The 123,856-nt window shown below is 48.6% G+C and overlaps 5 protein-coding genes across 12 annotated transcripts; 3 read left to right on the top strand and 2 right to left on the bottom strand.

Moving 5' to 3' along the window:
* Nucleotides 1-16,843: 16,843 nt before the first annotated feature.
* On the bottom strand, nt 16,844-29,174 carry Gucd1 (guanylyl cyclase domain containing 1). 3 transcript variants are annotated; one of them, XM_060369359.1, is made up of 6 exons: nt 29,038-29,174; nt 22,207-22,291; nt 21,307-21,472; nt 20,080-20,171; nt 19,638-19,879; nt 16,844-19,010 (listed from the first exon to the last, which is right to left on the bottom strand). In XM_060369359.1, exons 2-6 carry the CDS (start codon nt 22,215-22,217, stop codon nt 18,919-18,921), a joined length of 603 nt encoding a protein of 200 aa, XP_060225342.1. In that variant the 5' UTR covers nt 22,218-22,291; nt 29,038-29,174; the 3' UTR covers nt 16,844-18,918. The 3 variants fall into 3 exon arrangements, with proteins under 3 accessions (XP_060225342.1, XP_021509430.1, XP_021509429.1); XM_021653755.2 differs by lacking the exon at nt 29,038-29,174 and adding an exon at nt 28,444-28,663 and having other exon boundaries at nt 19,638-19,750; XM_021653754.2 differs by lacking the exon at nt 29,038-29,174 and adding an exon at nt 28,444-28,656.
* A 66-nt stretch (nt 29,175-29,240) lies between these two features.
* On the top strand, nt 29,241-47,244 carry Snrpd3 (small nuclear ribonucleoprotein D3 polypeptide). 2 transcript variants are annotated; one of them, XM_021653742.2, is made up of 4 exons: nt 29,241-29,417; nt 30,556-30,702; nt 43,776-43,968; nt 47,012-47,244. In XM_021653742.2, exons 2-4 carry the CDS (start codon nt 30,577-30,579, stop codon nt 47,071-47,073), a joined length of 381 nt encoding a protein of 126 aa, XP_021509417.1. In that variant the 5' UTR covers nt 29,241-29,417; nt 30,556-30,576; the 3' UTR covers nt 47,074-47,244. The 2 variants fall into 2 exon arrangements, with proteins under 2 accessions (XP_021509417.1, XP_060225343.1); XM_060369360.1 differs by lacking the exon at nt 29,241-29,417 and adding an exon at nt 29,631-29,746.
* A 15,699-nt stretch (nt 47,245-62,943) lies between these two features.
* On the bottom strand, nt 62,944-73,187 carry Lrrc75b (leucine rich repeat containing 75B). The gene is made up of 4 exons (XM_021653773.2): nt 72,794-73,187; nt 70,108-70,236; nt 68,646-68,746; nt 62,944-66,992 (listed from the first exon to the last, which is right to left on the bottom strand). Exons 1-4 carry the CDS (start codon nt 72,956-72,958, stop codon nt 66,467-66,469), a joined length of 921 nt encoding a protein of 306 aa, XP_021509448.1. The 5' UTR covers nt 72,959-73,187; the 3' UTR covers nt 62,944-66,466.
* An 8,240-nt stretch (nt 73,188-81,427) lies between these two features.
* On the top strand, nt 81,428-97,597 carry Ggt1 (gamma-glutamyltransferase 1). The gene is made up of 15 exons (XM_021653745.2): nt 81,428-81,610; nt 83,193-83,404; nt 85,728-85,872; nt 86,333-86,497; nt 87,770-87,900; nt 88,054-88,140; nt 89,421-89,613; nt 89,930-90,087; nt 90,974-91,123; nt 91,800-91,936; nt 95,987-96,174; nt 96,401-96,528; nt 96,631-96,743; nt 96,833-96,946; nt 97,291-97,597. Exons 4-15 carry the CDS (start codon nt 86,337-86,339, stop codon nt 97,435-97,437), a joined length of 1,707 nt encoding a protein of 568 aa, XP_021509420.1. The 5' UTR covers nt 81,428-81,610; nt 83,193-83,404; nt 85,728-85,872; nt 86,333-86,336; the 3' UTR covers nt 97,438-97,597.
* A 2,360-nt stretch (nt 97,598-99,957) lies between these two features.
* On the top strand, nt 99,958-123,647 carry Ggt5 (gamma-glutamyltransferase 5). 5 transcript variants are annotated; one of them, XM_060369356.1, is made up of 12 exons: nt 99,958-100,546; nt 113,781-113,911; nt 114,143-114,238; nt 114,790-114,899; nt 115,403-115,556; nt 116,225-116,371; nt 117,574-117,710; nt 118,002-118,192; nt 118,609-118,715; nt 118,850-118,968; nt 119,098-119,208; nt 122,613-123,647. In XM_060369356.1, exons 1-12 carry the CDS (start codon nt 100,374-100,376, stop codon nt 122,757-122,759), a joined length of 1,623 nt encoding a protein of 540 aa, XP_060225339.1. In that variant the 5' UTR covers nt 99,958-100,373; the 3' UTR covers nt 122,760-123,647. The 5 variants fall into 5 exon arrangements, with proteins under 5 accessions (XP_060225339.1, XP_060225338.1, XP_021509449.1 ...); XM_060369355.1 differs by having other exon boundaries at nt 114,707-114,899; nt 115,399-115,556; nt 118,904-118,968; XM_021653774.2 differs by having other exon boundaries at nt 99,959-100,546; nt 114,707-114,899; nt 115,399-115,556.
* Nucleotides 123,648-123,856: the final 209 nt, after the last annotated feature.

Genomic DNA, 123,856 nt, shown 5'->3' with positions numbered 1-123,856 from the left:
CACACACACAGGCACTCAGGCAGGCACGCATGCGCCACTCACACAAGTACATGCACACACGCATGCATGCGCGCTATTAGTTCTGCTCCTCTGGAGAACCTTAACTAATACAGATTTTTTGGTACCAAGCAGGTACTTAAGGAACAGAATTTTAAGGATAAGTGTTTCTAAATGCCCAGTAGTTTTTTGTTGTTGTTTTTTAAGAGCTGACTCTAATTTGACTATGCTGACAGTTGCAAAAAGTTTCTCTTGATCATAGAGGGGACATTGTCTGCAGGGAGAACTCTTTAATGGATTATATAAGATGAATGAGTTTGTGACTCCTGATTTACCACTTCTGACAGGCAAGAGATTTAATGATTCTCTCTCTCTCTCTCTCTATATATATATATATATTTTAAAGCTTTTCAGTATTTCTGGAAAACTAAGAAATGCAATGAGTCTTAACTGGTTACTGGTAGCATCTATGGATAAAATAACAGAAGGAAAGAATGAGCCCAGAGATTCCCAGCTCCCAGCTCCAGCTATGGGGCTAAAAATCATCAAAAAATCAGGAACAAGTCACTTAGCTAACTTACCATGCAAGCTTAAGTGTCATCCTTGAAGAGTGTCTACACTTAAAGTGAGGACACTGATTGGAAACACTGGGGTCCTGTAACTTGGACCCACCCCCCACAAGGAAGGCTTTGCCGTCCCTCTGAGCCTCACTGGAGAAGGCTGTGCCATTCCCATAGGGCTGAGATATTTGTCCTTGACACGGTTGTGCCCATGTCAAGGACACACATTCACTCAGGGCTCCTGTCACTCAGAGCTTCCTCTGACCTCTACACAACTCTGTCTGCCACTGATTCTTCAAATGCCACCAGGTCTGTGGGTCACGTGTCCCAAGGGGAAAAGCAGCCTGTATGTCAGCCTGGACTTGACTGGTCCCACCTCAGAACTAAAAGATTTCAAGCCAGTTGGCATATGGCCAGAGTTATACACCCAAGAGAGAAGTGCTCTGCCTCCAAACTCCACATAAGTATTTTACTTCTTTCTTGGTGACAGGAAAGACAGAGTCCTATCAGTGACAGGGGTTCGTGGCTGTATCTCTGGGGCATTCTGTCCGTCTTAGGAAGCTGTCAGAGCTCAGCTCCATTTGCTTCACACCAGGTCCACCAGTCCAGGTTTGTGATATTGAAAGAGATGTTCTGGGTGTCTGTCTATCGTATCTGTGATCCTAGCACATAAGATAAACTGAGGGAAAGGACAGGTTAGAGACTAGTAATAGAATGATGGCTAGCTAATAAATGGATCCTCCTTCACAAATACCGTTTGTGAGGGCCAAATACTCACACTCTAAACTAGATTTAAAGTCCCCTTGAAGAATAGGACTTCAATATGTGACTTGGGAGTGGGGGACACACATGGTCAGCCTATCCCAGGGTCCCACAGCATCCACCCCCAAGCCAAGTCTTCGGTGTGCTCAGCCCAGGTTTATCATATATAGTTTACCTTGAGTATAGACCTTGAATCTTACAGGCACTGGTTTTGAAGCTTCATCCTTGATGGTAGGGAGGAAAGAGAGCTTCAAAATGATGTTGACAGAAAACTGATGGCACTGATGGGCCACCCAGGAGAAGTAAGCCCCAATGGCAGGTGGCCTGGAGTGTGGAGCAGCCCAGCCTGCCTCCCCTCAGGCTCAAGAGAAAGAGTGTCTGCGGGGAGCTGGAAAGGAACAACTGTTCTCACCAAGGAAGAGTTCCCAGGACCTGAGACCCACAGGCAGGGCCCCTTCCCCCCAGGGTGGGGAGACTCTGAGGCATCACAGTGAGGGGAGGCCACGTGTGGGCACTGCAGCTATTTCTAACCTGCCAGGGGAAAGGGAGCCTTGACTGCTTGAAAAGCAGGCTGATTGTCAGGGGCGGAACCCAGCTCAGAGCTGTCATGGAAGCTCCTGGCAGGGGGTGGAGACAGGGGGCTTGGACTGACAGGGCTGTGATTTTGAAAGAGACATCTTGAAGAGAGTGACTTCAAGTAGGAGAGGAATATGATGATTAGGTAACGCCTGTCAGGTTATTTTTTGATGTGTTCTTGGCATTTCATAATCAGCTTGCCCGTGGATGGTAAGCCCTTCCTGGGCCTGGGCCATGAACTGTGCCCCTGGGGTTTCACCCCAGCTCTGGACCTGCAGCAGGCATCAGGAGGGATTTGCTGCCTGACCCATGGTCTCTGTGGTGGAAAGTAAATAATCCTCTAGCAGTTAGTGATGAACCACAAATGTGGGTAAACGTTTACCTTTCACACTCACCCAGCAGCCACCTCACACCAGGCATGAAGCCAGGCCCTAGGGGATCACAGAGGCCAAGGCTCTGGGAATCCCCACCAGAAATTCAGCCTTCTGAAGGGTAAATGGCTGTGGGGCCCGCCATTGGTGTCAGTTCCTGGTCCTCATCCTCTGGACCCACTTCTGCCTAGACCCCCTCTGTCATGACAGCCAGCTCAGCCCTTAAGTTCAGCATGGCGCTCTGGTTCTGAGTCAGAAATGCTTTCAGAAGCCGGTTTCCTCTTGTCCCCCTTGGCCGTGGGCACATCAGTCTCTGCCGAGATCTCGGGAACTGCACACACCAGCTTGCTGGCTGGTTGCACTCCCCGCTTTGCCAGGCCTAGCCAGCCCTCCACTGCTGCAGTCTCCTGGTTCAGAATCAGTAGAGCATCTCTTTCTACCCCGGTCCAACTTCTCGGGAGGCCAGGGGCCTGTGCTGAAGGCTCTTAAGCCAGAATGCGCCCTGCTCTTTGTCTGATACACAGCAAGAGAGGTGGAGAGGTTTTTCTTCTCAGTTTCGGTTCAGACCCGAGGCTTTGCACATACGTATCCACACTCTACATTCCTGTCACACTCCCAGCCCCTGGACGGGGTTCTTAAAGGTAGCTGGCCTCTTCAGAAATCTTCTCCACGGCCCATTCAGGAAGCTCAATTTGGCCAGAAAATCTTTAGAAACTGCTGCAGAAGGAGACTTTCAACGGCAGGGATAAGTGCCTTTGAGGCAGTAGAGGAGAAACAGAAATGACCACACAAACACACACACACCACACACCACACACCACACACCACACACCACACATACATACACACCACACCACACACACACTCACACACACCTTCCCCGTGCCTAATTCATGTACATGGGCTAGCTCAGAACAGAATCCTACTCCAAAAACCTCCCCCAACCTCCAGTTTACACCCTCCTTTTGAAATGTATGCTGGAATATTTATCTGAACAGGAAAACAACCATTAAGTCAGAAATCGGAACATGTGACAACAAGAAATGAAGTCGGCATGGGAGGTTTTACTCTCTGGGGACACTTGAGTCACTCCTGATACTCTGAGAGTCAAGAATTAATGGTCACCAAGGACATTTTTGTTTACGACAGCTTTTTTTTTTTCTTTCTTTCTTTCATTGCTGGCTTCCTTCAAACAGCTCATCCATTTTTTTCTGAAAAGTCCTTGGGGAGCCTTGCCTGCCCTGGAGACTCTTGCTGGCAGCACTTTCTGCCTGCTTGGGTGGACAGCACCAATGGTGACTCCTTCACTCTGGAGCAGGTTAAGGACCAAGGTTTCCTGCGACTAGGAGGTGACTGTGAGTCCCAGGTCCTCTTCCTTCTCTGAGAAAGGCGCATGGCTTCTGTCTCACTAGCACCGAGGATCGCCTGCCTTTTATCCCACCAGGCGCTGTATCTGGGACGCGTCAGCTGCTTTGTGACTCCCAAACAAACCCAAAACCGCAGCCCGACCCCAAACCTGATCCAGTCAGTCATGAAGTGTCCTACAAGTGCTTCTGCAAAATGCTTAATTCTGAGCCGACGTGACAATAGCGCCTTTTAAAACCAATAAGCCTTCATTTAAAGTCTGAAACGTTTAGCGGGGCGCAGTGGCACATGCCTGTCATCCCAGCACCCAGGGAGGCAGAGGCAGGTGCATATCCATGAGTTCAAGGCCAGCCTGATCCAGAAAGTGAGTTCAGATTAGGCTACACAGAGAAAACCTGTCTTGAAAAACCAAAAACGGCAAAACAAAACAAAATAAAATCTGAGACGTTGAATGTGTGGATGGGTGCGGTGATTTGAATGGGGTTGGCCCCCATAGACTCCTGTGTGTATGCTTCGCGCATGGAATGGCACTCTCAGGAAGTGTGGCCTTATTGGAGGAGGTGTGTCACTGTGGGGGTGGGCTTTGAGGTTTCCTATGCCCACTCTCCACCCGATGTGGTATCCCTCTGGTGGAGACGCTGCAGCATACCAGAAGTTCCAACGGGGAGACGGGGTTACTGCATTGTACTGGCTACCTCTGTGTCGACCTGACACAGGCTGGAGTCATCAGAAAGGAGGGAGCCTCAGTCGAGGAAAAGCCTCTGTGAGATCCAGCTGTAAGGCTTTTCTCAATCAGTGATCAATGGGGAGGGCCCAGTGCATGGTGGGTGGGGTCATCCCTGGGCTGGTGGTCCTGGTTCTATAGAAAGCAGGTTGAGCAAGGCATGGAAAGCAAGCCAGTAAGCAGCACCCCTCAACGGCCTCTGGGCCTCTGCGTTGGCTCCTGCCTCCAGGATCCTGCCCTGTTTGAGTTCCTGCCCTTTAGTGATGAACAGCAAAGTGGAAGTGGAAACCCTTTCCTTCCCAGCTTGCTTTCTGGTCATGGTATTTCCTCACAGCAATAGAGACCCTAACTGAGCTGTGTATACAAACAGACAAGGAGGTAGGGTTATTATTAGCTACAGTGGAACACGGAAGCGGGGTTATACCATACAGAGAAACAAGAAAGGCCTTACGGGCCTGGAGAGGTGGCTTAGTGGTTAAGAGCACTGTCTGCCCTTCCCAAGGATCTGGGTTCGATTCCCAGTGCACGCATGGCAGCTCCCAAATGTCTGCAACTACAGTTCCAAGGGACCTGGCACCTTCATAGGAACGCACATAAAATAATTAAAAAAAAAAAAACAAAAAAGGACTTATGGTGTACAGATGAATCAAGGAGGCAGGTTTCGCTGTTCTCGGGAGGAGGGGAGGAGTCTTCCAGCTGTAAATATCTGGAGAGAGAAAGCTATGATGGATGTTTCCTGTACATGCTGTCAACATACACACAGACCAGAGGCTTTGCCATCTGTCTGAGCCTCACTGGGCCACTGTGGGGAGGCCTTAGCGTTTCAACAGAGCTGCGGGCTGTCCCCATGGCCGTGTCCATGTCCATAGCATCCGTTCACTCAGGACTTCACTCACTCAGGGATCCTTCCATTCCCAGAAGAAACTGATCTGCACCGTCATTTCATCTGTTTAGTGCCCGTTAGAGGAAGTTTCGGAGAGGAAAACTATGACCTAAGATAAAGGTCTGACCCGAGGCTGCCTGACTCACAAGTTTCGTTTTTTCTTTCACAACAGAGCTTTACGATGTAACCCAGGGTAGCCTGAAACTTGCTCACAGCCCAGGCTGGCCTCGCGCTAGGAATCCTGCTGCTCCAGCCTCCCCAGTACTGAGAGTACGAGCGAGCGAGAGCGTACCACCATGCTCAACTCTGCTTGCAGGTTTGAGGATCCGGCCACAGGTCTGGGAAGGCAGCAGCCGGACGGCGCTTTCACTGAGCGGAGCTGGGAGGCCTATGTTTGTTCCCACGTGATCCTCTCTCCACCCCGCTGTGGCCAGGGCAGCCGTTGCCAGACACTTCTTCACCGCCACTGACCTTGTGAACCGGGTGTGTCCCCGGCCCTACCTGGGGGAACTGGAGATACCACACCCATCTCCTTGCTGTCAAGATGGCCAAGATGGCCAAGGCTACACAGAGAGAAACACACACACACACACACACACACACACACAGATTATCTGAGTAGCTCTGGCTGTCCTGGAACTCATTTTATAGACCAGTCAGACCTTGAACTCAGAGATACACCTGATCTGCAATAATCATCTGTTAAATTGTCATCAAAGAGAAAAAAAATTGTCCTCAGAGCATCTATCTATCAGTCATTAGTTTCCCTCCCTTCAGAGCCTGTCTGATTTCAGGCAACCTAAGGAACACAGTGGTTCAGTTACTCAAGGTGAGGCGTTACTTCCGCAGGCAGGCTGACCTCGCATGTGTTTCCCAGCCCTAAGAACTGTGGGTACCTAGGTGTCTCCCTGCTCCAGGATTATAAATCCAAACTTGCCTGTCCCCTTCCTTGCTGGCTTCCTCACAGCCCATTGCTGGCCTGCGGAACAGTGAACAAACACCTGCTGCTTGCCCATTGAATTCAGACCCTTGGCTCCCTTTAACTCTGATTCTTAACCTGTGGCTAGTGACCTTCTTGGGCCCCTTTCACAGGAGTCACCTAAGGCCATGGGAAAACACGGGGATTTCCACTGCAATTCGTAATAGTAGTAAAAGTACAGTTATGCAGTAGCAAAATGAAAATAATTTTATGGTCGGGGCTCGCCACAACATGAGGAACTGTATTAAAGGGTCGCAGCGTTAGGAAGGTCGAAAACCACTTCAAGTTTAACTGCCTGGGCCCCTTGCTTGCACTTGGTCTGGCTGAGGGGTCTGGAATGACTGTCCTGGTGCTGTCATCTAGAGGTTTATCTTGGCACTGCACTTAATTCACAGGAACACTTCCCCAATGAGTTTACTTCCGGACGGAGATGGAAAGAAAGGTATGTTCCTGAACTTTTCTGTGGGTGGGCCTCATCTCCTCCCCATCCCCACCCCCACTCCATTCCACCCACTCCCTCTGGGCAGGGTCTGCTCCCAGCCTGTGCCTGCTCTCTGGCCACCTCGGAAAGGAGCACCGAGTCTCTGCTTCCTTGTAGTGTGTGAGTCTACGGCTAGGGTGTGGATCCTTCATGGGGAGCCACCTTGTTCCCCAAATGGGGATCAAATGGGAGTGGGACTGGCCTCTCTGCCTCCTCAGGACTATGTGAAACTGGACCATGAAGATATGGGGGCCCTCTGTGAGCTCTCTAGAAGGGAAAGTGGGACTCTCGCATAGGTCCCCATCTTTGTTCTTTCTCCCCCCCCCCCCCAGCTATAATGATGACGTCCCCTGAGTCAGCATAGGTTGTCATGGGTTCAGGAGTCCTCAGGTGGTTGTGATCTGAGGACAACAAGCAACAGACCTCTGCTAGAAGTTCACACCCCAAGGGCTATCTTACCAAAGAGCTGTCTTACCAAAGAGCTATCTTACCAAAGAGCTACCTTACCTGGCTCGGTAAAGGCCATAGAGTTTAAACATCTGTTGTCTAGATCCCTTCATGTGGCCATCTGGTGGGACTGGGGTCACTGTCCCTTTTTTGTCAAGCTGCTTTAATTCATTAAGTGAACTGTGTTCTTTAAACTGTTTCTTTTTTTTCTCTCACAATATAATCATGCGTGGACACCATCTTAAAACAAGCCTCTTGGGCTGGAGAGATGGCTCAGAGGTTAAGAGGACTGACTGCTCTTCCAAAGGTCCGAGTTCAACTCCCAGCAACCACATGGTAGCTCACAACCATCTGTAATGAGATCTGGTGTCCTCTTGTCTCATGCAGGTATACATGTAAGCAGAGCTCTGTATAAATAATAAATAAATAAATTATTAAAAAAACAAGCCTCTTAAAGTCCAGTGTAGTAGCTCCAGTCCTTTTGCTGTTGCCAAGTTTGGAAAACCCATCTGTGCATAAATATCTTTCCCCCACCCCACCCCCAGCCAAGGGCTTTTTTGAATCTTTACTGTCGTGTATTTCACTCTTTTCTGAGGAGCTGCACTCCCATCTTCTCGACTCTCGTCTGGCAGAGAAGAGGCTTTTGCAGTAGTTCTGAGGTCTTGATTTTCCTGATTTTCTTGCTAGGGGCATCACTTCCTTTTATCTCAGAATGATCCTGGAAGTTAGGAATTCCATGGACGGTCTTTCGGCGCCCCCCCTCCTTGTTTTGGTGACATGGCCAACTGGTTCCCTCTCAGCTTGTTCCTCGATGTTAATTTGTATCTCATCACAGGAGAATGCAGAAGGTTGATTTTCATCCCTCAGGTTAGCCCAGACCAGGTCACAGTACTCCTCTTCAAAAAGGATGGTCATTGTGTTTTTCAGTCCCGGCAGCACCCAGAAAAACTGCTAGACAACTCAAATAGCACTGTTCAAAATTGGTACCCAAATAGCAGGGAACACCTACAAGGAACCTAAAGTCCCGAATCAGCAGGAAGCCTATAAAGACCTCTGCTCCCTTTCCCCTCTAGCCTTCTTCCTCTCTTACCTAGTGTTGGGGGGGTTGGAAGGTGGCAGAAATATAAGAACCCCAATAAAAAAGCTAAGAAGATTGATAGCCGTGTTTATAGTTGGTTTAGATTGGGTTTTGTGTTTGTTTTGAGACAGTGTTTTGCTGTGCACTCCTGGCTGGCTTAGAACTTGTTTTGTAGACCAGGCTGGCATGAACTCAAAGAGATCTGCCTGCCTCTGACCCCTGAGTGCTGGGGTTAAAGGTCTATGCCATCATGCCCTGCGCACGTGTGTGTGTGTGTGTGTGTGTGTGTGTGTGTGTGTGTGTGTGTGTATTCTAGATGACAGGCAGATTTGAGATATGTTTCCTGGAGCTGGCTGAAGCTGTCAAAACCCAACCACAGCCCCACCATCCTGGCTCCAGCCCTTGCATCCCTAAACCAGTTAGGTGTGGGGACATATGATGTCCCAGTGTGTGACTTTTAAAGTCTATTGACAAGGTTCTAAATACCCAAGCAGGAGGCAGGCCGACTAGAAAAGTTAGCTGCTAAAAAATGAGTACTTTGTTTTCTTCTAAGGTGTTAGAAATACTCTGAGATGGTTCAACAACCTTGGGCATGTATTAAGTAAAACTGTATCAGACCCTTGAAGTGTTTCATTTATTACACAAATTCTACCTCAGTTGAAGAAATCCCTGGATGTTGCTTATGCTGAAGGGTTTGAAATTAGACACAGAGGATGCTCCAGTGTGGCGGGAGTTTTAGTTCCTTTAAAAACCCAGTTATGGCATGTGAATGTTTTTCTTTTAATCCCAGGTGTGGGATAAGAGGCTGCTTCACAGCAGGTGGTTATGATTTGACTCGTGCTCTAGCAGGGGCATGACCTTTGCCAGCTTCAGACATTTTAATTCTGGGGACTCTAGCACAGCTATGCCAGAGCCCAGGAATGGGCATGGGGTGCTCTGAGGCAGCGGCTGGTCCCTGCTGCTGTTTACTTCTGCTATTGATAGATTGTGGGATGGCTGGATAGTATGAAGACAAAGATTGGGTTTGATCCAAGGAACCCCACATCCTGAATCAGCCAGTAAGTAGCCTACAGAAGTCTACGGCCCCTTTCCCCTCTAACCTTCTCTCTCCTACCTAGTGTTGGGAGTTGAAGGGGATTAAGGTGGAATATGGATTGGAAGGGAGGCGGAGGTATAAGAACCCAAATAAAATAGCTAATAATAATAATAATAAAGAAAAAAATGCCAACACTTAAGTGCTGAGGTGCCAGTTTCTTGAGGGTCCATTTTGGAGAGGCTGTGTGCTCATGGAGGATGCCAGCACACAGAGAGACCACAGTGTTCTGCTTTGGTTTTGCTAATGCTAAAACACTAGCCATAAGAAACTAGGAGGAGGAAAAGATTTATTTGGCGTATAGGTTATTTACATCCTGTCATAAAGGGAAGCCAGGACAGGCACTGGAGGCAGGAACCAAAGACCACCTGCCCAGGGGAGGCACCACCCACAGTGGGCAGAGCCTTCCTGTATCAATTAGCAATTAAGAAAATGCCCCCCACCCGAGGGAGGCAATTGAGGTTTCCTCTTCCCAGGTGTGCTGAGTTGACAACAAGACTAACCAGGGGAGAGAGCACAGCCTTGAGCAGGTGGGATTCTTTCAATGTGACCCCACCTTGGCTACAGGCCCAAATTCTTCAGGTAGGCTCAGACCTACGTATGTGTAAAAAGATTTAGGAGAAGCCGGGCACAGTGGTGCATGCCTGTGATCCCAGCACTGTGGGAGGCAGAGGCAGGTGGATCTCTGTGAGTTTGAGGCCAGCCTGGTCCACAAAGCGATTCCAGGACAGCCAAGGTTACACATCGAAACCCTATCTTAGAAATATATATTTAGGACAGAGAAGGTTAAGACAACCTAGGTCTCGCTGGGCTGTCCAGGCTGGTCTTAAACTTTGCTCAGTCATCCTGGCTTAGCTAGAACCATAGGCACATGCCACCATGCTCTGTGTGAGTGCTGCTCTTATCACTGCTGTCACAAAAATACCTGACAGAGCAACTTGAGGAAGGAGGTGAAAGTTGCTCGTGGTTCTGGGGCAAAGTCCATCCCATGACGGCAGCACCTTAGGCAGCTGGTTGCCTTATGCCCACAAAAAGAAGGCGACGGGATCGTGTTCTGCTGCTTGGCCTGCTTTCTCCTTTCCATTGAGTCCAGGACCTCAGCCCGTGGAATGGCACTGCCCGTATTTAGAGTTTGTCTTCCCACCCCAATCGCCCAATCTAGAAATCTTCTCACACGTGTTCAGGTGTGGTCATCCCTGTGCCATTCTAAATAAGTGGAAAATCAGCATAGCCGATACAGACACAAAGGTATCTTACAAACGTCATTAGAATTTATAGCCAGCTGAAGGAGTGAGATCATAAAACGGCTGCGCCATAAAACCTGGATGGAAATTCCCAGGGCTTCTGTGGGGAGGAAAGAATTGTGTATAGACAGCAGGTGCAGCACACCGTGAGAGGTCCAATCTGCCTCCTTGACAGCCCTCCCTGAAGTTCTGCCTCTGGTTGGGTCTAACTGATACAGACTTTGATGCCAAAAGTGATCCTAAAGGAACAGGATCTTTTTGTTTTGCTTTTCAAGACAAGGTTTCTCTGGATAGCCCTGGCTGTCCTGGACTCACTTTGTAGACCAGGCTGGCCTTGAAGTCACAGAGATCCACCTGCCTCTGCCTCCCTGAGTGCTGGGATGAAAGGTGTGCCCGGCTAGAAGCAGAATCTTAAAGATGAGTCTTCCTCTTTGGTTCTGGGTTTCTGGGATTCTTTTCATTGGATTTGATTTAAAGACATTAATGGCTCTGTTTCCTACGGTGAACATAGAGGTGGTTGCCCTAGGCATGACAAAAGCCACTAGAAACATCTGTGTGTGGGTGAATCACCAACCAGTGCCCAGGCGTCCTAGCCTGCCCTTCCTGGTGGCCTTCCCCATGGGCCTCAGGCTTCTTCTCATCATCCCGTCAGGTACTAAACTTCTTGGTGTCTTTTATTTCTGTCCATTTTCTCATGGTTCCCCCTTCAGTGGTTGATCCCTGATCTATCCATTCGGTCACTTCGTTCTCTGCCTATCTTTGTATAGTGGAGCCACGTGGCCATCCTGCATTAGCTTTCATGATGGTGGTGGCAGAGATGTCCTATGAAGCCCTTTAGGCAGCTGTCAGTGCAGTGTCTTCGTGAGCTGTGTCCCTTGTACCAACCACACAGACAGAGGGCTGAGCCTCAAACTGTAGTTGACCAAGAGGGTCAGGGGTGGGAGGTGTGCTCTGTATTTCCACCCTTCCTTTTCCTCACAAGAGAAGGCAGCTAAGCCCATGTCAGCGACAGGTAGCACCTTGGCTGACAAAGTCCAGAGGAACTGCCTGACCTGTTTACTCTGTCATCTGTAACCCTTCCGTGCTGCAGGAACCTCGGTGCCCTGGGACCTCAGTGTGTGTTCGGTCTGTCCCTATCTACTGGGAAGTTGGAAGAACCCCAGGTCATTCTGGCCAGCCAGCTTAGCCTAACCTATTCAGTGACTCCTAGGCCAGTGAAAGACTTTGTCTCAAAAAAGCATGGGGTGGGGGATGGGGTGGAAGGCACCCTGGAGTATGGGCTCCCACAGTTGACCTCTAGCCTCCACAGGCACATACACCCTCAGCAGAGGTAATCAATAAAGCCAATCGTTTGTTCTTCAAAAAGATCAACAAAGCCAGTCATCAGCAAAGCTTACTACACAGGCACGAGGGCTTGAGTAAGATCCTCTGGCACCTGTGTGACATGCCTGATCTCTAAGATAGGCCAGCAGACAGGAGGCCATACTGTCTAGCTGACTGACGAACAGGAACTTCAGCAAGAGATGTTGTCTCAAAAGTTCAGACGGATTTGAGCTAGAGGGATGGTGCAGCAGCTAACAGCACTGGCTGGCTGCTCCGGAAGAGGACAAGGGTCGGGTTGCCAGTACGCACACAGCGGCTAACAACCATTGGTGACTCCAGTTCCCAGGGATCCAATGCTCTCTCTGACTCTTACAGGCCCTGCTTGTACGTGGTTCACAGACAAGACATTCACACACATAAAATAAAGATTAAAACAAAACAAAAGAAAGATGGCTACGAGTGGTGGCACCCTCTAATTCCATCACTCAGGAGGCTGAGGCAGGTGGATCTCTTTCAGTTCAAGGCCAGCCTGGCTACATAGCAGGTGTCAGCTGGCTCTGAAGTCCCTACCTCATAATCATGCTATATATACACACACGGGGTGTATGCGTGCGCATGCGCGTGTGCGAGTATGAACGTGCGTGTGCCTGCCTGCCTGCCTGCCTGCCTGTGTGTCTCCAGACAGGTTGGGAAGTGGGGCAAAGACCCTATTATTTCCCAAGAAATAGCCTGACTGGCTGCAGCCAGCTCTTGCCATCTTCGGACATAGTACGATGAGGCATTTGCCCTTTACCAGCATGGTCTAATGAGTCCGCAACTCACGATCGGCTGCAGCTTGGCTACTGTGGCTGGCAGATCCCCGGCTGCTTGTTTACCAGAGTATTTCCTCTTAGATCAGATTGTAGTTGTTTACAGATCAAGCTAGGGTTCGGTTCCCTGTGACTGGAGCCTGCTTTGGGCCAAAGCTAAATCAATTCTGTAGACAATATTAGACCGAACTTACCTGTTTGACAATATATTTTACCACAGTTTTTTTTTTTTTTTTCTTTTTTAAATTTAAAAACAGAGTCTCAGTATGTAGTCCTGGCAGGTCTAGAATTGGCCTCGTAGACCAGGCTAGGCTCTAAGTTAGATATTCCCGACTCTGCCTCCCGACAGCCGGGACTCAGCATACCAGCAGAGCACAATTCCTCTGGGAAGGGAGTTGTCAAGCAAAGCCACTTCACAGTTCTTTTCTCGTTCTGAGGGCCCCAACCCTGAAATCACTTAAGACAGAGGAGACAGGTTTTTCAAAGACTGATTCTGCTTCCCCATATAAAGAGGGAAACACAAAGTTTTTGACTTTTCTTCCCTCCAAAAACCAGAACCAGAGCTGTAGAACTAGCCCAGTGTGGAGGGGAAGCTGGTCCAGGATTGTCATCCCTCCTTTATCCACGTCACAGAGCATCCGTGGTCCAGGCTCTCTCCCAACATCCAAGCACTAGCAGCTGCCCACTTGGGCGGTAACTGCTGGGGAAGGCCTTCTGGGTCACCCACTGGCCCGGGATGAGCCAGGGGTCCTGGGATATGGTGTCTGTAAGCTGTGAGTTGGGCCTCTGCTCTGGCTCTTGTGGATTCTTTCTCTTCCAGTGCCTGGTAAACAATTAGCCCAAGGGAACACAAGGGAACAGCTAGGGGATAAATGAAGTCACCACTGGGGACTGTGGTTGAGAGCGTGCTGGCGGGGAGAGATCTGTGAATTGCGTTAAGTTGTGGCTGTGATCTGCTTGTCTGAGACACATAAATACATAATGCCCATCCTAAGATCATGTTTTTCTTTGACTGTGGCATCTCCCTTCAGAAGTCAGCATTTTATAGATTTGGAAAGTGAGAAAAATTAAGAAGGGAAAATTCATGTTATCCCTCATAAATAACCCATGACTAATATTTTGGCATGACTCTCTTCATACTTTTTAATACCTATTTTAATGTCTTTGGGTCCATATGTCTATAATGCCGTCATTCTGTTGTTTCATGATATGAGCATTTTCCTACAGCATTAAAAAAGTTGGTTTCAAAACTGTTTCTACAATCTGCATATTTCACATGTGACTACTTCCTCATTTAATCATTCTATATCGAAATTGTGATTCACCCACTTATTCACCTGTTTGTATTGTTATGACCAAAGATGAAGGTCTGAACATTTTCAAGTCTAACCCTGGTCATTCTGTTCTTCAGAGTCTGTCTTTAGGACAGATTTCAGGAAATAGACATTCGAGAACCCCGGAGCTAAGCATTTTTGCCTTTCTTGCAAGTTAATCTGTGTACACCTGAGGTTATTAAGTTCTGTGTGGAAGGTCAAGCATGTGCCTGTGAAACCAGAATCCTCAGGCATGAATGGAAGACCCAGGTCTGACATTTCTCTCCCAAACTGGACTGTCAACATCACAGGGTCACTTGAGTCTAGTAAATCATTCCTGGTTGAGAAAGTCACACAAACACGTTTTTCAGTTGAGTGTTTTTCAGGAAGCCATTCCAGTACTCAGCAGAGCCTGATGCTTGCAGATTGCAGGAAGGGTGGATGCCTTGATTGCCAGCCACTGTTGAGTGACCTTTGTGATACAAGGGCACCCCTGGCAGACAACAACAGGCTCAGGATGCCAAAACTAGATCACCAATCTGCTCAGTAGCCCTCGTGGTACCATCACAGCTGGCTGAGCAAACTGGAATATACTAATACGTTAAAGTATCAAAGGTGGTCAAAGAAGCCGTGACCATACCCTTGGCCTGTTTCCTCTTTAATTTCTATCCATAATCACCGAAAAAAAAAAAAAGGAGGGCCAGTCCTTTTATGGACTTGGCATATTGGAGATGTCACATGCCTCAGGTGGACAATCTACTTGATGCTCTCTGCCCTGTATCCCACAAAACAGAACCATCTGAGTGGGAGCCAAGAATAACTGACCACTTTGGAGGCATTTAGGGTCATGCTCTGTACAAAGTGAACTCTGGTAGCCTCTGATTGGCAGCAATCTTTCCCAGAATGTCCGGCTCACACCAGTGGATGTGTTGCCATGCCCAACACAATGATAAGGAAAATCCAGGTCATAAGGCTGTTTCCAGCGGGCTCAAAGAAAAACATGTTCTTAGGATGGACATTATGAATTTATGTGTCTCAGACAAGCAGATCACGGCCAGTTTACCCAACTCACAGGCCCAAAGAGAGGAGCCTTTCAACATCAGTCGAGGGGCTAGAGATGGCTCAGTGGTTAAAGAGCACTTCCACAGGACCCATTTGCTTCCCAGCACTCACACGGCAGCTCACAATGGTCTCTAACTCCAGTTCCAGGAAACTTGCCACTCTCTTCTAGCCTCCAGTCAGCAAGCACACAAGCGGTGCACAGACACCCATTCAGGCAGAACACCCATGTATGTAAAATCGAAAAGAAAAAATTGTAATAAATAAAATAATTGTAAAAAGTAAAAATATGTTTATATACCAGGGGAGGTTTTCTAAGTGGCAGACCAAACTGGGCCATGGGCAACAGCCCAAGATTTAGCCCAAGGGGTAGATGAGGTCAACGAAGTGGAATGCTATGTCCAGGGCTATTCAACAGGTTCTGCTTACAGGGCAGTGACTCATCCACTTTCTGTTTGGTGTGGCTGCTTCTGCGTAAACAGCCATTGCTGGCAGACACCGCCCCAATTTCAGTTCCATAAACCCGTAAACCAGCAGAAACTGCATTAAGGGCCCCCATGGAGCTCGTGGCTTCAAGTATGGCTGTGTTCTCCTCAAAAGGCTAGCTGCCAATTTTCTTCATGTAAAGCTGAGCTACCACCCGGGCCAGGGTAGCTATATGCTTGAATAGACGGACTCCATTTACTACCATGCCTCTTAAGGCTGGCCTTTGAACTCACAACCCTCTCTCCTCAGCCCCAGTGCTGGGATTAATGGCATGTGCCACCATATGCAGAGGACTGGGGTTCTGCTCCCTATGTCCACATGGTGGCTCACAACCAGCTGTAACTCCAGTTCCAGAGGGTCCAAAGCCCACTTTTGCTCTCTCTAGGCATGGCATGCACATGATGCAGACACACATACAGGCAGAATCCCTACATACATAAAATTAAAATAAATCCTTTTTTTTTTAAGAGACATAAAGTGAGTCAGATTTGAAGGATGAACAGCTGGTCGCTGCGTCAGGGGCAGTGATCCCCAAATGCTGAGGAACTTCTAGCTCCCCTGTCAGAAGCTCCAATCAGCGAAGTTATCAACCTAACAGCTTTCTACAGGGAAGGTTAGGGTTGCTGGAACCTCGGGTAGTGACCCACAGACTGCTGGACACTTTCAGTACATTCTGCTGTCTGAACATTGCTCAAAGGGTGCTGATTTGTAGAGAATCCCATAGATGGGATCCAACAGGACAGACAGTGAGGCACTGGAGCTCAGAAGGGTAATGGGTCTACTTTAGCTGCTGGCAGTGGAGGGCGAGGATAGAGACTACAGCTTCTTTGTCTGCTGGAAGGAACTAGAATGGCGAATCTCATACTCAGCCTGGAAAAACTGAATCGCATCAGAGGATATCAGTCATGTCCTGGTGGAGGTGTCATGTCAAATAAAAGCCTTCTGGACCCTGTCATCTGGCTGCAGGTGGGGGCACAGGAAACAGAAAGGCTGGAGTCCTCCCACTGAGCCCCAGCACCCTTCCTATAGATGGGCCATCTCTTTCAATTCAGTCAAATGTCCTATCTTCTTCAAGAGCCTGTCTTGAGTTCTGAAACACATAGGTGCTGTCTATCCTAGCCTTGTCCAATGTCAAGGACTGGGTTGAGGCCTTGAAGGCAGAAAATGAAATTCTAGTCCCAGAAAAACTAGATATAGCATTCCAAGAAGCTGGTTCCCAGCAGTCACAAAACGATTTAGGGAGACAGGAATTCTGCAAACCAACACAGCTTCCCAAAGGCCAGACAAAGAGGGTTAGCACTGTACAGTGAGAATATTTATTGAGAATGGCTCATTTCAAACAAAATATATATATGTATAAAATCCTCTGCTATGCAAAAGATCCCTTTCATCTTCCTGTGGCTCGAGTGAACAAAACCATCTCCAGTCCCCAGGAGGCCTCAGAGCCCACACTGGGCTGCTGAAAAGTGAAGCTGAAAAGTGATGGGTGTCACACACTGTGGGACTTTATGATGACGAGGCTTTCTCTAGCCCATTCTCATGATTAGTGCAATGTAACACAGTGTGTCGTGCGCCCTGCCTGTGACCCTCCTTGGACAAGCAGATCTTGAAGACAGCAGCTTTCTTGCTCTTCTTACAGATAAAGGACTTGATAATTCGTGACTTGCCCTGAGAAGTCATTACCCGGGTCCAGGGACTACGTATTTTTGAGATGTCCTCAGGGTGAAGATGACGTCCTCCTACGGAGGCCACCTCCCATGAGCACCTATGGGCATGTGTGCCATACCTCACCCATCCATCTGTTGTGAAGGCTTCATCTCCTCCTACAGTCAGTCCTACCTGAAGCTCCTCTGAGGACACCCCTACCCATAGCTGCTTTGTGGGACTTCTGAGCTTGGAGCCAGTTCCTTGGGGCCCTGGGCCACCCAGCATTAAGGCAATGGAAATGAGACCATACTGAAACCAATACTAGTCTCTGAAACCCAGAGTGGCTGCCTAGCTGACAGCACCTCCTTCAGCCCAAGGATTCATCTAATATTGAAGAATATTATGGGAGAGTGGTCTGACTGCCCTTGTAAACACGGACCGCCTCTGTCCGTCAAACTACCACGGGGGCAGCTAGTGGTAGGGGGAGCAGCTACTGCCACGCCATGCCTTGAACACTGAAAGACCAAGGCCTTTGGAGTACAGTGATGGTGGGAGGCTGTTGGGGTACCCTTTGTTCTTCATCAGAGAGAGCCCATGAGGAGTGGGCTCCCTAGTCCCTATAGGAAGAGCCCATTCACTTGTCTTTGGTGCAGCTTCACCATGCAGACAGCTGGCGAGGCCAGGCCAGCCATCTTATTAAGAAAGGACTTGCTCTGGCCTATCTGCCCTGTGTAAAGAAGGGTTAGTGGTTTCAAAGTACCTGTATCTATTATTGTCTTACTCCCCACACAGTGGAAACTGAAGTCTCAATAAAACAACACCCTTGCTATCAAGACCAAAAAGACAAGTTAACTAGCTCTATTTGATGCTATCTGCTGTGCTGTGTGATACTGACACTGCCTTTCTTCCAGACTGAAGAGACCCAGTGTTCTGTGCAAATGCTCCTGGTGTGAACGCAAGGATGGATGGGAAGCTGCCTGCAGTCTCAGGAGCACAGACCCTTTAGCACCCATCCTCAAAAGGCTCCCAGATTTAGAGGGCAGATACTGCTGTGGGAAGACAAGCTGGTGTCAAGAGGCCTTGTGGGTGCAGGGGCTCTCTGGAGTCTCTTGTCAACTCCTTGTTCCTAGCACATCCTCTTCTGCTGTCACCCATTCGGCCCTGCACAGTCCTAAAGGCTCTCCACTCTACAGGAGGGTACCTCGAAGCTAAGAAGGCGTCAGCATCCCAGGGGTCAGAGAGCCTCAGAATGGCTGAGGTGTGCATACACTGCATGATAAAAAGGCCTCGTAACCAGTCCCAGAGACCAGAGTCCACGGGAGGCAGGAGAGGGCAATGACACCACCTACTATAGGGCTTGGAGTGGCCCAGAGCCACAGGCCTGGCTTTGGATGTGCTCATCCCACACATGCTTCTCTCCCCTTGCCTTGGGAGTCAGACCTGAGGTCTTCCTCTGTGCACAGCTGGAGTCGGACTCAGGGTCTTGGGACACACTCCCCCTCGATGCTCTTGGGTTGTCTCCAGCAACTACAGGGTGTTAAGGGTAAGCGGCATGATGACAGTGGTGGACAAAGCAGTCAGAGTTCCCAAAGTCTTCGTCAAACAGGCTGAGACTACAGTTCTGAAGCTCAGCCCCAGCAGCCCTGGGTGTGGGCATCCTGAGTGGGCCTGACTGGGAAAGGACACAGGGTCTGAGGACCAGCCATGCCCAGCTCCTGCCGTCAGCTGTCCAGGTAGACAAAGAGGATGTCCTCATCTGTGCCATAGCTGGTTCTGGCCTCCTCGAAGTTGCTGATGCTGGTGCTGCACATTCCTGCCGGGTGTGGGGAAGACCGGAGTCAGGTCAATGGGTGGGTTAGATACCCACCCTGCCGGTACCCAGGTTGACTGGATGGGCTCTGTGTTCTACCTGTCTCACTACCTCTCAGCATAAGACTTCCGCCCCTAGGAAACCTTTCCTGTGCACTCTGGCCTTTATGAGTTATTCTTTCTTTTGATTCCTTTCCAGTTTAGCAGATAGAGAAAGGGAGTCCAAATGGGAAGAAAAGAATGTTACATATGTTCAGGCCACACAGATCAGAGAAAGAAGCCCTTCTCCACACCATGATGTAAAGATGGTGAACAGTCTGGCCAGACTTGCTAGCTCGTGTTCTGGCTATCCCATGAAGTCCAAGAATGGGGACTATAGCCTGTGGAAGAGAACTTATTGGGGACCTGAGCAGTGGGGTGAAGCTGGTAGTGTGGGAGAGGTGGCTGGTGGCCAGGATAGCAGCAGGCTTGTTTGTGACCCAATAGGCAAGGCCTAATGACAGAATCCCAGGAGAAGGGGCTCTGGAGACAGACATCAGCCATACCAGCTTGAAAGGGAGGAAGTTGTGAGGTCAAGGCACAGGGGACAGCAAACACAGCCCACCCTGGCCCTCTGGCACCCAGCACTCACGGTCAGCATAGGCTGGGTTGTTGTAGAAGATGCACCCAGTAGCCCTGTTGTAGCCACGCAGAACGATGAAGTGGCCCTGGTAGTCGGGGCTGCGGCAGAAACAGCGGTGGCCACTGGGGGTGAAGCAGCAGTACTTGACAGGGCTGGAGCACAGGTCACAGTGCAGCACCCCTGAGTTCACCAACACGATAGCCACGTGGCCCTGCGCCAGGTGTGCCTGGATGTCCTGCACGCTCACTGTGCTGTGGGCAGCAGGGAGGTCAACCAGTGCCAGTGGGCTCTTGTCTCCACCTCCCAGACTGAGGTCCCCCAGTTCACACCCCCTCCTCAGTGTTACAATACATAAGGACTTGGCTTGTCTGCCCTCTGCCCTGAGCTCCCTGCAAGTGGCAACATCCTGGCTTGTCACTGTGACCCAGGATAGAGGGGTGGGAAGGCTTACCATTTCTCCACTCGCACCTTGCAGGCCTTGGCTTGTGCAAACAGCTTGTTCACCCGGGTCTCCTCTGTGTCAAAGTGCTTCCTGTAGAAGGACTGACAGAGAAGGGCAGACTGGAGTCACCCATCCTGCATGCACACACTCCATTCAAATAAAACAAAGAGACTGTTACAGAAGTAGGGGTAACAGGCTGCGAGAGCCCTACTTCGGGCAAGCAGCTTTATCAGCATGCCCAGGATGAAAGCTTTGTCTGGCCCTAGCTGGAGAGTGGACAGGACCACACAGGGGCATGGAGAGGATGCTCAAGAGATGAGAAAGTAGAAGTCTTGGAGCAGCTTCCTGAGGAGGATGGGTCAGGCCATTCTCTGGTAGATGTGAGTAGTAGCCTAAAGCAGGGGAGCACGGAGGACAAGGCTGCCCTCCTAACCCCTGCCAGGACGGCTCAGTCACAGCCCAGTGTAGTCAAGTGTGAGTCACAGAACATACTCTGCTTGGTGCTCATGTGACCAGAGCCCCAGGAGGCAGGCCAAAGACATCCTGTTCTCAGGTCCCCTTTTCTGTCTTAAGATTTAGTAGCCTTCTTTACCTGGCATGGAAGGTTCACAGAAGAATTAGGCTGACTGCCACTGGTCACCATGTGACAGTCCCTCTGCCAAGGAGGCCAGCAGAGACTACTCTGCCAAGTCTTGGCGCCTGGGCCAAGATCGCCTCAAGGGCAGGTAAGACCGGCTCTGGCTTTGCAAGGGGATGGAATTCACTGGTGTGTTGGTACAACCACCTACAATGGCTTGATTTTTTCAAGAGAGGGGGAAAAGAGAGAAGGACAGACAAGCAGACAAGACAGCCAATATATGCTTTCTTCCAGGGTACCAATTACCTGGCGAGAAGGAAGAAAACAAGCCAATGATAGTCATGTGAGATCAGTGTACTCTGCAGCCTCTAACCTGTCCTGTGTTACAGTGGAGACAGATACAGAAAGGCAGACAGTCCAGGACTCAATGTGGAGAAGCTCCATACAGGCAAGACCTCGAGGACGTGTATCTGTAGTGTCCCTGCCACTACCACCGGTCGCTGTACACCCGTGCATTTACTCAAGTGTCCAGGCTTTGACCATCCTCTCTTGTGGAGTGTGAAAACTGGGTGAGTGATAGTTGGGTGAGTATGAGAAGTGGGTGGCCTAGGCCTCTGGTTTTCTGTGTGCAGAAGGCCCTCCCAGTGGGAGCTGCCCACCTGGTTCTTGTAACCCTTGTCAACACCCAGAGTCTGGGTACAGAAGCGGTGTCTCACACCAAAGTGGCGCATCAGGTAGGCCAGGTCGATGGTCCAGATGCTCCTGGTCAGCTGCAGCTCCTGCAGGGCATTTTCAAACTCCCCGTCGTCTAGCTGGCCCAGGTACCTGAGGGCAAGAGGGCAAAGAAATTAGCTTGTTCTTAGAGCAAAGCTAGACCAGACCCTCCAATCTGAGTGCCACAGCCACTGCTGGCACTTTTGATCCTGTATCATGAAACCTCCGTGGCATGCCCACCTGGTACCTGAGTACAACCTGAGGCTTTCAGGGCTCAGGTGCCTGGCACACTGAGCCCCAGAGTGAAGGGCCTGGATTTTAGTTCTTGCATCTCTTATGGACTACGTGAACTTGGAAGTTCACATGAAGTTGCTGCTCTCTGGCCTCAGTGACTGCATATCTAAGATGAAGTACTTGGATCACAGTAGTTTTCAAAATTGCAGGCACTAAACATTTTGTCAAACTCTATCTTTCCCAGAATTCTTGTCTGTAAGGTAGATAAAGGAAAACTGATCTGGGCCTCCTGTTGCCCTTGGTGATGGTAACAGTCCTTTCCGCCTCAGACTACCAGATTCTTATGTTTATGTAGCATTCTGCTATCAGAGAGCTGAAAGGTGAACCAGCCACCACCTCAACACCTGGGACTTCCCTGATCATCCCAAGCATCACCTGAGCCAACACTTGAGCAGCCTGATCCACCCTTGGTTCATGTTTAAGATACGACAGGGCCTAAATGGAAGCTGGGCCCTGACACGGTTCAAACAAAGCCAACCCATACAGATGCTGGATCTCCTCCAGGCTGCTTCCCATTTCGTCCCTGGGCCACAGCAGGGGTAGACACTCACCGAAGCACCATCCTGGAGCAGGCCAGGCCGCAGTCCCAGTGGTACAGCTGCTGGATGATGGGCACAGGCAGCTGCACAAAGTCCCCTGCAAAGAAGCAAGGGCGAGGAGTCAGGGTCTCCCCACGGTGCCCGCCAGTGGCCTCCCCACTGGAGACACCACCACAACTGCTGCTGAACCTCCACAGGCTCTCAGGGCCTGGCCCACAGCCCCTGCTCTTACACCACCAGCACTAAAGCCAGCTAGCCCTACTCAAAATCCTCCAGTGTGTTGGTCCCCACTTTAAGACAAAGCAGTGTTAGCTGCTGACTCAGCATGTTCAGTTTTGCATCATCAGGGCCCACTCTAGGCAGCATCAGCATCTGCCATGACCCCTCACACTTGGCGTGTGGGGGGGTGGTGTCACTACACGCAATTTCCCACACACGTTTTGGCTTCTCCCATGAGCTAACCTTGGAACTCACTCTTCTAAAGTGTTGCCCCTCTCCTCAGTGTTTCAGATAAGACCATGGCTAGGAGGAAAGAAATGTCACATAGGCTAGTTAAGCAGAATGTTCCTCCAAACTCCAGCTAGTATGGTTCCTGGGAAAACCTCTCAGCCTGTCCATTCCAGGCTGTGACATGAGCAGAAAGGGGCACACCTAGGCATTCTGGCACTGGCTGACTCAGGGCAGGCAACTCTTTACCCTCCTCTCACTGGAATGAGTTTTGCTATTCCTCATGTTCCAAGATCCTGGCACATGTGCTGCAGCATAGTGACAAGTGACACAGCAAAGTCCAGTTCCAGTGTGTAAGCAAGAGCAAACAGATTTAGCAGATAGCCAGCAGGTTAGGAAAACAATGGGGTGTGCCTCAGAGAACACAGCAGGGATGGCAAACAGCATGTGCTGAGGCCCTGAGGGGAGGACAAGCTGGCCGGTGACCTGCAGGACCTTAGCCTGTGAATACGCACAAAGTTCAGTCTAGCTGGGTAAGGTGACACAAATTTATAATCACAAGACTCAGGACACTGAGATAGGCGGAAATCACACACACACACACACACACACACACACACACACACACACACAGAGACGGAGGAAGGAAAGGGGAAAGGGCAATCCAGACTAAAAAAAAAAAAAAAAACAACAGGAGGAAGGGGCTGGAGAGATGGCTCAGCGGTTAAAAGCACTGGCTGCTCTTACAGAAGACCCAGGTTCAGTTCTCAGCACCCACAAGAAAGCTCACCATTGTCTGTAACTCCAGTTTCAGGTAATCTGACATCTTCCCACAGACACACATGCTTAATACACATAAAACAAAAATTTTTAAGTTAAAAAAAGAACAAAACCAGAAGGGACTTCTTTAGATTGGTCACCACTTCGTTTACTAGACACACGGAAAGCAGGTCTATTTGGAGTCCCCTTGAGGATTTCTGGGATCTCCCGGCCGGTGACTACCTCTATACAGAGTCATGCAGGAGTCCACCTACCAGCCATCCCCTCTCCTCCTGCTCTCCCCTATCTTCAGACACTGGCTGAAAGGCCACTATTTCTACAGCTTTCCATAACCCCAGGCTGGTCATTGCCTATTCCTTGATCCTTCCATTGTAATCCTTTCAGCCCAAGTTCACACTTAGGGTTACAGAATGCAGCCCTTACACAGATCTGATCTGTAGCCTGCCGGACAGGGACTCGTGACTGTCCCTGGCCCTTCACCTCCAGGTGTGCCTGTGGGAGGCAGGACGTAATGGCAAATAGGCCACCTGACCTTTCTGTGTCTGCCTCCTCTTCCAGGAAATGGACCACCACCAAGCGACCACACCGAATGCAATAAGTAAGTGGAGCGACTATATGCATAATGTTTTATATGAGAAATGTTTTATGTGAACCTGCTGTGCAAGGCCTAGGCCAAGCTGAGGCTTTATGCCCATCATTCCCTTTGCCCCAAACACCTCTCAACCTAAGTCTTTCCAAGGCCCTTGGCCTTTTAACATTTTGTAGATTCGGTCTTGTCTGACCCCTTCCCACATCCTGTCCCATCACCTGTCCCTACACACAGCAGCCTGAGGAATTTTATCTACAGTTTCTAATCCTTAGAGTCCTTGGGATGGGCAGATGGCTCAGTAGATAAAGAGCTCAAGGGTAACGACCAAAGTTCAGATCCCCAGAACCCACCCCTGCCTGTACTCCCAGCAAGCAGATGGAGAGGAAACCTCTAGAGCAAGCTGGCTAGTCACACTAACAGAAACGGCAAACTCAAGGTTGAGTAAGAGAAGACACCTGATGTCAGCCTCGGGCCTCACGTGCATGCACACACATGCACCCACATATATGAGAACACACATATACACAACACACACACAAAAAAGGTAAAATCTAAATAATAAAAATAAATGAAGTTCTGACTACCCCACTACATACTTTTTAAAAAACTGGGCTGTCCTCAAAGTCGATCAATAGTCAAAGGTGACGCTGAACACTTCTGATCCTATACCCCACCTCCTGAGGGATTACAGGCACAGGCCACCTTGCCTGGCTTTTAGTGGCTCCGGAGATGGCACTAGGGGCTTCCTGCTGGGTGATCACTATACCAACTGAGCTACCTCTCATCCCTAACCACCTACAACGGCCTGCAGGTCCCTGCCTAACCTGGGTCTGCCAGACTCACTTCATCTGCTCTGGTTGTGCTATAAACCCAGCTGTCCTAATTGTGCAGGAGTGCCTTTACCCACATGGCCCCCTTAGTCTGATTCTCTACTGTTCTTGCCATTTCAGCCTTAGTTCAAAAATCGCCTCAGAAGTTTCTATCTGACTCTGAATTTGATGGGTAGGAAGGGCATGCCTTCATGACATCCTGTTTATTTCATTCAGTGCTTGGCAAACGTAACAAAAGAAGCTACTGTCACCCCCCTAGACCTTGAGCTTCCTGAACAACAGTGATGGTGTGAGTCTGCATCCCCTCACCAAAAACCAAAATTCATGTTGAAACATAAACCCCACAGTGGTGGTGGTAAGCAGTTGTTGGGTCTTGGGGGCTGAAGAGATGGCTTAGTGATTATGCATACTGGCTGCTCTTCCAGAGGACCCAGGTTCAGTTCCCAGCACCTACATGGTAGCTCACAACCAGATAGAACTCTAGTTCAAGGAGATCTCCAAATGCTCTTCTGCCCCAAGAGCACACTCATGATATACAGACAGACCCACAAGCAAAACACTCATACACATAAAATAAAACCTTTAACAAGAGAAGCTGGGTCTTTAGGAAAGTAATTGCCCAATCATGGGGTCTCTGAATTCTGGCCTTGTAAAAGGTGAGGAGACACTAACCTAGGCCTGTCTTGGTTTCCTTTCCAGTCGCTGTGACGCAACACCCAACAAAATTAATTTAGGGGGAAAAGGGTTTATCTCGGCCCACAATTCCAGATTATATCCATCATTTCTGGGAAGTCATAGTGGTAGGAGAGAGCCAGTCATATCGTTGCCAAAATCAAGAACAGGTAGCCAAAAATAAATGCATGTCTGTCCTTCCTACTTTTTATCAGTTTGGGGCGTGGCCCAGGAAATCGAGCTACCCACATTTAGGGTGAGTCTACCCAGATCAATTAACGCATTAAGAGAATCCCTCAGAGCAGAGCTAGACAATTTCTTATTAAATTTCTTTCCCACACGATTATAGATTGTATCAGGTTGACAATTAAAACTAAATGGCTGGAGACTGCTCGGCAGTTAAAAAGTGCTTGATGCTTTTGCAAAGGACCCAGGCACAGATCAGTTTCTAAGCACCTAGGGTGGCTTATAACTCTGTAACTCTACTGTCTGTAACTCTACTTCAAGGGGTTCCAACATCCTCTTCTAGCCTCTGAGGGTACCTGCATGCAGACAAAACCCTCAAGACACCTGAAATTTTAGAAAGGAAATCTTAGAAAGAAAGAATGCTAACAGTCATGGGCCTTTTTCTTTTTATCTTTCTCATACTCTTCTGTACAAGGACACAGTATTTCTCCCTTTCCTCTCTTCCTGCCATGTGGGCATATCTGGAGAGAGTTTCTAGAAGGAATGGATGGATCTTGTCCTGAACTTGCCAGCATCTTCATCTTAGAATTGCCAGTCTCCAGAACTGAGAAAATAAGATTTCTCTTGTTTATGAATTATTCCAATGGACTAAGACACCAGGGAATGTCTTGTTTGCTGTTTCCTTGCCTGAGGTTTAGTAGTAACCTGTTGTTATGCTTGAGGTTGGGGATGTAGCACTTGGCTGGCACTGTCCAGGACCTAGGTTCAATCCCCAGTGCTACAAATTAAAACAAAACAAAACAAAAAAAAAAAAACACAAAGTCACACTTACTGATGTGATAGCCTCTGGGCACACCAAGGTGACGTAAACCTTGGTCTCCAGGGACTTACATTCTAAAACAGTTCTCCCACAATATGCTAGTGCGGGTATAGCTCTATCAAGATGGTGTCTTCCCTTTTCAGAACCCTCGTTAAGTCTGTAACCAGCCTTTCTGCTCTGATCTACTCAGGCTGACCACTATCCAGGTTTTCTTTTTATTCAACCATTGGTCTGGAATGTTGCTTTCTCATCTCTGGCATGCAAATGCTCTGTTCCCTCTACTCTCTCTGTCTCTCTCTCCATCTCTCTGTGCCCTTTAATATGCTCACAGAGGGGGCATCTACTTTCTCCTGATGGTCAGCCTGAGAATCCTATGATGGGCATGCAGGGCCAAGACTGCATTTGCCTTTTCCCAGCCCTCAACCACAGATGACACTTATTTCTGCTGTTGAACAGGTTTCTGATTTCTTGGTTGGTTTGTTTTAAAGCTCCCGTCCTTTGAAATACCTACTTGTCACTACAAAGTGCCCATTCATTCTAGGCTTCCAGATCCCAACCTTCTCCTGAAGGCTTCCTCCTTAACCTGTGGCCTGAGCTCTGGTTCTAATTTGTTGGGTTATGCCTTCTCTTAGACTGTTGTAAAATGTGGTACAGGACAGTTGCTCCTCAGGCCCCTAAGAGATTCAGCTGTCTCTCCTCTTTCCTCGGCTTAGAACTCCTAGATCCTGAGGCCTCACAAGCCAAACATGCCTGCTTGACTATCCTGATCCTTAGCACAGAGACGATGTTTTCTGGGGGTAGATGATAAGGGTGGAAGAGGTCCTGGTATTTGTCCTGATAACAGCTTTAGCATTCAGAGCCCAAAAGTGCTGCAGATATTGATGCCTTAAGCCAAGCCAGTACTCCATCTGAGAACTAGAGTCCGCTCTGGAGAAAGCCCGGGCCTGGCTTCAGGTGTTTGGTTGTCACAAGAGAGAGAAGGCAGTGAACTCTTCCTGGACACTTTAACCCTCTCAGACTGTCTGCTCACCTCAAAAAGTACAAAAAAAAAGCAGTAGCCTACTTTACTGGGATTTATGAAAACTAATTTTACAGTCTATAAACACTTTAACACTGCCTGTGCCTCTCAGCGCCCTACACAAGTGAGCCATTATCTGCAGAGGATAAGAAAGGGCAACGATCTTGTCAAAGTTCACAGTGTTAGGTAACTGGAGTTAAGAGAGGAGGGAATTCCAGCTTAGGTCCAAGCCCTGTTCCAGCCTACAACCAGAAGGAACCACTCCCTGAAAGTGATGCCACTCTATAACTAAGTGGTTTGGATCTCCAAACCCCTGGACCCCCCCTCCCCCGAGACAGCACCTTGCTATAATAGTTTGTTAATATCAACTAACTCTTGTGCCTTAAGCAGAGCTCCACTATGGCTTCCCGCTTTCCCCACTAATGGGGAACCAAAGGGGCTCGAGGTTTCTAGGGGCAGAGGGAACCAGAGAACAGGAGCAAGACAAAAGCGCCGACTTTGGGATGCCAGAAAAAACAACCACCCCTTTTGCTGAGTGTTCTCAGGCCATTCTCTGCCCATTCTCCTGGCTCCAGGCTTTCCACAGTTCCCCGGGGAACAGGATCACCCAACGTGGTTCAAGCAGGACTATTCGTTTCTGGGGAAGGTGGTGCCTTTGCCCCTTGGACTTTTCCCCTTGACTGCTCTCAGAACTCCCTGGGCTTCAAGCCCCGGGAGACTCAGGAGCAGTCAGAAGTGGAGGAAGAAAGGTGCGAAGAAATAGCCACCTAGCTAAGATCCACTAGAAGCTCCAGGCTGGGCTGATGCCGCAGACTGCCCAAGGTCGCGCGGCCAGACCCTGCCCGGCTCTAGGGCGGAGTCCCCTCGGTTCCCCCAGCGAGGGCAAGGCCCTTCGAGAGGCACTGACCGGGCTCGAGCGGCTGCCCCGCTGCCTCTGCCTCCGTCCTCATGACCCGGGTGGCGCAGGGCTCCCATGGCCCCGGCCTGGAGCTGATTGCAGCTGCGACTTCTGCTGGGCAGCGAGCGCGGCCAGCGCGCGTAGAGTCCCTCCGCCGCCGCCTCCGCGCTTCAGAGACGGGTAGGCGGAGGCTAGGCCGCCTCAAGCCACGCCCGGTCCCTTCCAGGTCTGGGACGTGGAAACCCGCCCATTCTATAAGCCACGCCTCTTCCCGTCCACCCACCTCTCCTCCATAAAGCGCTACCCCCGGGTCGAGCCCCAAAACGTTCTCCGGAAGCCCCGCCTCCTTCCTGAGTCCCGCCCCCAAAGCCCTTCCCTTAGCGACGTTTGGTCCCCGCAAACTCTTGCACTTTCCCTCCGCTAGATCTGCCCCTTTGCCGCCTCAGGTGTTAGCTCTGGTCCCTCGCAATGCCTCATCCACCGAGACTCTAGGGAATCCTTTTCCGACTCCCGTTAGGTGATTAGTGATGTCTCCCGTGCTCAGTGCGCCCCTTCCCTGAAGGCGACCGGATTGAATGCTTAAATTCCTAGTCCGAGCCTCACCTCCTGTCGCCCCAGAGCGTTGGGCTCAAGCCTAAATCCCGCCTAATTCGTCCCTGGAGTACTTTGTAAAGGTGGGGTTTTCCTTTTCGGGCTCGAGGATTGATGTTTCCGGAGGTCCTCGGGCCCTCTTCAGTGCCGGAACTATAGTGCTGGAGATCTCGTTTCCCAGCCGGCGTAGTAAGGAGGAAGCGTAACTAAGATTGCGCTCTCTCCGCTGGGGAAAGGAAAAGGAGGAGCCCCGCGCACGGCATTCTGGGAGCGCGTGGTGTTGTGGGTATTCGGGGCCCGCCATTCCTTCGCTTCACGCCTTCGCCTTCTAACGTTTGTGCGAGAACCGGAAGGCAGCCTGCAGTTAGTTGGCGAGGAAAAGCGGCGAATAGGTGAGAGGAGGCCGAGGCTCTCCTAGAGGGTTGGGGGCTGGAAAGGGACGCTGAGGCGGAACTCAGCTAGTGGAGGGCGGGAAGCCGGGGCCGATCCAAACATCGTCTCCCTAGCGCTTGGAACAGTTACGCCTAGTCTGCACGTTCTGTGCCTTTCCGGGTCACCGATTTTCGAAGCTTGCAAGCAGTCATTTCCTACTAATTACCTCCTTTCTCCCTTGACCATCATTTTCAACGTCCTTTGCACCTCTGCTTCCATTCCCATTTCGACCCTGGTCCTCATGCTTTCCATGCTGCTGCAGAAGCTGTATGTTCGATCCACGTTGTAGGTGCTGCTAATTTATTTATTTATTCCTTTATTTATTGTCTTTGGCTATAATCCTGCAGTGTTTCCCACCGTTCACAGCATAAAAATCCATACTCTTATTAAAGTTGGATGCTGTGGTTCCTCACCGAGAGTACGTTTAAGCATCCTTATAGTCTTTTCATGAAAATAGGTGACGTAAGTCGTTGCCCATCTCAGAATTTAAAAAGCTCTGTACATAGTCTTTGTCTTTTAATGAGACAAAATCGAGCGTTTACCCTGATTGTTTTCCTGTATACAGAGCATTTTCTGTGTGTAGCATGTATCGCTTTGTGAGATCCTTGGTAACTTTTTTTTCACCTTTGGTGGGGAGTTAAAATGCCAAAATGAAAACACAGCTTCTCTTCCTAGAGGTCTCTGGGTTTGGGTCTATGTGTACTATCAAGTACTGTAGCCTTTTGCCAAATTTGGTTGCTGAGGACTTGGAATATTGCTAGTGTGACTGAGGGACCGATGGTTTTAATTTACGTTTTGTTTAAATAACTGCATGTAAACATCGATTAGTTTATATTCCAGGTCTGCTTCATAGTTGTTTTGATGACTATAAAGCGACATATGGTTGGGATGAGAAAGGGGGCATTCTGTTAGTTTTCTTTGTCCAGCTTACCATCCTTCCCCACCTTACATGTTGTACCAATTTGCCATGGTGGTTCCTTCAAGCCAAGAGCCTGACTCCTTCCACAGAAAGTGCAGCTCTGACATATTTGGAAAACCTGTGGAATGTCAGTCCTTTTTAAGCTCTGAAAGATAACTGTTGTCTCTCTTTTACTATAGCACAAGAAGAGTCCTGCCAAGATGTCTATTGGTGTGCCGATTAAAGTCTTGCACGAGGCTGAGGGCCACATAGTAACATGTGAGACCAACACTGGTGAGGTGTACAGAGGGAAGCTCATTGAAGCAGAGGACAACATGAACTGCCAGGTACCCTGCTTTGCACCTGAGGCTGTAAAGGGGCTGTGGCTTCTATCCTGGGGGATAAAAAGGTCTACTTGAAGGTCGTGATGAAGTTACTCTCATCCAGCAGTTACTAACTGAATGTTTGACATGTGTCAGGCACTGTCACAGGCTCTGAGATTGTATCCCATGTAGACTTAGCCCTGAGGCAGGAAAGTCATTTGACAGCCTGATGTCATAGCATGTGTATATCCCAGCACTTGGGAAGCTAAGAGTTCAAGGCCAGTGTGGGCTTTATAGCAAGACCCTGTCTGTAAAACAGTTATATTGAACTTTGCTTTCTCTCTTAGAGGTCTGTCTGTTTGAAAGTAGTGGTGCTGTACAGTTAGGTTAGAACCAGTGTCCGTTTTCTAATCTTCAGCTCCCGAATTGTGTATGCTTGCTTTTTGTCTTGGAGGAAGTCTTATCTGATAAACTAACAAAGTTTTAGCATATGGTTTTTGTTTTGTGGTTTTGTTTTGTTTTTTGTTTTGTTTTTCCATTAATTAAGAGCTTGAGCTTTGGGGTCAAATCAGACAGATTTGGAATCTGATTCTAAATTGAGTTGAATCTTAATTATATGACATTGGGTGTCTTAATCATTTTGTTCTCTTCTCTGTGAATGAAGATGGAGTTGTTTTGGATGGTCTGTGCTGTAAATGCTAAGACAGAGTTAAATACACAGATTGGGGAAATAGCGGTGAAGGGTAACAGAGAGCAGGAGTACATATATAATTAGTTACTTTTCTTGTTGCTGTGATCCAATTCCTGACAAACATCTTAAGAAAGGAGGGGGTTGTTGTGGTTCACAGTGTGAGGATACAGTCTGTCAAAGGAAGTCATGGTGCGGAGAACTTGGGGAGGCTGCTAATCACATTGAATCTGCAGTTGAGAAGCAGAGATGAGTGCCTGGGACAAACAAGTATATCAAGTTGGGTCTCCTCACCTCAACCTAATTAGATAATACCACACAGGCATGCTTGTCCTTTCAGTAATTTTAAATGCACCAAGTTGATAATATTAACTCTCACGGCAGGAGAGTTTTCAGTCCAGGGAAAGGAAGGCAAGTTGAGCAAAAAGAGCCTTCAGACTACACCTTAATACTGAGGAAGTTTCATCCAAGTAAGAGGAGTAACAGGAGGCAGGAATGTTTCTGCTGTGATCAGTCACTGGCAGCCTGTGGGGAGGACTGCCACAGCGTGAGTGCCACAAAGTGGCAGCTGGAGGCTGTCAGCTCTATACACTCCTCCTGGCCTGTTGTCTCCTGAAAGGGTGAATGTAACATCCCAAGACTGTTACTCATATTTTGGAGTTGTCACAGAGATGACTTACACAAGCCGCGACCAGCTCAGTGCTTTACTGTTAGAAGTTTTAACTGTCAGAATATATGGTGTTTGTTGCTATATTCCAAGTGAGAAAACTAAAGATTGGAAAGGTAAAGGGCCGTATTTAGGGTCACACCTGTGGGTAGGGTGCCTTGACTGTTGCAAAGGGTTTGTGTTGGTAACTTTTTTGTGGCTTCGATAATTACTATTAGAAAGAGTTTATTTTGGCTTACAGTTCCAGAGGGATCAGTGCATCATGGCAACGAGGCATGGTAACAAGCAGTTCCGCTAAGAGTTTACATTTTCAATAGAAAGCATGAAGCAAAGAAAGTAAACTGGAAGTGTTGGAGGGTGTTCATCTCAAAGCCTACTCCAAGTGACAGTCTTCCTTCAGCAAGGCTGTATCCGCCTAACTCCACCCACCAAACAAACAAATCACCACCAACTGGGGGCCAAGTGTTCAAATGCCTGCAGTGAAGGAGGCTACTTTTCATTTAAACTGTTACAGTTGTGCTGGTTAGTTTTTGTTGTTGTTGTTGTCAGTTTGACACAAGCTAGAGTTGTCTTGGAAAAGGGAATCTCAGTTTTGAAAATGCCTCCATCAGATTATCCTATAGGCAAGACTGGAACATTTTTCTGATTAGTGATTGATATGGAAGGGCCCAGCTGTGCCACTCCTAGACAGTTGTTTCTGGAAGGTATAAGAAAGGTAGTTAAAGGCTGAGCATGTTGGTGCAGTGTCTTTAATCCCAGCACCGGGGAGGCAAAGACAGGATGACCAGGCCTACATAGAGACACTTACCTCAACCAAACCAGGTCTGGTGGCACATGCCTTTAATCCCGACACTTGGGAGGCAAAGGCAAGAGGTTTTAAGGTGTTAAGTTTGGGGTGAGCCTGGTCCACAAAAGGAAGTTCCAGGACAGCCAGGGCTGTTAGATAGAGAAACCCTGTCTCAAAAAATCAAAACCAAAAAAAAAAAAAAAAAAGTGTGCGTGCACGCGTGCGCGTGCATGCATGTGTATGAGTTAAGTGAAATGTAGCTGAGCATGAGCCGGGAGGGCAAGTCAGTAAGTAAGCAGCATTCCTCTATGATCTCTACTTCAGTTCCTGCCAACTTGAGGCCCTGGTGTGGCCTGTGATAGGGATGTGTATGTCAAATCCCCCCCCCTCCCCATGTTACTTTTGGCTGGGATGTTATTACAGCAATAGAAAGCAAACTAAAACAAGATTTAGTTTTCTGCTGGATGGTGTATGCATGTGCTTTCTTTCTCCTCTGCTGGGGATAGAACCCAGTACCTCAGGCATAATAGGTTAAACTGTGCCATTGGCTGATTTGGGGTTGCTTTTGAGACAAGATCTCTGAAGAGTCCCGCTGGTCTTTAACACTTGATCCACCTGCCTTGTCATCAGTTTCAGGCAGGTGCTACCCCATCCAGCTGTCGGGCTTTCTGAAGTTGTGTACTGCTTAGTTTGCTTCTGAAGGAAGCTTGTGGGAGATGTAGCGGATTGCTGCTGTGAAGATCTGATCTTCAGTATGCCTTTGTGAAGTGACATGTTCACATGTCCAGTCCTCTTGCAGCATCTTTATTTTGGGGCATTTAGTGAGTAGAATGAAAGGTTTCAGATAGTGACTGTTAGTGTTATTGTGCTGCTTTATTTAAACAACTTGCTGAGGTTTAAGGGCTTCCGACAGCCCAATTGTATGTGATTTTATCTGGCTAGATGATTGTGGTCTTCTCAGAAGTGCAGCCCACATGCTACGAAGCACACAGATCTTGGTGTTACCATGTTGCAACTTGGAAAGTAGTATGTCTTGTGTTTGAACTTTGTGTCTCCTTTGCCCTCTGTTCCCCCTAAAATCAGCAATAAACTAACACGTCAGTGTTCATTTTGATTTACTTACAGAGTCTGTAAACATGATCACACTCTGAAGTATTGGGAATTAGGACTTCATTATTTGCTAATTTCTGCAGGGACACAATGTAGCCCATAATACTGCCCATATCAAGATAGTGAGGCTTTATTAGGTTGACCAGACCTAAGCACATTGCACAAAGATCAATAGGCTGTATAGAGCACAGTCCATCAACACGTGAGCGAGCGCTCATGTGTTTCTGGGACTGGGATGGCTCCTGCAGGCTGTCTCCTTCCTGGCCCTACCTAGTCCTTTAGAAATGAGGGCACCCTCCCAAACACCTTCCCTGTGGAACATTTTCTTTGTAAACTTGGGGCAGAGCGAGGCATGGTAATACATGGGTATAGTCTGAGCACTCGAGGAAACTAAGGCAGAAGAATCATCACTACAAATTGAAGGCAAGCCTGGACTTTGTGATATTAACACATGGCAAAGATTTGGGAGCATGGGAGGATTCTGTTACAACCATTGCTTTCCCTGTTTGTGTTGACATAGACTTTACCTGTGTTACCTGTGTGTTTTAATTAGAGATGGCTTAGAAAATTTATGCAGTAGGATATTCTTTTTGAAGTGCCAGTAATAGAATTTCCAAGTACTCTACTCGGCTCTGCCCTTATTTTATTTTGTGGTAGCTTCAAAGTAGGAAACGGTCATGGTGCCACTAAACTTGATTAGAAAGTCAGGTAACTAGTAGACTATTAACCTGAATTCCCATGCCTCTATTAAAGGTGCATTCAGGTGTGAGGCCAGGCAGAAGGAAATTATTTGAGGTACATGAGAATCCGATTTCTCTGGCACTCAGATACAGGAGATCCTATTAAATGATGTTCTTAGGTGCTGGAGAGATGGCTTAGAGGTTGGGGGCACTGACTGCTCTTTAAGAAGCCCTAGGTGCAATTGTCAATGCCCACATGGCAGCTCATGGCCGCCTATGACTCCAGGGGATCTGATGTTCTCTTCTGTCTCCTGAGGCCACCTGCACACTGGTGGTGAACATACATATGCACTTGTATTAAATGAGTGTGTAAATATGTCTTTCTTTTTTAATCACTCTGTAATGTCCGCTGCCTTTCAGGGTCCCAAGAGCCTTGGCACTTGCTAAGAAAGTATTAGACCACTGAGCCAGATACCTAGATCTTGGTTGTTTTAACATTGCTTGTTGTCGCATATTTGTATCATTTGAAAGTATAGCATGTGTGAGCATGAAGTCTGATGAATTCCTGGAAATGGAACTTAGTGGATCAGACACACATTTGGGCATCTTATGTTTGGATAAGAAGAGATCTTTGATCTGCTGCCTATACCCCTAAGGTGAGCGTGCTGGCCAGAGCTACAGGCTGTGGCATTAGTGGATGATGGACCATATTCTGTGACGATGGAGTTTTCCACATTTTAGCTGATTTTTGTACTAGAGGTCGACACTCCCAGTCTCTTCCCATCTTGGGAGCAGGTGACTTAGAATTAGAGGCTCCTCACATGGAACAGTTTTTGGCTTTAGCTCTGTGTCAGTTACCATGGCCTGAAGCATCTGTAGATATCAAAGGGAAAACTAAGGTGTTCTTCAAAATCAGAAGAAAAGATTTCTTAGGAAACCTTTAGTTAGATATTTAATGAATATTAAAAGCTATAGCAGGTTGGGAACATAGCCAGTGATAACTGCTTTCTTAGCATACCTAAGGCCTCAGATTCAGTTCATAGCACCACACACACAAAAGGTTTTTAAAGCTGGGTTGGTGAGGTGGCTCAGTGGGTAAAGGCGCTTGCCAACAAGCTTAACAAGTCCATCCCCTGAGCCCACACTGGGGAGGGAGAGAACTGATTCTCACCACCACATCCATACCTGGTGCGTTTGTGTACACATATAAGCAATTTTTAAAAAGGAAAAAATTAAAACTTTTTAAAGCTTTAAAAGGACATTTTGAACTTCTTGATTTCTGGTCCACTGAAAGAGCCTGACACATTCATAGTTGCTGAGTCATCTCTCCCATCCCCCCCCCCATCTTTTGGAGACAGGCGAGAGGGTTTTGGTTTTGTGTTTTTTTTTTTTCCCTCATCTCTCGAACCTGCTGAAGTAACTTTTATTTGCCTGTTGCCTGGACCTACTGCCTCCCTCTTCTAACGTAGACCTAATCCTGGAAGCTTCTAGCCTCTGTACAATCTAACCTAGGCCTGGAATGTTTTCAGCCTCTGAGACTTACTGGTTAACAAGCTCACTCTTTCTGATTCTTTCTGAGCTCATAGCTGGCTGTTTAACCCAGCTGTTCTGACTCTTTTCCCAGCTGACTTATTCAACCTGGCTTCTCTCTCGGCCCCTGAATTGCTCTGTTTGGCTCAAACTAACTCCAACCATCTTTTCTAATCTTCTGGCTCCTTCTCATTCTCTGGCTCATTCTGTATTCATCTGTGTCTAGTTTGTTCTCTCGTTCAACTGCTCTCTGTAAAACTGGTAAAACTGCTGCCTCTTCTCTCTACATTGCCCCTTAAGTAAGCTTCCCTTTCCTCTCCTTGTGAGAGTTGGGTGTAACCTTATTCTGTCAAATCTTTCTCTCATTTGTCACTTTTTCCCCACTCAGTTAGACATTACTTTCAAACATGGGTGCTTCCTTCCACAAAATAACTTCACCTTCATTGTTTGGGATTAAAGCTTATACTACCATGCCTGAACCTAAGCTTTTCTTTACTTGAAACTTGCTCTATACCAGACTGTCCTTGAACTCTGCTTGCTTCTGTCTCCTGGGTTAAAGGTGTGTTTGTATTCTAGCCAGATCACACAGACCTAGAATGTCTTTGGTTATAATCTCTTGCCAGAGTAGTGATGTTCTGAATTAAAATTCCTCTGCACAAACCTATTTTGAGATGAAAATGCATTGACTCCTATCTCTACCTCCCAGAGGTTTTGTGATTACAGGTGTGTACTATCATGACTAGATTTATAATTTTTACTGTATGTTGCATTCTAGACCATATTCCAGGATGCTAATACTGGGGACATTGTACAATCTTTTATGAGGGAAGGTTAGTGTATCATCCATATAGTTTTTACACATCAGTATGCCCTGGTTGATAGTTATGTGATAGATTATTACTTACAGATCACATTAATTCAATTTTGGGAACAAAGTTAGCAATGCTGCTGAAGGGTCTTGGCTGTGCTGTGCTGCCAATTAGTATGTTCTTTCTGGAAGTGACTTTAGTCTGTCAGTAAGTCCTCTGATACAGTCCTTCTACATTCAGTTCAGAATGGTAGACACAGCTGTGTTGTTGTGTGACCATTTCTAGACCCAAGCCTGGCTGTGGTGGCACACACCTGTTATCCCAGAGCTGGGGAGGTAGAGGCAGGCAGATCTCTGGGAGTTCAAGGCCACCCAGGGCTAAAACAGAAACCAAAACAAAAACAAACATTGCTAGACCCTGTGGCTGTTAATTTTTTTTTTCAGTGCCAACTTAGCACATGAAACTGGGATGCTTTTCCAAAGTTGACAGAGCAGCTAAAGTTCTAAAAATAAAATTTTATTTATATTTATTAATAAATATCAGCATGTTATTACAGCAACATATTTTCTAAGTCCTGTAGTGTCTGACCTCATCATGGCTGACTTCATGAGGTACTAGGCGTCACACCTAGGCCTTCACTCACGCCTGGCAAGTTCTCTATCAGTCCTTGGTTGAGTAAGCATACTATTCCTAGCTGCTCAGGAGACTGAGGCAGGAGTTTGAGGCCACCTGAGGCATCATTATTGTAAAAACAATAACTTTTAAAAAAGAAAATGATGAGCATGTGTTTGGTTTATTACCACAATGCCAGTAAATATAATTTAAGAAGAGAGTAATAGGTAGGTCTATTTCATTATACATCAAGAGATAAAATTTGGGCTAGAGAGATGGCTCATAGGTTAAGAGCACTGGCTATTCTTCCTAATGTCCTGAGTTCAGTTTCTGGCAACCACATGGTGGCTCATAGCCATCTTTGGGAACCAAAAGCAGCACTGTTTGATCTGTCTACTTGGCTGTGACAAACCTCTCTGTAAATAAATGATCTGTGTGGAGTTGAATGTTATTTTACAAAATTATAGTCCACAAGAGACTTATCTAGGATTGGGTGGCTTAGAAAAAGCAAAACGTTGAGGTAGCTAATACCAGGAAAGCTTAAAATTTCTCAATGCAATGTTTTGTGGTTTCGTGGGGTTTTTTGTTTGTTTGTTTTTTGGTTTTTTATGTATTTATTATTTATACAGTATCCTGGCTGTGTGTGTACTTGCAGGCCAGAAGAGGGCATCAGATCTTACTATAGATGGTTATGAGCCACCTGTGGTTGCTGGGAATTGAACCCAGGACCTTTGATAGAACAGCCAGTGTTCTTAACCTCTGAGCCATCTCACCAGCCCTGGTTTGTTTTTCAATTTGTTTGGTTGGTTGTTTCAGTTTGTTTTGTTTTTGTTGTTATTGTTGTTTGTGTGGTTTGTTTTGTTGTTTGTTTGTTTTTCCCCAAAACAGGGTTTCTGTGTATCCTTGGCTGTCTTGGACCCCTGTCTTGGCTTTATAGACCATGATGGCCTCGAAGTCACAGTGATCTGCCTGCCTCTGTCTCCTTGAGTACTGAGATTAAAGGTGTGCACCGCCACACCTGGCTTGCAATGCGGTTTTTAAGGCGAGAGTTTTTCTTTGCAGCCCTCTCTGCCGTGGTCCAGCCCAGTGAGGATAAGGCCTGAAGCGGGTGGGTGCAAGAGCAGATGCAGGGCACCTTTTAGTTTTTTACAAGAGACAGAGAGGAAGCCATCTCGGTAGAGCTTGATCTGCTCCGACAACCTGTGTCTCACAGGCTTTATTTATACACAAAACCGTTTTCCTCAGTCTTTAATCATTGATTACATAGCCTTTTAAAATACTTTTTTTTTCTAAAATCTTGATTGCATAAGCATAAAGAAATCAAGCAAACAGCAAATTTCATGAGAACTAAATTTTAACATGATAAAATCAGTTTTCTTTTAACTTGTCTTTTTCCTTAAGATCAGGATCATAAAGCCTATTGGTTACAGAAATGCTAGACAGGATGACTCTTGAGTTTGATTTTGTTTAAGTTTGACACAAAGTTAATAGATCAGATGTTATTTCCTACTTCTTGTTATATCAAGCTTCTCTTTCTACAGAAGCCCAGCCTCTCAGTCCCTCATTTAATTCTTCCTTTTCCTCTTCTGTTTTTCTTTTATATTTGACATAGGACCACCATCCTTTCCTTCTATTCTTAAATACTGTGCAGTCTTTCTAGCAGCACACAAACATTACTTAAGCAAAAGCAGCCTATTCTTTGTTTTTCTACAATATCAGAAAAGTCCTGATCTGACAAGGCTGCTCAGGAAGGCAGGCAGTTCACTGAGCCAAAATGTCCCTCTCTGTGTCTTTGTCGTAAACCCTTGGTTCCATGTGATCCCTATCTTTATTACAGTCCTGTATAGGATAAAAGAACATCAAGATTTCTAGACTGCTTGTTTTGCTGCCTCCAGGAAGGTACCAAGGTTTGTCACAGTCAAAATATTTTCCTGTCCATACTAGTTCCATGTTTCTAAAACTGGACATGAAAACCTAATGATTCAGTTATAATTTGTCAACTTCTAGAACTTCCCTAAGTTTTTCTTCTTTAATGGTTTTTCTCAGATTCTGTTTCATGCTTACTGGCATCACTTATTAATGATCTAAATGTATGTGTCTAAGTAATAGGTTCTATGGAAGAGTCAATTTTCTGCAAAACTGTTTTTCCCAGAGAACTACCATTGGTTGTATTTTTATTGACACCAGCTTTTGTTACATTATCCCAGGTCTAGCTTTCGGTGAGAAGCCTTTAACAGTAAGGAATATAAATACCAGCAAAAGTTGGTGTCCACTAAGGGCAATGAAGGGTCAGTCCAGATCGTCTAAGAGCTGGAGCTTTGTCAAACAGCACCTTCAGGACTATTGGCATCGCTACCTGAAACTTGGGGTCATCCTGCCGCAGCCTCCAGTCACTGGGATTGCAGACAAACACCACCTTGCCCCACTATGTGATTAAATTTCTGTAGATAATGTAAGCTGCTGAGCTTAAGAAAAACAAATCAGTATTTAGGCTGTATGTACTATTTTCAAGTAAGTGATGTTCTTTGTACTCCTGTAACATTTTTTATGTGTGTGTTTCTTAAGAACAAAGATAGGTCAAATTATTTGGTAATGTAGTAACATCATCAGAATATCCAGTCTGTATGTATAAAATTATCCTCAAGTATGTGTACATTTTTAGATGTTGGCAGTTCTGGCCATACAGAAGGAAAAAACACCTCTGAGGCTCAGTGTCTCCTGACACTGTATATGAGAAAGTTCCCCACATACTAGGAAAGAAATCATTTGTGCATTGTTGACTGTTTGGGTATTCCTCGTTTAGCTCAGTTCTAATGCTACAAGGAGCAAGCATCACCTATCACTGGTTGAGGTCTTGGTCCTCAAATACTGTCTCCCCGGTTTGTTTTAACCTGTGCGCTGACTGACCAGGTATAAGTCAGTGTTCCTACTGTCTCCTCCTTAGATTTGATCAACCTTTGTTTAACCAACTCATAGAATTCAGGGAAATACAGTTTCAGGTTTATAGTAGAGGGTAGAACTAAGAATACAGATGTGTCAGGCAAGGCCTATGGGCTCAGTTTCCACGCTTCCTCATGACACATCACCATCCCAGAAATTCTGCTTATTCAGCTATCTGGAAGTTCCAGTGTATGTTTTATGGGAACTTAATTGAATAGACAGGACTGAAATATGAATAATCATGTAGAAAAGTGATTTGAACACACACATATACAAAGGAAAGGATGGGGGAACCCAGCTGGTTGGTGGGAAACTGGGGCCCTCTTCCCTTTGAATATAGAATAGGAATAATAGTTTTAAATCCTAGTGGTAAGTGGATTTCAAAGTGGGTAGATAGGACATCTGTTTCCCTTAGTACTAGGAATGGAACCCAGGGCCTTGCACATGGTAGGTAAGTAAGTAATCTACCACTGAAGTATATCCCCTGCCAGGCATTACTCTTTCCGAAATGAAGGTTGTGGGAATTTTCTTATAGACAACTCCAGAAAGGTAGATCAGAATTAGTTTCTTTGACCAACCCAAGGGAAGAGAAATTCTAGACTGTTTTAAAACAGAATTATGAGGCCAGAACCATGGACAAAATACCAGTATTACACACTCCTGCATTACTCCTACATTACTGCATCATGCTTTTTCCACCTTGGCCCACAGGTGCTAGTCTGTGTTATTTATTGTGGATGTTTAGGAAAACCATAAACTTAGGTTTCTGCCTGACTTTCAGAGAAACCTAAGTGCTTGTGGCTAGAGATGGTCAGTATTAAGAGCACTCCCTGCTTTTCCAGAGGACCAGTGTTGGGTTCCTAGCACTCAGGGGATCTTAATCCCACTGTCCCCGGATTCTACAGTCATCCACTTAAATAAACACTTAAATAAATCTTTAAATATTTTTAAATGTAATTAAGACAAACATATTTCTAAAAAGAATGCCTTTAGCTTTATGTTGTAAACACAGGGCCCTCTTTAGGGCTGTGTTAACATTTGTTCAATTACAAAAATATTGAAAGAAAAAAAAGGATTGGAGACAGTTACAGTTACCAGTGTGCTAGAGTATTTGTTGGGTGACATTGAGAACCCAACATAGGACTGGTAGAAGCACCTGGTTTAAGTCTTGTTGGATCTATATGACAGCCTCAGGAAATTATCTAGGCACAGGGGGAAGATGCTGAATAGGGAGGGAGATGAGGCTTAATAATCATCTATCCCCAAAATAGACATCATAGCTCAGATTAGACATTACTGAGTTTGTTATATCTCAGGTAGTTGAGACAACATTTAGACATGCTGTGTCTTGTTTTATTTATTTATTTATTATTTTTGTTGTTGTTGTTAAACAGGTCAGGAAAGTGGTCTGTTAAACTTTCAGGTAGGGAGTAGTTCAGAGTCACATCTGGGTTTGAACCTCAAACAAAACATGAAGGCAATGTGACCTTGGGTAGGAGGATAGGCTTGGACCTTCAGGAATAGATCTGCCTCTGACAGGTTGTGCTGTCTCCTGTAGATCTTCATCGTCTAAAATCAGTCATCTGTGGTAGTGCCACAGATTTGTGCTCAGGAAATGTTGGCTTTTGTTACATTCTATTTCCTCTAGTAGGGAAGGGAACTGGGGCTCAGAAAATTTTAAAGATGTACCCAGGGTTACACCTGGAAGGTGGTAAAGCCAGATCTCACTGGCAGTCCTCAAACCACTTCTGTATCCTCTACAGTCATAAGTATGCCTGGAGTTGAGGGGGTGGGTGGAATCCAGGTTTTTCAATTAGGTAAACCAACTGTAGCTACTTATTTGTGGTAGCAGAGGTGCTGGCATTTGTCCGGGGGAGCTGTCACAAGGACTTAGGAACTGGGAGAATTTAAGGACATGGCAGTGGGAAGCCTTCAGCTGGTTGGTGGGAAACTAGGCCCCTCTTGCCCTTGAATGTAGAACAGGAACAGTTCTAGAAATCCTAGAAATCATTCTTGTTGCTTAGGTAAACGGGTACAGCATCAGAGCATTGATAGGTTTTGGCTTTATTTTTCACTGTTGGTGTTCAAGCAGAGATGACATGGCCATTGAGAAAGCAAAGGAGTGTAAGGCAGCAACACAGAAGACAGAGTCCTGGGTGACTATGTAGCCGAATGATCTTTAAGCAAATTAACCCAGTCTTAGAAAGGTGTTTTCTCTCATTTGTGGTTCCTAGATTTTATAGTCACATAAAATCGTGTATGAATATAGAAAATGAAAGTAGAAGTGAAGTTGTTTGGAAATACAGGGACTAACAGCAGGGAGAAGAGGCAAGAAAGGGCAAATGAGTAGTGGGACATGTACAATGTAAAGTATATACAAGGACAAATTTTTAAAAAGAAAGAAATCTGGAGGCTGGCACGTCTGCAGTGTAGGCTTCCCCATTCTAGATAAAGTGTAGTCCTCTTCTGCCCAGAGGACAGTAATTAAGCCATTACGGTAAAGGTAGCACCTACTGAATTTGGTGCTACAGGTTTGTGTCACTTTCCTGTTCCCTGTGGGTCTCTTGACTGGATTCATAAAGACTCCTCCTTCCTTTCATCCTACACCTACTCGTGTTAGCACGTTTGTCCTCCCAAAATGCTGCCGTAGCCCTGTTAGCCAGTTCCCCATCCATAAACATGAGTGATTCGCCTACCCTCTGAAGTGTCCTCAGTGCTGCCCGATGCACTGCGCCAGTCCATGTGTCCTGAGGGGCTGCTCAAGTCCTCTCCTTGTGCAGGCTCTGGAAGCCGGTGCTGTCAGAGCCACTTCTCAGTCCCTACTTGTCTGCCTTCCTAACGTATACTAAGAGTCAGAACTGTGTCTGCTGCATACATATGACCTTGAAGGTGCCTTTCCAGCTGGAGTACAAGCAGGCCCATGAGGCTGCAGTTTGGACATGAAGTAAGAAAGGCTTTATCCCCGTCCCTCATAGGCTGGCCCAGGAGCCAGTGCATCCTGGAGCTCTGCATCTGAGCTCAGTGCTTATCGGTGCTGCAGCCTAGCAGATGTTTGGGAGAGCGGCATACTTATGTCTGACATTTCTGTGAAGTGTACGTCGGCTGGTGCACACAGGAAGTGCCAGCTGTTGCTGTGATAGTTCACCATCTCTGTCTGGTTCTTTTTTATGCTGGTGTTAGGCTTTTGTATTTCTGAATTTAGTCTCGTTAGGCTCCTTGGCTTTGTGTGCTCCAGTGCTTTGACCTTACAAATAAGTTACTGATTTTCTTCCAGATGTCCAACATCACAGTCACCTACAGAGATGGCCGAGTGGCACAGCTGGAACAGGTGTACATTCGTGGCAGCAAGATCCGATTTCTGATATTGCCTGACATGTTGAAAAATGCACCCATGTTAAAGAGCATGAAAAATAAAAACCAAGGCTCAGGAGCCGGCCGAGGAAAAGCTGCTATCCTGAAGGCCCAAGGTAGGTGCCCCTCTGGGAATGGCCTTAGAATTCTACTTACCTTGTTTCTTTTAGGGAAGGCACTATTGTTGCTTGGGGACAGGGGTGAACCTGACTGCATCTCCTTGCTACCCTGTCCTGATCTGTCCCGAAGGCTTTAGGTCCTTGGTAATGGGGGCCTTTCCCTGTTTTCTTTCTTGCCTTACTTGATCCAGTCACAGAATGTAGTGTAAAATCCCAAATTTGTTCTTGGCGGAGGTTGTAGGGGTGCAGATTTCTTAGGAAAGGTGTGGTGGCTCACACCTCACATCTTAGCACTCAAGAGCTGAGGTAGAAGGAATACAGTGAGCTAGAGCCAGCCTGAGCTACATAGCAAGACCCTGGAGAGACAAGCAGAGGCCCAGTCTGTAGTGATGCAGTCTGTAGTGAAGGTCCTTCCTTTTCAGAAATTCTATCCAAGAGGGCTGGGCAAACTTGCTCTGGTCTAGTGAGGATATGGATTGATAACCTGAAACAGTGTGATAGCGTTTCCAGAACTGTGTGTGATTTCCCACCCCACACCCAAGATTCCTTTTTTCCTGTTCTCTCAAGATAGAAAGGGTAACAACGAACCAAGGAAGCCACTGCACTCGCATTGTCTTGATAAGCAAATGAGCTTATTAGGGTTGCCCAGGAGCATGGGTGCCTCTTGCAGATTCATAGGTGACTGTCGGGTGCTAGTTCATGAAGCTGCTTCACTGGACTTCCCCATCAGTTAACCATCCACTTTCTCTGTACTCACAGCTGGGGCTGGATCGGGAGGGTAGGAGGGTGTGTCAGGAGGAATGAGTGAGTGGCTATGATCTGAGGCGAAGGTCTCGTATGGCTTATCACAGCTGCTCTGATTCACGGTGTCAGCAGCCATGTCCTGTCTGGGAAGTGATGTTCCACAGCAGTAGTGCAGAGTCTAAGTGGCGCTTCTGGTGCCCCATGTGTCCAGATAAACTAGAGCCTCGTGTGCCTAGGCTGGCCTCAGGCTCTGTGTACCTGACAACGACCTTGAACTTCTGGTGCTCTTGCCTTCTAGCTCCCAAGGGCTAGTGTCCACATGCCCAGTTTATGAACGAACTCACAAAAGTATCATCAGGCAAGCACTCTACCATCCCAGCCCTCTAGTTAGAGCCATCTTTTCGGTTGGTTGGTTGGTTGGTTTTGGTTGTACAGGTTTTTTTGTTCTTTTAATTTTAATTTTTTAAAATTGTGTGAATTAGCTTATTTGTAGGGTGGGGGACACAAGTGGAGATCAAAGGCCAACTTGTCAGACCAGTTCTCTCCTTCCACCATGGGGGTCCTCGGGATTGCACATAGGTCGGCAGGATTGGCAGCAACAACATTTACTTGCTGAACCATATTGCCAACCCTTGTTTTACCTTTTCTTTCTGTTTTGTTTTGTTGTTTTATTTTTGGTTTTTTTTGAGACACAGTTTCTCTGTGTAGCCTTGGCTGTCCTGGAATTCACTCCTTAGACCAGGCTAGCCTTGAACTCACAGAGATCTGCCTGCCACTGCCTCCCAAACGCTGGGTCAAAGGTGTGCGCCACCATTGCCTGGCTGTTTTACATTTTCTTAAGCTTGACATTGAATCCTGCTTTGACACATACAGCAAGTGTAACCATGATGGCCCCCAGTGACTACTTAGCTGTTCTTGGAAGCTAGCCCGATTGTGGTCTGTATCTGCGGCCCTGAAAAGTTCTGCCTCATTATTAGGTACAGAAGCATAGGCCTAAGCAACTACGTTGTTGTTTGGAAAAAGATTTGATGGTGTAAAAGGCCCTGAGTCCTCCATCATTATATTTAATGTGTGAGGTAGCTTCTGTGTTTAAAGATAGAATAGTTTGTAGTTTTTGTTCTTTTGTTTTGTTAAGACTTCTAAAAAGGCTGATAAAATCTTGGGGCCATCGATGGCGTGGTGCTAAAGGTGATTGTTGCACAAGCCTTAGAGAAGTTGTCCTCTAACTTCTATATGCACACAATACACATGCTATTAGAGAGAGAAAAAAAAATTTTCCCTTTGCCTCTAAGAGGGCTGCACTTGCTGACCCACCTTCACCAGTCAACTTGCTGTGCACTTCAGGCAGTGACTTTGCCCAGACCCACTGATTGCTGCCTGAGCCACCTGTGCCTTTCCCAGCCCCTGGCTCTAGGCCCTATCAGCAAATGCTTAGGTTCCCATCAGACTCCTCCCTCAGGACTGCTCCAGGCTCTGAAGGACAGAGAAGAATGAGACTGTTTTGTCAGTCCACAGAATCCTCCATGTGTCCTTTCGAGCCTCTAGCCTCCTAGGTACATTGCATCAGAGTGGTAGTCACGTGCCTTTTTATGGGTAGTGTTTGCTATTAAGCATTTCTGTCATGCAGAAAGACTCAAAGAATAATAAAGTTCCTTATCCAGAATTAACAGATGCTAACACTTAAGTATATGTATTTCAGGAGTTAAAAGTAAGCTGAGGGCCAGAGTGGTGTAGCTCAGTGGGTAAAGAGCTTTACCACACAGTATGCGTACCTGAGTTTAGTCCATGTGTGGTAGTACCTGTTTGTAATCTCAGGACTGACAAGATCAAGATAGATCACTGGGGTTCCTAGCCAGCGAGCCTAGCCTACTTGGCAAGCTCTAGGCCAGTGACAGACCTTGTATCAAGAAACGAAGTAGTGGATGGTACATGAGGAGCAACATTTGAGGCTTTCCTGTGTCCTGTATATGTTCATGTATGCACAGGTACCTGACCCTTCCCCCATACAAAGTGAATTGAATGCATCTGTAATGGCCTATTAGTCTCCATAGCCCAGGCCTGAGAATTTGTCTTTTCTGTGTACTCAGACTGCTGTCAACATAACCTCCCACCCTGACACCAGGTTATCAGTGCCACCTTCCACTCCTCTTCCTCCCCCATCAGCATGTACAAGTAGTGGATCAGGTGTTGGTCCAGGTGGCCTTCCAGGTCCCATTCAGAGCTGATACCCAGGCTCCAGGTAGTGCTTACTGAGAGCATCCCTGACCACATTGACCTCTCTCCTTCTTCCTTTCAGTGGCTGCAAGAGGAAGAGGACGTGGAATGGGGCGTGGAAACATCTTCCAGAAGCGGAGATAATTTTCTCTGTTGAAGGGAACTTTGTTCTTTTTGCTCTTAGGTTATGGCAGGGGTTTCTTTGGGGGGGGGGGGGGGCTACATGTGCGTATGTCCTAGGTTTTCTTTTGATATTTCTCTTTGTATCAGAGAAACTTAAGCTAAATAAAATATGGCTGTTTTGTGGTTTGTGTATGTGAGGGGTTTTTTGTTTTGTTTTCAAGGAAGTAAGAACTGTGTGTTCATTTTGTAGTTTGCTTTGGCAGCAGGTTAGAATCTAACACGTTAGAATTTGACTTGTACTGGGTGAATGCCAGTACTTTTTAAATAGCAGTTATTGATAAAGAGTTTGAGTGCTGTTCAGGCCAGTTTCCAGTTGAGCCAAAAAAAAAAAAAACTTAGCTTAGAGAAGCTCTAGGAACTGTGTTATCTTTACATGTGCACATAATATGGCACTGTGCTCAGGTAACCTTTGTGGCACATCAGTCAGCTCAGCTCAGATAACACTGGGTAACCCGGGTAACCCAACTTGTGAAGCTGTCTCGTACCTAATCTAGTAGTCTAGTGACCCTAGTGTCTCAGCATTTGAAGACAGTCTTTGAACGCTAGTCCTGGAAAGTAGTCCAGAGATTCCCAGGGGACCCGTGTCTGCAACTACTCTGCTATCTCCACACAGGGCTGTGGGCATCTTGGCATTGATTAGCACACTGATTATTAAGAAGGGAAGGATAAGATATGCAAAATGAGTGCTTAGCATAAACAGAGATTAGGAAAACAGCTTGAATCATTCAACTGTTGGAAAGAAAGTGTTGTCAAAGGTTCATTCTGAGATGAGCTAACAGAAGCCCTCAAAAAAGAGGTCAGTTAATAATTTCTTTTGTTTGTTTTTTTTAATCTGTGAGTGCTCTGTTATGTACATAATGCATGCCAGAAGAGCACATCAGATTCCATTATAGATGGTTGTGAGCTACCATATGGTTGCTGGGAATTGAAATTAGGACCTCTGGAGCCAGAGCTTTTAACCTCTGAGCCATCTTTCCAGCCCTCTTTGTTTTTTTCTTGTATTTGCAGTATTCTTTGATGATATCCTTGGCCTAAGGGGTTTATTGTTGGGGTCAAGGGTGGCCATACTCTTTTACTAAACACCTGTAATCAAGCACTTTACAGACTTTTCGGTCAGTTTCATGTCAACTTTAATAGTTTGATTTGTTGCCTCCACTGACTTGACATGTATTGTCTCTCCTCGGGTTTGGATGCAAGCTTGAGCCTGCAGCATTAGCAGTCAGGCTCCACCCAGTAAGCCATCACGGATGCTCATAGTCACTAGCTGCCTGTTCGGTGAAATGTTAGCATCTTTACCCTCCAACAGCAGTGCTTTCTATCGTGAGCCGTGGCTGTGGGTCGCCAAGGTGGGAGTGAGAGGCAGCGAGACAGGTTCTCTCTGTAGTCCTACTTGCTGTGTAGACCAGGTGGCCTCAGACCCAGTAATGCACTTGCACCGGCTTCCTGAGAGCTGTGACTGAAGGCGTGCGTGCACCACCATGCCCAGCTGTGCAGCTAGTGTTGGGATGCATGCCAACACACAGTGGGAGTCAGAAGACAACTTTGGGAGTTAGTTCTTCCAGCCTCTTGGGAATCAACCTTAGGTTGTCAGGATTTACTTTTAAAATGGTGATTCTGCCCTCCTCTCTCTTTTTTTCCCCCCTTCTGCTTTCAGCTGCTTGCTTTTTCCTCTCAAATGTGTCTGTGTGCTTATTCCTTGCTGCCTCAGTTTATGCACTATTTTGGATCCCTTCCCCTGGCTGCTGTTTGTATTCCCTGTCAACTGTCATTCTGACTATAATTCTGGTACTGCCATCCATATTTCTTGTTACAATATGACTGGTTAAATTATTATTGGTGAGCATAGATTGCTGAAGAACTTTCCGTAGGAGTGAAGATGCTCTTGCCTTTAGTTTCTGTGTGTCCCTAACTCAGATAAAGACCTTGTGCTATCATCTGCTATCAGGTGACTTTATCTGTCCAGTCTGAGCTAGTTTGCATCATTGCTGTCATCCCAATTTCTTGCTGTGCCCTTCATCAGCTTAGCTCCTGTTTTCTGTGTGTAGGTTCTTTCTCGTGGTACGTGAAAAGTGATTTTTTTCCCCCAGAGTGCCTAAGTTGGAACCGGTTTTCCATTGTGAACAAATATCAACTCATCCCAGTTAGGGAACCAACAACAGACCAAAGTACAGATATTACCAGAATCTAGCTTGGTGAGCCAATGGATTTTGCTATGGTAATTTATAATAATATGGGTGAAGGGTTACTTACAGGAACAGAAAATGACAGTTATACCACCAAAACTCACCTCACCATAGGTGATGGCTTTGGAAACCCCACCATGGGTGACTTTAGAAACCTGGGGTGTACTACATGATCTGCAGGCAGCTCAACAGGTAGGAGAGTGTCCTTTCCAGGCAGCTCACCAAAGCTGGGCTGTGCCCTTTCTAGGCAGCTCAGCCTGTCTTAAGGGTGTCAGTGGTCCTTAACTGTTTATCTATGTTTAGGAAAGTAGAAACTTGGTGAATCTGATGAGTTTTGGGGACTTTTGAAGCTTTTTGAGTTGTTTAATTCGTGACTTTAAGGACCTTCGCAGGATAGAGGGTTCTGTTTCCCCTTGGAATGGCCTTTGTCTTGGCTTCCATGGAAATAGAATGCTTATTCTCCAAGGACATTACTGTACAACACTTCAGCTTTGAAGGCATTGATACTTTGTAATTTTTCTAAGTTATGAAATGTCGCTATAAACATACCTTGAGACCTGGTCCTTACCATGTGTTGTTCAAGTCCTTGATGAACCCTCTCAGAGTGGATCCTGCCCTTTTCTAGGAAAATTTTCTTGCCCTATGTGTTAATTATTTCCTTCCGTGGCCTGCCTGTGGCTGTCTGGCAGCAACTTTTGGACTCTTGAGTGTCAAACTCAAGTCATCAGGCTCAGCAGCAAGTACGTTTACCCAGTGAATCATCTACCAAGCCCATTTTTCAATCTTCACTCCAGGAAATACTCCCCAAGTTGATTTTCTGAATGTTCTGAAGTTTTGTTTTGATGGTAATGTTCCTTGATGGTAGTGTCTTCTCTTTGGAAACACTGTGTTTGATGCTTTTATCTCCTTACATAAGTTTTTCTACCCTTTTTGGGTTTTGGCATTTCTTGTTACAGATTTTAACTTGACTGACAGTAATCTGTGGGATTACAATACATTGCTAATATGTGAATATATTACTAATCTATATCTGGAATATGAAAAGGAATATCTTTGTAGGGTACTGTGGTTAAACTTTGTGCTAAGGAATTGAATCCAGAGCCTTACACATGCTAAGGAATACATTATTAATACACTGCCTTGGAGCTCTTGGATTAGACAAATTATCTGGGGAATATGGCCAGCTTTAGGCCAGATGTGGTAGTCTATGTCTTTAATTGCACTTGCAAGGCAGAGGCAGGCAGATCTCTGTGAGCTTGAGGTCAGCCTGTTCTTTATAAGGAGTTTTAGGCCAACCAGAAATAAATAGACCTGTCTCAAAAAATAAAATGAGTAATTTTTTAAAGAGTGAACGGTGACACCATGGAACAGTGACTAGTCTCTCCAAAAGGCCAGCATGTAGCATTGGTTCTGACTACCACAACTACTGTTTTCCTATATTCAGGGAAGTTTAGACTCCATTTGGATCTATGGAACCAACTCTCCTATGAAAAGTTTCTTACTGAGTATTTCATATTTAAATTAAGTGTGGGATTTTGTTTTCTGCTATTGGCTAATGCAAAAGAAAGTAATTGGAAAAAAGAAAGCAGACAGAATACATGAGATTACTTTTCAAAATCCCAGGCTTCAGATACTGAAGAAAATTAATTTTTAATAAATAGGGAATTTAGCCATTGTCCAGCTTATACTTTACAAAAAGATTCCACCCCGTGGACCAGAAAGCAAGGGATGAGCCTTATTGCAGCCTGCCTTAATGAAGAATCAAAGGTAAGGAATAGAAGCCGGAAGAACCCAGGATATCTGTAGGGTGATCTTGAGTATTCAGCAAAATATGGGTAAGCACCTGATTGTGAGAAAACAAAGGCTCCAGTAAGCAAGAAAAATCTCTTGCTATAGTTCTCAGATGTTATCTGATGACATGCTTAGCTCTGGAGTTGTTGAAGGCTCATAGTTCAGCCGTGCATTCTGTGAGGTTGTATATGATAACATAGGCCAGACACAGAGGTGGTTGATAGGTGGCTATTAAGCAGACCAAAGATACGTGGAGATAATTTGGCTCTGGATCTGACAAATTCCAAATCTCCACAGTCGATCAGTCTTGAATCTTTAAATAGGTATGGGATTTCCTGGAAAACTCAACCCAGTTCACCTGGAGAAGTACCAAGGTTGAGTCAGGAAGCAAAGCAGACAAGGGGAGGCTGGCTCAGAGCCTTGATGGTGCTTTCTGTATGAGACAAGTTTGATTTCAGTAGGTCTTGGGGTAACAGGAGGGGTTTTCAATTGTCAAGTTATTGGCCCTTGGTTGGGGTACGGGGTGATCAGTCTAGGATTGATTGGTTTGTCTATGAAAAGCACACTGGCAGGCATGGTGTTGACAGTCATTAGGAAGTAGCTGGTCCTGGGGAATGCACTCTCCGGAATTACCAAGAAACCAAAATACCAAAGCATACATTCATAAAGTTAAAAAAATACATGCATATTGCTCACAAAGAATGCTAAAACACAATCAAGGACCTTTGTAGCAAACTTTCGTTGTTTAGGACGAAAACCATGTCTACAGACAAGGAAATGTTAAAAAAAAAACCAGTCTTACTAATTTTAATTTTGTGTTATATCTGTGAGTGTGAAGGCGGGGTGCCATAGGGTGCATATGGAGGACAGAGGACAACTTTCAGGACTACCACTAAGGGGTCCAGGGATCAAACTCCCGAAACTAAGCTTGTGGAGCAAGTTCTTTTACCTCTTGAGCTATCTCTTAAATTCACCAAAATTGACATTTGTTATTTTATGTTGTTGGTGTTGGTATAATGTTCTTCTGGAATATACAATTTACCCTTGTTCATTCAAATGCTGATTTCTCTACCCCGCTATCTGGTTTCAATCCGGAAATTGCATTGGGATGCTTATTCTAAGCATCACCTGTCTCAAATTTGTGTAAACATGCCACCGTTTGTTCTCCATAATTGTCAATTAAACAACCGGCCAGTGCTGTGCAATGGATAGAATAGAGTGGGACATACTGGTCCAGAGGGTAGGAAAGGGAAGGAAGGAGTAGGAGAGCAGAGGTCAGCAGGAGGTCTTGGGACCAGATGAACTGGACCTAAGATATGACTAAAAGCAAGTATAATGGGTGAAATCTGAATGGTAGGAAACTGTGCGGTCTTGGAGGTTTAGTATGGCGTAACTATTGCCCAACATTATGCTCTAGGTTAATTAAATAAATCCTAGTCTCTGTGTGGTGATTTGGGTATACAGCTGGTTTAGGAATAACTGCTGCTTAACTAAAAAGTCAATAATTAATAACCCACAACATGTTGGTAAAAGTTTTTTTAAAGTACTGTTTACTGCTTTCCATTTTTAAAAGATGCTTATGAAATCACAATTTATCATATTTATATAGCTAAATTTTGTTTTTTGTTGTTTAATATAGAAAGTTTGCTCAAAATTTTTAAAGGTTAAATGTTTTGTGTGTATGAGTGTTTTTCTTCCATGTGTGTAGGTGTACTGTGTGAATGCCTCATGCCTATGGAGGTAAAAGAGGGCATCCAGTCTAAAACTGGAGTTAGAGATGGTTGTGAATCACCATTTGGGTTTTGGGAACCAAACCTGTATTCTTTTAAGAGCCGCAAGTGCTAATAACAGCTGAGCCATGTCAGAGTTGGGAAGATGACTGAGTAAAAACACTTCAGAGAAAAGAGGACCTGAATTCAAATATCCAGCATAAAAAGCTAGGCATGGCCGGGTGAGTCTAACACCACATGCAGGGAGCAGACAGGCTTGCTGGCTGCCAGCCTAGCACCAGGTTCAGTGAGAGTCCTTGTATCAAGACAATATAAGGCAGAGAGCCATAAGCATAGCACACCTACACACACTGTCCATACTGCAAATACGTACATGCAGAGTCTATTGGTGTTGAAGACAATATGCAAGGAAGTAAATATATTTTATCTCTTATTTTTCAAGTATAAGATTACACTATTACATGTAGTTTATGTACATAAGTAACACCTTGAAATTAAATTATTTAATACTTGACTGACTTCAATAACTGCTGTGAAAATGAAGAGGGTGTTGCATTTGAAAAACAAAAACAGACTAATAGCCGGTACCTGGGAAGGTCTTGCCTCATAAATCAGGAGCAATTAGCCTAGACAAGCATCACTGTGCACCTGCCTAGCAAGTCATAAAAACAAGACGTAAAAAAGTCAAATTGTTTTCCTAGGCCAGTTACAAAGATCCCAGTCTAAACTGGGTGTGGTGACTCATGCCTGCAGCATCAAGATGAGTTCTAGGCCAGACTAGGGTACAGAACAATTGCCAGGTCTGCTTGGGGTAGAATGAGACTCAGCCTCAAAACTAAACCATTTTAAAATGTGTATAGCAGAATAAGACTCAAAAAGATGTTATAAGAATATAAAAATATTCAGCATCCAGGTAAAAATAATGTCTGGCATCCATTCAAAAATTGGTGGCATGCAAAAGATGGAAAGCACAGTTATTAATGAGAAAAGCCAAAAGAAGTCCAAAGCCAATACAGATGTTACATTGGCATTAAAGGAATTGTTACAACTTCATCCTGTATATTCAAATAGTTAAATACAGGAGCTGGATAGATGGCTTAACAGTTAAGAGTGCAAAGAGGACCCAGGTTTAGTTCCCAGCATGTGGTGGCTCATAACCATTTGTAACTCCAGTTCCAGGCTATCCAACACCCTCTTCTGGTCTCCAGAGACACCATGCACATGGTACACAAGTTTCATACACATAAATTCAAATAAATATTAAGTAGAAACTTGAAAGTTATTGGAGAGAGGAGGAAGAAGAGTCCAGATTGAATCTCTGTGGGAATTAACATCAGGTTACTCAATTCACAAGGAAAGTTCAGTAAAAGCTGGACCTGCTAGCCCAGGCCTGTAATCCCAACTACTCAGGAGGCAGAAGCAAGAAGATCAAAAGTTCTAAGACTGACTGACAGCATCCTTCCTGTCTCTAGAAAGTAAGAGTAGTGGGTCATGCCTGTAATCCCAGAAATTGGGAAATAGAAGCTAAAAGAACAGGAATTCAAGGTCATCCTCCAATATACAGTGAGTTTAAGACCAATCTAGGTTACATAACTCCCCCCCCCCCAAAAAAAAATCTTAAAAATGGATGGAACAAAGGTCTGGGGATACAACTCAATGGTAGAGGCTTGCCTAACATGCGTGGAGCCCTAGGTTCAATCCAGTACGAGTAAAGACAGGTTTTCTCTATGTAGCCTTGGCTGTCCTGGACTGAATTTGTAGACCAGACTCCCAGCTATCTGCCTGCCTCTGCCTCAGAGTTCTGGGGTTACAGACATGCACAACTGTGCCTGACTGGTGGGGTGCGGTATTCTTAATAATTAAAGGAAAAAAGTATGGCAAACAAGGGGGCTCTGTGTAAAGATGATTTCTGCCAAGCTCATGATCTAAGTTCAATCCCCAGAACACACAGTGAAAAGAGAACCAACTCTACAATGATGTACTCTGATCTCCACATATGCACTCACTAGGAAAGCTGATGCAGAAAGATTGTGGTGAGTTCCAGGCCCAGCCTGAACTATGCAAGAAGATTGTCAAGAAAGATGAGCAAAAGTGTTTGCCATGTACACCTGAAGTTTGTTTGATCCCTGGAAACGTATGATATATATGCACACACACCCTCACAGGTAAACATAGACATTGTATCATCATCATTTTTTTTTTTTTTTTTTTTTTTTTTTTAGATAGAGCATTTCCGTGTACATAATTTTTTAAAAGTGTGTTTACCATTTGTTTGGGTTTTTGTTTTTGGATGTGATCTTACTCTGTATCCCAGACTTGGCCTTGAACTTTTGGTGAAATTTAGACTTGTATTTAAGTTGTAGTTTTTCTGCCTTACCCTCCCAAGTGCTAGGATTACAGTCATGCCACCATGCTCTCCTCAGCTCAGAAATACTCTACATGTAAAAATATAAATAGTAGAAATAAGAAAATTAAAAAGTAAGCACCTCTAGCCTACCTCCATCTCCTAATGACATGGCCCATTCATGCAGGCCTGGGTCCCCACAATTTTTTCTTGTTGCCTTCCCTTCTGTCTAGCCGATCTCCATCCCTTTACAACCTCCACTGGCCAGCAGGACCACTCTGTATTGGGAATCCCACAGCTGTATACTTACTTGCTAAGGATCCAGAGTGGGTAACAGCAACCAAAAGAATAAAATACCCACCCAGAAGAAGATATCTAACCAAGAAACACTTCAAAACCATTAATCGAAATGCTTATATTCCAGTGCAAAAACACAGGCATGAACAACCAAAACAATGCCTCTTCCAGAAGCCAACAACTTCTTTTGAAATAGGAACTGAAAACAATTTACCTGAAGCATAAGACAAGGACTTCAAAACATCAATTATGGATATGTTCAAGGACCTCAAAGAGGGTATGACTAAATGCCTTAGTGAAGATTATAAAACAAATAATTGAATGAAATAATGAAAACAATTCAAAACATGAAAGTAAAATTTAATGAAATATAATCACTAAAGAAAACCCAAATTGAAGCGAAACTGGAAATGGAATACTCAGGATGTCAAATGAAAACCTCAGATTAAGACATGAAAGAATCTCAAGTGTTAAAGATGTGATAGAAGAAATGAATACCCCAGTCTAAAAAGAAAAGTGTTAATTCTAAACAAACCCAGGCACAAAACAGCCAGGAAATGTGAGACACTATGAAAAGACCAAGTCTATGAATGATGGAAATAAATGAAGGAGAAGTCCAGGATGAACGCACAGAAAAAATATTTTAAACAAAATAATAGAAGAAAAGTTTCCCAATCTACGTAAGATACAAGAAACAGACACCAAATAGACATGACCAAAAGAGAAATTCCACATGACAAAGTAGTCAAAACACTAAATGCACAGAACAAAGGGTATTAAAAGGCTGGGGGGGGGCAAAAGCATAAACAAGTCAAATATAAAGGCACACCCTTAGAATAACACCTGATTTTGCAATGGAGACTCTGAAGGAAATCTTTCAGATGTTTTAAAGGCTCTGAGAAACCATAGATACCAACCCAGAGTACTATAACCATCAAAACTATCAGTCATGTCCACCAATCCAGGTCTAGTGAAGGCACTAGAAGAACACTTCATCTGAACAGAAGGATAACTACACAAAGACACAATGAATAAATAATCCCAGCAAAAGTAACAGGAATTGATAAACACTGCTCATTAGTAACGCAATATTAATGGTGTCAGTTCCCCAAGAAAAAGGCACAAACAAAAAGATGATATTTGATTACAAAATGGGATCCATCTTTCTGTTGCAACCAAGAAACATACCTCAAATCAAAACTAGACACCAAATCAGGATGGAAAAGCAAATGGACCTAAGAAGCAAGTGTAGCAATTTTAATATCTGGAAAAATTAGACTACAATCCAAAATGTATCAGAAGAGATAAAAAAAAGAACACTATATTCTCAATAAAGGAAAAATCCACCGAGAGGATATTGCAATTCTAAATGTGTATGCATAAACATAAGGGTACCCAAGTTAATAAAACACTAATACAGCTAAAATCACATATTATTAACACAGTGACAGTGGGTGACTTCAGTGTTCCACTCAAACAGTAGGCAGGTCAACCAGACAAAAAACTAATCAGAGGAATGCTGGAGATAACATCATAACTCAAATGGACCTAGCAGACATCTACAGAACATTCTATTCAAACACTACAGAATATACTTTCTTCTCAGTGGCGTATGAAACTTTCTTCAAAATTGTCCACATACTAGAACACAAAGCAAGTCTCAACAGAGAGGAAAATTAAAAGATCCTGCATCCTAGCTGGAAGGTGGCGGCACACACCTTTTTTAAAAAAAGTTATAGACCAATATCCCTTATGAAAATACATTCAAAAACCCTCAATAAAATACTTGCAAATAGGATTAAGAACATATAAAAGGGCTGGAGAGATGGATCATAAGTTAAGAACACTGGCTGTTCTTCCAAATGTCCTGAGTTCAATTCCCAGCAACCACATGTGTCTCATGACCAAATAACAAGATCTGGTGCCTTCTGGTGAGTAGACATACATGGCGGGCAAAATGCTGTATAAAAAAAAAAAATTCAAAAACATTATCCACCATGATCAAATTGGCTTCGTCCCAGAGATGTAGATATGTAAACCAATAAAACATAATCTACCACATAAAAAGACTGAAAGACAAAAAACACATAACCATTTTATGAGATGCAGAAAAGACCTTTGACAAAATCCAGCACCCTTCATGATAAAAGTCATTGGAGAGTAGAAATTACAAGAGATATAACTCAACATAATAAAAGCATTCTACAGCAAGCCCACAGCAAACATTCTAAATGAAGAGAAACCCAAAGGATATCTACTAAAATCAGGAACTAAATTGTCCACTCTTTCCAAATATACTCAGTATAATCCTTGAAATCTTAGCTAGAGCCAGAAGACAACTGAAGGAAATCGATAGGGATACAAATAGGAAAGAATTCTTATCTTTGTATGCAGATGATAGGATTTTATACATATAAGACCCTAACAACTCAACCAGGAATCCTCTAAAATCCATAAATACTTTCAGCTAAGTAGCAAATTTTAAAATTAACATGCAAAAAGCAGTAGTCTCCCCATATACAAATGACAAACAGAACTGAAACACTTTTCACAGTAGCTTTGAAAAAAAAAAAAGATGGAAGGAAAGGCTACCTTGGGTTAACTCTAACCAAGCAAATGAAAGATTTGTATAATAAAACTTTAAGACACTGCTGAAGGATGAAATTGAGGGGGCTGGAAAGATGCCTCAGTGGTTAAGAGCACTGTCTGCTCTTCCAAAGGATCCAGGCTTAATCCCCAGCACCTACATGGCAGCTCACAGCTGTCTGTAACACAAGTTCCAAAGAATCTGACACTTTCACACTAATGCATGTAAAATTAAATATAAAAAGAAAAAAATTGACATCAGAAGTTGGAAAGACCTTCCATGCTTATCAATTGGTAGGATTAACATTGTGAAAATGTCCATCCTACCACTTCATCAAAATTCTAACGCAGTTCTTCACAGAAATTGACAAAACCAGGCTCCAGCTACCTAGAGCACACACACAAAAAACAGGATAGAAAAACAAACAAACAAACATGAACAATAAAGAATTGCTGGAGATATCACCATCCCAGGTTTCAAGTTGTACTACAGAGCTATAGTAATAAAAACTATGATATTGGCATAAAAACAGATGTGTTGATCAGTGGAAGAGAGTTGAAGACATGCACATAATTCCATATACCAACAGACATGATTTTTTACAAGCCAAAACACACACACACACACACACACACACACACACACACACACTGGAGAAAGCATCTTCAGCAAATAGTGCTGGTCAAGCTGGGTAGCTGCATAAAAAAGAATGAAAATGGATCCATATCTATCATCCTGAACAAAACTCAGTTACAACTGACCACAACATAAGACAGATACCATGAATCTGATAAAAGAGAAAGGGAATAGTTTTGAACTCACTGGCACAAGGAAGGCTTTCTGAATAGGACACTGATGGCATAGACATTAAGACCAACAATTAATAAATGAGACCTCATGAAGCTAAGAAGCTTCTGTATAGAAAAAATATATATATATACCATAATTGAAGCAAAGTGCCAGCCTGTAGAGTGGAGAGAAAATATTTACCAATCATACATTTGATAGAGTGTTAGTATCTAGAATATATAAAGAAAAACAACAAAAACCTTAAACATCAAGAGAGCAAACAAATTTTAAAATGGTGTATATAACTAAACAAAGTTCTAAAAAGATGAAATACATACAGGTGGGAATTTTTTAAAAATGTTCAACATCCTTAGCTTTCAGGGAAATGCAAATTAAAATTTCCTTGAGATTTTACCTTGGCTGATTAGAATGGCCAAGATCAATTAAAAAACAAAAATGACAGTACATGCTGGCAAGGATTTTGGAAAAGGGAATATTGATTCATTGATGGCAGGACTGCAAACTTATACAGCCACTATGGAAATCTGTGTGGTGGTTCTTTGGGAAGCTGGGAATTGATCTACTGTGTGATCCAGCTATACTACTCTTGGGTGTATATCCAAAGGATCCTATATCTTTCTACAGAGATGCTTGCTCATCCATGCTTATTGCTCCTCTACTCATAATTACCAGAAACTGGAAACAGCCTAGACGACCATTAATTGATGAATAAATAGTGAAAATTGCTATGATTACACTGTGGAATATTAGTCAGCTGTTAGGAAAAATGAAATTGTGAAATTTGCAGGTAGATGGATGAAACTACCAAAAAAAATCCTTTTAAGTGAGATAACTCACCTAAAAAGCAAATCTTGCATGTTTTCTCTTACTAATGGATTTTTACTCTTTAAGCTTTCAATATGTGTGCTTAACTCTGAATAATCACAGAGATTCGGTATCTAGTAATGGACCAGGGGGAAGAGGGCATCTTCTAAAGAAGGGGAAACAGTGTACATTGTTATAAAGAAATAAGGAGGAAACTGTTATAGGAGGATTAAATGGGAATAGGAATGAGAGGACAGGCTAAAAGAGAAAATAGGAGGGACAGCTAACATGAAAGACCTTTTAAAAAGTTTTATGGAAACCCATTATTGTAGAAGCTTCCTAAATATATTTACATCTATGAAAGGTATTTAAATGAAGTCACCATGTAATGGGGGAGAGAATCCCCCAACTAGACATCTTATGCTACAAATAAAACCTCCAGGGCAAGGAATGGATTACATCTTGTTGAGCCACTGGCCAAAGGGGTCCCATAGCCCTGGGGGGTTGGAGGATTTATAGGCTATTGCCAAGGCTCTTGGTTAATCTTCACAACCTGACAGCAAGGCTGTGTTGTTGAAAATACCACTTATGCCATTGAGCATGATAAAATCAAGATGGTGCCTAACTAGAAACTTCAGCCTTAAAGATTAGCATTGATGGTATTGGAAGGTATTCTTCATGCTACCAGAGGAGAAAAGTAATCACTATCACCCAGCTACAAACCTTTTGCCAACACCCTCCTCTTAGGGCTCAGGGTTCTGTACAGAAAAAGAGGCAGGAAATTGCAGGTGCCAGACGTGGTCAATGCCTCCGAGAAAACAGTGTCTTCCTGACTACTGATAAACACATTAACTCATAGAGACTATGATAGCATACATAAGACCAGCGCAGATTCAAATTCCTAGCCCTGAGAAGGGAGGTAGATTATAAAGTCCCACCCCTGACCAAGAAGTTACTTGCAGCTGATGCCTTCTGGGGAAAGGAAAAATAGGGTTTCTCCACTGATTTTAGCGTATCACTGAGTCTGTCAGCCACTCCACGACAGATTGCATGCTCAGGAGTAGTTGGCTACCACAAAACGGACTCCATTTTCTATGTGTGTTGGGGTACCTTTTGTTTCATTTTGGTGTTTATCTTGCTGGGTTTTTGTTTGTTTTTAGAGAGGCAGAATAGAAGGTTGAATGTGTAGAGAAGCAGAGAATATCTGGGAGGAGCTGAGGAAGGGAAGGATATGACCAAAATATATTGTATGAAAAAAAGAACAAAATAAATATTGATGAAAAGGGGCTTGGGGGAGATGCCTTAGTGTTTAAGAGCGCTCTTCCAGAGAACCTGAGTTCAGTTCCCCAGAACCCATCTCTGGTGGGTTACAATCATCTGTAACTAAATCTCCAAGCAGATCCAGTAACACACACACTTAAAAATAATAATAAATATTTAAAATAAAAGGATAAAAAAAGCACATATAGTCTGTGTCTTAGGTTTTCTCTTGCTGCAGTGAAACACCATGACTAAAGAAACTTGGGGAGGAAAGGGTTTATTTCAGCTTACAGTTAATGCAGTCCATCACTGAGGGAAGTCAGGGCAAGCACCCACTTAGAACAGGAATCTGGAGTCAGAAGCTGATGCAGAGGCCATGGAGGAGTGCTGTTTACTGGCTTGCTGCTCCTGGCTTGCTCAGCCTGCTTTCTTATAGAACCCAGGACCACCAGCCCAGGGATGGCACTATCCACAGTGCCCTGGGCCCTCCCATACCAATCACTAATTAACAATAATATACCACAGGCTTGTGTATAGGCAAATCTGGTGGGTATATTATCTCAACTAATTCTTCCCAAATTACTCTAGCTTGCATCAGCCTGACATAAAACCTCTCTATTAGTAATAATATAGCTATGATTATTAAGCATCATGTGACTAATTAATCTGAGTTAAGCACATTTCAGAAGAAGGAATATCACCAGGATGTAAGGGTCCTTTTCATGATGATAGCAGGAGAGTTAATTGAGGGTTCATAGCAGTCTTGAACATTTATGTTCCCAGTAATAAATCTTCAGAAAACACAAAGCAAAAAATGGTAGAACATCAGTGAGAGACAAATCCACCATTATAGTCAGAGACTTCAGTGTTCCCTCTCAGCAGAAACAGAACACATAGGCAGAAAATCAGCAAGCATAGTGTAGACTGAAACAATATCCTCAACCACTCTGACTTTGATCAATGCTTATTGATTACCCAACTGCTGTGGGATTCACATTCTTTACAAGCACAGACTTTTACCAGTTATTGGCCATATGATGAGCTGAGAAACTAGCCAACACATTCAGACAGTTCAGACCCACACTGCAATCTCAGACAATAGCGAAATCAAATTAAAAACCAGAAGGCAGTCGACATGGCTCAGCAGGTAAGGGCTCTTGCTGTGCCACCCTGGCATTCTGAGTCCAGATCCTGGAGCCCATGTAAATATGGAAGGAGAAAACTAAGTCATTAAAGTTGTCTTTTGACCTTCCCATGTGTTCCCACCCTCCTGTGCACACCATGATATTAATTATTAATGTTTTCAATCAATGACTATTAATGTTTTCAATCAGCAACTATAAACAGGAAGACCCGAAATCCTGTACATTAATACCAAGACTATAAAATTATATAAAGACCTTGAAAATCAGTGCAACACTTTCTTAAAGTGTTAGAGACATCTACCGTGTGACCTAGGTTGGGATATGAACTGTAGCCTTTAAAGGTTGATATATTAGTGGCTTGATTCATAGCCAGTGGTGCTCTACAGAGGTAACTAGATCACCCGTGTTTTAATCCACTGATGAGGTTAGAGCTGGATGGGTTATTGGAAGAAGAAGGTCACCCAAAGTCTATCCCCCCGCAACTTCTCTCTCTCTCCTAGTAGCCACAAGGTGAATGGCTTTGCTTGAACACTTTTAGCCTTTTTTTAGGCCCAAGAGTATAGGGCTGAATGACCAAGTAAATGTGGATGGACACCCCTGGAATAATTAATGAACCAAAGTAAATTCTTTCTCTCCTAAGCTGTTTCTCATAGGTATTTCCTCAGCAATGAAAGGCTAATTAACAGACTCATACCCAGGCGCTTACTCAAGAGAAACGAAATGTTCATGCCACAACTAGTGCATGAATTTTCATAGCAGCTTTGTCTGTCATAGCCAGAACCTAGAAACTGGATATCCATCAACAGGTTCATGCATAAACTGGTACACCCATGAAATATTATTCTAAAAGCAAGTCTTGATACATGCAATAATATAGATGTCTCAAAATAATTATGCTGTCTTTTTATTTTTTAAAAACTATATAAAATGGTACATTTGTATGATCCCACGGACTGGTCTAAATCTAGCAAATGTAAATTGATCTATGGGAGCAGAACACAGACCCGTGGTTTCTGGGGGTGGAGGGGAGGGGTCAGCAGAGAACACAGCAAGCTTGGGGCTGACAGACACATTTACTACTGTGGTTTTTATGAATGTGTAAATCTGATAAAACTATGCTGCACACTTAAAGTTTGTCACAGTGTGTTTGCTTTATTATGTTGCAATTTTTATAGACGCTTACTACGTCGTGACAGCTGGCCTACGGGCATGTGCCACCACACCCAGCTCAGAACAACTCGGTTTTGTTTTGTTTTTGTTTTTGTTTTGTTTTGTTTTTTAATAATTTACTGTTTTAAAAAACAAAAAGTATGCAGTTGGGAAGAAAATACTGAAGGTTTTTGTTAGTGGAGATGACGGGAGTGGTGACAGCTGGCAACAATCTCCCAGGACAGGTGTGCTTTCCTTTCCACCCAGAAGAAGCTGTGATGCTTCAGGAACCAGTTGCCCATGATTCTGGATTCTCAGCAAGATTGTGCTGGACACAGTGACACAGGCCTGTCATTCCAGCACTCAGAAGGCAGAAGCAGGGTGATTGAAAAGTCAAGCCCAGGGCAGGCTCCATCTAAGAATGTAGCTAAATAAGTAATAAAATGAATGAATGAATGAGTGAATGAATGAATGAATGAATAGAACATGGAGAGCTGGGATGCAGTGCTGTGAATAAAATACTTGCCTAGTATGCTTCAGGCCCAGTGTCCAATTCTTAGTGCTAAGATAGATGATAGATAGATAGATAGATAGATAGATAGATAGATAGATAGATAGATAGATAGGCATTTCAGCCTACCTCTTGCCAGACTTCACCACACAGAGAGCCTGGGTGAAGGTCTCACTGACACTGGCATGCTGGCCTCATGTGACAGGTCCTTTTCAAACCTCATTTCCTTCTCATCTCATGAGAACAAGGGGGATTTTTGTACCTAATTCCCTAATGGACCATGCTGCTAGGAAGTGAGGGGTCTGGACCCAGGTTGTATGCCTCTAGGTTGGCACGTGAGCAAGGTCCTACATGCTTCTTTCTCTCCTGGTCAGTGCTCTCTTAGCCACCGAGCTGAGTGAAGCACTGCAGGCTTGAATAGCTCCCTCAGAATGCACGCACTGAAAACCCAGCAGGCCAGACGAATGATTTAAAGAGTGATTAGGTTAGCGGGGCTCTTCCCTCTTGCATGGAAATCCTTGTTGCCCCTTTCATGCTCTCTAGCCACGTGATGAAGACAATGACACAGCAAGAAAGCCCTCGCCAGATGCACCTCTTCTGTCTGACTTTCCAGCCTTCGGAACCATGAGCTAAGTGAACTTGTGTTGTTTATAACTGACCAGGATGTGGTGTTCTGGTACAGTAGCACACAGACAAGGCACAGCCTTCACTTCTGGAAATCTCTGTCCCTGCTCGTGGAATCTCCCTCCTGGAGGTCATAAGAATTCTGTGAAGGGCCAGGACCACTTGCATAGCAGCAAAGCCAACTTTGCCCACATCTCCTAAAGCCGTCTCAGGATCTAGCTCGGCTGTTGCGTCACTTGCCTCCTAAAGGTGGAGAAATCGAAGCCATCTGCTGCCATCTGGATTTGCCTGGAAGCTTCGGGGAGACACATGGGTCTGGTTCTCACACACCATCCCAGGAGGAGCCCTGCTGCGCAGTGATATCTAAAGGTTTGTGGGCTAGCTTCAGGCCAGCTGTGGGCAGAGGAAGGAGGGCAGGAGAGGCTCAGAGCTCTGCTTTTACGGCAAGGAGTTACAGGGAGAACTCAGCCGCCTGAGCATGTGATGGGGTTATCAGTCTGCTGGGCCCAAAGCTGGTCCTCCCCTCTTTCCCTCTGCTGACCCATGCTCCAGCCTGATTTGCCTCGTTCCAGAAAGCCCCAACCCTTGTCATGAGTGGTTAAGGCAAAGAGAAAGTCCCACAACTTCCAAGCCAAGTCTCTAAAACAAGGGGGAGGGGGCCAGGTAGTAATTCAAGATGAAGCACTGGGTGTCAGGAGCCAAGACAGCGAGTTCTGTTTAACAAGTAGGAGGAGCTGGGTCCCAGACCCAAAGAGATAGAGGACCCGACCAGGTCCCCCAGGAAGCGGAGAGCCGAGCCAGAGGCCCTGAGCTCTTGATAAGCAGTTCTCTAAGGCGATGGAGAGTAAGGTGAATTCCTTTTCCTCACCTGCCCTCTTTCCCAGGCCTGGGACCTGAGGTAATCCAGCCCTCTCCCTTCTTGGCCACCCTGGACTAGGGATGTGCTGGACTTGGAGTTTCGTGGGGTCTGGATGTGCTGTGCCTAGCCCATTTGGAACCAGACAGGGAGGTTGGGGGGTCAGAGCTGGTGGGCCATGGGCACACGGGTCCAGGGTGACACCGGCTTTACCTTGGCTCCGAGGCTTTTCTCTGTCACTGGGTCTCTCCACTGTCACCGGGCCTTATGTCTTGACTCTACCCAGAGGCCTTAGGCCACGGGCTTCCCTATCTTGTGCTTCTCAGAGTCTCTTCCTCACTTGCCCTGCCTGTCTACTAGTTGGGCTAAATGGGGTAGTAAGGGTGAGCAGACATTAGGCTTCTAGTTGGAAGGCCATCTTGAGGGATTTTGGAAAGGAAGATAGTAACTCCCTATAGAGATACCGTTAGGTCAGTTCTGCCCTGAGAATTCCTGATGCTGTCTGGGCCCACCTTGCCCCCTTATATGCTGTGTGTAACCCCTGAACTAGAGGAAACACTGCAGCTCTTCATCTCCAGCCAGATGCATCTCCTCGCCCTGCGAGGAGATATTTACTCCCCTTATCCCAGAAGCCTGGAGACTAGAGCTAGGGAAGATGGGCAATGCTGTGTCCCTCAGATCCACTGTGGCTTTGCCTTTAGTGAGCGAAGCTTTGTCCCAGCCCAGTGCACACTGAAGGGCCCTGATTGGGGGGCTCCATGCAGAACTCTGCCTGGCTGTGACTCCCAAAACTCCCAAATGTATAGAGCTCAATCCCTGCTCTGAGGCCAGGTCTACTCTAACTCCTGAGCCCACACCTTTGAACCCATGACCCCTACATCTTGGTCTCTGTGGAGCTGAGTGAGCACTAAGGGACACCAGCATGGCTGTGGTCCACCCACTCTGGGCAGGTGGGGTTTTTCCTACCTTTGCAACAGGCCTGGAGCTCAGTTGAGTTTGAAGTCTGTGGAACCTAAAACCTGAGGTGAGGGATACCATCCTTTCCTGGAAGGTCTGGGCTATGGGCACAGGGGCCCCTCTTACCGGGTGAGGTGGAGCCCCTAGCCTGGGCTGGCCGGCCTGCCTCCCACAAACCCTTCTCCTTCCACCTGCATCACCCCAAGTTGAGCATTTTTGCTGTCTCTCTGTAGGACATCGTGGGCCTCCAATTACCTGGCTCTCAAAAGACCTCAGTCAGTAGCAATGAGCCAGAGCAGCAGTATGTCACCTGGCACAACAACCCTGAGGCTCTGGTCCTGGCTCAGTGGCCGCAGAGCCCCAGGTGGAGACAGCAGCAGCAGTCTCGGCCATGCCACCCCCGGGCTCGAGGTCTGGGCCCTCGTAGATGGTAGGGAGAGAGGTGTGCTGACTCAGTCGCCGTCGCAGGCCAACTAGCAGGGGCTGGGGAAGGGAGGACACATCCACATTGTTACCCAGATCTACCCAGGCCAGCACGGGGAATTTAGAGGTGTCCTTGATGGCCTCGGTGAGTTCACGGGCAGCAGCCCTGGTCAGTCGGTTGCCATTGAGCAGCAGCTGGGTGAGGCGGGGCAGAGCCCAGAGGCTGGGCAGCAGCAGGTGCAACAGCTCATCGCTCAACTCCGTGAAGCTCAGGTCCAGAACCACCAGCTCAACGCCGTGGCTGCCCAGGTAGCGCTTCATGTGCTGCACATCTCGGGCTGAGAGCGGGATGCCAGAGAGGTCCACAGTCTCCCCTGCCAGCAGGGTCTTCTGGAGGCTGCTCTTGAGGCTACGGAGGGATGTGGGTGGGAACACTGAACCAGGGAGGACCCCAGCTGCTGCACAGTTCACCCACCAAAGGCAAACTAGGTCCTCTGGCCTGGCTAGGCCTAATTTAAAATGCCACTTCTGGGACTGGAGAGATGGCTCAGCAGTTGAGAGCACTTGCTGCTTTGGCAGAGGACCCAAGGTCAGCTCCTAGCACCCACATGATGGCTTAAGAACTGTAACTGCAGTCCCAAGGAATTAACACCCTCTAGCCCTCTCCAGCACCAAGGACATACACAGTGCACACACATGCATGCAAGGAAAGTACTCATACACTTAAGAAATAAAAATAAATAAGATGTTAAGCCATTTTTAAAGTTGGTGGCCAAAGGCAATGCTGGAAATCTCTCTGAGCTCAGTTTCCCCTCTGGTGAAATAGGTTACATGTATGCATTAAGGCTCCATATGTGGACTCATTATTGTGGCTTTCCGCATCTGTTAATATTACTCATTTTCGTGACAACCCGAGGGTGTATGGGATGGTCCACTCTATAAAGGAACTGAAAGAAACGTGAAGGGTCTCTTGGCTGTACGTCACTGAGTGGGGACCAGGGCTCTAAATCACAGTACTCTGATCCCTGAACCTACACCCTTCCTCCTGTGCTTCCTAAAAGGAAGTTGCATCCTTTTAGATAATGAAAAACTTTGCCATGATCAGATATGGTGTCATTCTGGTCCTTTCAGTGTTTGGGGCTAGAGGTGAGACAGGCAGCAGTGAAAGGGGAGGAAGGAAGTAGATACTGTGGGCTCTTTCTACAGGAGGCCTCCCTGTGTTAAGCTGGAAGAGGCTTTTAGAGGCTAAGAAAGGGTCTTGCGGGGCCCCTGACACACTCTTGCCTTCTCTCCTGTTCTTTATCCACAACCTGATAGGGAACATAGGACTGCTTTGGTGGTGGGTTGTGAAGAGCAGTGAGAACATTGCTAGGGCTCCATCTGCTACAGGAGGAAGCAATCTCATGGGTCTTGGGCTCACCTTGGGCCCCAAGATACAAGACTGAAACCTTGTGGGTTTCAGGGTGGGTGAGTGATAAACAGAGCTTGAGTCAGCTCCCAGGTATGGTTCTAGGCCTTTGGGTACCAGAACTGATTCTGGGCTGTGTCATGAGGCATACAGTGACCAAAGCAGGAGACTGTCAGCAGAGTAAGCTATGGAGAGGCTATGGAAGTCTGTGCGTCAGGAAGTCTGGACTTGATGAACTCCTAAAAGGCTGCAGGAGAATCAGGGAAGGGATGACCTTAGGTAAGCTGCTTCCCACCTCCTAGGTTGGTATTTTTCCCTGTGAAATGGGAGGTTCAGAATCTGCATCCTTATGAAGATTTTACCTAATATACCTAGAGCCTAGTGAGGTGTAGGCCCTAGAAAGGGGCAGGGATGGAGGGACCAGTGAATGACAGGTGTCACTGTCCTGGAAGAAATGGGATGCAACTCACACCACACGGAACATGCAGCTTGGCTTAGGGGCATCTGCTGCTCTTTTCCAGGGTGGCTGCCAGGGCTGGAGCCTTAATGTAGATGAAGGCGAAGGGACAGCAAAGCGAGATCCTTGCACACTTAGGTCTCAGAGAAGGGATCCTGAGAGATGGAGTGCAAGGGCTGTGGCTGGGCGCTCCTTACCTGCTCTGGGTTTTCCTGTGGGGCTTTCGCTTGGAGTGAGGAGTGAGGTGGTAGATGAGCTGCCGGCAGATCTTATCCGTGGACTTCCAGAGCTCATGGTCCTACGGCAGGGGGGGGGGGAGGGAGGAGGTGGTAGTGCGGGGGCGCCATGGTCAGGATAAGCCTGAGCCCCTTCCATTCTGTTCCGGCTGTAGCCTGGCATACGGCCATGAGAGGCTGCCTGCTGGGAGCTAGACAGGCCAGTCTGAGGCCCGCAGTGCCCGGTGGGAGGAAGCCCAGACAATGAGCCCTTGTTCCCTGTCCTCAGGCCTAAGGCCAGTAGCTCAAGCTATCAGCCGGCAGCTTGCCACCCTCAACACCCCCAGGGGACTTGCCACAAGGAGGAGGCCAGACCAGGCCCCTTGAGGGAGCCCTACTCCAGAGACGCCAGTCCCAGAGAATAGGAACAAGGTCAGCATGCTCTTCCTCTCATTGTTCAAGCTGTGCCGTGCTGCGCCTGTGGGGCCTGGGTCTGGGCTGTTAGGGCCGGGGCTTGATGTTTACTGCACCACATGATTCTCTAAAGAGGCCCAGCCTGGGGCGAAACACAAGGTGTGCTTTCCACACAGCTGCCACTGAACATGCTCCACTACCCAGAACATTCTTCCATACTGTTAGCAGCCCTCAGAGCATGCAACACAGCACAGTGACAGCAGATTAGGTGGCCATGGGGGTGACTGCAGACTAGCCAGTTGAATACAGATGTGGGCTTCAGAGCTGACAGATCCTACAGTGGGCCCCCTTATTTCATGTGTTTGTGGTGGTGGCGGGGAGGCCATTGTGTTCAAGATTCTTGGGGACTCGTGGCTCACCACAGAAATACAGGCCAGTGCTGTGTCCATGTTCACAGTGGGGCATCTGCAAGTGTTGTCAGAACAGGGGTCACAGGCTCCAACTTAGCATGACGTAGGTTTTATTTGTGACTCAAGCAGCAGTGGAAGCGATTCAGTGACCAGGACCCTCAGCCTAGGGTGGCTCTGTTCTGACCCAGGAACAAGAGTATATGGTTCTGATAGTGGATGTGTGAAGACAGACTGTGGAACTGGCCATGGTGGCACATGCCTGTAATCCCAGTACTCAGGAAGGCAGAGGCAGGCAGATCTCTGTGAGTTCAAGGCCAACCTGGTCTACAAAGCGAGTCCAGGACAGCCAAGGCTACACAGAGAAACCCTGTCTCAAAAACAAACCAAACCAAAACAAAACAAAAAAGGCAGGCTGTGTTCTGTGTCCCTATAGGTCTTCTGCACAGAATATGGGGTACACATCACTGTCAGTGGGGAAACCTAAGAGCATGGTTTTGGGGCTCAGCAAAACAGTTCACACACACTCCTGAAGCTGTTCTTGAAGAGGGATAGTGACTTGCCTAAGGCCGCACAGCAAGCATAAGAACCCAGGTTCCGGGGCCTGTGCCTTCTGACCTCACCTTCTTGGGGCACTGCAGGTCCCGGGCCAGGTTCACCAGCAGGTCATGGGAGATGGGGTCCACCAGGTTAAGGAAAGTCACATTCCTGTAGAGGATGTCAGTGAGGAGGTTCCCTTCAAGGCCCAGGTCCTATGGATGGTGAAGCAACAACTGAGTAAGCCTGATAGTGGGGGCTCTCCTTCTCCAGGCCAGAGAGGAGGTGGCTCTCACTGGTCCCCATGTGTCTGGTGCTCTTCCCAGGGTGTGCTGGGCCCTCTCAACATATGGTGACAGCCAAGTGGGAGGGTGGGGGTGGAAAGGTGGCCTCAGGGGTGATAATCAGGTTACTCAGACTGGTTGTTGGGTGTGACATCTTACTCCTCTGATAACCTTGAATGCTGATGTCCCTAGTACTCCCTTTGGGTCCTTTGTCACCCTCCTTTCCCTGAGGTTGCCTGACCTGGGCCGCCATCTTTTTGCCTCTGGGAGCAAGCCTTTTCCAGATCACATTCCCATAGGCAGATCAAACTCAGCCTGCTCATTTGCTGGCCTTATGTCCCTTGCCAGAGCACAGTAGGGGTCCCCGCCCCGTCCACCTCTGTAGGAATCACCTAGCATCCTTTCCCTCTGTCCCCAGTTCTCCAAAGGAGTCTCTCTTCTCCCAGCACTGTTGCCAAGGTTCAGACCTCATCCCTTTGCTCAGGGCTCCTAGCCTTCCACAGTCATCCCTGGGATGCCAGAACCACTCTATGAAACACATCTGACCTTTAGCCTTCATTCCACTGGTGGAGCCCAAACACTAGAAGTTGTGCCATCAGAGACTTACAAAGCGTGCGAAGCCATGACTTCCTAGACTTGGCCGTCACACCCTTCCCAGCCTACTAGAACCTCTTCAACCAGAGCCTAGGGTCAGGCCCTAGCCTGGTACTGTTGCCTTCATCCCTTGGCCTTCTCCCATTGACACCTATGGGTATGATGTGAGGCTGAATATCTTTGATTTAGGCTTTTTGGGTTTTGTTTTTGTTTCTCTTTGTTTTTCAAGCTAGGATCTCACTTTGTAGATCTGACTGGCCTGGAATTTGCTGTATACACCAGGCTGGCCTGGAACTCAGAGATCCACCTGCCTCTGCCTCCTGTACGGGGATTAAAGCACACAAAGGGTGCTTTCAGAGTTCACGCAGGCAACCTACAAGCATGCAGCCTCTATGTGCTGTCCCCTACCCCTTTAGCCAGAGAAGGGTCTGCCCTATGCTATCCTGAACTCACAGGAAGCCAAGCCAGGCAAAGACATACACTAGGCTGTGGTCACAGAGTTCCTGCAGGTTATGAGGCTGGTCAGGTTCTGGAGATGCCTCAGATCTCAACTTCTGCAGTACAAGGGTGGGGGGGGGGGGAATTAGCTGCTTCCCTGAGGTTTGTTCCCTCCATGATGCTTTCAGGGAGAATGCAAGCCAAGTGCCCTGGGCTCCGTCATCCCAGATAGTGATCTGTATTTCTAGGCAGCATGCCTGGCTGGGGGATGCTTGGCCATTGCTCTCCTGTTTGTATTTCCAATATGGTTCAAGCCACAGATGCCAGCTAGTGGGGGAGGATCCAGAAAGAAGGAGGCTTGTGAGTCTAGGCAGCCACAGACAGAGCCCCAGACAGCAGCCTACCTTCCCCTGGCCTGGTCAGTGCCTCTTAAAGTCACAGCTCCACTTTTTCCAGAATGCTGAGTCTACAGAGAGGACACCCAGTGGTGGAGGAAGAGCAGGATTGGGAAGATCTCTCTCTCTCTCTCTCTCTCTCTCTCTCTCTCTCCAAATGCCTGGCTTATCCTGTTTCTTTTTCTTTTTTCCTTTTTTTACAGTGCCGGGGACAGAGGAGTCCTCTCAAATGCTCTAACAGCAAGCTACACCCCTAGACCCCTCTCTCAGTTTTCTGTTTGGGTCCTGTCTCATCACTTCTAGTGCCTCTAACTCTGAGCATCTACCTTCATGGTGGGAGCAGCAGCTACCGCAGGGGAGACGAGGAGGCTGAATTAGGAAGTGATTTGCCCAGGGGTCCTGCTGGGACAGGCATCCCTGTCTGCTAGGGCAAGGGGTCGCGCTGGGACAGGCATCGCTGTCTCCTAGGGCAACTCAGGGCTCGGGATCGCTGACTTGTGTACCAAATGTGTCTCCCAAGGGCCCAGACGGGGCACTGCAATGGGCCCAATGGGTTCAAGCTGCCTGTTAGAGTGGGTGGTGCGTGCGCTGTGGCTTTGTCTGGGCCGTCATGGTGTCTGTCTCCTGGCGCACCCGCAGACCATTTGGGCTGTGCCTCCCAGGACCCTTTCTCGTCCCCCAGCCTCCCATCCGCTGCTTCCTTTCTTCCTGCAGGATGAGGAGCAGAGCTCTTTCCATTGTCCTTCAGCATGAGCTGCCCCTAACCCTCACCCACCCCAACTCTTGAGAGAGTCCAAACGCGGGCTCTTAGCTCCAGCCTGGTGGTCCCTCAACACACACACCACACCACACTTCAAATCCCAGTGCCCCAACATTGCCAGCCCCACCTTTGGCACACGGTCCAACAGCCCCACCTGGCCCTCCCTCCAGGCAAGAACCTTCAGTTCTGCAAAACCCACCGTGCACGCCGAACGGAACCCACCCATCCCCGAAGCCCGCCACCCACCCCCGCTCCTCCCCGACGCCCCCCAGTCCCGGCCCGCCCCGCTCTTTTCTCTCGCCTGGCGCAGGAGTCGCAGCAGCTGCCTAGCGCGCTCCGGCCGCCGCTCGCGGAGCGTGGACTGGATCTCTCGCAGCCAGCGCACCCGGCGCTCGTAGGGCGCGGGCCCAGCGCCCGCCGCCTCGGGGGCATCTGGCCTTGCCCGCCGCCCCAGCCGCGCCCCCATGGCCGCCGCGGGCGGCCGCCGGGAGGGTGGAAGGGAGGCGGGCTAGCTGCGCCGCGCCCCGCCCGGGATGCGCGGGATGGGCAGCGGCGGGTCTACGGCTGCGCGCCCAGGCACTGGTCGCCAGCGTGGAGTCCAGGGTCACTCCTCTCTGGCAGAGGTTTCTCTGTCGAGGGCCCCGCCCGCTTAGGACCTGGCGTTAGAGCTCTTTCCGGGAGCCTCCAGGATTGAGAAGCTGAGGAGGACAAGGTGGCATTTGGCACCTCTCAATCTTGTGGCCCCAGTCAGTGCTGACTGGGGGGAATCGCCGTCTGACTGTACCAAAAAAAAAAAAAAAAAAAAAAAAAAAGTGCTTCAGGCAGGAGAGGGTGCTTTAGGCAATGCCAGCACCCACTTGCAGGAATTGCCCCTGCGAGCAAGTGTATCTGTCTTGTCCGTTCTGTGTGGGTGTTACCAGCCTTGGCAAAGCTCGAATGACACTTCCTGCCCGGCTTGGAGGGGAACAGAGGCAGGCCTGGGCAGGCTGAGCAGAGCCGGCTTCCTCTGACCCCCATGCCCGAGAGGTTCACAGCCGAAGCCCAGCTCTGGGCAGCCTGGCACCAAGCCCTGCGTCCGTTCCCGGCTCTGCTTTTCCTGCCTAACAAAAGGGGTCCTTGGCTCCTCTGAAGATCAAATTTGAGTTCGGGACTCTAGGTCTTACGGGGTTTCCCCAGCAGTCCCTGTGGGAAGCCTGCTCTGCCCGCTGCAGCTCCACCTGGTCCCAGTGCGTGGGGGGGAGGGGGGCATTGTGGCTCTGCACTCTAGCCTCCCCGACCCGGACCCCTGATCAGGGAACACGTGTCCAGCCTGAGTCTGGGATGCCTGGCCGGGCAAGTGTGCAAGCCTAGCGGAAGCATGTGAGGGGTAGACCTATCCCAGAGCGTTGAGCGAGGGATGCCTGCCAGGATCCTTCCTTTGGGTCAAGCAGCGCTTGACCACAAACGAGGTGGAGGTGGCAGAGTGGATGCCAGGCTTTGAGATCCCCTCGGAACGGCAGAAGTCAGCAGAAGGTGTAATCGCTTGACCACTCACTGGTACCCCCTAACCACTTTTAAGCTGACTCCTGGGCCTTCTTTTTCCCCAACAGCCTCCCGTGCCCGTCTCTGCAGCAGTATTGTCCTAGTGCCACCTTGGCACGACAGGTTTCCTCCCTGGCAAACCTGCATGACTACCCAGCCTGCCCTCCCCCAGGGCCAAGGCTGTTTGCTGAATTGACAGTGTGTGAAAGCCAGAGCTTTTGAGCAGCAGTCCAAGTACCCAAGGGCCCTTCTAAGACCCCTTACCCAGAGCTGGAGGCCAGGTGAGTCCTCTTCCCCTCGTCCTCCCTTACACCCTCGGGACCGTGAGACAGATGTGGGAGCCTTCCAGATTCTGACCATGTTGTTTCCGGAGGCTCAGCCAGAGTTAAGCATCATACCATGGAGTATGAGAAGACGAAGGTGGGAGCCAAGGGGGAAGAGAAAGAGGGAGGGCTGGGCACCACACTAGAACAGAGTGAGCTGGGCACAAGCGGGCAGTGCCTAGGACTGAGACCTGCAGCAGATAGAGAACTGGCCCCAACTCTTCCCCTATGACCCTCCCTGGCCAAGAGATTCCTAGAAGACTTTTTCCAGGAAAAGAGGGAGTGTGATATCTGGACCCAGATCCCCAGACAAGCTTTCTTTAGCTTGCTGTCTGGGTGTCTAGGTGAGTTGGCTCTTAGGCACTGTTTTTGGCTTAACCTGACTTGGACAAGAGTCCCCCCGCCCCATAGAGCTGTCTCCTCTGGAGTAGGGATATCATTCTATCTCAACAGTCTCTACCCGTATACCAAGCTCAAGGCTGCTGGCCCTTCTCCCCAGAGCTGTGCTGGGCAGCAGGGTTTGTGACAGTCCCGTGGAGAGGTAGAGACTGATGCTGCCATCTCCAGGAATGGTGTGGGGCATAGAGGGTTGTCCTGGGTCCTTCAGGGAGGACTTGTCATCCTTAGCCCACAGGGGTATAAAGATGGGAGGCAAAGAGTAGGAGAGGGAGGATGCCATCAGACTCCGGGCCTTGATGGGGTCATACGAGGCCCTGAGTGGGCACTGCCTGGAGGTAATTGGCAGCAGTTGCACCCTGGTTGTTCTTACCCACATGGTAAGCCACTCACCAAGATGTGAGTGACCAGCAAGTAGGGTAGAGGGCTACAGGAGGGTATGAACTGAACCAGCTCTGTCATTGGGCTCTTTCACTCACCCAAAGAGAACACCCAAACCGGAAAGCCACCTCGAGGCTGTTATCTCAGCAAGTAACCAGGTGATCCCGAAATTCCTGGTAAGGGTGACAAAAGATACAATCTCTGCTGTTTGTTTGTTTGAGATAGAGTCTCACGTGGCCTAGGCTGGTCTCAGTTATGTGGCTGAGCCTGGCCTTGAACTCCTGACCTTCCTCTATTCACCTCCAGAGTGCTGAGATTGTGTAGCTGAACCACCACATCCGGCCAGAGGATGGTCTTGAAACTTTCACTAGAGAGAAAGGAGGCAGAGAGATCCTCTGTAGAGACGGCTTCTCTGAGCTTACCCTGTCAGGTCTTCTGCCCTCGGCACAGTTGCCACAGAGGAAAGGGAGACAACAGATGAGGACTGCTGTTCTTTGCTGAGTGTGTGGGCATAGACAAAGTAGGGAGAAAGATCACTTTCCTGTGGTTGCTGACAGCCAACTGCCTCAAGTCCAGTGGCTTAAAACAGTACGTTCTGGTTATTGGGGGCCTGGAATCCAAATGTTAGCAGAGAGCCATGCCCTCTCCCCGTCCCCCAAGACTGTGGGGCCTGATCCTCTTTCACCTCCTTTCCTTCTGAGCTCTTTGGGCAACGCTTGAGGCTGTTTGGCTTGTACTTGTGTCACACTGACCTCAGCTTCTGTCTTCACGTGGCTGTGCAACTGCTCAGACGGCCACCTTGTAAGCCCACTAATTACTGCATTAAAGGCCTACCCTACTCGGGCGTGAGCTCATCTTAACTAATTATCTCCAGAAGCCTCTATTTCTAAATAAGGTCACACTCTGAGCTCCCTAGTGAGCATGATCTTGGTGGTGGGGAAAACAACACACCACAGAAACCTAGGCAAACCTCAGTTTCCTTGTCTGTAAAATGGCAAAGGCATTATAGGATTAGAGACCTGAGTAAAAGGATTTTGGCATAGCATGGTGTTGCATAAGTATGCCTTTATTTATTTATTTATTTTGCATAATTAATCATCTGTGGCAGTTTTTTCTCCTTCTTGCGGTGCTGATATTTGAGCTTGGGGTCTTTTTGCATGCTTGGCAATCATTCTACCTTTGAGCCATACCTTGCCCCTATTGGTGCCTTTATAATGAGCCTGCCTACCCATCCAACCCTCGCCAGCATCAATCCCTTCAGGAACGGTGACTGGGTGCTGTGGATGCTCTCCAGACTTTGGCAGGAGGAGTAGGAGTGACAGCTTTGCCCTCAGAATTGGGAGCAAAGGAAGGTTTAGGAAGTCGAGGCGTCAAGGTAGGGAGTCTGAAGGAAGAATGCTTTAGGCCAAGGTAGTAGCCTGTAAAATGTCCTGGCAGGAGCACTGAGTGCAGACAGAGTGCAGGGCAGGCACCAGCAGGGCAAGAATTTCTCTGCAGGGCAAAGGGGGCCTTTGAAGGGTTTTCCAGTGGGAGAGGAAAGTGTTACAATTTACATGTTGAACATTGGAGTTCCATTAGGGAAACAGCAGCTTTGCAACCTATGACTGGGCGTCACCAGGTAATAGGAGTGGCCCTTGGGGGCTGGGGGGGGGGGGAAGGTGTTAGGTGTGGCCTGGAGGAAGTCACAAATAGCACCAGTTGGAAGGGACCAGTGAAGATGCAGGGATGGCCCTCTGAGGGGCTGGACTCTGGCTTCTGTGGCTGGGAGAGGTCTGAGTTGCTTAGCTCAGGTTTGGGCACGTTGACCTCAAACATCTGACACAGCTCGGTGGGCATAATATAAGAGTTCAGCATCCAAGAGGTAGAGGAGCAGAGGAACGGCCACAAAGAGGAAGGGTAAGCTGAGCACGTGAGCACGGAGCAGAGGGAAGGGCTGGGCAGGTTGGGTACCAACAAAATCCCAGAGAGGTTGTGGGTGAACAGGAGTGCCTTGAGGTCCAGGAGGCTGTGAGAGAGAATTTAGTTGGCTCTCCTGAAGACTATGGCATGTGATGGAGGTGGGGTGTGGGGGGTGGGCAGGACATGGATAAGACAGGGCTTCTGTCCCAGCCCCCTGGGGATTCCAGACACCACAGATAATTACAAGGTGATACAATAAATGCCGCCTGAGCAGGGAAGCCAGGAGGGGCCACTTTGAGTCTCAGAATTGTTCATCAGACAGAACAGAAGTGACTTCAAAGCTGAGTGTCAGAGCCAGGCTGAGGCTTTGAAGAGCTCCTGGGCCTCCTGAAGTCTGTCTCATCGGCTCTTCTAGCTCCCTGATCCTCTCTAGAGAGGAAACCGAGGCCAGAAAGGGAAAGGCCTCCCAGGTCCCCATACCAGCTCTCAGCGAGGTCAGGTGTGAAACTGGGGACAACAGGGCCCACGTCTCTGTGACTCCACCTTTGAATTTTGGAGTTGGACTTGAGCCACCAGGTGCCAGGCTGGCCCTGTGGCTGAGTGTTCCGAGGCACTAGCAAGCTGACGATCCTGGAGGATCACACACTTGGCTAAATGCAGGTTTCACTCACACCAAAGGTGAGTGCTGGAACGGGGGGGACAGTGCCAAAAATGGAGGCTTGTAGCTTGCATGTATATGTGTGTGCCTGTGTGTGTGTAGCACAGGAACTCTGCCCTTGCTGTGGTGAATCCAAGCATACCTCCTCCACACCAACTGGGTGACACTAGCCCATAACTTACAGACGGCTCCATCTCGTCAGTGTGGTCCTTGTGGTTGCGGGGGGCTATAACCAGGTAGGCCACCTGATCTGTGGCCTCCGATGACTGGATGATTACAAGAGTCTGAGAACAGACCCTTCAGAAACGAACTGACTCTTCCAGCCTGCAGAAGGCACCGCAAGAGGCAAGCTGGGGCTGGACTCTAGGGAGAACTTGCCAACTGCTTTTCGAGATGTTGAGCTCTCCAGCGGTGGCAGATGTGGGAGCCGATGTCCCTAGGGTGCTGGGAAGTCAGAACAAACGTGTAGATTCTGTGATCCTAAAGTTAATTAGGTCGTTAGGTTTGGATTCGAAGCCGGTTTCATTCCACCGGTTTACAAAGCGGGGGTATAAAATGTCCCCCGTTGGTATCCAGTGTTCCTGGCTTTCAGGGTGGGGAGGGCGATCCTGTTGTATGGGGGAGGTGCTGCTCACGTCTGGACCCACCCACTTTGATTACTCACTGTGACTGTACTGTTTAGCCTACCGGACCTCAGCTGTGACCCTTACCCACTGCAGGCTCAAGACCTGCTCAGATTCAGACAACGTCAGCCTTCTGGACCTGACAGTGACATGGGGTGGGGTTGGAGGCTGAGGAGAGATGGCAGTTTCAGGAAGTGGTTGGCACAGCCTCTCCTCATCTTCATTCCTGTCCTGCTGAACCCCTCCCCGACCCTTTGAACTGCTGAAACCCTCAGGGTTTAGTTTCCTGTAGTAACAGTGCTAGTCTTGCTGTACCAGAACTATGTCTTCTAAGATGGGATGGGGGAAGATAAGCCCTTTGAAACAGGAAGTGCCTTGGGGGCCACTGTGAACCAACTTCTCTGCAGGGGAGCTACAGTAATTCCTGAGCCTTCCCTTCAGTGTGTTCTTAAGTCTCCTTCCTGTTGGGCCAAGGCCCCTGAGGCACGGACTGATGGTCCCAGCACAGGAGTACTTTTAAGATGAAAGGTGCTGAAATGGTGGTGTGGCACCCCCAGGCCACCCTGGCATGCGAAAGCTCCTGCAGGGAGAAGCACACAGAGAGCCCAGCTCAGCCAGCCCTCACCAGTACCCCCACCAGCACTCCCTCCTCATGACTGCCCTCTGCCCAGTTCCCCAGAGCAAACCAAGGAGCAAAGAAGAGGCACACGCAAGGGTCTTAATGAGCAAGCCAGGGTTAATGGGTTACCCAGCATGGTGATACATTGACCAGCCTCCTAGGGTTCTCAAAGTCCAGTCTGGCCTAGCTTTCAAGGTCTAGGCTCCTAGGCTTTTCCAGCCCTGATACCTTAGAGTTCAAGGAGGGGAGGGAGAAGGGCAAAGGAGGTCAATGGCCCTCCACACCCTCGGTGGAACCACCTCTGCAGGAAGCCTCACCAGCTCCAGCTTCCGGGCGTGGGCTCCCTCTCACCTCTCTCAGGTCTCAGCACTACTCTCACTGTAGTCTCTATTCCTTTCTCTAGGCCCTGGCCTCCCCACCTGGCTAGAGGCACTGTTTGTCTTTTTCTTGTTATGTGTATTGCTTGCATGTATGCCTGGTAGAGCACCAGATGACCTGGAACTGGAGTTACAGACAGTTGTGGGCAGCCTTGTGGGTGACGGGAATCGAACCTGGGTCCCCTGGAAGAGCAGTGAGCAGTGAGTGTCTTAACCTGGAACCACCTCTCGGTGGATTTTTTGTTTGTTTGTCTGTTTCTTTGTTTGTTTTAAACCTGTCAGTCGGTCCCCAGCACCTACAACAGGCAGCTCACAGTACCTGACACCCCGCTGACCTTCAGTGACCCCAGCTTCAGGGTACCTGACACCCCACTGACCTTCTCACACACAGACATATACATGTACACACAAGTAATAGTGAAAGTATTTTAAGTTGCACTTTATTATTGTATGTGTGTATGCAGTTTGCCCGCATGTCTGTCTATGTCTATGCACCAGCTATGTGCAGGGGCCCAAGGACGTCAGAGAGTGTAACAGATTCCCCTGGAACTGGAGTTAGAGATGTCTGTGAGCCACCTAGAATAGCAGGTGTTGGTGCTGGGACTCGAACCTGGGTCGTCAGAAGAAAGGGTAAAGGGTAGTCAATGCTCTTCACTACTGAGCCATCTCTTCAGCCCCAACATTTATTTCACGTGTGTGTGTGTGTGTGTGTGTGTGTGTGTGTGTGTGTGTGTGTGTGTTTACATGTGCTACACAGTGCATGTGTTGATCAGAGGATAGCTTTCAGGTCTCTCTTCTACCAGGTGGGTTTGGTTACTCAAACTCCTACTGTTCAGCGCAAAGCTCTTACCCATGAGCCTTTGCGTAAGCCCAGAGAGGATTATGTGATTTCCACTCGGGTTGGAGTCTTCCTCTTCTTCTTCCTCTTCTTTTCCTTCTTCTTCTTTTTCTTCTTCTTCCCCATCCTCTTTGTCCTTGTCCTCTTCTTCTTTGTCTTCCTCTTCTTCCTCTTTGTCCTCTTCTTCCTTCCTTTCTTCTTTTTTTGTTTGTTTGTTTGGTTTGTTTTGTTTTGAGACAGGGTTTCTCTGTGTGGCCCTGGCTATCTTGGACTCTATTTGTAGACCAGGCTGGCCTCGAACTCACAGAGCTCCCCCTGCCTCTGCCTCCAGAATGCTGGGTGCGTGCCACCACCCCCAGCTGGAGGATTATTGAAGAGTTCAGAGTGGACTTGCACAAGTCCGGGTTTGTCTACATGTGTGTCCGTGCTTGCGTGTGTATATGTGCGTGGGAATGGGTGGGAGTAAGCTGAGGATCATGATAATGGAGTGATTCTGACAAGCAACAAACCCTGAGGACCTTGATTCTGGGGCCTAGAGGCTTGGAATAGCCCCCTTGGTTGGAAACCATCTTATTCTGAGAAGTTGTGAGGGCGTAAACAGATGGGTTTCCACTTCCCTGGCCAAGTGCTTTGTCCACCTTCGGCCAGACAACATCGGCCCTTAATTAAAAAATTGAGGAAATCAGAAAGACCCTGAGGTGGTGAGATTTCCTTCAGTCTGGTAAACCAGACTGCGTGGAGCGGCAGCCCCTCCCCCACGCCATGGCCCAGATAGTGTAGAGGGCCAGCCTCGATCTGGCAGTCTCGGAGGGGAGCAGACTTCTTGGACCCTGTATGGGCCCCCGAGGCTTTCAGCCATAACATGTACTAGGACAGGACATCTGACTGCACCCCGGCTCTGTGTGACCCCCCATTTGAACACAGGAGCCTCAGTCAGCACTCTTCTTTTGGGGGAACCAACTCCTTTAAGCTTCACTTGTGCCCTCAGGGCTCAGGTTTCTCCTAGGAAACTTCCCAGGCTCGGAGCCATTCCCTGCTCTTCCAGGTCACCTGGCCCCGGGGATTGGCTTCAGAGCCAACCCTCTCTCTACCTGGAGTAGTTTCTGTACCTTTAAAGCCTCCTCCCATCCCAGGCCAGCTGGGGGAGGGAAGGGAGGAGCTGGGTCACAGCTGGGGATGGGGACTTAGTCTTCCCGCTGGTGTGGAACTGGGAGTGAACGCAGCACGTGTCTGCCTGTGGCCCGGCTGCTGTGTGACCCCAGAGCCCTCCTCACCCTCTCTGAGGTGCTCAACACCGTAGGTGGGGCAGATAGGCTTGGGGGGCCCCAAGAATGTGTGGAGACCTGGTCCTGTCCCTCAGCTCTGTGCCATGCCCTTCCAGAGGCTCCAGTGATCTCCTCCGAGCCTCCACCTAGCCACCTGCGCAAGCAGGAGGGCACCGCACTTCTGGCCGAGGTGCCCTGGTCCCCCTGGGTCCACACAGGTAGGCAGAACCTGGCTTCTTATCAGACAGCTGGGCTTGAGGGAGCCTGCCCCAGCTTCCCTCTCCCTCTGCTGCACGTGTGGGGCGGGTGTCAGGGGCTCAGAGTAGACTCCTCAGACAAAGCCTGTGGGTCCTGGTTCTCAGGAAGAGGATTTGGGATGAAGAGACTCAGGAGGAGCTGACAGGCCCGGCAGCAGGATGGCCAGCAATCCAGACGTGCCTGCCTCTCTCTGGGCTTGGGGGGTGGGGTGGGGAGGCGACCATTGTGCAGTGAGTCATTCCGCAGCTCCAGGGGGCTGTTACCTCCAGGTCCAGGCCTAGGCACTTTAAGCTATTCCTTTCATCAGGTTTCCAGCAAGCAGTGTTTTGCAAGTCATTGGAAGGAAGGGTATAGGGATGTGTGTGTGTGTGTGTGTGTGTGTGTGTGTGTGTGTGTGTGTGTGTGTAAAGGGTATAGGTGTACTTGAGGATTTCGGGTGTGTGTGAAAGGGGGTATTGGTGTGTGTGTGAGGTGCATACGTGTGTTTCTATGGCGATTATAGGTGTGTTTTCTGATCCTCTGCCATCCATATCACTTGGGCAGCCAACAAGGCAGATTCATTCCAGCTTCAGGTCTTGGAGAGGTATGTGTCCTATCAGGATACAGACAGGACTGGGAGGTTGAAGAAATCTGCGTTCCCTTAGCCAGCTGTCCTTACAAGCAGATGGAGTGGGGTGTCCTGGCCTGTGTGTGGGCTGCCTACCTCTCCAGGGACAGCTGAGCTTGGACAAAATGCTTTTATGTAAACTTCGGTTTCTTTTCTTTCTTTCTTTCTTTCTTTCTTTCTTTCTTTCTTTCTTTCTTTCTTTCTTTCTTTCTTTCTTTCTCTCTTTCTTTCTCTCTTTCTTTCTCTCTTTCTTTCTCTCTTTCTTTCTCTCTTTCTTTCTCTCTTTCTTTCACAACAGTTTACTATGCAGCTCTGGCTGTCTTCGAACTCACAGAGAACAGCCTGCCTCTGACCCCTAGTGCTAAGGTTAAAGGCTTACACCACCACCCCTAGCCTTAACCGGCAGTTCTCTCTGGCGGATGCCCCTGAAGGTAGACCCACAGCCATGTCTACTTGGAAGGTCATTGGTGTGCTAATCAGGGACAGCAGCAATTTGGGGCAGGGACCAGGTGGCAGGATAGCCCTCCTGGACTGTGTGAGGCTGGGCCAGGTCTGGCCTGCTCTGGGGCTTACCTTTCTAAACTGTTCTTGTCGATGTCTGGGCCTGTGGGCTAATGTTCCTTGGTTGGTGGTTGAACCGGTCTGGATGCTGGGGCTCCAGGCCCTGTTCCAGGAACACACCTCTGTCACTGACCAGTCGGGTACAGCGAGGCCTCTTAGATCTGGGCTATGGTCTAGTGCCTGGGGGTACCCCTACTTCATTGCCTCAGGAACACTGTGAGGACAATGTGTCTGTCTCTAAATCCGCAGAGGGCCTTAGCGGGGGGCTCTCTGGAAGGGCTCACCAGTGGCCTCTGCCCTTTGGAGGGAACCAATTCTGAAAAAGGGGGAGCCCCTTTCCCGGGCTCTTGGCACCTCCCACCTCTCCCGCCCAGGGCCCTCCTGGGACTGCATGAACTTTAGTCACCTGGTGACAAGCCTAACCGCCGCGCCTCCTTGCTGCTGTGACGTCAGTATTGACCATCCTCCCAGCCTGGCTGGACCTCTTGCTGAGGACTCCCTATTCCGCACCCCACTCAGAAGCCTCCAGCTGCCCTTCTGGGATGCTGGGTGCCCTTTAGCTGACCTCTTGGCACTCTGGGATTAGGTAAGCCCGTGGATCCTATGCTACTGCTCCCCCCTTCCTACCTCTACCCTGAAGAGATGCCCAACCGCAGATCCTGATGCCAAGGGTTGGGGGCCCTGAGCCATTCTGCAAGGATCTGGCTGCTTCCCAGGGACAATCAGTTTTGTGGCCAGGACTTCCTTGGAGGAGCCATAGGCCTCCTCTCCATCCCATAACTGTTCTCTGAAGAGGTTGTGGCGTTCTCTCCTGGGTCCCCACTGCCTCCAAGGCATCTGGAAAACCCACCAGAGTTACAGAGAGGGAGGGGTCTGGGTTTGAGGACCAGTGCCTCAGTTTCCCTCCCAACACTGATCTGGGTGGAGCCGGGCTTGCACGTTGTTCTAGTAGATCTTTGAGAAAACTTGGGGTGGAGGGGTGGGAAATGGAAGCCCGGGCTTCCCGCAGGGTGGCTTCCGCTTGGACTGGAACATCTGCCTGCGGGAGGCTTGGCCCGCCCTCCCTGTCACACTGTCCCAGGAGGAAGGGACAGGGGTCAGGGGTCAAGGCTGCCCACTTCCCAGGCTCTTTGGAAGAGGACACCCTGCTGGGTGCCCTTCGGGGCTGTTAGGTAGATGGATGGGTGGACAAGGAAGGGTCTACTGTGGAAGTTACAGACGGCTCCCCTCAGGGCCTAGTTTACACCCCCCAAAACTGGGAGAAACGGAGCCCGAGGTGCCCCAGATGGAGCATGGCTGCAGGAGGCCATGGAGGGGAGCAATGACCATGCGAATTCCCTACCCTACTGCATACATAGGCAGGAGTGGTCTGTGTCAGCAATGAATGATGCCCACATGTTCCAGACCTGGCCTCTAAGGCTTGAGGCCCCAGTGTGATTTTTCTCACCAGGAGTCTCAGACCCTGACCTAGCCCCACTCCAGGGACGGGGGTACCTGTATCAAGGTCTAGAGAAGGCTGTGGACTGTCCCTTGGACAACAAGGACAGGGTCTGGTTGCCACTGTGGGTAGGAGGAACCCACTAGCTGCCTTCTGGAGGACCAAGCTGGCCAGAGGGATTACAGGAGGGAGAGTATGTCACTCAGAGTGGAGTCATATCTGGGTTCAGGCAGGGAGAGCTACTAGGGACACAGAGCTACTGGGGACACAGGGTGGAGTCCCCTCTGCCTTGGGGTTTAGTTTTCTCCTCTGCCTCAAGAGTTGCAAATGTTCTTTCCCATGAGATGAGGCACCGAATCCTGTTATAGCACCCACCAACCCCACCTTCCAGTCCAGGGGAGGGGAGCACTTTCGTTATGGAGTCGGTAATTTTCTCCTCAGGTGTCCCCGGGGGAGGGGACAAGAATTGTATTTCCAGACCATGGGATAGCCTGACTAGTTCTGATCTCAGGTGTTCTGGACAAAGACAAGCAAGAACCAGAGTGGGAGGCAGCCCACACACCTTTGTCAGCATGCACACATACACACACACAGCCACCAGCCTCAGAGTAAGGCTGAAGCTTTCCTTCTCTGCCTGGACAGACATCTTCAGGGGGAAATAATCAGCTAGGAGGGACACCTATTTTTTCAAAGATGTGTTTATTTTTTTTGTGTATCAGTGTTCTCCTTGCAGGTTTGCATGTGTGCTATCTGCTTGCCTGATGCCCACAGAAACCAAAAGAGGGCATTTCTTGGAACTGGAGATCTGATGCTTTGAGCTGCCACGTGGGTTCTGGGAATGGAACCCAGGTCCTCTGCAAGAGCAGCCAGCGCTCAACCACTGAGCCATCTGTCCAGCCCGCCACCTGTTTGTTTGTTTTTTGTTTGTTTGTTTTGTTTTGAGATAGGATCTCACACTGTAGCACAGGCTAGCCTAGGGCTCACCAGGTGGCCTATGCTGGGCTCAAATCCATGGCAGTTTTCAGCCTGAGCTTTCTGAGCGCTAGGGGCACAGGCGTAGCCATCAGGCCCAGTTTTAACATTTTACATGTTCTCACCCAAGCTATTAAAAAACACCCCTGCAAGTGAGTTCAGTGATGCGCAAAAGAGTCCCTCCCACAATAGGTGGCTACCAGGTCCAGTCTCAGGAAGGGCCTGGACCCTTGAACCCCTTTGTTCAGTTCACACTCTGTTCTTACTACCAAATCCGGGGCTTACACATGAATGCCTGGGCCCCTCCCTGCCCTGTTCTGTGACCCCTTCCCTGGGCAGCTCTTGGGAGAAGTCATGCATACATGCAAGCGTCTGGCAGCCTCTTTGGCTCCAGAGTTCAATGGGAGGCAAAGAATCAGCTAGAGGCAGAGGGAGAGCATCGCATGGGCGACCCCAGAGGGCGCTGGGCCTGCTTCAGGTTCAACTTTGGGATTTTCAGGAGTACGAGGAGGCGGCCTGCTCTGGCGATTTCAGAGAGGACTGGTTGTAAGTTTCCTTGGAGTGTCGGGGAGTTCCTGCTCATCCAGACAGCTGTTCTTTTAGGAGCCACCTCCCCAGGGAAGGTGTGGTACCCCCACTGGACGGTAAGTCTTGACCCATGCAGCTCATCTACTTTTGGGTGCCTCCTCAGAAAGTATGATAGATGTCCAACCCCAAGCCACCCTAGGGGTCCATGGGCAGGGCCAGGCTCTCAGCTAGGTAGGGGACACAGAAGGGATGTTTGAAACCTATTATGTCTGGAGTTTATCTCAGGGTGGTAGCAGCTTGGCTTCCGTAAGCACGTACCCAGGGTGCATGGAGTTTGAAGGGTCTCCTTGGGAGGGTCTCTGCTGGGAACGGAGTCCATACAGGAATGAGCCCTGAAGATGAACAGAGGGTTTGTAATAGCCGAGGTGGGATCCGGAGCTTCTGGCAGAAGGTCTGGGGGCCAGACAGCCCCCGCATGTTCAAGGATGCTAACAGGAAGCTCAGGGCCCCATGACAGGGATGGTCTGGGAATTCCCAAGGCTGGTTCTGATACTACTCCGTCTCACTGGGCAACAGAGCCATGAAGAATCGGTTTCTGATGCTGGGCCTGGTGGCCGTGGTCCTGGTATTCATCATCATCGGCCTCTGCATCTGGCTGCCCTACACCTCTGGGAAGCAGGACCACGTGTACTCCAGGGTAGCTGTGGCCACGGATGCCAAGCGCTGCTCAGAGATTGGACGGTGAGTGGGTCTGCTAGCCCTAGGGCAAGACACTGTGGAAGACAGCCAGCTAGTGAGCTTGGGCGAGGATCGGGTTCCCCCTCTGTAAACCAGACATAAAGAGTGTCCTGCGGACAGGGGGCTGCTCCTCCTTTCCTGACTTCTCTTCTGTGCAGGGATAAGGAACAGTGATTCAGAACAGGGGATTAATTTTCCCCTAGCCAGTTTGGGCCCCTGTTTTCAGTGTTGTCTCAGAAAGTGCTGCTGTTCCAACTCCATTTTAGATTGTGAGGTGTTTTTTGGTTTTGTTTTGTTTTTTAATTTTAAAAAAATTTATGTGTGTGAGTGTTTGTTTATGTACCACTTGTATGCCTGGTGCATGTGGAGGCCAGAAGAGATCACAGACAATTGTTATCTCTTAACAGCCAAGGTGTAGGTACCGGGAATTGAACCCAGGTCCTCTGGAAGAGCAGCCAGTACTCTTAGCCACTGAACCATCTCTCCAGCCTCTGCCCATTTTAGAATCTTATCTCATTATATGTACAAGTCAGCTCCCATTTAGAGACATAAGCAGGAAAATGTATTGATAAAAAATAGCCTTCTTTTTTTTTTTTCCGCAGTTAAATCTTGTATATTTGTTTGCTTGGAAAAGAAAAAAAAAAGTTAAAAAAAAAAAACTTTTCTAGGCAGGGTGGCACACGTCTTTAATCCCAACACTCAGGAGGCAGAGGCAGAGTGGATCTCTGCAAGGTTTGAGCTCAGCCCGGTCTACAGTGATTTCCAGTGACACATAGTGAGAGCGTGTCTCAAAAACAAAACCAAAAACCTTTGGAGCTAGAGAGATGGTTCAGTGATTCAGGCTGTCCACCGCTCGTTCAAAGAACCTGAGTCCAGTCCCCCACCCCCACAGAACTGTCTGGAACTGCAGCTCAAGGAATCTGATGGCCTCCTCTGACCTCCAAGGGTCACCTACACACACACTCACACACTTTACTTAAAAAAAAAATCACCTGTAATCTCAGCCCTTGGGATAAAACTCTGTCTCAATAAACTAAAACAGGTGAACAAGCAAGGAAACAAACAAACAAACAAACAAACAAACAAAAACATCTGCCTCAGGTGAGCATTTGAGGCCAGCTTGGGCTACGTGATAAGTCTGGTGCAGCATGAAGGCTGGGCGCAGGCTCTCTTCTTCTTTACGGGAGGGTGTCATTCTTTGGGCAGGGTGGCCAAAGCATGTGGCAGGGTGGTCCAGAGTGTCTTCGGTCTCACCTTCCTATGTGCTGCCTGTAGGGACATGCTGCGGGAAGGCGGCTCCATGGTGGATGCAGCCATCGCGAGCCTGCTGTGCATGGGGCTCATGAATGCCCACAGCATGGGCATCGGGGGCGGCCTGTTCTTCACCATCTACAACAGCACCACACGTGAGTGCCCGGGGTGGGGAGGGCGAGCGGCTCAGGCCGTCCCTCTCACATCTGAGTGAGTTGGTCTAGAGCAGCATGGCTGGGCGTCTTCTGGGCCCGCTTGACAGGAGGGCTTAGGGCTGACCCAGCCTGCCGACACGTTTCTTTTCACAGGGAAAGTTGAGGTTATCAATGCCCGAGAGGTGGCCCCCAGGCTGGCCAATACCAGCATGTTCAATAACTCCAAGGACTCTCAGGAAGGTGAGACGCCCTGTAGGCCACGGGTGTGGATCGACTCTCACAGGGAACGCGTACCAGTCTGAGGCCTGGGGGCAGCTCTGGTGTCCATGACACCCTCCTATAAAGAATGGTTAAATCACCATTGGGAGCTTACGGATAGCTTCTTTCATTCCTTCTCAGTGATGCCCTGAGCCACGTCATGGAGAGAGAAGAATGTCCGTGGACGTTTGGTTCACTTCCCAGCACCTGTAACTTCTGTCCAGGGGAATCTTATGTCCCTTTCTGACCTCCTAGGCACTGCATGCAAATGGCACATACACACGCATGCAGGCTTGAGGACTTATACACATAAAAATAAATAAATAAACCTCTTTTTTTTTTTTTTTCTAAGACAGGGTTTCTCTGTGTAGCCTTGGCTGTCCTGGCCTCACTTTGTAGACCAGGCTGCTGTCAAACTCACAGAGATCTGCCTGCCTCTGCCTCCCAGAGTGCTGGGACTACAGGCATGGGCCACCACGCCCGGCCTGCCAGCATTCTTGAGTTCTTCGGGCCAGTGACAGCTTTGTGGCTGGGAACCACAGTGCCTTTGCTCAAGTTTCCAAAACCTTAGCCTCACAAGACTGCCTTAGACTGCCCTTTCCTGTGCTGTTCTGATGACAACCAGGACAGCAAAGGCTACAATTGCCTGACTGTAATCCCAGCACTAGAGGAGGCAGAGGCAGGTGGATCTCTGTGAGTTCAAGGACAGCCTGGTCTACAAAGTGAGTCTAGGACAGCCAAGGCTACACAGAGAAACCCTATTTCAAAACAAACAAACAAGAGGTTTTTAAAAAGCTGAGTCTCCCTTCTTCCTGATGACTTTCTAGCTTGTGGCAAGTTGACAGCCACAGAGCTGGCTCATCTCATCGCCGACCTGACCATGCTTTGGTATCGTCTAGGGGAGCCCAGGAATTTTATGGAACAGGAATGATGACTGAGATAGCTCAGACTGAGAGCTGGGAGGCGTGAGGGGGTCGGGCTTGTGGACAGCGGTAGTCCCAGCACTGGATTTCTTATATGGCGGTCCTCTGAGGACACACCCCGTCATCTGGGGCCGCAAACCCAGGCACACAGGCACCTGCTTCCCTGTTGTGCGTGGTCACCACTTCCCGCCCAGGGGGCGCAGCTGTGATCTTAGGCATCTCTTTGCCTGAGATGGGGATGGAGCTTGGTGCTGGGAACAAAGCAGGCAAGCCTGTACCATAGAGTAAGAGTCTGTCTGTCTGTCTGTCTTCCAAACTCTGCTCATCCCTGCTTCCTAGGTGGCCTTTCGGTGGCAGTTCCCGGCGAAATCCGTGGCTATGAGCTGGCACACCAACGCCACGGGCGGCTACCCTGGGCTCGCCTGTTCCAGCCCAGCATCCAACTGGCTCGCCATGGTTTCCCTGTGGGCAAGAGCTTGGCCATGGCCCTGAACCAAAAACGGGATATCATTGAACAGACGCCTGCCTTGTGGTAGGTGGCCTCACCTTCAAGTAGCCTATCCTGGGAAGGGCTAGCGGAGCTGTGCTCTGCCTTCAGGAGCCTGACTCTCGGTGGGGTTAAGCTGTTGTCAAACCCTTCTCACTGAGTGTGTAGACACATCCAGAGCCTGGGTTAGGGCCCCCCAGTGAACACTGTTGCCCAAGTGAGAGGGCAACCCACCTATGGACAGGCCCTACCTGTATTTGCACTCTGCATCCTGAGGACAAAAGGGTGAGGTGTGGGTGTGAGGTAGAATTGGTCCGGTTTTCCACATCTGCTGCCTTACCTGAGTCCCCTTCTTCCCCAGCGAGGTGTTCTGCCGGCAAGGAAAGGTGCTTCAGGAGGGAGAGACGGTGATTATGCCAAGGCTGGCCCGGACACTGCAGACACTGGCCCAGGAAGGTGCCAAGGCCTTCTACAATGGGAGCCTCACAGCCCAGATTGTAAAGGACATCCGGGAGGCTGGTGAGTGGGCTTGAGGGAGGAGCTCCACAGTGGGAACATGGAGTGGGGCCCAGGCTCTGAGGTGCTCCCTGCCCAGGCTGGCCTCTGGGGCCTCAGGGAGCACTGGGCCGGGAAGGGTCAGCATGGACCACTTGCATCCACAGAGGCTGAGCAGCACAGGAAGTCCCTTGGAGTATGAATAGGCATACTCCAAGGGATATAGGCAGCCCTGGGGGCTGAGGAAGAGCTAGAGGCTGCAGATATGGGAGGATGACCTGCGAGAGACGTGAGCTGCAGTGACCGACAGGCAGAGGGGAGAGAGTGTGGCCTAAGGGGGAGAAGGAAGCTTTGACTCAGTGGGAGGGTTATTAGAGGGGCTGTGGGCGGCAGCCTGGCTCTCGTTTTTTTGCTTGTCCTGTTTCATGAAGCGGGAAAATTAGCATACTGACTAGCCTGCGGCAAGTCCTACTTAGAATGGTTCCTCAGAGGATTAGGAGTCTTCTTCTTCCACCCAGTGGGTCATCAATGAGGGAGGGGGCTGCTAAAAGAAAAATGAAAGCAAGTAGTCTACACATGGGAAAGAACCCCTGACTGCAGAGGTGAGGAAGGCTGGCCAGGAGGCTGTTGTTTGAGCCTGGTATAGGTGGCAAGCTCCCAGTGACAGTCGGAGCTACTAGTCTGATGGTCCCGTGGCCCCTTCTGATGGCATAGACAGACCATCTCCTCATCATGGTACAAGCCTGTCCTACTCAGTGGCAGCCAGGCCCTGACCCACGGGACTTGGCCGTACACCTCTGTTTCACCCTGTATTGTGCCCAATGGTAAACCCAGTCCCATGTGACGCAGCCCTGCCCCCAACCATGATACGATCCCACCATACAGCCCCTGAACTGCTGTCGCATGGCAGGGGGCATCATGACAGTCCAGGACCTGAATGACTACCGTGCCGAGCTGATTGAGCATCCCATGAGCATCAGCCTCGGCGACTCAAAGCTGTATGTGCCAAGCGCCCCGCTCAGCGGGCCCGTGCTGGTTCTCATCTTGAACATCCTCAAAGGTGAGCCGACCCTCTCTAGCCCTGCCGAGGCGCGGGGACACAGACACTCCTTCCCGGGACTCCATCTTTGCCGGGCCTCTTTACCCCGTATCTGCCCATCAGTGGACTGGTGGGGTGTCCGCCATGGCTTCCCAGGCAGGAGGTGGGGGCAGGTGGTGACGTGTAGTAGCTGGAAGAGGAAAAACGTTTAGGACGAGTGTGGAAGTGCAGGGGAGGGGCCTTGTTCACAGTGTGTTTCCGGCTAGTCTAAGTGATCTTCCGGAAACCCATAGACCTTGGGACCCTCAAGCTGCACCTGTCATATTCGTGTTGGTATACCCTCATCTTTTGGGGGCGGTTTTTTGTTTTGTTTTGAGTTTTTTTTTGTTTATTTATTTGTTTTTTTTGAGACAGGCTTTCCCTGGGTAGCCCTGGCTGTCCTGAAACCCACTCTGTAGACCAGGCTGACCTCAAACTCACAGAGATCCACCTGCCTCTGCTTCCCAACGGCTCAGATTAAAGGCTGGGCTGGCGTGCCCCCGTCTTAACAACATCTTTTTCAGTGGCCACTGGTGTTGGTTATTACGTATTTCTTTTCCCATAGCAGAGGGTAGGAAACACGGCTCAGAGATATGTTAACCCCTTGAGCCCCTCCAGGCCCCGATTGCCTGCCAATGTGTGCTTGGCTACCACTCAGGGTACAACTTTTCTCCGAAGAGCGTGGCAACCCCCGAAGAGAAGGCGCTAACGTACCACCGTATTGTGGAGGCCTTTCGCTTTGCCTATGCCAAGAGGACCATGCTCGGTGACCCAAAGTTTGTTAATGTGTCTCAGGTAAGGGGGTACCCCACAGTGTTCGGGAGACCTGCCAGAGCGGTGCTAGGTGAGCTCTGCCAGGTCAACCCTGTCCCCCACCCCCAGCTTCATGCATGCTTTCTGAACTAAGTTTGATTTCAGGGTAGACTTGTTACCCTGACCTCTGACCTCTGTTTTGTGGAGCTCACAGTGTGGGGGAAACTGAGGAAGGAGTCTTGACAGTGGATAATTGGTGTGCTGTTATCCCACCTCCGATCCCTTTTCCTCTGCAACCCAGGCTCCTATCTCAGATCCTTCATACACCGTTAGGCTCTTGGCCTGGAAGATTCTGGAGTGCTCAGTGCAGAAGGGAGGCATAGACAGAGGGGTTGCATTCCTCAGGAATGATGAGCGGTATGAGAGGGATTAAGACCAGGTGGGCGGAGACAGCCTCTCTCTGTAGTCCAAAATGGCTCCAAGTTCAAGATGACCCTGGTACCTCAGCCTCCTCAATTCTGGGGTTATAGGCATGAGCCACCAAACTTACCCTCTCTTTCTTTCATTTTGCAAAACTGTACCCACAGAAAAACCAACCCAAAACATCAATGCACACTGTGTGCTTTTCCTGGAGCCCCTACTTGATTGCGAACATTTTGCTACAGTCTTTTCTTTCTCTTTGTCACCCACCATCCTTACCATCTTTGTTTCCCTGAGTAGGTCCCCAGTGCCACAGCCCAGGGTGTATATCCTAAGACCAAGGGCTTCACACAGTGAGCAGGAAGCCCAACATTAAGGTTACATGGTCATGTCTGGCATTGGTAGAACCGCCACCCCCAGGGTCTCAGTACCTTTTGGTTTCAGTATTTACCAGTTCACACCTTACCCTTTGCCATGATGCCTCTCATGGTAGGCCGTTTGCTACTATGACAAAACCCAAGAGAAACAGTTTTCTGGGCCTGCAGTAAAACAGACAGACCATCATGGCAGGAAGGTATGGGCTGAACTGACTCCATGGTGGCCAGGAGGCAGAGGAAACGGGAAGGGGCCAGGGCCAAGATCAGTCTTCAAAAGTACATCCCAGCGACTGACTTCTGATCCCTAACTGGGCCCGCCTTCCAGACCTCCACCACCACTTCCCAGTAGTACATTCGCTGTTCTAATCAGAGGCACACAAGTCACCCCACATGTCACTCAAGAGTCTGAGGCAGGAGTCAAGGCCACCCTTTCATCCTAGCTACAAAATAATAAACAAACAAACAAACAAACAAATAAATAAATAAATAAACGGACCATATCATTGATTAAGCCATCAGCTCCAAACTTCTCTGGAAACATGGACACAGACATGGGTGAACTTTAAGAATCGCCTGGGTGTCTTTCGATCCAAGCTGACAGTCAAAACCAACCACCACACTTCTCCGACCCCCTGACCTACAGAAGACCCTCTGCCGTTCTAGCGGTCTCTAAAGCCGGTTCTCTTGCAGTGTGGCCTACAGCCTTCTTCTGCTTCTGTTTGAGCTTGGATCAGGAAGTTCATGCACCAGGTGCTGATGCACTGTCTGTCTTTGCTAGGCTCCAGTATGATAGAGGGCACTGAGCCAGATGGTTCCTTGAGGCCATCATTTCTTTTTTCTTTTTTCTTTTGTTTGTTTGTTTGTTTGTTTTGTTTTGTTTTGTTTTATGAGACAAGGTCTCACTAGGTAGCTGGAGCTAACCTGGAGTTCACGTCTTAGACCAGGCTGGTCCAAGAATTCACAGAGACCTTCCTGCCCCTGCCTTCTGCGTGCTAGAATTAAAAGCAGGTGCCATCATGCCCTGGCCCCTCCACTCCCGGTGAGGCCATATGATTAATTTGATGCTAGAGAGAGTGTGGTGATGTCTGAAGAGAAAGGAGAAGGGTTGAGACTGCTCAGAAAGCAGGCTTGCACTTTCAGGAAGAGAGAAAGGAATCTTGTTAATGTAAGACTTAGATGCTGTAGAGGACATGAGAAGGGGGGGCAGTTAGTTAAGATAGACCCATTATGCCAGCAGCCCAGATGTTCCAGAGTGCGGCAGCCTAGGGTCCATAAATTTTTACTGGAGGAATGAGTTCCCAGGTTCCAGAATGGTAGGAACCTGGGAACCTGGGGAGTACCTTGGAGTCAGAGACACACCTACAGGCAGTATCTGCCTGGCCCTGTAGCAGCAGGGGGTCCCAGAATTGGCCAGTGGGTAGAAGAGCTGCAGGGCCACCTTAACTGCAAGTGTGCCCAGAGCCTGGATATCTGGGGAGCCTGTTACAGATTCACAGATTCCTTGCAGAGGAATTTTAATTCAGAACATGGCTGCCCTGGCAAGAGATCACATTCAAAGACCTTCTAGGTCCGTGTGATGTGCTAGGACTACATAAACATACCTTTACTCTGGGAGACAGAGGCAAACATATCTGAGTTCAAGGCCAGCCTGGTACAGAGTAAGTTTCAGGTCAAGGAAAGCTTAGGTCCAGATCTGGTGGTACACGCCTTTAACCCCAAACAACAGAGGTTAAGTTAGTTTGTAGAAGGAAGTACCCATGCTTGAAAGTGGTGTTTAACTGAGCGGCAGAAAAACTGATGAATCACATAGAAAGACCTGGACAGAATAAGATATGCCCAACTCTCATGAGAAGAGGGAGGAAAGGGAAGCTACTTAAGGGACAATGAGAGTGAGAAGGCAGTTTTACCAGGACAGTAATAGATGGGTTTGAGAGAGAGAGAGAGAGAGAGAGAGAGAGAGAGAGAGAGAGCACTCAGGTGAAGACAGAATGAACCAGAGAATAAGGAGCAAGGAGATTAGAGCAGACTGTTTTGAGTTAGAGGACAGGTAGAGCAATATAGAGGCAGAGAGAAAAGCCAGATTAAATAAATTAGCCGGGAAAGGAGTTTGAGCTGGAACAGCCGAGTCAAACCAGCCAGCTATGAGCTCAGTAAGAATAAGACTAGGGCTAATCAAGCAGGAAGTCTCAGAGGCTGAAAACATTCTAGGCCTAGGTTAGATTGTATGGAGGCCAGAAGCTTCTAGGACTAGGTCCAGGTTAGCAGACAGAGCAAATAAGCCTCCCAGACAACAACTGGGAGAAGAAAGAGAAATAAATGTTCTTTCTACAGTCTCTGAGTAGGAAGACAGGGAAGAGTTGCTACAGGTGAGCGACCTGATTGGCCTTTAGCCTAAATCTGACAGGTCCCAGGCTTCCTTTCTTCCTGGCTCCCCCCTTCATTTCCTCTTCCTACCCATCTTTTCTGGCCAATAGCTTTCAGCAGCCATCATGTGCCCATGCTGTGATTGTCTGTAAGTTTCACACGTGAACCTGTGTTCACGGGCCCATCTGCCCAAGCCATGCTCTTCAGTATGTTCCAAAGCAAGCAAGTCCTTACCTGTCCCTATGGCGGCTCCTTCTCCAGCATTTACTTTCCCAGTCAATGGCAACTCCAGGCCAAAGAACCCAAGGCCACCCACCATCTTCATCTTCGATGTGGTTGTCCACAGCGGGACCTTGTGAAAATGTCTTCCATCCGGCTTACCCCCTCTACCCCGAGCCTGTGAGGCTCACAGCAAAAGCCAGGGTCACTCTACAGGCCAATGAGACCTCAGAGGACAGACGCGTGCTAGTCAGCATTCTCTCCCGTCATCCCAGTCTTTGTTACCCAGGGCCTCTGCAGGCACCTCTCAGGTTCCATCCTGGGCTCTCTTTAGGTAGCACCTCCACCAAAGTGCCTTCTGCTTCCCTCTTTCCATTCCCAGCGGCTGGCCTCTCCCTGTTACCTGCGCGTCTCTTCACTGCTCATTTCTCATCTCTGAGCACGTGGTACCAGGGCTCCATAAATAATTACACAAGTGAGCCTAGAGGCTTGAGGGACGTGCCGCCGGAGGTTAGAGAGGGTGTCAGGCAGGATTTACGAGGTGCCGTCCCTGGGCCTGGGGAGGTCAGGGTTTAGCGTAGAGGTAAGTGGTGGTCGGATCCGTGGCTGGGGCTTCCTGAGACCAGCTGGGACAGCCCTGTTGTATTCCCTTCCCTTCCCCGCCCCCCTCCTCCCTCCTAACCTCCTCAGGCCAGCTCTGGGGTCTCGGCAGGTGATCCGAAACATGACCTCTGAGTTCTTCGCTGCTCAGCTACGGACCCGCATCTCAGACGGAACCACTCACCCAGTGGCCTACTACGAGCCTGAATTCTACGTCCCCGATGGCGGCGGCACTGCTCACCTGTCTCTGGTTTCGGAGGATGGCAGTGCTGTGTCCGCCACCAGCACCATCAACCTCTAGTAGGGGCTGTGCGGCTGTGGGCACATGATCAATGGGGTCGGGGGGCTATCGTCATTTCCTGTAAGGGCCTCCCTCTTTCACGTTGGGAAACAGAGGCCCCACCTTGGTAGTGTGCACAGTGGGGGCGGGGTGCCTCCTAGCGAGTACTCTCGGCCTGGGGTGGGTGGGAACCAGGTTGGGGAATGGCTGGGTTGTGAAGTGTTCTCTGAGCCCGCCTATCTTCAGCTTTGGCTCCAGGGTCCTATCACGAGTCAGTGGCATCCTGTTTAATGATGAGATGGATGACTTCAGCTCACCCAACTTCATGAACCAGTTTGGGGTAGCCCCCTCACCGGCCAACTTCATCAAGCCAGGTGCAGGGTGGGAATCCTTGGGATACAGGATCTGAGTCAGGAGGGGCTGGTACCTTAGCCGGGCGGCTGACCTGCATCTCTGTCACCTCCTACGGACCATAGGTAAGCAGCCACTTTCATCCATGTGTCCCTCAATCATTGTGGATAAGGACGGCAAGGTGCGGATGGTGGTGGGGGCTTCAGGAGGCACACAGATCACCACGTCCACTGCGCTGGTACATGCCTTTGACCTGCCCTTTCCTGCCCCTTTCTCCCTGTCCTTGCTCCCGGGCTATGCTGACATCTTGCTGTCCTCTCCCTCCAGGCCATCATTAACCACCTGTGGTTTGGCTATGATGTGAAGAGAGCGGTAGAGGAGCCCCGGCTTCATAACCAGCTTTTGCCCAATACCACGACAATAGAGAAGAACATTGATCAGGTAGGCTGGGAGCTGGGGGAGGGGGCAGAATCATGGGTTTCGGGTTAGAGGGTATCCCAGACTAGGGACTGGCATCCTCCAAGTCACTAACAGAGTAAACAGTGGCTAGCGTCCCCTGCCCATGGTCCCCAGGCCTTCAGCACAGGTCATCCTGAGCCCTTGCTCAGTGAGAGCCAGGCAGCCCATTCCTAGGAGACCTTAGAAGCTCAGGTGCCTCTAATTCTTCCTGCTTGCTTGACCGGAGGTAGCCCTCACCGTGTTCGCGAGGCCCGTGACCTTACAAAACTGGTTCCAGCCACATCCGTGGCCTTGCTGAGGCTCTTTCTCTGCCCTCTCACCCCCAGGCGGTGACAGCAGGCCTGAAGACTCGCCACCACTACACAGAGGTCACACCCACCTACATTGCTGTGGTTCAGGCTGTTGTGCGAACGTCAGGTGGTTGGGCCGCTGCCTCAGACTCCAGGAAAGGCGGGGAACCAGCCGGCTACTGAGTGCTCCGAAGGGGCAAGACTGACCTGCAGTCCGGGGATGAGATAGTTACTATGAACGAGAGTGGGACTCTGGAGAACATGCTAACCCTGAGGGAGACAGAGCAGCGTAATAAATGGCCACGCCAAGCTCCAGGAAGCCTTGCTGGCTGGACTTCCCGTATCTTGGGCTTTAGTGTCTTGTGTATGAAATGGAGCCATCTGGCTGGGAGAATGATGAGGCAGGATCCTGAGACTTAGCACTGTTGGTCATGAAGCTGGTCTCAACCTTGAAGTGGGGGCGCGGGTTGGGGAGCCCAACGTGCTTGGGAGTTAGGGGCCCAACTCCCAACTCCAAGCATCTAAATTGTCCTAGGCAGGAATCCTTGCGTAATCAGCCACTAGAGGGAGCCCCGATCTTGCCACTAACTGGGCCCAAGCAACGCTGCAACAACCGGGGGTGCCACAGGGAGGTGAGGTGGGACTCACAAAGGCTTCATGTCTAGAGCAGGTGTGGGCGGTAAAGAGAGGTAAAGCTGAAGGACCAACAGCCCAGGGACGGCCCCACCCACAATGGGCTAGGCCCTCCCATTGTGATTAAGAAAATGTCCTTATAGGCTTGCCTATAGCCTGGTCTTAAGGAGGCCTTTTCTCATTTGAGGCTCCCCATGTGATGACTCTAGCCGGTGTTGCTATAAAGCTAGTCATCACAGTCCCAAAGAGCAGCCTTTCCTGCTGTGTCGAGGTCTGTAGAACTCACAGCTGTGACCGTGAGGTAAGGAGACGCTTGGAGACATGATGTGGGCCGCTGGGCCGTCACAGCCTGAGAGCTAAATATTGCCCCTAGCAGTGAGCACAAGCTGGGGTCCCTGAGGGGAGGGGCCCGGTGGCTGGTGGAAGGGCCTGGAGGCTAGAAATCCTGGTGCTTCCAACCTGCCCACGGGAAAGCAGGATTCCCTGTATGCTCCATGTCTGTGTCTCTGAGATTCTGTCTCTGGGTGAAGACAGAGACTGAGCTGTTTTGGGGGTTGGGGGTGACAGTCATTCCTCAATCCATATTTGTAGGGGAAAAGGCAGGTGTGGGCTATCCCTAGGCCAATGTGTTGGGGTGTGGTATGTGACAATGTTTGAGGCTCTATGGGAATTGGCATTCCCATAGTTCCATGGGCCCGGAGTGCTGGCAACGTACTTCACTCTCCCAGACCATGAGGTTTAGCCCAGAGTTTCTTCAGGGACTTGGAGACTTGAGTGACCGCTGTCGTTTCCCTGTTACTTTCTGGGTAAAGGCCTTCAAGATTACCAGAACTGGCCTCCCCAGCCAAGTCCAGTGTTGAGAGTTTGCAGGGCTCTCTGCACCCTGGCCTCTGCCTGACCAGAATGTCCCTGTGTGGGAGCGGGAGGGGAGATGACCTACCCTTGAGTCTGCTTGTCCCCCGTTGCTTTGTCCTTAGAGCTTTGGGGACTGTGTCCAGTCGGTGGGCTGGCCTCCTCTCAGGAATGTGCTTTGGTTACTGACTGAGCAGTGTGGGAGACAGTGGGGATGGGGAGGCTCCCACGGACATTACCCTTTCCCTCTAGGCAGATGTGGGGACAGGCTTATGTGGAAACAGCAGGAGCTCTGGATGGGACACTTAGCAGGCCGGGTGGCCCAGTGCAGGCATTCCTTCTCTGGGCCTCATTTGGGTATGGAGATGAGAGCGGGGGCCATGCTCAGTGGAAAGAGAGTGAGGGCTGCTGTGAAGATGCTGAAACTGAGAGGAAGCCCAGCCCTGTGCTCTACTGCCCTGTGAGACCTTTAAGTCTGACCAAAAGAGTATATCAGTGGGTCCTCATCCCTCTGGCTACCTCCTGCTTGGACATCCTGAGTCCAGGGAGAGGATCCAAGCCAGACCCAAGAGGAGGAGGCTCCCCAGCATGGAAATAGTCTTGGGTACCACTAGACCCAAGGAGACAGAGTAGCAGCCGTCAGGGCTCCGAGCTGCAGAAGTGAGGGTACCCGGGCAGGACAGCCTCACCCTCCAGAGGCCTAAGGTTGTGTTTCTGGGTCATCATGTCCCAGCGTGCACGATGCAGCGATGCCGGATGCCAGGGGCTAGACATGTGGTCCCCTCATCCCCTTCTCGCCGCACGGCCATATGTGTAGACAAGGCTGTGCCAGGAGGTGGTAAAATGGTCCAGAGTGGCTGCTTTGGACCACTTTCGGTCCCATCGCTGTACTGTGTGTGGGTAGCTAGGTTGACTTGCTTGCTGCCTACAGTGGAGCCAACTGGCCGAGTGGGGCTGGGGAATGGAGTCCCACCATGCGGGGAGACACCATGACCCTGAGCTATTGGGAGCTACTCTGTCACCGAAAGTGGTGAGAGAGCTTCCGTGAGTCCTGTGCCTCATTCCTCCTGGGGGGCAGCAAGCCTCATATTCCCAACGGCACTGGGATGAGGAGCCTCTGGGTGCCGTTGGGCATGGGATCAACTGGCAGTGAAAGAGTTAACAGCAGGAGCTGGCTCTTCCCTTGGAGAAAAACTCCCTGTACATGCCTGGCCTGCCTCCAGGGCCAAGCTGTGGAAGCTAAAAACTGGAAGTTCAGACCTGTGGCTGGAGCTGCGGATCTGCCTTGGTAGCAGGCAGTGGAGGAGGGGAGCAGCCTGGCCACTGTGTCTGTCCCTCTGTCTATCCATAAACCCATCGGCTGGCTGGCTGGCTGGCTGGCTTCCTGTTGCTCCTCTGTAACCTGCCTGCCCACCTGTCCGTAAGCCTGTCTGTTTTCCTTTCTACCCAGCTGTCTGTCCTGTGTGACTGTCTCTTTCTCTCTCTGGACCCACTCCTCTCTTCCATCCATCCAGTCACCTGAGTTCACCTGTGTAGTTTCTTCTCCATTCCCCTGGCAGTCGATCTGTCCCTTCGTCTGTCCACTGCCCCGTGTGCCCACCCACCTCCCCTCTCTCTTCCCGGACCCCTGTGCCATGGCATGGGGCCACAGAGCCACAGTCTGCCTGGTCCTGCTGGGCCTGGGTCTGGGCCTGGCCACCATTGTGCTGGCTGTGGGCCTCTCTCATCATCATGCCTCCTGTGGTCCCGAGGCCTTCGCACATGCGGCCGTGGCCGCCGACTCACAGATCTGCTCTGACATTGGACGGTGAGTAAGAGGGGGTTGTGAGCTCCGTGGCCCTCAGCAGCTGCTTCTAGAGACTGTATGACTGGGGTAGGGGTGTGAAGAGGACAAGTCTGGCCATGTGTGTTTGTCTTCCTACACCAGGCCTAGGGCCCTTTTGTAGAACACTGTAGGTGTGCCGTAGGGGAGATGGGGACCCAGGACCGAGTTGCAGACATACTGTGACTCTATTGCTCGAGGAGGCCACCTGTACAACGCTGCCTTGTCCCTACCTGTCCTGATCGAGGCTGGGATTTTTTTTCAGGGACATAGGCGATGGGCTTCAGGATTCCATGTGTTGGTCTGTCCCACCTACCACCCATACTCGGGGCTTCCTAGGAGACGTGCACCAGATCCACATCTATTAGGACCTCCCTCTCTCTGACAGGGTCTGGTTTTGGTGACTGGAGTCACTGATGAATGGCAGGCTGGGAGGAAGAGAGTGACAGGCGCCACAGTGGGTGTTTCCTGACTGTCTTCTAGGAAACCCAGCCCACAGGAAGCCTCCGTTACCCACCATGCCGCCACAGGACTGGGCTGTTGCAGGAAGCCACTCCTGGCCCCCTGTCTCCCATTGGGCCCCCAGAAACCTGGGCGAGCCTCTCCTTCCTTCCCAGAGTATCAGCTTGGTAGCCCACTGTGGGGGTTCAGTGCTTTGTACACCCAGGGCTGAGTCCTGCAGCAGGGAGGGTGGTGTTCCCGCCTAAAATACAACTCTAGCATGCTTTCTTTTGCTGTTCTTGAATTCGCCCTTCTTCCTTCCTCCCTCCCTCCCTTCCTCCCTTCTTTAATCCACCTGCCTACCCATTCTCTCCCACCTCCCTTGCTCATAGTCGCCCCCAACCTTGCTGACCTGGTCCTCTGAGTTCCCAGACATTCTCTCTCCTCATTCACATCTACGTACAACTTGGCAGTAGTTGAGATCCAGTAGCTGGGATCCGGCAGCTTGCATCCGGATCCATGGGGCAGTCCTCCCTACTCCACATAGTGCTCCCAAGGGACGCAAGAGTTACCACCAACTCTGCTATGAGATGCAGCATCCATTTAATCCTCCCAGAATGCAAAGGTGTGAGTGAGGAAGGGTATATGCATTTGCTCAGGCTCCACAGAGAACCGGCCAGATGAGCAGCCCTCCTGAACTTCCACTTATCTCCGAGGAAGATCTCTGAACAGCATTTGGCCCATGAGAATCAGGCTGTGCTTAGTGCCTGGAGCCTGTACTCCGTTGCACTCTAAACTCTCTCTCTCAAGCTTTCCTTTCCCCTGGTAAAAAGCGGATGTGGGCTGCCTCCACCCCAAGCATTTCATCCAACAACTCTCCCTGCTTCCTGTTCTTGTTTTAAGAAGCTGGGAGTGGGAGGAAGGCTCCAGCCCCAGCTGTGTACTGCGAAGGAGAGTCAGTGACCACAGCCAGGCTGGGCCTCAGGAAGGTGCCCCCGCTGGGGTGTCCTCTGGCCAAGAGCTTGGGATGTCCGCCCAGGGGAAGAACCTGGCCAGTGTCACAGCAGGACATCTCTGTGGGCCTGGCACCTCCCCCTTTTTCCTCCCTCTTGCTCCTGCCAGGGTGGAAGGACTCTGGGAGGGTCAGTCTTACTAAAGTCCTTAGACCCCAAGCTGGCCAGCCCTAGGCACATTAATGGCCACAGCTTTATTTACCTAAGTGGCAGAAGGTAGGGCTCCCTTGGTGTTCTAGGGAGCAGGTTTCTGCAGGGTTGCTGTGGTCCAGTGTCTGGACTGACACTGGGCTTATGCCTGCGGTTGTAGGGTCAGGGATACATGTGGGTAAGCCATGAGCCCTTGTCTTACCTGCGACATCTAACAGTTTTGTTTGTCACACATCAAGTAGGTGAGGGGTGGGAGCAGGCCCAGTGGCACAGCCTAGGCTGCCTGAGGTCCTGGGTTCCACTTCTGTCACAGTAAAATAATGTACGAGGGACAACTGTACTCTGTCACAGCAGACAGACAGCCCCGCCTTTGTGGGAGAAGATATGAACAGGTGTATGACCATGCTGGGTGGTTGGGAATGATCTGAAGTTTCTGTTCTATGAAAATCTCTCTCTCTCTCTCTTTCTGCTCTCATCTTTCTGTGTTGAGCAGAATGACCCCCCAGGTTTAATCACCCCCAGGATTACAGTTGTGAGCCATCATGCCTGCCAGTGTGGGGCACTTCTCTACCCTCTTTCTGCCACTTTTATTTTATTTTTGTTTCTTGTCAAGACAGTATTTCTCTGTGCAGTCTTGGCTGTCCTGGACTCAGTTTGTAGATCGGCCTGGCCTCGAACTCACAGAGATCCACTTGCCTTTGCCTTCCTGAGTCCTGGGATTACAGGTGTGCCCTATCATGCCCGGCTCTTCCATTTTTTTTATTAGGTTGTACATTAGATGTATTTTCTGTCTTATTATTTTTCTCCTTTTAAAATGCAGTGAGTCTTAAGCCACCTTTGCATTCCTAGCATGAACTCTGCTTAATAGTGATTCAATATGATTTTTATGTTATAGACAATAGTAAATTTTGATGGTCTGTAATTTCCCCTTTGTTAAAATGGTCTCATCAATTTAGTTTTGTTTCAGTGCCTGCGTCTAATCCAGGGCCCCGTGCATGCCAGGCACACGGTGCCCACTGAGCCACACTTTATTGTATTTGGTATCAGGTTCGCGCCAATCTCGTAAAGAACTGGGAAGCTGTTTTCTTTTCCCCATGTCTGTCTTAAAGTACCCCGATGACAAAAACCGAATGAGAAAGGGCTTATCTGATTCACAATTCAAGATACCGTTCATCACAGTGGAGAAGTTAAGGCGATGGGAGCTTGAAGAAGCTGAACACATCACATCCACAGTTGAGACAGAAACAAGCCGGGCGATGGTGGCACACACCTTTGATACCAGCGCTCGGTAGGCAGAGGCAGGCGGATCTCTGAGGTCGAGGCCAGCCTGGTCTAGAGAGTGAGCTCCAGGACAGCCAGGGCTACACAGAGAAACCCTGTCTCAAAAAACCACCCCCCACATCAAAGAAGAAGAAGAAGAGGAGGAGGAAGAAGGAGAAGAAAGAAAGAGAAACCAAGAAATGCTTCTGCTCAGTTTATTTTCCCCTTTCCATAAGGTCCCAGGATCTCTCCTAGGAAACTCATCTCATCTCAACTAACCTAATCAAGATGCCCCCCCCCCCCCCCGGTGGCTCTCAATGGCTCCCAGGTGATGCTAACCGTCACAGGGGCATTCTCTGTTTCTCTGTCCTCTGGAAGGAAGAGGCTTATCTTGGGTTGTTTTAAAATGGGTTTGTTTTATCTTTACATGCTGACACATAAATTTGCAGGCTCGGCCTTCTGCACCAGTTTGGATCTTACTCGTGTTGAGGGTTTGCTCTCTACTCGGTGCTCCTGGGAAGTGGTGGGGCTATAAGAGGCAGGCAGAGTGGGAGACCTTGTGGGTCCTGGGGCATGCCTGGGAAGAGGACTGTGGGCCCTCTGTCTTCTCCATTTTCTTTTTCACTGTCTGGGAGGTTTTGTGCTGCCAGACACCTCTACCACGTGTCACCACAGCCACAGAGTCACAGAAGCAGCTGGCCCACGGACTACAACTTCTGGGCTGTGACTCAAAACAAACTTTTCTTTTTTAAAAGCCGATTACTTCAGTATTTGTTATAGCAACAGAAAGTTAACATTCCCTCATGCTTGAGTGATTTGTGTACGTGAATGTGAAATGTTCAAACTGTGGTTTCTGTTTCTTAAACAACTACCAAGTTTCTATGCTTTAATTATTTTCTATGTATTTATTTATTTACTCTGTGTGTATGCGCGTGCATGTGCGTGCGTGCGTGCGTGTGTGCGTGTGTGTGTGTGTGTGTGTGTGTGTGTGTGTGTGTTATGTATGTCAGAGGACAACTCCTGTTGGAATTGGTTTTCTTCTTTTGTCCTGTGGATTCTGGAACTGGCATTTAAGTCATCAGGCAGCAAACACTTTTACCCACTGAACCATCTCATCAACCCAAGTTTCTATTTCATTGAGTGAATTACAAAAAGTTAATAAATCCTTTTTAAGAAACATGTCCAGTTTAATGCACAATTGTCACATGTATCGACACACTTTTGTTTATTAAATAAAAATCTTCTTTCTACACATGGTGCCAGACACCTTCAAGCCCAGTACTTGGAAGGACTCTGAGTTTGAAACCAGCCTGGTCTACATAGCAAGACCCTGTCAGCATCTTTTGAATGTTTACAGGGACCTTTAATGAGTCTTTGTTCCTGATCAGCCTTGATCGGACTGAATCCAGGGCCCTTACGAAGAACCAATGTTTGGCTTTGCTAATTTCCTTTTACAGTGTTGGCAGCTGAACCCAGGGCCTTGAGCAAGGTAGGCAGACGTGAAATTTCTGAGCCACACCCTTGGCTGCAGATTTTATTGCCTGTGCATTTGTGTCTCCTTGTATTACTTTCTGCTTCTATCTTGATTCTTTTCTTCCGTTTCCTTTGACTTATAGTAGCTTATGTAGCTTGGTGCTAAAGCATTTGCCTAGCACGTGCCAAGACCCTAAGGCAGTTCTAAGCATTAAAAACAAACAAACAAAACAGTGTATTTCTTTAAATAAAAGGTATCATGTTGAATTTACGGGGCTACAGCTTAAGAAACAAATGATAACAAGCTACAGTTTGTTTCTGGCTAAGCAATCTTGATTCAGGGCACTGATCCAGGACTGAGCATCAGTACCTGGTGATGGCACTTGCTGGAAGACTACAGACGTGATGCAGAGTGCCGTGTGACCAAAGGGAAGGACAAAACAAAAGTGAATTGCCAAACTCACTGTTTCTCCATTATTCATTAACAATGCTCGCTAACCATGATCTCCTCTCCCTGACCCTAACATTCTTGAGTGTTACTGTTGACTCATGGGTGACCGCTTTGCTTTATTAAGCTGTAATCCCATTTTTTTTTTTTTTGCTTTTTCTTTAAAGATATATTTTATGGGTATGAAAGTTTCCAAGCATGTAAGTATGTATGCCTGTGTGCCTGAGTCCCAAGGAGGTCAGAAGAGAGCCCCGGGTGCCCTGGAGTTATGGATGGTTGTGAGCCGCCATGTGTGTGCTGGTAACCGAACCGTGGTCCTCTAGAAGAGCAGCCAGTGCTCGTAACCACTGAGCCCTCTCTCCAGCCCCTTCTTTCTTTTTTCAGTGCTCAATTTATCTTACTATGACCAGTAGGAGTCAGAAACTATATATGTTCTTAGATTAGTTTATTTTATTTTTATGCATATGAGTATTTTGTTGCATGTATGTATTGTACCACATGCATGCCTGGTGCCTTTAGAGGTCAAACAGAGACACTGGATATCCTGAAACTGAAGCCACAGATGGCTGTGAGCTACCGTATGGGTACTGAGAGTCAAATCTTGGTCTTAACTGCACTAATGTTCTTAACTGCAGAGCCATCTCTCTAGCCCAAAACTAAGGTTGTTTTTTTTTTCACACATATTGTGTTAGTCAGATTTCCATTATTATAACAAATACCTCAGATAATCACTTACAAAAAGGAATTTGGCCTACTGTTTAGGAGGTTTTGCTCATGATCTGTTTGTCCCATTGCTTTAGAGAAGCTCATGGCAAAGCTGCCTACCTCATGGCTGAGACAAAAATGGAGAGTGAGGGGCATCAAGGCATGTCTTCAGTCTCCAGAAGACCTCCCATGAGGCTATATATCTTGTGGTGGTTTGAATGAGAATGGCTCCCATAGACTCATGTATTTGAATGCTTAGTCACCAGTTGGTGGAACTGTTTGGGAAGGACTAGGAGATGTGGCTTTATTGGCAGAGGTGTGTCAATGGGGTTGGGCTTTGAGGTTTCAAAATGCCCATGCCAGGCCTGTTCTCTCTCCCTCCCTCCCTCCCTCCCTCTCTCTCTCTCTCTCCTGCCCGTGGATCAGGATGTAAAGCTCTCAGCTATAATTCCAGCATTATGTCCGTCTGCTCTCTGCCTTGATGATCATGGACTAATCCCCTAAAACTTTAAGCAAGCCCCCAGTTAGATGTCTTTTTTAAAAATGAGAGCTGCCTTGCTCATGGTGTTCCCTCATATCAACTGAACAGTAATTAAGACACATCTTAACTATTCCACCGTCACCCAAGTTGGGGGATTAAGCCTTTCATCTATGGGGACCTCCCCTGACGCACTCATCAGTCTTGGAGAACATGCCTGTCTACTAGCCCCGATGTCTTAGGATCGATTTGCATATTCCTTTAACCAGACCTGAAGTCAAGGCCTACCCAAGGATGGTATACACGCATGTATGTATGTATGTATATGTGTTTTCTGTTATTTTGTATCCCTGGTTGGCTTAGGACTCACTATGTAGACCAGACAGACTCGGATGTGCCATTATCCACCAGGCTCTGCCTCCTGAGTGCTGGGATGGCAACATGAGCCGCCATGCCTGGCTGGAGGATGGTGCCCTGGAAAGTAAGAGCTGGGCGCTGCTGTGCTTCTTGTTGACTGGTTCTTCTACTCAGAGACTAGAAAAGGCTTGTCTGGGACATATCTCGCTCTTCCTGGTAATTCTAGTTCTTCCTACCCTTGTCCTCTGTCTGTCTGTCTCTCTCTCTCTCACACACACACATACACTCATCGCCATGGTTATAGAAATCTACAACAATCTCAGTATTTGCTTTCCTAAGTTTCAAAATTGCTCCATCAGCATTAATGCTAATAATTAATTAATTTGATGTTAAACAAACATACTAGATATCTTAACTGTTTTTCTTTGCTGTTATAAGACACCAAGGCCAACGCAACTTACAAAAGGAAGGGTTTCTTTGGAGCTTACAGCTCCAGAGGGATCGGGGTACATCACCATCAGGCAGAGGCCGTGGCAGCAAGCAGGCAGCCATGGAGCAGCAGCTGAGAGCTCACATCTAGATCCATAAGCAGAAAGAGAGAGAGAGAAGTGAGAATGACTATTTTTGGGAGAAGTTCAGAGCTTGGCCCCCAGTGACACACCTACTCCAACAAGGCCACACTTCCTAATCCTTCCCAAATATTCCCACCAATTGGGGATCAGGAATTCAAATGTGTGAACCTATGGAGGCCATTCTCATCCCAACTACCACGTAGGTGTGGTGGTGTTGTTTTGGCCAATATCTCACAAATTCCTTATACCTAAACACGAAAACCCCCTTATGTAACAGAGCATCATACACAATGAAAAAAATCTAAATATACAATTATTTTTCTGATATGGTTATGTTGTTAGTTTAATATATTACTAGCGTCATTTCCCTCAATGTGCATTCAATTTCAGGGTTTTACTTCTTTTGTCCCTTTTTGTTTTTATTTTGGAATAAGAAGTCAAAGGTATGTAAAAGGTACACTCAAAAGTCTTCTTCGTATTTTTTACTCTGTGTGCCAAGTCACTGCCCTGTGTGTGTGTTTGTGAGTGTGTGTGTGCTACATGTATGTGTTCGTGTGTTTGTCTGTGCATATATGCACATGCATGGAGGCCAGATGTTGACACGGAGTATCTTCCTTAGTAATTCTGCACATGGAGACATGGTGTATCTCCTTAGTAGTCTGTGCTTTGAGACAGAGTCCCTCAGACCCGGAGCTCACAGGTCAGCTAGGCTGGCTGCCCAGAGAGCTCCGTGCAGCCACCAGTCTCTGTCTCTTTGGTATTGGGATTCCAGCTTCTTATGTGTGTGCTGGTGATCCAAACTCAAGTCCTGAACTGCGCCCGGCGAACACTTCAACTGGCTGAGCCATCTCTCCAGCCCTCAGTCACCACGTTAAAGGAAATCCATTATGCGTGCCTCTGATTTCCCCCACTATAACTTGTTTATTCTGTGTGCACTACCCAGGAGTCCCCTTCCTCCAGTTAGAGTAGACAATTATGGTGATAATCAGCTTTCCAATACTATCACAGTTAGAGAGAATACTCTTATAAAGAAGAAATGTTTACTCTGGCTCACAGTGTGGTCAGTTTCGGCCCATGACTGGTTGGCCTGCTGGCCTGTGAGGAAACAGTGCATTATGGCAGAGGGTGAGAGACAGCGTAGCTGCCCACCTCATGGCCAGGAAGCAGAAAAGACAGTGTGAGAAGAGTGAGATAAAGGTCCCACAGCCTCCTGTAAAGGCATTTTCTCCCTTGACCTAAATATTCCCACCAGAACCCACCTGTTAAAGGTTCTACAATCTCTCAATAGTTCAGCACTGGGGATTAAAGCTTTCATTTACAGGCCTGTACAGACATTCAAGACAACATGGCTTTTTTGTTTTTTAAAGATTACAGCAGGCATCATAATTAAAGCTGAACATTCATTAGTATTCTTTTCCCAAAGCAAGGACCTGGAAAATAACTAACTACTATCATTTATGGGATTCTAAATACGTGTGTGCAAATGTGTGTCTGTTTTACTCTTTGCATTCTGCTTGTTTGTTTTTGACATGAGGTCTTATTATGTAGCCTTTAATTTGCTATGTGACTCAGATTGGTCTTTAATTTGTGATCCTCCTGCCTCAGCCCACTGATGCTGGGTTTATAAGCTTGTGTCATTACACTCAGCTTCTGTGTTTAGTGGGTTGTTTTTGTTTGTTTGTTTGGTTGGTTGGTTTCCTGAGACAAGGTTCCTCTGTGTAACTCTCTCTGTGTAGACCAGACTGCCCTGAAACTCTCTCTGTAGACCAGACTGACCTGCCTCTGCCTCTGCCTCCTAAATGCTGGAGTTAAAGGTGTATGCTACTACCACCCAGCTTCTTCCTTCCTTCTTTCCTTCTTTTTTCCTTCCTTCCTTCCTTCTTTCCTTCCTTCCTTCCTTCCTTCTTCCTTCTTTCCCTCACCCCTCTCTCTTTCTTTGAGAGGGCTCTCACTGTGTATCCTTGGTTGTCCTGACCTTACCACAGAGATCAGATTTATATGGAACTCAGAGCTATGCCTGCCTCTGCTTCCCAAATGCTGGAATTAAAGTTTGCATCACCACACCTGGCCTCAGCTCTGTCTCTTCAGTGTTGGTTACTCTCCATTCTCACCTGTCTTTACAGAGCTCCTGTGTTCTGTGATTTCTACCTTATTCTTGTATCTTTTATGTCTCTTTACTTATTTTCTAATTGATTTACTTTTCTCTTCCCTGGTGTGTGTGTGTGTGTAAGGGTATGCCCTAGTCACTGTTCTATTACTGTGAAGAGACCCTGTGACCAAGCCAACTCTTACAAAAGAAACATTTAATTGGGGCCTTGCTTACAGTTTCAGAGAGTTAGTCCAATGTCATCATGGCAGTGAGCATGAAAGTAGGCATGATGCCGGAGCAGTAACTGAGAGCCACATCCTGATCTGTAGGTAGGAAGAGAGACAGAGAGAGACAGAGAGAGAGAGAGAGAGAGAGAGAGAGAGAGAGAGAGAGAGAGAGAACACCTGGGCCTGGCAAGGGCTTTTGAAACCTCAAAGCCCAGCCTGAGTGACACACTTCCTCCAACAAGGCCACACCTAATCCTTCCGAATATTTCCACTTTCTGGTGGCTAAACACTCAAATACATAAGCCTGTGGGGAACCATTCTTAGTCAAATCACCACAGTAAATGTGTGTGTGTTTAAGTGTGTGAGTGTATATGTATGTATGTGTATACGTATGTATGTATCTGTGTGTTTAAGTGGGTACATATGTGTATAGGTTGTATATGTGTATGGGGTGGCGTATACAGGTTCATGTGCCATAGTTAACCCGGGGAGGTCAGAGAATGACCCTTAGGAGCTAGTTCTCTCCTGACACCTGTGAGATCCAGCTCAGATAGACCTGCACATAAGCCCCTCCACCTGCCAACTTGCCAGCCCTCTTGTTTGTTTCTTTGTTTCCTCCATGTTTATTTTTGGGGGGAGATGTCTTACTATGTTGCTAGGCTGGCTTCAAGTTCCAGGGCCCAAGTGATCTTCCTGCTTTGGTCTCCTGAGTTTACAGTTCACTGATTTTTTTCATGTTTGTGTCTAACCTACTATTAGCATTGAGTCCCTAATTCCAGCTTTTCATTTCCAGTTGCCAGAGAACTGATAAAGTTCTTTTTAAAAAAATTAATTAAGAAGGGCATAGAGGTGCATATCTTTAACCCCAGTGTTTGGGAGGCAGAGGCGGGTGAATTTCTGTGAGTCTGAGGTCAGCCTGGTCTCCGTAGCGAATTTCAGGCTAGCCAGAGCTAGCTGCATAGTAAGACACCATCTCAAACAAAGCAAACAAATGAAATTAATTAACTTATTTTGTATGTGAGTGTGGGTCACTCTAACATGTGGGGGTCAGAGGAGAATTTTGAAAGTTGCTTCTCATCTTCCACCTTGTTTTTGAGAAAGGGTCTCTTGTTTCTACCCCACCAAATACTCCAGGCTAGCTTAGCTTGTGAGCTTCCTGGAGCTTCCCATGCATCTAGACGTAGGAGTGCTGGGCGTGGAGGTACGGGCCGTCACATGTGGCACGCATGCTCTCAAGTCACCGGGTTCTCATGGCACCCACTGAGCCGTCCGCAGGCTTGGAATTTTTAATCCTGGCTTCTATATGTTGAGATATAGTCATTTGGATATTTGTAGTTTGGTCTGTTGGCTTATATTGAGAAGTCTTGGCATTTAGGGGACTGAGGCAGGAGAATCACGAATGTGAGGCCAGTTTGAGCTAGAGAGAGAGAGAGATTCTGTTAGGTTTCCTTGCTGTCTTGTTCGTGTTCCACCTAGAATTGGAGAACATGTATAACAATTGCTAAAAATAAAATTTGAGGGTGACAAGACCCGGTTTTCTCTGTGTAGCCCTGGCTGTCCTGGATACGTAGACCAGGCTGGCCTCAAACTCACAGAGATCCACCTGCCTTCACATCCCAAGTGCTGGGATTAAAGGTGTGTGCCACCACCACCCAGGGCTGTCAAAAATAATTTTTGGACTAAACATAGCAGCTTCCTCCTGTAATTCTAATACTTGGAGACTGAGGCAGGAGGATCACCATAAGTATGGAGCCAGCCTGAGCTACAGTCTAGGACTCTGTTAAAAAAAAAAAAATCAAACAAATGAATGCCAAAATAACCTCAGATAATAGGTTAATAAAAGTAAGTTTTGAATTTTCTCAAGGCCTTAGGATTCTAGAATTCTGGGATCTCCTTTATAGCTCCAGTAACTTGACGGTTTGCTGGTGGGCCCCCTGCAGAGAGGCCTAGCCTAACTCCAGATGTTACACCTAGGAAAGGACCCCTCCTGGAGCATGGCTCATGCCCATCGCCCTCCCCTTAGCTGCCAGAGGGTGTCAACGGCACTGTTCCACCGCTCTGCTACCTGTGTGGAAATGGCAACCTCCTCCAGGGAAAAGCAGCTGTAGATGCCGGGCCTGCCTCCCTGGCCAGGGACCCTACTGCCGCCAAGGCCTCCACAGCACATGATTCTGATTTGTCTGGCTTTCCTAGTTCTCTGTGGGAATCTGGACTAAAGTGTTTAGTTATCCACGACTGGGATGCTGGGTAGCCATCGGCCGGTTACTTTACCAAAATGTGTAGAAACCAGGCAGACACAGGCGACCAGACACAACAGGCCCCTGCAGAAACCCAGGAACTCCTCAGGGACCGGTAGCTTGGACCAGGGTGGTGGACGTGGTGTATCTCCCATGTGGAGTGGAAGAGACTGGCCACCCAGGATGACTCCAAGGGTGAGGGACAGAGTTAAATGGCAAATATTTACGACATTTTCTAAGCCCAGGAAAACAAGAATAGCAGGTGGTGGGGGTAGAGGCGGGAGGGACAGAAAAGACGCAGTTTGAGTCAGGGTGGGCGTGCGGTACTTCTTAGCTCCCGGCAAGCCATCTGTAGATGGCTGCACAAAAGTTTCTCAACTTTAGGGAAGAGGACTGCCTAGAAACTAAATTCAGAAGTTAAAAGTACAAAGAGTTTGCATTTCAAGGGTGAGCTTAGCTATGGACCAAGGACTCAACATTGGGAGGTCAGGGAGGTCAAAGAAAAGCCCATGATGGGAGTCAAAGAGGCTGAGTGTGGAAAGGGGTTTCAGTGGGAAGTAGCAATTGACTGGTCCGGCTGTTGCTGAGGGGCCTCAAGCAGAGCCGTGACCTTGTCTCTGATGGGAATATGCCATTTCTTCAACCGATTTCACCCGACTTTGCCGATGATGTTCTGTTGTTAAGAATTTGTGCCTATGGGGCTGGAGAGATGGGTCAGTGGGTAACAGCACTTGCAGAGGACCCAAGTTCTGTTTCCAGCACCCATACCGGGCTCACATTAACTTGTAACTCCAGCTTCAGGGTAGCCAACACCCTCTTCTGGCCTTTACACAGAACACTCACACACACACCAATCTTTAAAAAATTGTACTTATGCATGACTATCTTAGTCTTGTTTTGTTGATGCTTCTGGCTCCCTTCCACTTCAAGAGTACATGTGTGATAACGGGGTTCCCATGAATACTAACATTTAAGCTGAGGAGCCACAGTGAGGCAGAGTCCAGGGTGGACTGGCTGGGTCACAGGTAACTGAGTCAAAGGAGGATGTGGGGTCAGAGGTCCCTTGGAGTTGCGGGAGGAGCCCTAGGTTGGCTCTTGTGGGCCTTGAGTTCCCCGTGGTACCTGGGGGTTAAGTGGTAATCCTGGAGGGCTGGGAGGGCCTCTGGCTGTGAAGGAAGGGGCGGTCCTTGGGAGAGCTGTGCAGGTTGAACTTCCTGGCATGGTATCCACTGAGACACAGGCCAGTCTCACTAACACTCTGAAGTTGAAGGACCTGCCCCTCGGACGCCCCTTGGGCATCTGAAGCCCAAGAGTATCGTTATAGGCTTGAAGACAAAGAAAAAGATGGAGTGGCTCATCAGTCCAAGTACTGGACCCTAGTGGCAGGATCCTGGGGTCACCTGCCAAAGGGCAGCTTAGACAGTGGAGTCTCAGAAAGAACACCTAGAGTTGCAGGGGGCCAGGTCCTTCCTGTTGCAATGAGCAAGCGTTTCCAGGGGATGGTGGCAGCAGAATCTTTTGCAAATGGAGAACCACCACATTTGTGCCACAGGAATGTGTAAATGCCCCCGTTCTTTGCAGTCTACTGGGTGTGATGAAAGATCGGGGAGTAGCTGGATTGAGGGGACAGCTCAGTGCGCTTCCTCCCCAACCTTGGGGGTTGGTGCCAGCAAACAGACCAGCAATCTGTCACTGTTTCCCAGTCAAGCGAGCCCAGGAAGAGCCGGGGTCCAGAAACCAGAGCTCTGATTCCGTGTCGTGTCCCCTAGAGCCATTCTCCAGCAACAGGGCTCACCCGTGGACGCCACCATCGCTGCCCTGATCTGTACTGGCGTTGCCAACCCCCAGAGCATGGGCCTGGGTGGAGGGGTCATCTTCACCATCTACAATGCATCAACAGGTGTGCCCTCGTGTGATGTCCCCTGGGGAGATGAGCGTCTCAGTCACGGGGCACTCTCTCCTCTGACCTTCTTGCATGCTTCCTCCTGGGCACCCCTGGGATGGTTTGTGCTGCCTTTGCCTCTTACTGTGCAAAGCCCTGCCGGTGGGTAGTGTTCCAAGGGTTAGCACGGAGATGGAAACCAAGACCTTGAGCAGGTTGGGGCCATCTCTCACCCTGTCTCAATTCCAGGGAAGGTGGAGGTCATCAATGCTCGGGAGACTGTGCCAGCCAGCCATGTCCAGGGCCTGCTGGACCAGTGCAAAGACGCCCTGCCACTGGGCAAAGGTAAGATCTTGGGAAGGGTTCTTTATGGCCCTGTCTAGGACCCGCCCCCAAAAGGGTCAGACATGAACAAGCTGTGACACCCTGGGCATGGAGAAACTGTGGACCCCTGACCCCCTGGGGGGGATTGGAAAGCTTCTTTTGGGAGGGGGGAACCTCTGAGTTGGGGGTGTGTCCCAAGCAGAAGACCAGTCTTGGGGAGCTCGATGGGTATGTGTTGGTGGGACAGGGATCCTGGGGCCAGTTTGTTTGAGGGCAGAGCAGGCTCTGGGGGTGGGGGTGGGGTAGCCTAGAGCTGGTTCTGTTTATTGCAATGATCCAGTGGCTGCTGGTGGTCTTTCTGCGTGGACTTCGGAAGGCTGTAGGGAGCCACAGGAGGTCTGTGCAGGGAGCAATATAGTCAAGCATGTTCTTCCAGAAGTTGGGGTGAGAGGGGTTGTGCTGGGCTGAGGAAAGGTGCAAATCACGCAGGGGCCCAGTGGATTGGAGTTCCTGGGGAGCTCCGTGGCTATGCCGAGGCCCACCGCCGACATGGCCGCCTGCCCTGGGCTCAGCTTTTCCAGCCCACCATCGCGCTGCTCCGAGATGGTTTCCGCGTGCCCTCTGTCTTAAGCCAGTTCCTCAACAGCTTCCTGAGGCCCTTCCTGTACTCATCAACACTGAGGTGAGCACCGCAGGGTGCCCCTCAAATCCGTATCCCACCCGAGCTCAGCCACAGCCTGGCTGCGCCCCAATCCAGTGGCCCGCACCAAAGCCTTTACAGCCAGGCTAGTCCATGCTTACCCGATTCCGGTCAAAAACTAACTGAGGCTGAGGACAGCTTACGTCTCCAGCTCTGGCTTCCTTCTGCTTCTCTTTGGGGGTGGTAGATGGTCTTTGGCTGACCCCTTTCTTGCTCTGCTAGCTCAGTGCTGCATAGTCCAGGTAGGGGATGAAGTGACCCTGGGAGACACGAACACACCAGAAAGGTTCCGGGGCCAGGAGTGAGGATGGTGGCCCCAGTCCCACTTCCTTCTAGAGAACCAGTTTCCCAGCACCTCAGTGCTGGGACCACGGCTGTTCCCCCAAGCAGATCCTGAAGATTTTTCTAGACTTCAGCAGGAAATGTGACTGCCTCGGGGATCTGGCATCTGGAGTCTGAGGTTGCCTCCTACCTGCCCTAGACAGCTCTTCTTCAATGGGACAGAAACCCTGAGATCTCAGGATCCATTCCCGTGGCCTGCGCTGGCCAACACCCTGGAGACCGTGGCCACGGAGGGTCCGGAGGCCCTGTACACGGGGAGGCTAGGCCGCATGCTGGTGGAGGACATTGCCAAGGAAGGTTAGCTAAACCGATACTCCCAACACCCAGCACAGCTAGAGAAAGAGCCAAGTTCTGGGCTTCAGGGGTTAAAGCCACAACTTTCCCAGGCCCTTCAGGACTGCCAGGGTCCAGGGATTCAGGGGAGGACAGTTGCTCATCTAGTCCGGCCCAGCCATTGCTAGCCTTAGGGGTCTCAGTGGTGGAGAACTCGGAGTGACGGAGCTTCTGCCTGCAGCCAGGCGCAGTGGCATACGCCTTTCATCCCGGCGCCCTGGGAAGCAGAAGCAGGAGGATCTCTGTGAGTTCTTGGCCAGCCTGGTCTACAAGGCGAGTCCAGGACAGCCAAGGCTACACACAGAAACCCTGTCTTGAAAGAAAAGGAAGAAAAAAAAGAGTCAATGGCACACCTGGGTGGCTGAGCTGACCACCTTTCTCCTCCTAGTTCCCACTTGCTTTCCTCAACTCTCTGTCCACCCACACTGCCCATCACTGTCCATCACCCACTCTATGTCCACACTCACCATCACCCCTCACTGCACGTATACTCACCATCAGCCTTGGGGGCTACAGCACTAGCAGGCATGAGTATCCTAGCACTAGCTGGCCTTGCATATCCTGAGATGAGGAGCGAGCCTTTCTTTCGGCAATCCCCATCGGAGCCTGGAGCTCTGGATGTCTCCCTCCAGGAAGCCAGCTGACGGTTCAGGACTTGGCTGCCTTCCAGCCGGAAGTGGTGGAGCCTCTGGAGCTGCCCCTGGGAAACTACACCCTGTACTCCCCACCGCCGCCTGCAGGGGGTGCTGTTCTCAGCTTCATTCTCAACGTGCTGAAAGGCAAGACCATCTCAGGCCTCCTCTCTCCCCTCCAGCTCAGCCCTGCGGGGGAGCATGAGCTCTCAGCTCGTCCCTGACTTTGGGGAACAATGAGCTTTCTGTCACTGTAACATTAGACGGGGCACGGCTACTTATCAAGAATTGTTTAGCTCTGGGAATGCAGCTCAGCAGTCTGGGCACTTAACTGCCTGTAAGAACAACCAGAGTCACATGTGACGCCCATTCCAACCGCAAACGTTCAGCGACCTATAGACTTCCTATTAAGCCTTACCTCCCAATGCTGATACTAGGAGGATCAAGGCTCCAATCACAATAAACCCTTGGGCACACTCAAGACATAGCCTAATCATAGCATATGGCCGCTGTCTTTTTTTTTTTACACACTAGGCTAACGGACTGTCTAGGAGAGTGGTCAGGACTGCGTGTTTCAGAGTTGGTCTGAGAATGATGTTGTGGGTACCAGTCTCAGTGCTGGGGGGGTGGTATTGTTAATAAGTGATTAGCGAGCAGGCGGCATATACAGTTTGAATGCTGGAAGGATTTACATCCTTGGTGTGATGGCGCACGGCGGCACAAGATTTCATCACGCTACTCAGAACGACCCTTAAAAATCACGGATTGTTTATTTTAGAACTTTCCATTCAGAACGACACTTAAAGCTTACAGACTGTTTATTCTGGAACGTTCCACTTAATGTTTTCAGACCGCAGTTGACTGTAGGTAACTGCAGGGAATTTGCGGAGAGTCAAGACCACAGACAAGAGAGGGCATCTCTTCTTTGGGTGTCTGACTCATAGATACTCATGTGACCTGGCGTGGTGGTACAAGCCTTTGATCTGGGTACTCAGGAGGCAGAGGTAGTCGGAATGGTGAGTTTAGATCTCTGAGTTTCAGGCTAGACTGGTCAACAGAATGAGCTGAGATAGTCAGGGCTACGCAGAGAAACCCTGTCTCCAGGGGGAAAAGATGCATGTGATCATATTTAGGGCTAAGCTACACAATCTACACAATGCAGGATAAATGCCTCCTCTTAAAATCCTTTATGTATTTTGCTATAAAATGTAATATGAATTCTTGTGCAATATAAATCAATTTTTATGGATTCTGAGGATAAAAAAATGAATCAATCTTTTCTAGGGGTGTGGGTCCAATATCTACCCCACTATACAAAGTAACCCCCTTGTACCCCACTACCTCCCCAGGGTTCAACTTCACTGCAGAGATGGTGGCCCGGCCTGAAGAGAAAGTGACCATATACCATCACCTTGTCGAGACACTCAAGTTCGCAGTAGGGCAGAGGTGGAGGCTTTGGGACCCTCACAGCCACCCAGGGATACAAGTAAGGCTCCCTGGGACTGATGGTGCCCTCCCTCCTTCCTCCGCATGTATGTAGCATGAAGGGAGGAGGGTCAGGGCTGGTGCAGAGAAGGTGGAGGAATTTCCTTGGAGCTCCAGACAAGGATATCCTGGCAGTGGTCCCAAGGGCTGGAAGAGACTCGAGAGTGGTAGATACAGCAGGGAGTGTCCAGGTTTATCTCGCATGGGAGATGAGCTCATCCTGCCTCTGCTCTGAGGACCACGCCCCGACCCGTGGGTCCTCACTACCTTGCTCTCTGACTGCTCAACCCAGAACAACTCCCAGGACCTTCTCGGGGAGGCTCTAGCCCATCACATCCGTCAGCAGATTGATGGCCGCGGTGACCACCAGCCCAGCCACTACAACCTGTCCGGGGTCAGGGCCAACAGGATGGGCACCTCTCACGTGTCAGTGCTGGGAGAAGACGGCAGTGCTGTGGCAGCCACCAGCACCATCAACACTCCGTGCGTGCGTGGGAACTGGAGGGGGGGCAGGGGCAGACGGCAGTGGGGGTGGGTGGGTGGTGGGGCGGGCCTGTGGGCGGGACCCCGCTCTTCTGCTCCTGATGCCGAGGTCTCCTTTGGTCTACTCCCACTGACCTGTCTTTGCTGGTCTCTAGGCAGGCGGCCTCTCGCTTTTGCTTCCCCCGCTATTTGTCTGGCACCAGGGACATCACTCCCTGAGAAAAGCTATTGCTAGGTGGCCCTGAGCTAGGTCCTGTCTGGCATGGACCTGATGGGGTGTCCTGATGGGGGCCAAAGGGGATCTTTGGGGGCTGTGGGTGATGCCAGGCTCTGGTGTAAAGCGTGCTGGGAGTTTGCTGCCCCCTGAGGTTGGGAGCCAGGGCCCCAAGCTCAGGCTCCACCTTTCCCCTCTGAAGCTTTGGAGCGATGGTGTACTCACCACGGACAGGGATTCTCCTCAACAACGAGCTCCTGGACTTATGCTGGAGACATGAGCCCGGTTCCACGGCCACTCCTCCACCTGGTGAGGGCAAGGCCTCCTGCCCCGCAGGCACTCCTTCAAGAGGAAGGAGGGTGGGTGGGCAGCCAGCCCCTGGCTGGGTCACCCCCATCACTGGGCACTATTTGCTGGGTGGGTGTGCTGCTGGCTGGCCCCAGTTCCAGGTGAGCGACCGCCATCTTCCATGGTGCCTTCCATCTTGATCAACAAAGCGGAGGGATCAAAGCTGGTGATCGGTGGGGCTGGTGGAGAGCTCATTACCTCTGCTGTGGCCCAGGTGAGTCTGACAGTTCCGGGCTAGAGTGTTCCCTCTCTGGAAACTCCCTGGGGTGGGGGTGGGGGTGTTGTAGTGGGATGGCCACCTCCCCGTGAATGCCTCCTCCTTCCCCACATCCTTTTCTTCCAGACCATCATGAACAAGCTGTGGCTTGGCTTTGACCTGACAGAAGCCATTGCAGCCCCCATCCTGCATGTCAACAGCAAGGGCCGTGTGGAGTATGAACCCAAGTTCAACCAGGTGAGTGAGGCTGGTGGTTTGTTCCCTCATGTGGTTTGAAGCTCATGACTGAGAGTTTATTCTTGAAAGAGCTTGCTTTTCCTGTGGCATTTTGTTATTGTTTGTTCTAAACATGTGATTCTCCCACTAAAGCCCCCGGGGGTCGGAGCAGGACCAGGGGCTGAAGTCTCTTGACTAGCTACTGACCACCTTCCTCTCCAGACAGACCCGTAGCTTCCTGGGAGGTTTCTGAAGCTAACCGGATGCACTGTGGTGGAGCCCATGTAAAGCTGAGCCAGCTTTGGGGCTGGAGAGAGAGAGGGCCCAGTGGATCAGTTCACAACCACTCACAAGAGACCAACATCTTCTGATCTCCACAGGCTCCTACATGAGTGTGGTATACACTCAGGAGTGCATGCACACACACACACACACACACACACACACACACACACACACACACACGCACTCGTGCATGCGCACAAACACACACAGAACTAGATAAATGTCAAGCCTTGGGTTTGTGGCCATTCCAAACATCTGTGGTTTAAGGCTCTCAAAGTTCTATGTTTGGGTTCCCAAGGCCTCCTTCAGGGAAGGTCCCTTAGAATTCCAAAATCCCTTAGAGTAAGAGACCTTTAGCAAAAAGGGCGCCTACAGACAGCCCTCACCTCCAAAATAGTTTGGCTCATGAATTTTTTAACTTTCCAGTGTTATAAAAGCCATATATGCAGGGCTGGGGATGTAGATTGGTGAAAGAGTATATGTAAGTTCCCAGTGCTAAAAAAAAAAAGGAAAAAAGAAAAAGAAAAGAAAATTACATGCACCTAGTGGAAACCCTTTAATGCTCATTATACATTAATGGTGGTTGCTCCTGTAACTATTCTATGTTATAACTTCAGGACAGTCCTCAGAAAAAAATTACAGGTGAGGTGCTCAACACTTTACGATAAAATGATCTTCGTCTTAGACCACATTTAGCGTAGGCTGAGGTTAGTGTTCTGCACATTTGGGTCAAGCTATGAGGTTAGGCTTAAAATTTTTTAAAAAAGATTTATTTGTTTTGTGTATGAGTATACTGCCTGCATGTCTGTATGTGTGTCCCATGTATGACTGGTGCTCGTGGATGTCAGAAGAGGACATGGGACCCCCGTTGTGAGCCACCGTGTGGGTGCTGAGGACCGAACCTGGGTCCTCTGCCAAGGCAACAAGTGCTTTTGAGTGCTGAGTCATCTCTTCAGCTTAGATACATTAGACATACAAATGCAGTTTGACCTATGATATTTTCCGGTCATGATGGATTTGAACAACATACGTAGTGTTGAGAACCTTGTTGTTCCTGTCTGAGGGTCCGTGCTCAGCCCCTTGGACTCAGATTCTTGGCATTTTGGCGTCGGTGCAGAGTTCTTCTGGGGACCCGAGATGCTCTGTCAGAACACTGGGCCCAAGGAACTGATGTTTAGAGGATGCAAGATCCAAGGCGTGTTCTTTTAAGCCCTTACTCCCTGAGGCTTGGCTCTTGACTCTTAACCGAAGATCCTTTCTCAGCAATTATCGGTTCTCAAGCCTCAGCACTCTGAGAATCTTGGACTCTGAGAATTTAGAAGATGACACACAGTCTGGGAAATGAGGTTAATGAAACCCAGTGCCCCATAAGGCCAAGATCCTCAGCTCCCTTGGGGTGTCAGAATGTCAGTTATACAGACCCAGGACTTTCCCGAGGAGAACATCATAAACTCTGGTGTGGAGACCTTAAATCTCCAAGGACCTTCATAAACAAAAGCTACCACCAAGGCAAGGGAGGTCTTGGAGTCTGGCCACTAAATTCTGAGACTAAATTCAATCCTCTGAGGATTGAAAGGTTAGTTTTGGCTTCGGCCCTGAACGCCTCAGCCTTTTCTGCTAAAGACACTGGGCAGTTCGTACAGTAAATAAAAGAAAAAAGAAAAACCTCAAAGCCCTAAGGGCATGTCTCCAAATCTCACCTTGCCGGGGTCTCCAGTCCCATAATATCACCTGGAGGAGTCGGCTAGGAGGCGACTGATTACAAAGACTGCAGAGATTATGGACGTACCTGGATGTCTGTGAAATGTAGGGCATAGTGGGCAATATTCTCGGCCCATTAATTTGAAACAGTGTATGGCTGAAGAAACGCAGTTCTTAAGATTTTTTTTTTTTTTTTTTTTTTTTGCCTCCCTTTGACACGATAAAAGGCGGGTTGAGGGGGTTCATAGCCCAGGAACATAAAGTGCTTAACGTTTTAGAAAGCATAGTTTGCCCAGTGAGGTGGCGCACGCCTTTGATCCGGGCACTCTGGAGGCAGAGGCAGGTGGCTCTCTGAGTTTGAGGCCAGTCTGGTCTACAAAGCGAGGAGTCCAGGACAGCTAGGGGGCTTTTTACACAGAGAGACCCTGTCTCAAAAAAGCAGGAAAAAAAAAAAAAAAGGAAGGAAGGAAGCAGAGAGAGAGACCAGAACTTTGGTTTCTACCTCGGGGTTCACAGGTGTTAGTGTCATACCTGAGCCAATAGGGCCCCGTGCCCTGAGGGTCTCCCGCCAATTCCCTCAGGGTTCTAGTTTTCTTGGATACGCACAAGTTCATTTACTTTTGAGACAGTGTTTGGTTCAGACTAGCCTCAGTCAAATTTACAAGCCTCTGCCCGACTGAGTGCTGAATTGCAGGCATGTACCACCATACCTGGATTGATATATAAGCATTCCTTTATGTATACATTCATATATACACACGCTCATAAATACGCTCAGACATGTACAGGCATGCATATGGAATGCTTCATGAATTTACAAGTCATTCTTGAGCGAAGACCACGTTACTCTTTCTGTGTTGTTCCGGTTTTGGTGCGTGTGCTGACGTGTGAGAACAGCTCGTGGATATTCTGGAGCTCTGGGTCCTCCTAGACACCCCCTTATAAGCCCTAAAGTCAGAGGCCACCGGGAATTTGACTGCTGCGTGTCTGGGTGTCTTAGGTCTTGAGTTTTGTCTCTGTGTTGCTGTTGTCTTGTGTGTTTTGGCAGTACTCGAGTTGATGGGTCTGGATGTCTGGCTTCTAGAGGTTTGTCCTCCTCAGTGTCCCAAGGCATCCCTGGATTCCTAGCTAGGGCTGCTTTCAAGAGACCCAAAATTGTGCCTCTTAGCCCCAGTCTTCTAAAGCTTCTCAGCGGCAGCCCCTAGATCACCTCGGATTTGTCCCCTGGGGCCCTAGTGAATTGGACCCAAGAACAGAATGGACTTGGTGCTTGAGGGAGTTTTGTTCTGAGTTGCATAGTCCCCGTAGTCTGTGCCCTCTGATATTTTCAGGTCATAAATTCTATGCTCTGAGACCAGCGCCTGTCCACAGTCTACCCCTAGCCAGGGTCCTCCGACCCCTGTCTCCCTCTCCATGGCTGTTCCTTCTCTCTTCTTCAGGAGGTGCAGAAGGGGCTGCAGGCCCGGGGCCAGAACGAGAGCAAGCGGTTGTTTTTCCTGAATGCGGTCCAGGCTGTGCTTCAGGAAGGGCCCTGTGTCTATGCAGCATCTGATCTGAGGAAGGCTGGAAGGGCATCGGGATACTAAGACAGCTTTGCCCAGAGCTGGGGTCTGGCCCACTGTGCGTCCCGTGTCCCACATGCTGTAGGTCTGGGTAGCTCAGGACCTAGATCCCTTTTGCCGTGAGATCACCCGGAACTGAAAAGGGCGGGGATCAGCTTGGCAGATGAATGACTGAAGACGGAAGGGTGATTTGTCCCAGAACCCAGCCCAACACCTTCGGTCCTACGGTCCCGCCCTGGCTCTTCTAGCCTTCCCCTGGCCTCATGTTCACTCTCTAAATGGTGTACCCACCCATCCAAGATTAAAGAGGATCACGGCGTGGATTGATTTAGTGGTTCCAAGCAAGTAAGGAACCGTCAGATAGTGCCCAGACTCCTTCAGGCCTTCTCATCCCTGGCTGAGAACTGCTGCACCAGGTGGGTGGGAAACTGCCATAGTTGGCGTTGCGGGCCACCCAGTAAGGTGCCCATCAGTGCCCATCACGGACAGCTCCCTCTCGGGACCTGAGCACCTTGTACCACGCTGACTTCTGGGAGCATCAGGTACTTATACGCCACCCCAAATGTCTGAAGGCATCGCTTCACTAAATGCAGGATGCAAGAACAAGCTGCATGGCTTATTCATCACTCTGGTTCGTCACTCTAGTTCAATAAATAAGATCTCTTTTTGCTAGGACCTAGGTTTTGATTCCCAGCAACCACATGATTGTTAGTAACCATCTATAGCGCCAGTTTCCGGGTACCTGATGGCCCTCTCTCACCTCCAGAGGCACCAAGGATACAAGTAGTACACATACCTACATGCAGGCAAAAGACTTGCACATAAAATTAGATGACTAAATCCAACTTCAAAAATGAAAAAATAAAATTGATGACTTCTAACTCTGAAAATAAAGGTAAATGTGCCAGCGGAGTCCCTGTTTGATGAGGGTTCGTTTCCTTTCAGACAGTCCGTTCCATGGTGGAAGGAGCTAGGTAACCCGCTGGGTCTCTGAAAAGATGTTAGGGTCACCCCCTCACTATCTGCAGAAGATTGGTTCCAGGATCTCCCCAAAGAAGACTTCTGTCTTCTGTGGATGCTCATGTCCTTTATAGAAAATGGAATTGTATCTGCGTCGGCTG

The sequence above is a fragment of the Meriones unguiculatus genome, chromosome 16 (genome assembly GCF_030254825.1).
Source record: "Meriones unguiculatus strain TT.TT164.6M chromosome 16, Bangor_MerUng_6.1, whole genome shotgun sequence".
Classification (NCBI taxonomy): Eukaryota; Metazoa; Chordata; class Mammalia; order Rodentia; family Muridae; genus Meriones; species Meriones unguiculatus.
The sequence above is the reverse complement of the archived record's forward strand: the minus strand, read 5'-3'. Positions and strand labels throughout refer to the sequence as shown.

What these genes read in the sequence shown, in the direction of transcription:
- Gucd1 (XM_021653754.2), bottom strand. Translation starts at nt 28,486, where the DNA reads ATGAGGACGGAGGCAGAGGCAGCGGGGCAGCCGCTCGAGCCCG. An exon ending in AAGGTGCGAGTGGAGAAATG is followed by an intron (nt 19,880 to 20,079) that starts GTAAGCCTTCCC and finishes TGCTGCCCACAG; the next exon opens with CACAGTGAGCGTGCAGGACA. An exon ending in CAACCCAGCCTATGCTGACC is followed by an intron (nt 19,011 to 19,637) that starts GTGAGTGCTGGG and finishes CACACCCGGCAG; the next exon opens with GAATGTGCAGCACCAGCATC.
- Ggt1 (XM_021653745.2), top strand. Translation starts at nt 86,337, where the DNA reads ATGAAGAATCGGTTTCTGATGCTGGGCCTGGTGGCCGTGGTCCTGGTA. An exon ending in CATCTACAACAGCACCACAC is followed by an intron (nt 87,901 to 88,053) that starts GTGAGTGCCCGG and finishes TTCTTTTCACAG; the next exon opens with GGAAAGTTGAGGTTATCAAT. An exon ending in CATCTTGAACATCCTCAAAG is followed by an intron (nt 91,124 to 91,799) that starts GTGAGCCGACCC and finishes GCTACCACTCAG; the next exon opens with GGTACAACTTTTCTCCGAAG.
- Snrpd3 (XM_021653742.2), top strand. Translation starts at nt 30,577, where the DNA reads ATGTCTATTGGTGTGCCGATTAAAGTCTTGCACGAGGCTGAGGGCCAC. An exon ending in AGGACAACATGAACTGCCAG is followed by an intron (nt 30,703 to 43,775) that starts GTACCCTGCTTT and finishes ATTTTCTTCCAG; the next exon opens with ATGTCCAACATCACAGTCAC. An exon ending in TGCTATCCTGAAGGCCCAAG is followed by an intron (nt 43,969 to 47,011) that starts GTAGGTGCCCCT and finishes TCTTCCTTTCAG; the next exon opens with TGGCTGCAAGAGGAAGAGGA.
- Lrrc75b (XM_021653773.2), bottom strand. Translation starts at nt 72,958, where the DNA reads ATGGGGGCGCGGCTGGGGCGGCGGGCAAGGCCAGATGCCCCCGAGGCG. An exon ending in TGCTGCGACTCCTGCGCCAG is followed by an intron (nt 70,237 to 72,793) that starts GCGAGAGAAAAG and finishes CACCATCCATAG; the next exon opens with GACCTGGGCCTTGAAGGGAA. An exon ending in CACAGGAAAACCCAGAGCAG is followed by an intron (nt 66,993 to 68,645) that starts GTAAGGAGCGCC and finishes ATCCCTCCGTAG; the next exon opens with CCTCAAGAGCAGCCTCCAGA.
- Ggt5 (XM_021653774.2), top strand. Translation starts at nt 100,374, where the DNA reads ATGGCATGGGGCCACAGAGCCACAGTCTGCCTGGTCCTGCTGGGCCTG. An exon ending in CTGTACTCATCAACACTGAG is followed by an intron (nt 114,900 to 115,398) that starts GTGAGCACCGCA and finishes TACCTGCCCTAG; the next exon opens with ACAGCTCTTCTTCAATGGGA. An exon ending in CATTCTCAACGTGCTGAAAG is followed by an intron (nt 116,372 to 117,573) that starts GCAAGACCATCT and finishes CTACCTCCCCAG; the next exon opens with GGTTCAACTTCACTGCAGAG.